The 132009-nt window shown below is 39.6% G+C and overlaps 1 protein-coding gene across 2 annotated transcripts; it reads left to right on the top strand.

The window, feature by feature from the left end:
- Window positions 1-52213: 52213 nt before the first annotated feature.
- MPP2 (membrane palmitoylated protein 2) lies at window positions 52214-92071 on the top strand. Of its 2 annotated transcripts, XM_032237497.1 has the most exons (12): window positions 52214-52330; window positions 56863-57015; window positions 70601-70750; window positions 73231-73458; window positions 79458-79589; window positions 81446-81535; window positions 82189-82195; window positions 84354-84422; window positions 85884-86045; window positions 89813-90015; window positions 90519-90647; window positions 91813-92071. In XM_032237497.1, exons 1-12 carry the CDS (start codon window positions 52214-52216, stop codon window positions 91987-91989), a joined length of 1617 nt encoding a protein of 538 aa, XP_032093388.1. In that variant the 3' UTR covers window positions 91990-92071. The 2 variants fall into 2 exon arrangements, with proteins under 2 accessions (XP_032093388.1, XP_032093387.1); XM_032237496.1 differs by lacking the exon at window positions 82189-82195 and having other exon boundaries at window positions 81446-81551.
- The last annotated feature ends 39938 nt before the right edge of the window (window positions 92072-132009 follow it).

The following is a 132009-nucleotide window of genomic DNA, read 5'->3' as shown; positions in this document are numbered from 1 at the left end:
TATTCATTTTTTACACTGCACTATTCACTCATTCACTTTGAATTCTTACAAAGGAAGAATTTATATCTGGCTTTGTATTCTGCACACTTATTTAGGAAACCAACTAATTGGTTAAAAGCCAGACTGATGGCCTCTGCTCTAATCGTATCATAACTTGCCTGTCTAGACACTGTCACCAATAGTTGCCGTGGTAGGCATAAGGAACTACAAATATTCATCTACCAGACGCCAAATTGCATGAGAGGAAGTTGAGGGAAAATGAAGCTGAATGAAAGTTACATTTCCTTATAAAGTTATACGAAGCATTGAGGAATCACTAAGAAAATGACTTAATGCAATATTTACAACTGACCTGGACAAGAGTAGAAAGCACTCCTCTTTTGATACTCAATGCATTTTGTTCCAAAAAATTTGTCTCGGTATTCATAATTTATTTGGTATGCAATACACAAGCTAGAACTTGTTGGTTTTGGCTGACTTGTGACTTACTACATTATTCCTTATGAGAAAAATTTGTTTGGGCTTCTCATTGTTTTTGGTACTCATTCTGGTTCTCAGAGCCAATTAACAATGAGTATCAAGGTACCACTGTACTGGAAATACAACATGACTTTTTCCAGATATAGAATCTTTTTGCATTTCTATATTTGAAGAGATTTTTTCCCCCTTTCAGTTTCCTTCAGATATGGGAAGCGATCCAACTGCCAGAAATGCTGTGGAGGCTTGTATACCAATTTGGATTGTTTGTTCTGAAAGGTAAGTTTGATATTTGAGGCAATTTGACATTAACTTCTTTTCATTCTAAATATTAGGAGCAGTTTTGGGAAACAGAGAATGGCAGTACATAGGTTCAATCTAAGCTGTCCTCCTCCTTTTTCGTATTTTGCACCATTAGGGAAACAATTATTTTTTCCCATGTGGGAATTAAAGGTCACAATAGAAGAGTCAGAACAGAAAATGGGCCAGGATTTTTATTGTTTGCATTTTCTTTGTTTTTAAAATAGACTAAATATTTTTGTGACTTAAAGCTATGTTTTCATACTTCAAACAATTGGTGAATATACCCTCACTTTTGTCAGTTGTGTCCAGAGATTGGAAAAGAGAGTTTTAAGGTGTAGTTGGGTAGTAGAGAGGTAGGGAAGTGGGTAGCCAGTTAGAGACTGACAGAGAGATGGATAGGCAAACAGATCAAATATAGATCACCTTTGCTTACTGATGATAATTGGGACCAGAAATTATGTTGCTAAACACATGATAGTAAGGTACAACACAGTGGTGGGATTTAGCCAGTTTGCACCAATCTGGGAGAACTGGTTGTTAAGCTTCTGAGCAGTTTGGTGAATCAGTTGTTGGAATCATTAGGGTTAGGGTTAGGGTTACTCTGTGATGTCATTATCATGAGGAAACTGCTGAGTATCCAAATTGCAATCAAACGGGAACACGGTGAGAGTCACAACTATGGGGACTCATCCTAAGTAACCCCTGGTTTAGCTCTGTCATAAAGAGGGAATGTTGTGAGACTACCTGTAGAGAAGTTTAAAATTAGGTTAGGTGATTTAAAAGGCATTGATTCAAGGTATTCCCAGTGAGCAGAAATTGCTTGAAAACTCTTCTCCCAAATTTGTATTAGCATCATGAGGGACTTTGGATAATGTGTATATATCTAGCATTCTGGAAGAATTAAGCTCCTTAAGGGCTGACACTGAGTGGCAATTCTTTATTGGGTCAGCTCTTAATAGACAAGAACAATTTACTAGATTGCCTGGAATAAATTACTCTTGAATAATTACTAGAAACGGGAAACAGTGCTTCTCTGCCCTTATTGCATTGCTTAAGGTGATTCAGTGACTCCTGGGTAAGGAGGGGAGGAGCAGAATATCACCTGCACAGGGTTCTGCAGAAGAATTAGACATTAGACCAAATAACTCAAATCTCCATCTAGTTGAACTCAAGTCTTGGTTCAGGTCTTAGAGAAGTACCTGGCTCAAAATTTTGCCATGCTATCTGGGAAGAGTTTGATCCTGTTGGGCCTAATGAAGTGGACAGAGTCCTCACAACTGTGAATTCAGTTACCCACCTATTAGATCTGTGTCCCTCTTTGATGATGAAGGCTTTCCAGGAAGTGATGTGTGGCTGGCTTCCAACCTCTATGAACTCCTTCTTAAGAGGGAGGATTATCCCCCTGCCCCTTAAACAATCCCTCTCCCCGTTCTCAAAAAGTGATCGTATACACTATTATACTGGATAATTTTATCCCATGTCCAAGCTTCCCTTTTTAGGAAAGGTTGTTTAGAAGATGGTCACTCAGTAGTTTTCGGATGCTTGAATAAATGAATTAATTATTTGGATCCCTTTCTGTCCAATTTCAGACAGAGATTGGAACAGCATTGGTTGCATGTCTTGATGACATCTGGAATGAGCAAGATGGGGATATTTCATCCTTTCTGGATTTTTTTAACCTCTCAATTATTTTTAATGCCATCAACCATGGCATTTTTCTGAATTGACAGAGAAAAATTGGGAGTAGTGGGCAGCATTGTATTATGCTTACTCTCCTAATTTTTCCAAAGATGGTATTGTTAAGAAGTAGGAGATTCTGCCCTCAACCCCTACTCAGTGAAGTCTCTCTGTTCCTGTCTAATCTATATGAAGCCATTGGATGAGATCATCTATTATTATAGGGTGAGGTATCAACAATATGGTTTATAGCTATGCTCCTGGTAAATTAATCAATACTATTGATGTTCAGTCTTCATTTCTAGAGACTGTGCAGGTATAAATGGGGGAAAAAAAGGCTTCAATTCAGCCTTGGCAAAATTGAGCAATTTTGGGTTTTGGGGTCTTCTGGTTGCAGAGATTTAACAACTCTTATTCCGAACGAAGTGGCATTGCCCCAAACAGACATTGTGAGCAAACTGGGAGTCCACATGGACTTTGCACAGCAGCATGATATGCACCAGTTGCACACTTTCCTGGACCAGGAAGCATTGGTCTCTGTCAAATATATCCTAGCTATCTCTCAAATTGATTACTGTAATGCACTGTACATAGGGCTGAGCTTGAAGAGCATTCGGAAACTATAGCTGGTACAAATTGTGGTTGTGTGTGCAGTTATGTGCACTCCTTGAGTAGGGAACCATAAACCTTTGTTCTATAAGCCATGATGACTGCCCGTATACTTCCAGGTGTCATTGATGGTGTTGGTAATGCACCTGGTAATTCATGGCATGGGAACTGGGATATTTGGGATATCACCTTTCCCTAGTTACATTTATCTCATCCCATCAGATCCAACAGAAGAGGCATTTTATTGGTCCCATCCACTAAGGAATATCATGTGACGGGATCTAGGAGAATATTTTCTGCCATCAAGCCCATTCTTGGAACATTATTTCCCTACTTTTTGGCTTTTATAAGACTTTTTAGCTTTGCTATCTTGCCTAGGTATCTGATAGTGGTATTGTGGAACTTGCAAAATGGTTAGTAAATTGGATTGCACTCTCACAGAATACATTTTAAATGTTTTATTAAGTATGGTTTTTAAGGTTTTAATTATGGCTTTTTTCTATGGTTGTGTTTATTTCAGTGCTTGCTCTTGTGCATGCATGTGTTTTAACATTGTGAGTTCCCTAGATTCAATGTGTGAGACAGATGGCTATATGAATTGGGTGGATGAAAGGAAGGTGAGAGGGAGGGAGAGATAAAGAGACAGACAGATATTGTAGTAACTCTACTATAGTATACACTTTCCAGATGAAACTAAAAGTCTAGTTTCAAATCTGTCAGTGACATAATAGACTTCATAGATGTGGCCTTTAGGAGGAATGTAGAATTTCCTGTCTGTATCATCTTGTAAGATTTTTTTGTCTCCAGGAACTGATTCTCAATGGACAACTGCAAGAGAACTTGGTGTTTCTTTTTATCCTCCAGCCACCACTGTTGCTACCTTGGAATATCATCTTTTACACACTCTTCTTTTTCTCCTCCTATTGAACCCAATCCTGTCAATAAAGTGAGTAAGATTCCTATTGCAACTTAATTTTCTCTTCTTTTTTTTGAAATATATTTTTATTATTTTTACATTTGAAGAAACAAGGGAGAACTAAGTAGTACAAAATATTTATTGAGTATTTGCTTTTATTTTGTGATAAAGGGAAATACAAATAACGAATGAGAATTTAGTGAGGCTCAATTGTTAGTGTGGCAGCATTATATTTCAGTCTCAAATATAACTGAAATCTTCCATTTCTTCCTGTACTCATTAATATTGTCACAAGTCAACAAGGAAAAAAATATTTCTTCTTTTTTGTCAGGATGTACAATCAAGTGGGTTGTTTTTTAATTTTGTTTGTTTGCAATTTATTTTAATACAAGAACGTAGAAGCATATAAAATGTAGGTGTATGGCAGAAAAAAAGGAATATGACGTCTTTGCCCCACAATTCCAGTTATAATTTGCTGCCTTGAGTAATTTACGAAAATAATAAAGATGGATTTAAAAATAAATAAAAATAAAAGTTATTTTAAAAATAGGGTCTTTGAGGTCCTAAAGTCACCCTTAATGAGCACAGAGTGCCTGCAGGATTATATTCCTTGTTCCACATATGATTTATTTAGTAAGAAGTCCCTACCTAAAGAAATCGAATGAATGCTATATTGCAAAAGTCAATGCTGTTGACTGTTCTTTATTTTTAAAGAAAGCCTCACCAGTAACAGCACTTTTGCTTGAAATCTTGGAAAACAATAACAACTGTAGAATATCAGTTTGAATGTTTTCCACAATAATTGTGGTGTTGTAATTTGTTTCAGAATTCCATGCGCCGACCGTTCAGTTCTAATAAATGCCCAGGAGGTGGAACTAGCTGATTATTATTTCAGTCTTCACTGAAATACTGAACCAACTGTATTGGTTAATCAATTGGTAGTAAGGAAGTATGATGGACATTTGTTAATTTCATAGCACATAGACCATTCAAGCCCAGCTTCCACTGGAAAAGTGTAGACATTTTAGATTAAGTAAGGTCTAGAAATGCAAGAAGATTCTTAGAAGTTTGGCACTCTAATGAAGTATGTATAAAAATAAACTACATTTATGAATCATTCAAAAACCAAAGATCAAAGATGGGGCAAATAGTTCTGAGAATATCCTTATCAGGGGTGAAATGCTACCAGTTTGGACCAGTTTACCCAAACCAGTAATAAAAAAGCTACTGGTTCAGATGAACCGGTAGTAAAAAAAATGCTACTGGTTCAGGTGGACCAGTTTTTCCAACAATTACCTGTGATGTGCAATTTATATTAGCTAGAAAGCAGGATTCCCTGCTTTCTAGCTAATCTAAATTGCATGGCACAGTGGATTCCTCCCCCTTGCTGTTCTACTTACCTTTCAGGCGCATTCAGTAGCAAGCTCCGCCCACCCATGTCATCATGTCCGTTTTTGACGCTCTACACATGCACGTAAGGTCCTGCACATGCACACAGGATCTTCCGTGAACCAATAGCAAAGGAAAGTAGATTTCACCCCTCATCCTTATCACTCACTCACTACACAATAATATGCCCGTCAAAGAAGAAACAATATCCCCAATCAACACATCCTACCCAAATCCATATAAGACTGGTAGAACAAGTTACTAACTTTACTTCCAAACATAGAATATTATTTAAAAAATAATAATATTTTATAGAATATAATTAAATATAATTTAATTTATGAAATGTTTGCAAAAAAAAACCAACCAAGCTCAGAGAGCATTTCATTTCAATCCTGAGCTACAAATATTCTCCTTTAATTTATGGGCCGCCTAACCACCAAATGATTTTGAGTGACTAACAACTAAAAAAACAATGCAACTAAATTGTGAGGCTGCCCAATTACTTTAAAATATATACACAATAAATCAACCAATCTAAAGCAATTAACAATGTGAGCGCACACACACGTCCAACAGAAGCCACAATAACAACAGTTTAAAAATAAAGCTGGGAGCTTCATGGACCTTCACATTTACTCAGTTTTCTTGGCATCAATACATAAGTACATTGCTCTCAGTGCAGCTTTTTCCCCACTTCCTGCTCTTCTTCTGAAACTCCCCAGTCTCCTGTCCCTGCTTGGCTTTGGAAACCAGATAATATAAAGATAGTATAAATGTAGCAGATGTATAAGAGCGACACATTATTTGATCATTCAAAAATCATTTCCTTACATGCCAGAAAAAAATAGATTGACAAGTGCCACTAAGGTAACGGTTCCCCTCACACATATGCGCTAGTCGTTCCCGACTCTAGGGAACGGTGCTCATTTCAAAGCCCAACAGCCAGCGCTGTCTGAAGACGTCTCCGTGGTCATATGGCCAGCATGACTAAACAGCGAAGGCGCACGGAACGCTGTTACCTTTCCACCAAAAGTGGTTCCTATTTTTCTACTTGCATTTTTACATGCTTTTGAACTGCTAGGTTGGCAGAAACTGGACAAGTAGCAGGAGCTCACTCCGTTACACGGTGCCAGGGATTCGAACTGCCAAACTGCTGACCTTTCTGATTGACAAGCTTAGCGTCTTAGCTACTGAGCCACTGTGTCCCGAGTGCCACTAGAAATACCATAATTTAAGCCCCTGAAAAAAAGAGGGAGTACCACAAACTGGACACCTTTAATACAAAACATCCCGTCGGTTCTTGGCAATGTTGGAGTACATAACCAGAATTGAAGGGCTGGCTTTAAGCTAAGACTGAACAGGCTAATGAGGGGTGCCATGACTCCCCTCCTTTCAAATCCTTCTAGGAATGCAAATCCTCACATTTTGTGAGATGATTCTATCAGTCAATGTGGCCTAGGGGCATCATGTATCTTTGTGCCCTTATGTAGCATTGCTAAAACATATTGTGGTATTCTGGTAAATGTTGAATGCTCCTTGCAGAAAAATATTTATAAAGTTAAATATGCAGCAAATCAAAATATACTCTTTTCTTTCACTACATTGTAACCAGGCTTGGCATTTGAGTAGCAATTTAATACATGCAGAACTGGACAATAGCAGAAAAATAAAATGTCTTTTAAAAATAAATGGAATAGATTAACAAGGATTTAGAACATTCAATCATGAAAATTATCTTTTGGGAAATTCTTCTCTCTCCTAGGAATTTATGGAAAACCCATTTGTTTCAAATTATGTCATCAACTTTTCAACTGCCCATCCTAAGATACACTCTGTATCGCCATCTACCGTTTCGGAGCAAAAAAAAAAAAGCAGATTAAACTTAATCTCATGAAGAGGATCAACGAAGAGAAGAATTTAATGAGAAAGAGGCCATCTAGGCACAGATTTAGTGCTGTGCAACCAAGAATATCCTCAGATCAGTGTGCTTTACTTCAAAGCAATCTATACTACAAACTTTCCAAAATTATGGAGGACTACAACTCCTACCTCTCTTCCTTGGCAGCAAGGCAATGATGGGGATCGTAGTTTGACATGTCTTGAGGGCTTTAGGTTAGAGAAGGCAGGGCTCTCCACAGTGTAACTCTGTAGCTGTCTATTAATGGCTAAACCTCCTAGGAAAGTAGGCCACCTATGTGATTACTGGCTAAATTACCTATTTTCAATTCTTGCTCTCGTGTTTCATATTAGAATTGAAGAGAGTATGAATAGAATTGAAGATAGCATCATGCATCTAATTTTCGTTTCATGAAATTTCAGAAATGAGAGAACTCAGGATTGTTTTATATTGTGCATGAAACATTTATTTATACCTGTGCCGGATTCAGCATGAAAAGATATTGGCAATTGGGGTTAAGTCATTGTTTGCCTTTGTTGCAAGACATACCAGAAAACACATTGCAAAACCGAGGGAGAGCTCACTGGCACAACATGTTTATTGTGTTTTGGTTTTTAATTTATGCTTCTAAGCTCAAAGCCAAAAGCAAATAATGAGCGAGAATTAAGTGAGGCTCAAGTATAGCTTGTCACTGTGGGAACACTGTTTCTCAAGCCCAAGTACATTCAAACACAAGTGAAATCTAACAGGCTGACTCAGTGCTTCAAAATCCAATCTCAATTTTATACACGTTTATTACAGAAACAAAATCAAGCCCTCTTCTCTCAGATCTTTGAATGACAGAATGACAGGCTTGGAAGGAACCTTGGAAGTCTTCTAAATCCCCTGCTCAAAGAGGAAGCCCTGTTCCATTTCAGATGAATGGATGCCCAATATTTTCTTAAAAACCTTGCATGTCCACAACTTCTGGAAGTAAGTCATTCCATTGATTAATTGTTCTAACTCTCAGGAAATTTCTCTTTAGTTCTAGGTTGGTTGTCTTCTTGACTAGTTTTCATCCGTTGTGTCTTGCCTTGCCTTCAGGTGTTTTTAATCCTCTCTTCTTTGTGGCAGCCCCTTAGATAGTGGAACACTGTTATCATGTCACATGTAAAGGACTACATGTGGCATAATAACAGTGCTCCAATGTCTTTTTCATTAAACTAGACATAGTTTAATGCAACCATTCTTCATATGTTTTAGCCTCCAGTTCCCTGGTCATCTTTGTTGCTCTTCTCTGCACTCTTTCTAAATCAGGGATGTCAAACTCAATTTCATTGAGGGCCGCATCAGGATTGTGTTTGACCTCAGGGTGCCAGGGTGGGTATGGCTAGGCTGGACATCACTCATGTCAGGGGTGCCTGTGGGGGCCCAAGAGCTCTGCCAGCAAAAAGGGGCTCCCGAGCTCCATTTTTGGCTGCGATGGCCTCCTGCAACCATCTGTCAGTGAAAATGAAGCTAGGGAGGGCCTCACACAACCCTCCTGAGCTCCATTTTTGCTGGCAGAGGCACTACAGGCCAGTCCTTTGCTGTTTCCAGGGCAGCCTTGTGGGCCAGATCTTAACACCTCGCAGGCTGGAGATGGGCCCTGGGCCTTGAGTTTGACACCCCTGTTTTAGAAGCTCAACATTTTTTTTTATATTATGGCAGCCAAAACTGGATGCAATATTTCAAGTGTGATCTTACCAAGGCTTTATAAAGTGATATTAGCACCTCATGTCGTCTGGATTTTACCACTCTGTTAATGAAGCCTAGGACTACTTTGGCTTTTTTGGCAGCTGTAGGATGCTGGCTCATATTTAAATGATTGTCCATTAGGACTCCAAGGTCCCTCTCATAGTTATTATTATTAAACCAGATTCCACCTATTCTATACCACTGCATTTGGTTTTTCTTGCATAAATGTAGAACCTTAGTTTTCCTACCATTGAATTTTAGTTTGTTAGATAGGGTCCAGTTTTCAATTCTGTCAAGATCCTTCTGTATCTTTTGGAGTGTTATTCATGCCAGCTTGGTATCATCTAAAGTTTGATCAGTTCCTTCTTCTATCCCCCCATTTAAATAATTTGTGAAGATATTGAAGAGTATGGGACTAAGAAAGAGTCTTGGGTATCCCATTACATACTTCTCTCCATGTAAATGCAGTTCCATTAAGGACTACACATTGAGTGCAGTTGGTCAGCTAATTACAAATTCATCTACTAGTCCAATCCACATTTTTCTATCTTAAGTAGTGGTCTACTTTAACAAATGCCTTACTGAAGTCGAAGTAAATTATGTCCACGTTATTTTGCTCATCCACTAACTTTGCACATTGTCAAAGAATGCAATAAGATTAGTCTGGCATGATCTTGTTTTTGACAAATCCATGTTGGCTTCTGATTATAATTTTGTTTGCCTCTAGGTGTTTGCAGATTTATTACTTGTTTATCTTTTCCAGAATGTTCCCAGGTATTGATATCAAGTTGATAGATGTGTAGTTTTATGGGAACTACATCAGCCCCTTTCCAGTCTTCTGGTAGTTCCCCAATGTTCCAGGATTTTCAAAATATGTGGTTCAGTGGTTCTCAAATTCCATCCAACAATTTCATCAGAATCATGGATGTAATTCATCTGGTCCTGGTGATTTGAGCTCATCTAGAATAAAAGGTTCTCTTATCATTTTCTTACTTATTTTGTGTTCCTAATCTGCATTTTTTTGTGATAGCTTGGACTGTTTTTTCCTTTTCGTAAAGACAGATGCAAAAAAATAATTAAACAGTTCTGCTTTCTCCCTGCTACTCATCACATTTTTGCCATTTTCTCCCATTAATGGACCAATCATTTCCTTGACTTTTTCCTTGCTTTTTTTACATATGGAAAGAAGGCTTTTTTGTTATTTTTGTTACTAATACAAAATTGAAACCTGTTGTTGAAACAAAATCAAATGTCTGCAGAACATTGACTTTAAAAAATGTCTTAGTAATTCTAATTACTTCTTGGAAATTTGGATGATATGGTTCAGAAGTAGAAAACTCCATGTTCTAGACTAGTAGCCTAGTAGTAGTCTAGTAGCCTAATTAGGAATATGAAAAGATTATGCTCCAACCACAGCTATAAGTGAAATATACATTAGTAGTGAATAAAGTAATAACAGGGAACTGACTATTTTATGTCCATGTCCCACTTATGAGTATTTTAAATGGATAATAATCAAATTTAATACTCAATATGCATCAACATAAGATTGGCCCTAGAGATATTCTATGTAGATGTTTAGTTCTCTACTTAGGCAAAATGTCCATTTGAAGATTTTTGATCAAGGTTGTAACATTTCCTCTTCTATGTGACTGGTACATTTATTATGAACAAAAAGTATAAACATCATTAATGTAACTCAGCATATGTCAAAGTCCAAAACCATGTAAATATAATAAGTAAAATTTACTTCTGTTTTCAATAGGGTTGCTATGCCAGTAAAAATTAAAGTATTAAAAATAGTAATTTTATATTTTTTAAATGCAATATTGAAACTAGATATGGTACAAAAATTAAAGATGTCATTTGAAAAATAATTGGGATAAGCACATACCTATTCCAAATATTTGATCATGGCTTTTAATTCAAGCCTCTTATCCAGTTGATATTTCTAATCCCGACAAAACTGGGACTTTCTGAACATTTCAAAATGCTGAGAACAGCTTAAACCAATCAGGGCTCACCTTCCAGTTGACCAAGAGTCCATGTTTACTTTGTGTTTGACAACACCCCTCTCCCTATACGAGTGCTTGTTAGAGTGAGGAAGAGGATGGGAGTGGGAAGAATCACCAAAGTGCTATTTATCTCTTCATTCTAAAATTGAATGGCGGCTGATTCTCTACTGGCCTTCTCATCACCAGGAGGAAGGTACTTTGCCTGCAGCTTCTGCAAAGCATTTTATATTCCACCCCCCTCCTACAATTGTGGGCATTGTACAGTTGAGCCAGAAATAAAACAGCTCAGCTGGTGAACACAGATGGTGACATGCAATTGTGGAAGTCTGGAGCTGATTTGGGGGCTATAGAATAATCTCTTGTAGAAATGCCAGTTCTGTAGCTTAGAGCAATTAGAGCAATGCTTTCTGTAACTTCACAAACATGCAGAAATCAAAATAGAGCCCCTAGAAGCTGACAAAGGCCACAGTTGGGAGACTGTTGGACACCTGACTGCAAGCACTGGGTTAGGGGGTAGGCAGCTGTACCAGGTAAAGAAGCAGCTCTTCTATAAAACTGTCCATTTCTTTGTCATCTGGTAAACACAGATAGTGGCATGCAATTGTGGATGTCTGTAGTTAGTTTTGGGACTATGCAGTGAACTCTTATAAAAATGCCTGTTCTACAACTTAAAGCAGGGTGTCAAACTCGAGGCCTACAGGTTGGATTTGGCCTGTGATTGGTCTGATTCAGCCCAAGGGCTGTCCTGGAAAATGTGAGGGACCAGCCCGCGTCACTTTGGCCTGGTCTACCCAATGCAAAGAGGAAACATGCCAGCAGTTTGGGGAGTGGTATCAAGCTGGCCACACCCACTCAGATGGCCTGGTTGCCCACCCAGTCAGCCACCCCCAGTGAGTGATGTCAAGCTGGCCACACCCACCCAATCAGTCACACCCTCACAGCCCCCCTGTGGTCAACCACAGCCCTGATGTATCCCTCAATGAAATTAAACTTGACACCCCTGGCCCAAAGCAATAAAAGTAATTCTTTCTGCAAACTCGTAACAATACAAAGCTTGAAAGTATCACCAAAAGAAATACAAGTGAAATCTAACATAGTGGTTCAAAATCCAATCTCTTTATACAGGTAGTCCTCAATTAATGATTGGCTATGACAAACCTACCTGGGAGATACTTATCATCTGGATTTGAAGTTCCAATGATCAATTGCTCCCTCCCCATAGTCACATGACCACACTTTGGGTGCTCAGCAACCAGGCCACATCCACGACAGTGTTTTGCAGTGTTCCATATTTATGTGAACCATGTTTTACAATGGTTTGCTGAACATTTTTCCAATTTTCAGCAAACTCAGCTCATAGGTTTGCTTAATGACCACAATATTCACATGACCAACATGTTTTATGATTATCACAACTAAAGACTATAAAGAGCAGGTTGTCCATTATAGTTGTAACTCAAGGACTACCTGTATTCTCCTATTAGGGAAATAAAGGTAAGTCCTTTCAAGGCCCTTAATAATTCTGTGGTAATCCTAAAGACCTTTTGGAAATCTGGATGATATGATACGGATACTGTCTACTAGACAGTAAAAATTAATTAAAATATTGATTTCTTTACTTTTAACCAAGCCCCCCCCCCCAATATTACAAGGTGGAGCCTGCGTTACAACAAAAAGATTGATTTAAAAAAACATGAGAAAACATTGCACAGAAACTTCTAAACCATATTAAGAAAGGGTATAGCCAAAATTGGCAATTAAAATAACTGTAGTAACTTCCATTTGTATCCAGTGGAAATAAATGTGTGTGCCTTCTATTGGATTGGGTAATGGATAGGCACACACAGGCTTAATGGTAACAACAGCTCTCTATTGAGTACAACATGTGAGAACAATCCAGCGAAGATTGAGTCTGACAGCAGCCCTTATATAGGGAGCTGGCAGACCCTTCGACCAATAGGATTAAACCTCTGTTCCCACCGGAACAGATGACCTTGGTGGAAACCACTGTAGTTAGAGTAAATATCTAACATCCCTCCCCTCCTGGATGGAACAATCCTACTTGTAATGTAGTCATGCAGGTAGGCAGACTTTTGGGTAGCTCTGCCTGACCTGTGCAGTTCAGTAGGAGGGGTTTCCTTGGACAGGTCGAACAGACCTGTTTGCTCTGCAGCTCCGTTTGGTGGAAGCTCCTGGAACCTTTCACAGGCCGCAGCTGGAGCTTCTAGAGTCAGTTTGCTCAGAGCTTGCTGCGGGCCTGCAACAAAAACAGATAAGTTTCCTGGTACCCTTGGGCTTGAGCTGGCCATGGAAGGAGTGAGTGTTTGCTCCATTTGGGTAGGGCTTTGGCTAACTTGTGCAGGAGTTACCTCTGGTTGTCTAAGAATGGAGTTGGAGAGGCGGCCACGGAATTGGTCAATATGCCTTCTCCAATTCCTACTGCCCTCGAGCTCTAAGCGGTAAGAGTGAGGGCTGGTGATGCCTATCACTGTGGCAGGAATCCACATAGTTCCCCCAGCATAGTTGTGGGCATATACCGAATCCCCTATGCTAAATGTATGAATCTTGCTTGTGGAGTCTGGGGGCGATGAGGCAGAATAATTGGGATGTAGCTGGTCTAAGTGGGACCTTAGCCGGCGACCCATGAGAAGCTCGGAGGGGATTCTCCCTGTAGTAGCACTGGGTGTGATGTGTTTGCCAATCTCCTGGGCCCATCCTAGAGAGGGCCTCTTTTGCAGATCTCACCATTCTCTCTGCCTGACCATTGGAGGCCGGATGGAATGGTGCGACCAGGGCATGCCTGATTCCTTGAGCTGCTAGGAAAGTCTCAAATTGCATGGCCGTGAATTGGGGCCCATTGTCCAAAACCAAGATGTCGGGCAGGCTGTGCATGGAGAAAAGTCTCCGTAGTACCTTGATGGCCACTTCTGCCATAGTGGAGGTCATCAGGACTACCTCTAACCATTTTGAGTAGGCGTCCACAACTACGAGAAATGTCTGGCCATGAACTGGGCCAGCAAAATTAATGTGCACCCCAGACATGGTGCTTAGCAGGTGCCTCTGGGGGAGCTGGTCTGGACTCCTGGCACAGTGTGCAGGTAGCCACCCACTCTTCAATCTCCCTGTCCATGTTAGGCCACCACACGTAACTCCTAGCCAACGACTTCATCCTGACAATTCCAGGATGCCCTACTGCAATGTGCAGTTTGGGTGGAACAATTATTCGGTCCCCCCACAGTAAACAGCCATTAACAACCAATAACTCATCATGTTTGGCAAAATACATTTTAAAATCAACCCCAACAGGCTCCTTGGGCCATCCTCTCCATACCCAGTTCAAAATTTGCTTGATGGTGGAGTCCTTGGCAGAGTGACGGGCAACGTCACTGGATGAGACAGGCCCAGTCTCAAAGCAGTCAATGAGGAGGACTGGTGTCTCGAGGGTAGGGTCAGCAAGAAGTTCAGGCAGCGGGTAGTGGCTCAACTCATCAGCATGCCCTAAAGTGGAGCCTGGCTGGTGGATGAGGCAGTAGAAGTAGGCAGCTAGGAAGATGGTCTACCTGGTCATCCATGGAGAAAGTGACACTGGGGTAAGTTGGTCCCCAGCCATTAAGCCCAACAATGGCTTGTGGTCCATAACCAGTTCAAAGTCCCGGCCATAGTCCCGAAACCTCTTTATTCCTGCCACTGCAGCCAAAGCCTCATGGTCCAACTCACTGTAGTTCCACTCAGCGGCGGACAAGGTCCTGGAATAAAATAGGCTCTTTGGTTCCATTGGGCATGCAGTGGCTGAGGACAGCACCGATGCTGAAGGGGGAAGCATCGCAGGTCAGCACCAACAGCAGGGTCTGGCTGTATTGGACTAAAAAGGAGTCCACCGACAGGAGTCATTTTACTGTAGCAAATGTGGCAGCCTCGGCTCTGCCCCAGGACCACTTTGCAGTATGTATGTATGTATGTATGTATGTATGTATGTATGTATATATGTATGTATGTATGTATGTATGTATGTATTTATTTATTTATTTATTTATTTAATTTATAGGCTGCCCAATCCCAAAGGTCTTAGCCAGAGGACGTGGTAAGGGCTCAGCAACAGTGGCTTTCTGTTTAAGAAAGACGCTGTAGAAACTAAGGAACCTGAGGAACCCCTGCAGCTTGGTTTGATTACAAGGTGTGGGGGTGTCCTGAATAGCTTTAATTTTTTGTGTAGTTGGGTGAATCCCAGAACCATTGATTAGGTACCCTAGGAATTCAACCTTTGGCACATTAATTTGGCATTTCTCTTTTTTGAGACGGTGGCCTTTGTCTCTAATTTGAGCCAAAACTGTTCCTACACGTTTCAAAAGTCGTGCCTCATTTGCAGCCGATACCAAGATGTCATCAAAATAGGGGACAACTCCTGGAATCTCCTGCACAAGCCATTCCATGATGTTTTGGAACAGTCCAGGGGCGATACTAACGCCAAATTGCAGACGGTGACATTTGAATGCACCCCTGTGCGTCCCAATGGTTTGGGCCTCCACTGTAGTGCCATCTACAGGCAATTGTTGGTATGCCTGCACCACATTCAATTTTGCAAAGATTTTTCCTGGGCCTAATGAATGAAGTAAGTGCTTTACAATGGGTACAGGGTAGGCACTTTGTTGTAGCACTTCTTTATTGTGCACTTGTAGTCCGCGCAGATATGGACAGACCCATCAGATTTGACAGGTGTCAATATAGGGGTCTCCCAGCGTGCATGATCAACTGGTTCTAGGATTCCCTGGCTCACGAGCTTGTCAATTTCCCTGTCAATTTTGAGGCAGAGAGCAAAAGGTATTCTCCTGGGTTTTAGCCTAATTGGGCTATGTTGAGGTCCAAACTAAAGGAAAGTGGAGTCCCCACATACTTACCCAGACCTGTGCCGAAGACATCCTTGAACTCCTTAAAGATGGCCTCAGCGCCATCATCTTTCAAGGCGTTGATACCGGTCACTTCTAGGCCCAGGGCTTGGAACCAATCTAGCCCTAGGAGGCTCTGCAGGTTGCCGCTGAACCCTGTCACTGGGAGTTTCCCACTGAACTGCTTGAATTTCACCTGGAAGGGTCTTGGCCCACGATGGGGACCCGGTTTCCCTGGTAATCGCATAGGCGGATGTCAGGGGTGCATAGATGCTGCTTCTGTAGGCTAGAGATAGCCTGCTTAAGGGTAGACCACAGCAGGATGGTCAACAATGACCCGGTGTCAATCTCAATCTCACATGGAGAGTCCTCAATGAGGACTGTGACCTTCAGCTCTTTTGGCTGCCTGGTGCAGACTTGGCCAATTCACGTATGTTAGGTGACTCTATTGTCACCTCTGAGCACCATGGTGGCTTCTGCCAGGCCCCTGGGTTGGGTCTCTGTTGGCGGCTTGGTATGCTTCTAGGCTGCCAGGTGGTAGCAGGGAATTTGCTCCGGCATACCTTGGCGATGTGCCCCTTTTGCTCACAGCACTGGCAGGTTGTGTCGTGGAAACGGCAAGCCGATCTGACATGGTCTCCTCTGCAGCTAGCGCAAGGCGGGAGATGTGAGTTGAATTAGCACACCGGCTGGGCACGGCTACTGTGCATGCAGCAGCTGTTATCTTCCTCGCATGCTGAGCTCTCGGGCTCTGCAGCCTCGCGATGTACACATGTACTCTTTCACTCATCTTGTGGTATGTTTTGGCGCTGCAGAGTCTCAGTAGATTTGGCGGCTGATTCGGAAACCCTGGCCTCGTCCAAGGCGATCTGCAGAGTGAGGTTAGATTTAGTGAGTAACCTTCTCTGCAGGGTAATGTCCTGCACGCCACAAATTATGTGGTCCAGAATCAGCTCGTCCAGGTCTCAGAATTCGCAATACACTGTGGCCTTGTGAAGCGCTGCAACGTACTCATTAATCGACTCACCCTCTTTCTGGTTTCTGATATTAAACTCATGCTAGTGAACATGCATGGATGACTTGGGCACATAGTGGGTCCTTAGTGTCTACTGCAGCACGGACCAGGCGACTGCTTGAAGCAGAGTCGGCTCAGAAAGGTTTTTCGCCGTCTCGAACACTTCTCGGCCACAGTATCCGAGGAACATGTTCTTCTTGCCGCCTTCAGGAAGGCCATGAGGACGTTTGCCTCAAGGAAGCAGTCAAATCATAGCATGTATGATTCCCAGTGCTCAGTGACTGGGTCATATGGAGTCGGTGGGGCGTGCATAGCCATTTTGTGTACAGTGGGCGATTTGAGTTTGCCGCTCAAAAATGGCTGCTCGAAGCCGCACTGAGCTGGATGTACTTGCTGGATTGCTATGCTCTTTTTGGTTTGCCTAATTGCCTTCCAATCCCACCTTCGTCACCAGTATCAGATTGGGTAATGGATAGACACACATAGGCTTAACGGTAACAACAGCTCTTTATTGAATACAACAAGTGAGAACAATCCAGAGAAGGTTGAGTACGACAGCAGCCCTTTTATAGGGAGCTGTCAGACCTTTCAACCAATAGGATTAAACCTCTGTTCCCGCCAGAACAGAGGACCTTGGTGGAAACCACTGTAGTTAGAGTAAATATCTAACACCTTCCAAACCTGGGAGTTACTGTATATGAATGGATGAAGATGTAAGCAGGGTGGGGATTTTTTCATACCAATCACTGGGCTGTACTGTGCTTCCTATTTATTTTCTCAGAATGCCTCCAGAAATGACTGTAGAAAGTGCCAAGTAAAGTGTCTTGGGATCATAGTCCTCTATTTCCAGTCAGGTCTTAAACCTGAAACCTGAAATTGAATGGCAAGTATAAAATTGCAATTTAGACAAAGCAGAAAGTGTAGATCACTGTTATTGGGTGAAATAAGAAATTAAAGCAAGAGCATCAAAGGTAAGACTAAGGGAGCAGCGATGGGAATAATACCAATATTTATCATAGCGTTTTTTGCATGTTTGCAATTCAGGAGGCAAATCAGCTCCAAGGCTAGAAAAATATCTTCAAGTAGGATATTGAAATAATTCCTGGAAAGCACATCCTTTAATGCAAGAATGTCAGCTTACAGCTAAAGCATCCTCATTTGCTTGATAGTGAACCCAAGGTCATTCTCTCAAGATGGCTCTTGACAATCTTGCATGCCTGGGAAAATATTTACATTTTTCATCTGACTTTACAAGATTCCAGCTCCCATTCCACTCCAGCTTTGAATATAAAAGATTTGATCACAAAGAGTACCTATTTGACAAGAAAGGAATTACCAATGGCATTTTTTTAAAAATAGGCCTTTACATCTAAATTGAGCTTAGGGTGATTTGCTTCTCTCGGCATGCAGAGTCCACAACTGAATGATCAAGTGACTGTTGGCCTAAAGTGTTTAGCCTTGGTTTTGCAATCAAAACAGTTCTTATTATTTGTCCGTTGATCATTTTTTCTGGAATTTAAAAAAAAATCTAAACTGGTTTGGCAGCCTGAAGGGGAAAAAAGGGAAAATCCCTAAGCTAGAAAATGGCTATGGACCTTTGCCTTGTAGTCTTCTTTCAAATGCTGCATAAATTACTGGTTTGTGACTGTAATAAATATATAAGTGCTGCTACCACTGTAATGGCAATCCTGACAAAGGGTGGGCGTGGGTAAAATGGGGGCAGAAACTGGTAGTTTGAAATACATTCCTCCTGACTCTGTCCATGGTGCTGATACTGGTATCTATTTTGTTCTGGTGTGGGGGGGAAATAACAATAACCCAACAACAGAAAAGGGAAGGATAATTTCTCAACTTCTCTGCGGGCAGCAGTAAGGATTAGAAACATGCTCCAGATGATTGCCTAAGACATTATGACTTGTGTACTTTGGAACATGGAACTGAGGCAACTGAACAGTCCACTTGAATAAAATGGCAGGCACTCTTCCCTCCAATTTGAGCCTTTCCCCAAGAGTTGAGGGGAGATTTTTTAAAAAATCCTGCCTTTATTATTTTTATAAATAGTTCAAGGTATCAAGCATACCTAATACTCCTTTCTCCTCCTATTTTTCCCACAACCACAGCAACCCTGTGGGATGAGTTGGCCTGAAAGAAAGCAACTGACCCAAAGTCACTATCTGATTTTGTGCTTAAGGCCAGAATAAAAGTCACACACCCTGAGTTTCTAGCCAGCTGCTATTAGAAGAAAGTTCTGGTCCATTCTGTGGCTGACTAAATGAGCACAGTGCAATAAAATGGAGGTAGACTTTATCTGACAGCAAATCAAAATTTACAATTCAGCTCTTCAAGGGAACCATGAAATCAGAGCAGTAATATTTATAGTGAAAATTGGCTTTGATTGTGAAGTGTGTAGATATGTTGATTGAAATGTTTTTGTTCTGGGGCTGCATGGTTAGGGAGTGTGGATGTTTTCTAAGTGTGGAATCTTCTCTAGGTGTAGAATTTTTATGGGGAGTGTTGGGGAATCTGACTTCAGGTATTGTGATTTAGGAGGTTTCCATATCTTTGAGATGATCTTGCTTCCTGATTGATTCACTTGTATTGGCTGCCAGTTTACAGCTTACATTTAAATTTCAGTTTACAGGGTTTTTTAAAAATTAAATTTACAGATTTTTAAATTTTCAGTGTAAAGATTTTTATAACCTTGCATGTGGGTCAGGGGAGGATTTGCCTGTGGAACAGATGAAAGGGGGGGGGCTTTGTGGCTAAACAGAGTGTCATGGAGGTTTTTAATCTTCCAACAATGCCTTAACAGCTAGACCTAACTCGGTTATCTATCAACCTCTAATTCTGTTAATCATTCTGAAACACTAAAATTGTATAATTCTTATGCAGGGCTGTCAAACTTGTGACCCACAATCCGGATGTGTCACACGCTGCCATGCCCACACCCGGTTTAGTGAAGGGGGAAAAAGTTGTGATACATCAAGTGGCAAACCCATGACATGAGTTTGACACCCCTGGCCTAGTGCACATTCCAAACCCATTGTATGTGCCCCATTATTATTCAGTATATTATGTGAATACAGATAATTGTGTTGACTTAGTAAATCATGGTTCAGTTAGTCAGTTGTTTTATGCAAACAACTCCTGCCTTTCATGATTTATTCCCTCAATATTTCACATACAATTTTCCTTCCCATATTGCCATTTATAAGGGACAACTATATCATTACTACTTCCTTATGCACCTAACGTTAAAATAAATGACTGATATAAATGTACAGATGCCAATGCTTTTTAAACAGTTTATGTAAAAATGAGAAACATTCCAACAAGTGTTTGAAAAGCTAGCAATCTTGTCATTCAACATGATGCCTATGCTTCGTTTTCATAGAAGTATCTGGCCAGTGTACGCTTTGTCTTGTGTTCAGAGTAGAATTGTAATGAAGGAATGGAACTTAAAACTTTGAAGCTATGCATTCAATTTTTTTAATCCACAAGTTTATTGGATGACTTTGAATCTATCACTCCCAGCATAACTCACAGGATAGGATTGTTGTAATAATAATAAAAGTGGGATTACATTTTATTGAAATAAGACTGTTCTAGTACTAGCAATTCGTATTTGAAAATAATTTTCACTTGAATTTAAAGCCGTAAAAATGTCCTTTATGGCTGATAATAGACTTGGTGTTTGAGGATTCATCTTGAAATAGTGCCAGTTGCTGGAAACACTGGTGTCTGCCAGTTGAGCAAATGTTGTAACATGCATGACATCACACATATTCCATGATATTTTTACTTGTATCAAGCAACATGATGTCATCACCTAAGTGCATCAGTTGCGTGATGACATAGCTAGACATATTTTTGATGTCATTGTGGAATACTGTAGATGCCACTGGCTGAAAAGTATTTGTATCCCTGCCTTCTTGAAGCTGTGAATAAGCAAATCATTTGCCAAACATCACAGCCTAGTAAGAAGTCAGCAGCCTTAAACCTAGTAATCTAAATTTAGGATAAACCTGCCCAAATCCAATTCCTGAGGGACATTAGAAACCATTATAATGTGATGGTATGCAATTGTATAAAGATAGTAATAGGTTTACTCTAATTTTAGCTGATTGAGTTACTGTTTTGTTTGAAGCTGTTCTTCAAGCAAGCAAACAAGCAAGAATAACTGAATGCACATTAGACACTAGTGTACCTATATCAACCTTACCTAATTCAGCACTTTCCAGAAATCCAATAATATCCATCTCAAAGATCAAGCTCAGTATGAAATATGGAGACTGAAGTTCAAGACATCTGGCTGACATACTGCATTGGTAGAGGCTGACCATCTAATTTAGGCAAACAGTGTACTCCAAATGTTTTGGAATACAATTCCCCAAGTGTTTTGCCATTCTCTGGTTTGACTGGAGCTGATAAAAATAAAAGTTGGAGGGCACAAGGTTGCTTCCCCCACTGTTTTGAAATGACAGCCCTTCCTAACAGAATTGAGAATCTTTTATGTGGCAGAAAAGTCAGTGAACATCACCCAATGATTCTAAGATACCATCACAATATTTTTAAAAACTTTATTTTAGTAACATAAGCATCTCATTTTCACTCTAGCAATCATTCAAATCTTACATACCAAAATACACTTTTTAAATCTCTGGCTAAGAAAGAGGGTAGGAAGTCTCTATGATGGTGAATCTATGGTACATGTGCCATAGGTGGCACACAGAACCCTCTCTGCATGCATGCTAGCCGTTGCCCCTGCCAAACTCCACCGCACATGCATGCACATCTCCCGCCAGCCAGCTGGTCTTCAGGTCTCTGCCACCCATGTGTAGAGGCAGGGCACATGCGGGGGATGCATACGTACATTCATTGGGGGGGGGAATGAGGCACATGTACAGGGGGAACTGATATTGCATTTGAGGGCCTCGTGTGGCACCCCCGCACCCCATTTTGGCTTCCAGGTTTGTGCATGATGCACGGTGGGGGGCGTGCGCATGTGCAGAGGGGGGGCACATGGTGTGTGTGTCATGCATGCACTGCATTATGGGTGAGGGTGCACCCACCCATGCACACACACTTTCGGCATGCAACAACAAAAAGGTTAGCCATCACTGTAGAGAGTGTTCTCAAAAATAAATCTTGATAGAAGAGGAGATGCGATTTTGTTTTCTTCCCTCGGGTGTTCTTCTGTCAGCTGGACTGATGGACTACTTCAATATGTCAATCATCTTGACAGCTTTCAATCAGATCAAATTGTTCTTTTCCATGACCAAGGGGTCACAAGAGTCTTATTAGGGAAATGCTTGTCCAAATTCTCTGCGCCTTTAACAGGTAGTCCTCAAGTTGCAATAGTTCATTTAGTGACCGTTCAATGTTACATCACTGAAAAAAGTGACATGACCATTTTCACACTTATGGCCTCAGCTGCATTCCCCTGACCATGTGATCAAAATTCAGATGCTTGGGTACTGGTTTCATATTTATGACCATTGCTGTGTCCTAATGTCACACGATCACATTGCGACCTTCTGACTAGCAAAATCAGTGCGGGAAGCCAGATTCATTTAACAACCATATTAGTAACTTAATAATTGCAGTTCTTCACTTAGCAACTGTGACAAAAAGGGTCATGGGGAAAACTCACTTAATAAATGTCTCATTTAACTACATAAATTTTGAGCTCAATTGTGGTCATAAGTCGAGGACTATCTGTACACATTGCCATGAAACATTTTGCCCCTTGATTTTGCCTTGCATATATCTTCTTTTCAGGTTTCATCTCCAGCACAATTTATTAATCCTTTCTTGCCTGGCCAGTAGCTCATTTTACAGCCTGCTAAAATTATTAAATCTATTCTATCTTTATGAACTAACCACGGACTCTGTATGTTGCCTGGAATTTTTGCACAGCAAACTTTCTGTTCTGGTGCTTTTCACAGCTCAATAACATACAGATATTCAGATGTGACGTTTTACCTCGGTTGGAGCAGGAGGACGAATATCATGTAGAGGTCTGCCCAAGTGTCAAAGGTTTAGAGGTTTGGACAGGAGGAAAATGGTGCCAGGGATATTCTTTTCATAATAAAGTTTGTTTGGTTTGGACTCAGCAGTAGGATTTGTAAATTCAGACAGTTGTGCCTTAATAATAAAATCTTGCTTAAAACAAGCATTAGGCATAACATATTATAGGAATTCAGCCTATTTGACAGTTTTCACACCTTATGCCATACCTCCATTTATTAATAGGTAGACCAATATGATGCAACTGGTTGGGCTTCCACTAAATCAAAAACAAACTAATGTTGGTATAATTGCAAGCGGAACCTTATCTGTGGCTCTCTTTGTTATCCATTACACAATCGTTTATAGTACCCACACAATTTTGGATGGTCTTAGGACAAGCGATGGTGAAAAAAATAGTTGGCCAATTCGGGCGTCAACATCCCTGCAAACTCCTTGAAAAAGAGACATGGCAACTGTGCCCCCCAAGATAAGTTGTTCAAAGACACTTGTAGACTGTGGCCTCTCCTTTCAGCCAAATTTAATGTTTGAGCGATATCCAATCAAAACCCGATCGCTCGTACTTTGCTTGTGAAATAATAAGAAAAAAGAAAGCTTTACCCGCAATCCGTGGCTTGGTGGGGCCCATCGCATCTCTCTGTGAAGTGCTGCCCCTTTAAAGCCCCTAGAGGAGACGTCAAGAATGATCCGAGCCGCTTCCCAGTCAAGCCAAGGCAAAGCTCAGCTACGAAGCCGCGAATCTCCAAGATCAAGAGAAAGAGGGGCACTCGGTATTCCCACCCAGTCTCGGCTATAATCGCCGCCGTAAACAGGTGAGTGAGGGCTGCCAGCTTTCCCCCCCCACTTCTTTCTTTCGGCGCATCCATTTCCCCCTTTCTCTTTCTTTCTCTCGTCTCCCGGCTCCTGTATTTAATAAGGGGAGTGGGGTGAAGCGGTAAGCCACTGTAAGCCTTCCCACGATTTCAGTGGACCTCGGCGCTTCCTTTTCTATCCTTCCCACTCCGACCCATTTCGCTCCTCTCGGCTGGAATGTCCCCTCGCCGTCGCCCCGGTTGTTCCTTTGCATTGTGTCACCTCGCCTCTAACCCTAAACAGAATCTCTTATCTTGAGATTTAGCTCTCGATGAAGATCTGCTCTCTCCACTCTCCACCCTTCTTCCTCCCATTCCTTCTTCTTTCAGATCGGTTCGCCCCAAAACCACGCGGATCCTTTCCGATCTGTCTTTTTTTTAAAAAAAAGATTGGTATTAATGGGCGGATTTGCCATACTAGTATTGGATTCTCTTTCCGCCTTTCGTTTAGCCTCGAGTAGCGTTGCGCGCGTGAGGTGTTGAAGGCTTCTGTGGTTTCATTTTAAACTGTTCGCGGATTTAAGTGTAGTGCAGGTTAGAAGAGACCTGAAATGATGGAATATAATAATTTCTCGGATTCCTGGTTGGAAAAAGAGGGGTGGAGATGTGTGTTATCCACATCATAGAGAATAGCTGGGTGTTCGCGTGTGACGTATTTAACTATGGTTAATTGAACCACGATGAACATAAGCCAGATTTCTGGGCTTTCATAACACATTGAATCACAAACAAATTGGATTAGGCGATCAGCATTATTAAGTCAAAATATGGGTAGCCAGGGGTATGGCTTAGTTAGTGTATTGTGCAAAATGGCAATCATTGTCTCACTACGTGGGTATATTTGTAGTGCGATCCACCATGTGAGTCTACTTTGAATTAAGTCTCAGTGGGAATTGCTTTCACAGGAATAGGAGTAATGCTTCGCAGCTTGTTACTGGCATCATGATGATGATGATGATGATGATGATGATGATGATGATGATGATGATGATGATGATTCCTTTCAAATCCAGCTGAAAGATGTTCTGTTACTGGGGCATGAATGAATGAATGAATATTTTCTTTTTCCTGGACAAAAGTATTTATTTTTGTGTATGGAAACCATAATATGCCTTTAAGCCACCTAATCTTCACCACTCCCTGGGTATTTTTAAGGGTGGTCCCTTTCTTTAAATTGCTTTGCCTTATTTCATCATAGTGTGGTGATAGACAAAATGGATGGCAGGTCTTCTCACATTATTCATCTTGCTGGGTCTCTGCCTTATTTTAGAATACGGCAACTGTGCAGTATTTTAGTGTTTTGCAGCAAATTAACACAAAGTAGGTGGTGATCTGCATTTCTGAATTTGAGATGGATTACCTGTTTGGATAGCTAGGATACCAACATAGCACATGCGCACACATCTCCCCTCCCCAACTCTTGAGATTTCAGAAATGCTGGAAAGCTGTTTAGACTTAATGAGAAAAAGAAATTACATTCTATGTTTCCCTTTTTCTCTCACTGTATGTAGCTAGGAGTGTAAAAGATGCTGTTTTTTATTTTAAAAAAGAAAATAAAAGGAAAAAAAAGAGAAAGAAAGAAAGAAAACAGTGCCTAAAAATTAGGAGATGTGCTCTTTTGCTTTGTCGCTTATATGGCTCTTTCCTCCCCTCTCTCCTCCTCCTCTTCCTCCTCCTCCTCTCCTTACAACAATCTTTTGAGGTAGGTTGAATTGAGAAAGTAGTACTGAAGTCACTTATTGTAATTAGATTCTTGGCTCAGTAAGTATTTGAACCATGGGCTTCTTCACCCAACACAAAAATTCAGAAGTAACCAAGCCTCTAGTCTCCCAAGTGTTTTGAATCGTCTTCTCCTGATTCTTGGTCAAAGACCATGCTGATTTTAGGAATCTTATCACATCTGGAATGTACTGTATTAAAGTGAAACTGTATTAAAGTGACTGTTATTGGCTAATGATCAGTCATACACAAAACAAGCTGTGCTGAACGGTGATTTATCTTGCACATTTTTTATTTTAGATTTTTTAATCCTACATTTATTATTTTTATAAATAACTCAAGGCAGCTAACATTTCCTCCTATTTTCCACCAACAACAACCATGAGATGTGCACTGGGCTGAGAAAGAAAGTGACTTGCTCAAATCAGCCAGCCAGTTTTCATGCCTAAAGTGAGACTAGAACTCCCAATCTCCTGGTTTCTAGCTGAATGCCTTAACCACCAAACTGATAATTTGTCACTGTTAGACATAATGTAAGGGCCTAATCTCTGTTACATCATTTACATAGTCCATTTAATTCATTTTAGTTTCTGACATAAGTATATAAAGAACCAACATTTACAGATAATGTGTTACTTATTTGAATGATATTCAGCCAGATGTGCTATGCTATGGACCATTCTGAACATTCTGTCACTAAATATTTATTCCAAATTGTTCTGATGACAAAATGATTAAAGTTGCACAGATTGTATTGTTAGGGGGGAAAAAGCAGATGACATTAACTTTGCAGATTCATTTTACATTTATTTGGCATAATAATGAAAAACCTGACTCACAACCATGTGTAAAGTGTCTTTGATTTGCAGCCAGCCTCCCCCCCCAAGCCAGTATAATTACTCATGATTATTAAGGCTTAATTCGTAATAGTTTATCTATGTCAATGCATCATCCACGAATTCACATTTTTGTGAGTATGAGAGGTTGTAAAAAGTGGTTTATATTGTAAAATGTACACTTTTACATTATTATTCTATCCCCTACTCTCAGATTTTTAGTTGCTGTCATAGCTTTTGAGAATTTCTTTGTATGGGTCAGGGCGAGGGGAAGGAGGCAAGAGGAGAAAAGCAATTTGATGTTTAAAATCTTGGAAGATAAGAGAGTATAGCTATATTTAACATTCCTTTTCAGCATGTGGAATTCCAGTTGTAGCCAAATTTTGAAACGTACTTAAGATTTTATTTTTGAAATGGCCCTGAATGAGCCGTATTTTCTCTTTAAAAAAAAAAAAAATCCATCACAGTAAAAAGACTGTGTCTGTGTGTGTGTCTATAAAAATAGAAAGCTACTAACATTGCACTCCATGGAGGCGGAATGCACAGCATATTACATAATATGAAATGTGATGATAGGCTGGCACACCGAAAAGATTAGTGGTCTTTGTGCCCCCACCCCACTTGTCACGTGAACTCATTTCTGCACAATGCACAAGTGTGTTGGTGCTGAGGTTGATCATTTTGAATGGATATGTCATAATGGTGTTGATTTCCTTGGACTATTGATTTGGGGCACACGAGATTAGTGGATGAATAGATTATGATGGTCTGTGTATGCATGAAAGATATAGAGGACTGTTTTATGGAAGATTGATGCTTTCCTAAAAGCAACATGAGTGCTAGTTCAAATTCCTACCGCAATCTTTCTGTCCCTTAAACATATTTATTACCCTCAGTCAACCAACCATGACTGCCCAAGGTGTTCATACTGGGAACAGCTGCTTTGAATGATCTCTCTTAATGATCCTTCTACCTGCTGTCAAATAGAGGGAAAAATCTATTGTTACCTATGCTATTTACATACAACCTGTACAGGAGATGCAAAAGAAAGTATAAGCCTAACCCTTCTCGATTTAAGATTTTTGGGTGCTGGCCTTAAGAATGATGATAGCCATGCCTTTTCCTTCTAAATTGTTTAAAATAAAAATGTCTTTTGGAATCTAGATATAGATTGCATTGCATTCAGTGAGGATTTCTGCAATCCCCTATAATCTCCTTCTACCACTCTTTCTCAAATAATTATTTTCAATCTTTCCCTGAGGACACTCAAAACAGCTTCAAGAGAAATAACACACACACACACACAGAGAGAAATGGTTAAAAACAATAAAGTTAATCATGCAATTTAAAAAGCATAGCTGACAAGGAAAACCTGAAGCTTTGTTTGTAGAAGAGCAAAGCAAGGATTAAATTCAGCTACCAAGGAAATTATTTCTCTTTCCAACCTTTTTCCTTCATTGAATGTTTTTCCAGTGATCTTTCTGAGATCATTTTAATTTATTTATACCCCACTGGGGATAGATTGTCATGGGAGAAAAAATATCTATCTATGAGGTCACTGAAAACAACCTGATGCCACACAATCAATTTACATCCCACATTTCTATCTAACAGGAATGTCATAAGCATTTATCCCCTTCACTATATGAAGTTAAAGTTTTCAAACAAAATTTTTTTTTAGTGATTTTATTAATATTTATAGGCCGCCCTTTTCCCTGAGGGGACTCAGGGCGGCTTACATAAAATGGGGAAGGGAGGGGTACAGACAATAGACACAAAATAGTACATAAAGGTAAAATAGTAAACAACATTCATTCAAAACATTCCTCTTTGTAAATATTCCATCTTCCACAAATATATTCCCATTCTACAGTATGAATTCATTGAATATTTTCCCCCAGATTCTTCCTCCATCTAAATTGGAACTGACATTGGAAATTGGGACTCCGTTCTACCTAAGTCATACTCCAAAATTTAATGCCAGACAGGCTCAGAGTTCCCTAAGATTTACTGCTGAACATTTTTTGTTGAAGCAATTCCATAAGAGTTGCTTACTTTGCAACCTAAAGGCTTATGTAGACTACAAGTGCAATATGCTGTATGAAAACATTTTTATTGTAGCAGCAAAAGCAAGGATTTTATAAGATTTGAAATGCAGCAGGCAAATAGACGCTATTCTAATTTTTAAGGAATGTATTTGGCTTTATTCTCCCTGCTTGCCATCCTCCCCCTCTTGCTTTTGAGATTTGTGTATCTCTAAAGCATCCCTAGATGATCCTTATATAGGAAACGTAATTTGTGTCAAACAGTTTTCTACCCTGGAATCTGTAGTTTCTGTTTGCCTATATCTAAGATGTGAAAAAATTAGATCATGTGGAAAGCCTAAAGACCCATCTAGAATGCTATTAAATGATCATAAATCACACTGCAAACATCTGAAATAAGAGGGTGGGATCAGGGATGGGTTCTGGCAGAGACTACTGTTGGTTCGCTCAGAATGCGCTTGATGCGTGCTGTGTGTGCATGCACAGTACACCTAAAATTGCTCTGCGCATGCGCAGAAGCAAAAGACAAGATGGGGAACCAGTTCAGGGGCATGGCAGACCTGGGTTGCTGTCGGTTCCAGCGACCCAGGCTGCCAAGCTACTACCGGTTCGGCCAAACCAGTCCGAACTGGTAGGAACCCACCACTGGGTGGAATACCAAGAAGTGATTGAGCTCTCAGTTACATTGTATGTTTTATAGGTATGCATTAAATTAAAATATGTGTCTTGTTTTCACACAATGGTTAACTATTGTAATTTTGAGCATAGTTTTCACCCTCCAGTTCCAAGCATTTTCGTAATTTGGGGTGAGGGTGGGGTTCTCCTGCAGTGTTCTATCTATCTCCTGCTAATCTTGCAAAAGACTGCCTTCAATTTTCCCCACTCTGAAAGAGAATGTAGTGGAATAAAATGGCAAGGTAAAGGTAAAAGTTCCCTGCACTTGCGTGCTAGCCATTCCTGACTCTAGGGGGCAGTACTCATCTCTGTTTCAAAGCCGAAAAGCCAATGCTGTTTGAAGACTTCTCCGTGATAATGTGGCCGGCATGACTAAATTCTGAAGGCGCATGGAATGCTGTTACCTTCGCACCAAAGGTGGTTCCTAGTTTTCTATTTGCATTTTTACATGCTTTCAAACTGCTAGGTTGGCAGAAGCTGGGAAAACGGGAGCTCACTCAGTTACGTGACGCTAGAGATTGGAACCACCAAACTGCCGATCTTTCTGATCAACAAGCCATTGAGCCACTGTGTCCTTAAAATGGCAAGAGAAGCTGGTAATTTTGAAACACTCTCTTCAGGGTCTGAATCCATGCTGCAGGCAGAACCAGGATTAAAAAAGCAAGGCTAAGCATTTGTTGGGTTTCTAAACAGCCTAGGGATGCTTGTTAGAGGTGGCTTCTTTTTCTACATGTAAAATCCCAGAAAATAGATATGTAAAATAGATACAGTAAAAGAAATCTTGGTTTTATGTCCTTGCCTTGTCTCTTCACATTTAGGCTGAGCTATCAATAATCCTTATTTGAATGTTTTTTTTTTAATTCTTTTGTACAGTTTTATACAGATTCTTTTATACAATTCAGTTTATACTTCCTGTAGGGAACGGCTGCATCTCACCTCTTAATTAGGACTAACTCCATTCCTAATGTATTATTGATTGTCGAATTATTGATTAACTGCTGCTTGTGGGCATGTCAGTTCTCTGACTAATATTTTCCTCCTGTCAGCAGATTTGGCTGAGATTTCTCTTGTGAACAGTCAATGAGGGTTGGGTTAATAATGGAGCACATTAGAAAAGATCAACCCAATCGGTTCTTTTGTTCACCAAAAAATCATGCAAGGAATGTTGGTTAAAACTTTAGAATCTATAAGAACATCTATATATTTTTTTCAACACATACAGTAGCTGGTTCATTTGCATCACACCTAGGGATGCATCAACTCATGAGTTAAACCTCTAGGTCTTAGAAAAAGAGACAATTTCTGAAAAGATATTAATATTCAGTGTAATTTGGTATTGTGTTGGCTTTGGGAGATTTTGGTTCAAATCCTCATTTAGCTGTAAGTTCACTGGATGGCTTGAACTAGTTGCTCTCTGTCAATCTTCACCATCTCCTAGTACTGGAGGAAAAAAATAGAACAGGCCCATTGTTTGGAAGAAAAGATAAATAATAATAATAATGTATGTTTTCTTGCAATATTTTTCTTAGTGTCTGAGAGTGTGATGGTCTGTGGAAATAGTCTTAGGAGACAGGAGGGAGAACTGCATACTGGATGACCAGCATGTAAAAGGTGTCTCAATTCACTCGAAGGGAGGATGGTGTGGGAAACATTTCAGAAGGGATCCTTCCTAGTCTTCTGAAATGTAAAAGCAAAGGAAGCCTGGGGGGGATGGGAGGGGGGAGAGAAATACATTCAGTCTTGTAAAATTCTGTTAATGTAACTTAACAATAAAGAAAGATAGTATTCCTGATTGTGCTTCTTGTCTGGATAACCTCATGAGTTATTGCTAGCATCAATCTTGCAGAAGAAAGAAAACAGTTTGATTGCTTTGGGAAAATTGAACCAGTTCATCAATCCTTTGGGAAAATATATTTTTAGTTCTTTGGCAATGACCCTTACATGAAGCTAGGCACAAAAGGAGCAACCTTTCAACCCAGCTGGAAGGATTTGCCTCAAAGAGCTTACATCCAAACTACATTGTACTCCATTACAGCTATAATTTTAAAGTCCAATAAGAACCAAGACTTCCTTTCTTCTGTCTAAGCTCTATCTAGTGCAATAAATAGTTATACACAGGAGAAAGAAGATTTGGTCTTTACTGGAACTTTAAACTACAGCTGTAGGGGAATATAATGAAATTGGGATGAAAGCGCTGTTGAAAACAGTGAGACTTATTATGAAATTAAACATAATAATATTACGCTGCTTATAGTCAGAATATATAAAGTGATAAAGTTTAGCATCCTTTCAGAATAATGATATTTTTTGTTATCATGACAGATAATAAAACTGTTGATTGATTGATTACATACCGTTGAGTCAATTTTCATTTCCCCATGATGATTTATCCCTGTAATTTCAAGACTCCCAATAGGATACTTATTGCCACTATAACTGAGTCCTTGTTGCTGCTGGTCATCCTCTTCTTCTGTTTCATTGCACCTTTCCTAGTGCTAAAGTCTTATTTAGGGAACTAGATCTTTGCATCATTGACTGAAGTAGGATAATTTGAACTTGGTTATTTGTATCTGGAGTGAGAATACTAAGTTGATTTATTTGATGATTCATTAGCATGTTTTCTTGGCTGTCCATAGTATCCTCAGGAGGCTTCTCCAAGCCAAAGTTCAAAGGTGTCAATACTCCTACTATCCTACTTCTTTAAAGCCCAACTTTTGCTTCCATAGAGTGTCACAGCATGATTGTAATTAGATGCAGCACTGCATCTGAATATCTTTTCTAAGGCCTTTATAGTTGCTCTACCACGTGCTAGTATATGGTGTATTTTTTGATTGCTTATTCCTTTACTATTGATAGCTGATCCTAAAAAGCTACTTTGCTAGTTCTGAGGCTGGTGGTTCTGTTTGTTGTCATTAGTTGGTCTTCTTTATATTTAATTTTAGTCCCATTTGTTCTACTACGTTCTTTTACTAGTATTAGGGCTTGCCAGTGCTTTGCATTTATAGCTATTGTAAATGTCATCAACACATTGTAAGCTCTTGGTGTTCCTTTCTCCAATTTTAAAGCATGCTTAAAATTTCCAATTATGCAGTTAGTCCTCTACATATGAACATAAAGGAGCCTGCTGCATTTATGTTGTTGTAATGGTCATAAAACAGGTCAATCATGAAACTGATTAAATTTTATGATCTTTTTTTTTGTGAACAAAAAGTTGTAAAATGACCTTGGCAAATGTTAAACAAATGCTGCAGTTGTTAAGCAAACCAATAGTCTATTATAGGTATGGTTTTATCAAAAATTGTAATGCTGCAAATAACCATAAAAGGCACTGTTAGATACTAGCTTCAGTTATAGTGGTTTCCCACAAGGTCCTCTATTCCGGCGGGAACAGAAGTTTAATCTCATTGGTCGAAGGGTCTGACAGCTCCCTATAAAAAGGCTGTTGTCAGACTGAACCTTCGTTGGATTGTACATACTTGTTCTGTTACAATAAAGAGCTGTTGTTGCCTTTAGCCTGAGTGTGCGTTTCCATTACCCTATCTAACAGCCACCATAGTGATGTGTACCTGAAGTTGGGTCACATGACCACAAAGTGGATCTGATCTTCAGACACAGATTTTAAGTCCCCATTTTTGAGTTGATTGTAACTTCAAATGGTTGCTATATAATCTTTCAGCATCAACTTGCAAAAATATGTCAGCATACAGTTCAGTATATGTATGTGAATAATAAACTATATTTATTATCTGTATTATTGAGGTCAGAATGTTGCGGGGGTAGTGGTGGTAAGAGAAATTGCATTTTTAAAATATATTGGCCACAAAGAATGTGAGATTAGTTAAATTAGAGGGGATTAAATGTTTATCTCTTACAAGCCTGGCTTTGAATCTCTGTGTTTTTTCCACTGTTGTGATGTTTCATTATGGTTGGCAACTCTCTCTTCTTGGATGTAGTCTTCATCGTTCACAGCTGCACATTTGTTTAGTTCTTTTACTGTTGGAAACAACTCCACAAATTTGAATGGGGCAGATGGTAGATTACTTCATTTAGGTGGGCTGTTGATAAAACTTGCCATAAAACTTTGCAAATTCTTCATAACTGGGATGGGAAATTTTCAGATTTTAAAAAATTCGAATGTGGGAGAAAGTGAAACTTGGCAGAAGATAAGTATCTCCTTGACAATTTAGCTCTTCTTATTCCTCTTTTTATTACCTAAAGAATAAAATGCAAAAAAAAAATCACCTAATTATTTATAAATAATCTCTGAACTTGATATGGGGTTTCAGAATTAAGTGGGTGTATGATACTGTAGGCCATGGGATATTTCTGAGATCATCTTTTGAAGAAATGTTATTCATTTTTTTCTCTCTGCAGGATCACCACAGGTATTCATTAGAAGAAGAATTAACTATTTTTTAATTCTATCACTGAGAAGACTTCTCTAGTTGTCAAAATGCCTGTTGCTTCAACCAACTCTGAGACAGGTAAGAACTTATTCCTATCTCTGATTCATATTTTTCCAACCTGGTATTCTCCAGAAATCTAAAGCTAAATCTAGAACAAATCTGGAGGGCATTGGGTTGATTATTGCACTTTCTATGAGATAAAGCAAAGGTATTTTATACTGCTCCAATGATTTCTTGCCAGTGTCAACTGGAGTTACAGGAGTTCAAGTTGAACTTGCCCTAAAACTACAATGTTCCTAATCCTGAGCAAGTTGATTGAGTTACCCTATTTTCTGCATTTGCTAAAACTCTGAATCACAGACTAACCCAAATTAGGTATACTTTGGTTGTATCAATGAACTAGTCACAAACTGTTTTATTTCCAACACTTATTGATATTCTCTGGTTAGTAACCATAATAAAGATATGTATAAACTAATAAACTAAAGATAAGATTGGCTGGGTTCAGCTAAAAATTAATCAAATTTAACAGATTGTACAAATGCAGCTGCTAGGTCTTTGACCTGGATAACTGAGTTGTATAAACTCAGCTATTCTGCTTTTACATTTTGCATTAAGGTTTTGCCCTCCCTCCCTTCCTCCCTCTCTCCCTCCCTCCCGCCTTCTCTCTCTCTCTGTGTTAGTCTTTTTCATCTGGTGGAGGCAGCCAGCCTCAGAACTCACTAGATATTTTGATTTACAATTCTCAATAGCTCCAGGGATTAAGGATTATGGGTATGTTCCTAAACATAGTAGAGGAGACACACAAGATGGTAAACCCAATCTGTTGCTTTTTAACTAGGACTAGGGGAGATTTGGCCTTAACGAAACCCAAGCAATAGCCAGGAGTAGTGGGCTGCAGAGATTAAGGTTTTTGACTAGAAGAGAGGGAGACCCAACCCAAGCCAACCCTTTGCCATTGAAAGATTTGAGGTCTCTCTGTCAGCATCTTGTAAATTTGTTGGCTGTGGAGGTAAAATTTTCTCTGTATAAGCTATTTTCAGGGAGAATATTAACAAATAAATAGTTCTCTGCAACATTGGAGCCACAATTAGTTATGCAAACAATTTATGTCTAGATAAACAAAGTGCTGATAAAATTTTGTAGCGGGGTCAGCTTTCCCTGGATTTGCTGCACATTTTATTGTTGACGGTCTTATTCTTTGGATCAGAGGCATATAGCTTTATCTCTTCAAGTTATCATATTTCCCCCTCTGTCTCTTAATTGCTGCATTGTATACTTTGGGTACACAATGGGTAGAATTCTTATTGGTTTTTCATCATATACCCATATTTTTTGGAGTATAAGACACACCTTTTTCCCTCAAAAAAGAGGGTGAAAATCTGGGTGCATCTTATACATTGAATACAGCATTTTTGGCCTCCCAAAATCCTGCCCCTTCATGAAAATGGTGATGCATAACCTTTAGGAGGTTTATAGAGTACTCTTGGGGGCTGGGGAGGGCAAAAATGAGCAAAAACAGGCCATTTTTTGCTCATCCCCCCCCAGCCCACAGGAGCACTCTATAAGCCTCCTAAAGGCTATGCATGCAATTTTTTGTTTTATAAAAAACAGACCCTTTTTCACAAAGGCCATTTTTGGGAGGCCTGCAGAGTGCAAAACCTTTTTTAAAATTTGCCTCTTCAAAATATTGGTGCGTCTTATACTTCGGTGTGTCTTATACTCCGAAAAATAGGGTACCTGTTTAATCTCAATTCATTGACACATGGACACATGCTCAGCCTTGTCCTGACATTGTGCCCCTTGCTCACACACAAGCAAAGAACTTCTTTTTTTTTATTATAGGATAATAATTTGAACATCCCATTAGTTAGAATTCGCCCAAGACATCATAATCCAATGCAAACAACTGTTTCCTGCATTTGAGGAGAGCCTTTTACGTCCAGGAACTTAAAATGAGTTTGAGAGGGAATGGAAACCTAATAAGCCTTCAACATGTCTCTGTGCATTCTCAACCATTATATTGGAATTAGGTTATTGTCCATTAGTTTTAAGCCTGGAACAAGATTTGTTTATTAAAGAAATATTTACTTGCCCTTCAGGGATGGGCAGGTTTTTTTCCCCTTCCAGATAATAATAATTAAATCTACATTTCAGCTTTCTAAAAAGAACCAGCAAAATAGCCCCAATTCAGACACTACATGCAGAAACCAGGTGAAATTTTACAAATTTTTCTTTAAGAGGTAATCAAGCCACTTTCTAAATATGATAAATTGATTGAAGTGGGTTGGTTTTGCATCTTCTGAAGTAATACTGGAATATTGAAAATACTCTCTTCATAACTCCTGATTTACTACTGATTTTTGAAGAGGAAGAAAATATAGAGGGTTAGACTCAAAAGCCAAAACGATCCTTTCCAGATTTATAATTCTGTGAAATTGCTGGTGTTAGTGGTAGTGGTATTTGGGATTGCAAAAAATAGACCTGCCAATTGCTTTACTTAACTTGAGAAAGCTTCTGAGGAATTTCTGGTTTTTTTAAAAACCAGGGTAGGGAACAGGATACCAATAAGTTTCAATAATGGCATTAGGGAATGCACGAAATAAAAAAAAAATGATGTTTTGTTTTAAACCTGGAACAAATTGCATTATGTTTTGGAAGGTTTGTCAAAGCATGCTGGGTAGGCAGCAGATTGGCAGAAGCTCCTGGCTGTTCCAGATTTTGGAGATTCTTAAAAAGTGAATGGACCTTGTCCTTTTCTTCTATGCTCTGCTGCTTGTCTTGAACATTGACTGGCCTGTCCATCTTCCCAGTGCCTTGCTTGTCCTATTTCTCTTTAACCCTTGCCATTTCCAATGAAGTTGGCTTTCAGTACAAACTAGAGATAGTCCTCAACTTTCAACTGGTTGCTTAATGACCATTCAAAGTTATGTTGGAACCTCCAAAAGGCTTGATATCCCCCTCATGGTCATGTGACTGCATTTTGGCCACTTAGCAACCAGCCTGCATTTACAGCTGTTTGAACACACTGCAGTCACATGACTCTAATTTACAAAGTTTTTGCCGAAAGCCAGTGTTTACTTTCAGTTTTCAGCAAAAAAATAAAACAAAAGCCCAATAGCAAATGATGGGTTTTCTTAAAAGCATTTGGCATCCCAAACATTTGGGATCCCACTTTAGGATTGTCATGACTGATGACTGTAACGGGCAGGCCAGTGGTGAAATTCATTTATTTATTTTTTACTACTGGCTCTGTGGGCATGGGAGGGAAAAGATACTGCAAAATCCCCATTCCCTCCCCACTTCAGGGGAAGGATACTGCAAGATCCACATTCCCAGCCCACTCCACAGGAAGGATATTGCAAAATCCCCATTCCTTCCCTATTCCAGGGGAAGGATACTGCAAAATCTCCATTCCTACCCCACTCTGGATCCAGCAAGAGGTGGTATTTGCTGGTTCTCCAAACTACTCAAAATTTCCGCTACCAGTTTTTCAGAATCTGTCAGAACCTACCTGCTGAATTTCACCCCTGGGGTAGGCTCCATTACAGTTGTAAGTTGAGGATTATCTATATCCAATTAATTCTCCCATACCTAGCTAGTTTGCCCCCTGCGGTGCATCAAGGATAGGCACACAAATGCCTAACAGAATGAACTAGTAATTTAGGTTGTCAATACTGGATTGTGTCTAGTATGTGTCTAACATGTTCCCTGACATTGTGTGGCATTCAATCAATCAATTAATCAACTGCCATGGCAATCAGTGCCTTTGCCTTTTTCCTGCCTAATTCAGAAATACATCTTCTAGAGACCACAAGATTTGGTCTAAGTGGCCCAAATTTACACATTTTAGTTCGTTGTAAATTGCTCAGTGACCATGAAAACTCAAAGAAAGTGGTAACTACAAGCTGTGGCCTACTCTGGCCACAAAAGATCTCTAAGAATTCTCATGGAAACTGATCTGAACTGCCTGTGCTAATGTACAGATTGGTACTTTTCCACCCACACTTTCCAAATGTTCTAGTATGTTTCTTGACTAAAAAAAACACAACCCCCAAATTCTGTCAGTCCATCATTGGTGAAAAAACACAAAAATATAGTAAGGAAGACTTTTCACACAGATTTTACAAAAGTCATAGAGAGTTATAGAAATAGGACAAAATAGATTTTACTTATGATTCTGCAAAAATGGATTGACTAATTTAATCATGTTTTTTGCATTAAATTATAGAAAATAAATTGATGATGATGATGGATGAAAGTAACATAATAATAAAAGAAATACAAATGTCAAAATTCAATATGCTTCAGTTAAACCAAAGGATTTGGTAAAAACAACTATAAAGTCCATGTGTTGTTTTTAAAAAAGAGGACAAAAATGTGAAACTATAAATCATTACATTACTTTATAAAAGTCTATTATTTATTTAACTGGATGAGTTGCTTCTCTTATGCTGTAATAGCCATAGAACTCATATACTGCTTCACAATGCTTTATAGCTCTCTCTACGTGGTTTACAAAGTCAGCATATTGCCCCCAACAATCTGGGTCTTCAAATAAATCAAAGAAACAGGATCAGATTGCTTGGAAAAATCCTCTTTTGTTGAATCACAGGGAATCAGGTGACATATAAATTTAGTAGCTTAGTTATTATTATCATTACTATCTTTTAAGAGTTCTTATTAGCTTTCAGGCATGGAGTAGGGATACATGTTAAATTTCTATGTTGCCTATTAGGAAGGATTGGTCCTTTTAATGTTGTTTGTTTGGTTGATTGATTTTTTTGCCATCAAGTTGTTTTCTTCCTATCCTGCTTCTTTGAAATCCATAGAGAATATCATAGTTTGCACAATTCTGATCTTTGTAGGTATGTTGTATAATACTTTTGTTAAAATCAATTGGCTTCATTAGTCTGACAATATGCAACCGTGTGTGGCAAAAATAATTAGCACTTATTTCAGTAACACTCTTGATTACTGTCTTTTCCCTCAGGTGTCTTGCAGGCTCTGAGCGTGTGCATGCATATGTCTCTGAGCAATGCAGTGCCCATTAGCCATGCATATAAATAAAAGCTCCAATGTTGCAATTCATTTTCCATGTACTTACCAAGAGGAAATGTATGCCAACTGCAACAATTTTAAAATTACATAGTGTAAGAGACTGGGCAGGATTCGATATTGAATTAATAACACATTAGCATACCCTTAAAAAAACATATTATGTTGTAGAGTGAATAGATTTATAGAACTGCATTTTGGAGGTGCCTGTATCTACCTTCTGCTTAGGACTTTCTATGTTTGACTTAAAAATCTGCCAATAAAGGTTTACAGTTTGGGTCTCATATTTTTTATTTATGAAATATTTGGAGATGAACTAAGGAATCTGCATTCTAAGAACCATACTGTGAGGTCAGCTCAGTTTGCAATCACTTCTAATTTGGACTGTGATCTTGTTTAACCCAAATATGATTTGATTTGACTGCGGAAATAAATTAGACCTATGAGGAAAGTTTCATAGGTACATTACTGGGTTTAATTTCAAGATACATTTTGAGTATTGTAAGAGATGGGACATGCTGTACCTTAGTTTGAAAAAGGGGGGTTATTTTAACTTTAATCTAAGTTTATTCAGAATTGTGAGAATAACTCAATAATCAAGTTTGTACAACATGCAAAAATTGGATTGAATAGTTTATAGTTCAAGGTATTATTAAAAAAAATCAGCTATCATCACAGCATCTGTGAACCATAGTGGCATGTTAAATAAAAATAATGACTTCTTTGAGGTTAGCATAATATAGAAAGAGGGTGATTTAGAGGTGGCTTGGGTGTCAGTTTTTGTGTTTTTCATGACTCATCTATTGTGGGAGCAAATGTTCACTTGTGTAATATGTAATCTAGTTTTGTATCTACTCAGAAATATGCAGCAGAAGAAAAGTGATTATGCGTAAGATTGACACCTTGAATATCCTCACTGCAAGGCATACCGAGTCTCGGTGGTGCAGTGGTTAAAGTGCAGTACTGCAGGTTACTTCTGCTGACTGCCAGATGCCAGCAATTTGGTAGTTCAGATCCCACCAGGCTCAAGGCTGACTCAGTCTTCCATCCTTCCGAGGTCAGTCAAATGAGAACCCAGATTGTTAAGGGCAATATGCTGACTCTGTGAACTGCTTAGAGAGGGCTGTACAGTACTGTAAAGCAGTATATAAGTCTAAGTGCTATTGCCATTGCTATTCAAAGAGGCTGCCTATCCCTGAACAGCTTCTGCTGCTATTATATTTATGAAATCATTGTAGATCATCTTAAGTTTGACAATGAAAATTGTCTTCAAAATTGTGACTTCAACTGTCACATTCCTGCAAGTGGTTTGTTTGTCTGTTCCTTCAAATGAAGGAACAAACAAACCCATATGAACCCCATATGAAGTTCATAACTCTGAGGCAACAACATTATTCTTGGCTTCCACTGAATTGTGTCCAATCCTCAGGAGATTGTCCAAGTCTTGCAGTTTTCTTCTCAAAGTTTTTAAGAAATTACTTCTTTTTTAGAGCTGAGAGAAAGTGACTAGCCCAAGGTTACCCAAATTGTTTTGTGCAGGAAGGACTAGAATTCATGACCTCCTTTTTCTAGCCTGATGTATAACCATTACACCAAACAGTTCACTAACAACATTTAAAAATCACATTTAAAAAATCATGAAACAATATAAAACCCATACAAGTATAAACAGCAGCCAAGGTATGAGAAACAACAGCAGTAACAAACACAGGCACTGCATTGGTATACCACACCTTCAGACCCCAAGCCTGGTTACACCACTCATTTAAATTTGAAGTCCGACTTTACTGATTACATAGGAAACACAATCTAAAATCCTAGTGATGCTGTGTAGGATCACTAGGATTGCCATCATTGATATATACACAAGCATGAAAGTGTTGGAAAATATGTCTGAAATAAGAATTATCAAACTGAGGATAAAGTTTGTGTGCTAGATTCTGTATTTACAATGTGAATGCATATATTGTCACAGCTGCTATTTTTCAAGTTGGATAATATGTTTTTATCTTTCCTCTCCCTGAAAAAGTTGAAGCCACACATCTTAAAGTTGTTGAGGTTAAGAAACACTGCCCTAAAATATTGTTTCCTTGCATTATTAAAGTCTTCATCCTGATTCAGCTTTTCCTGTCTAGGAAGAAAAAATGCATATCTCAACTCTAATGCACATACAGCTAAATGCTAAGACACCAATTTATGTGTGAAGAGCTCTTTCATATGCTGGTTTTAACTCATTAAAAATATTTGAAGATAACACATCCTTTTCCAATCTGGTAACACAGGTGTTGTTAAGAATTGAAGTTGATGTCCAGAAATCTGAAGGGTGAGAAAAAAGTTGTAAAAATGGTTATGCTGCCTAGAAATGATAAAAATTTATCCAAGACCTCTGAAATTATTAGGAATAATGGTCCATTTTTTGGGGGGGGGTTATTTTCCTAAACCTCCCTCTCATCCATTTTCCCTATGCTATGTTTTGGTTGGTCTTTTCTTCTGATAGACACCCTTATAAATAATATGTCTTATATTACAACTACAGTATATAGTTTTTTCTTTAAAGACTTCCCTAGGTCTGAATTTGAACTCTTAAAAGTGCTAGACAGAATGGTCATTGATTGGCTGGTAATTAGGTGAAACGTTAGTGTAATACATTAAAGGAACACAGGGTTAGAGGGAATAGGAAGCTTCAAACTTGCAAAATGCAAAACAATGCATACCACAGATCGGTATTTCTCAATGTTGACAACATTAAGGTGTAAGGACTTCAGCTCCCAGAATTTCACAGCAAGCATTCTGAGTTGAAATTCAGACACCTTAAACTTGCCAATATTGAGAAACACAGCTCTAGACTGTGCAGTGGTGGGGTTCCCTAAAGGATGCTGTTTTTCCTTACAAATAGTAAAAGATAGGTGCATCTGTGTTTAAATACCTCATTCCCTCTGTAGAGAAGTACCGGTATATTGTATATGTTAGAATTGCTAGAATTTTCATCAAGCAACAAGTTAGATGAAAGACTATGCCCAAGAATTCAGTCAGTATATGTCATTTGGCATGAAATATTTCTGGGACAAACCTTTTTTTAAGGTATACTGGGTCATTTTAACTGCAGTTTCTTCCTTTGCAAAAAAACAACAACCAATCTTTGTCAGCTACTTTGAAAAATAGTAAAATTATATCAGTTATAGTAAACAGTTTTGACAATATTTAAATGTTTGCTTTCTCCATCCTGGTTTAATATAACCTTAGATGCAAATCTTTTCTCCTGTTGCCACAGAAACGAAGATGTAATTGGGTGAGTGCTGGAGAAAGAGGGACCAGCATCTTAGCAGCTAACACTTTTCAGTGTTAAAATATTGAATCAAGCAGTGCTCAGACAGGAAGCAGCTGAGAATTCTTTGTTAATGCCTCTATTGCACACTAACAGAAATTACTGTCACATTTCAAGAAAAAGGCTTGCTAGTATTATTTTCATGGAACTTCACATTACTGTTGAACTGTCTCAGACTGTTATTTCAGAGTGTCAATTGCCTGCTTAGGATCTTGAAAGGAAGGTAGAGAACACAAAACAAGGACAGTTATTACTGGTTTGGAATAATTTTGTTGCCTGCTACAGTACATTTAATTTGACACCTACATATCAAGCACAGCACTCCTAAATTGTTGGATAATGGTCCCCTGTCATGAAAGGACTATAGATCAGATGTACAGTAAATGTTTTGAATACAGAGCCTCAAATCCAGTGTTTTGCTTTCCTAATTAAAAGGATGAGATAGCAGGTGATTAGAAAATCCTTTGCTGAACTGTGCTAAGAGTTATGATTCAGCAGATGTTGAGGGCCACTTATTTTTCATCCCTAAAATACAATATACTATGCTAGATAAACTGAAAGTTTAATTATGTACAAGGTAACTTCCTATATTCTTTTCTTTTAATATAAGCCACTTGATCAATTATCACTTCTATTTGGCAAGATAGACTGTGGTCCTATGAAGAGTTACGTTGATGTGGCTAAGGAAGATATTGTGTAGGACGATGTGGAAAATTATTGACTACCCTTGAAAATGAAAGTTTGATTGAGCCAGGTCAAGTTTGATTTGAGATAAGACAGAAGCTGACCCAAGGAGAATCTTTAGTTAAAGGTGCATTTTTCTTTCTTTCCTCCATGCCACTTCAGTGTCTGTCAACGAATGACTTCTCTTGAGCAATTGATGTAGAATATCAGTATGCCTTCTATATGCTCACATATCATCTTTCATCTCTAATACCATACGCAGAATCAGTGTTACTAAAGACTACTCATATAAAATGGAACTCTTTGGCCAAGATGATATAATGCCATTCTTCACTGGCCAAGACAAGTCTACTAGAATGGAAGTTTAAGCACATTTTGCTTTCCTAAAGATAATGAAATGAATGAGGGAGAGTTAATGGAATTCCAAGAGCACAGTGCATGTTGGAAAGTCAAACAGAATTCAATTCAAACAGAGCAACAATATAATGGAGAAGGAATGGTGGAAAATGAGAGGAACTGATCCTGCCCCAGCAAGATTCTATGGACTTCCCAAGACACAGAAAATAGGAGCCCCCCTCAGACCTATTGTAGTGCTATGAGACACTCCTACATACAAACTGGCTAAATGGCACAACACCTAAGCTTCCTGACCCAACCCTCGAACAGCACAGTCACATGATCCACACAATTTCTGACAAAACTACAAGGCTTAAATGTGGCTACAGATGAGATCATGGTCTCTTTTGATGTAGTGTCCCTATTTATATCCCTCATTCTCCACTTAGCATATGAAGTAATAAATAGAAAACAAGAAGAAGAACAATGCAATACAGATCAAAATAACTTAAGAAGGACACAAATCATGAGGCTATTCCAGTACTGTCAACACACCTTCTTCACATTTGGAAAGGTAATATATGAACAAATAAAAGGGACACCCATGGGATACCCAATATCAGGAGATTGCAAAAACAGACCTGAGTGAACTAAAACTCTTTCAGAACTACACTTCCAAATTTTGGTGCTACTGTGGATGACACATCTGTCAGCATCAAAAGAAATGCGCTGAAAGACTTTCATGACATACTGAACTCCATCCTCTCGGATATACTGTTCACAATGGAGGAAGAAACAGCTATACCATTACGGTTTTTAGATGTGCTTGTCAACAGACAAAAAGACAGAAGCCTAGAAACCACAGTTTATAGCAAGGCTACCAACACCACACACATTCTGAATTTCAACAGCAATCATCCACTGTGACACAAAAACACTATACTGTACAGCAGAATGAACTGTAACACCCTGCAAGCCAAACAGCTGGAGAGCAGGTATATAATGAAAAATTCAGGCAGAATGGGTACCCACAATAATTTGTTACAAGGTATCTGCACAACAACACGGTGTGGAGAGAAAAGAAGAAATAAGACACAAGACCAACTACATGGCACAACCTGCCATCTATCAAAAACATTTCAGAAGCAGTAGAATGCAGCTTCCGAGATCTGTAAGTGGGCATTGCACACTGCCCAGAGGCTACCATACGAGGACAAATTATGCACTGGAAAGATTGCTTGGAAGTGGGAAATAATTCCAATGTAATCTACTAGATGCCCTGCATGAATTGTCCCTGAGATTATATAGGCCAGACAGGAAAGAAGCTAACCACCAGATTGCAGGAACATAAACGAGTGGTCAGATGAGGAGATCCAAACTCATTGGTAGCCTTACATTGCAATAAACAAGGATATACATTCAATTTTGCAGCTAGTAAGATTATTGGACAGGCAAGCACAAAACAGGCATGTAGGTGATTGAAGCCTAGGAAATAGCAATAGCAATAGCAGTAGACTTATATACCGCTTCATAGGCCTTTCAGGCCTCTCTAAGCGGTTTACAGAGAGTCAGCATATTGCCCCCAACAATCTGGGTCCTCATTTTACCCACCTCGGAAGGATGGAAGGCTGAGTCAACCCTGAGCCGGTGAGATTTGAACCGCTGACCTGCTGATCTAGCAGTAGCCTGCAGTGCTGCATTTAACCACTGCGCCACCTTGGCTCTGATCCATCAACAGGAGTGCTGATTTACTCCCAGCTTATAAAGTACTTAGGAAGCAGGGGCTTGGCAGCACAAGGAAACAACAGCCAATGACTTAATAGCCAACCATCAATCTACATCTAAAAAACTGCATGCAACAACCACCATATAAATATCACACAGATAATAGCCCAGAGCATACAGAGAAATTCCCCGAAGATGGACTCCAGCATGAGTCCAAAAGCTCAGAAGGCAGAATCTCTGGTCCCAACGACTGGCCCAGATTGGATGTTGGAAAATAACCTTTTTCAATGTCCATCAACTATGCAGAGTATGGTGGTCAATCAGCTCAGGGATAGTCTAGAACAGGGGTCACCAACCTTTCAGACCTCAGGGACCACTAAATTCATAACATTAAATCCCACAGACCACTTGGGTGGAGGTCTTGCTCCAGGATGACCAGTGGGCCAGTTCTGTGATTAGAGCTCTGGAATATGGGACAAGCCGGACAGTCATGGCTAGAAATTTCTGCTTTAGAGGGTGGTACATGGAACGTTGCAAGGGGTACAACATGCAAGCGCAGTCCTTGCCAGCTGGAACAAAGTAATGGTGCTGTTGTGGCAAGAGGATGCAGTGGTGCAGATGGGCTGAAGCAATGTTGGTGATGGCTGGATCCTTAGTGTGTGGAAGTGAAGTATTCTGCCTTCATCGCAGTATATTTGTGCCAGCTGGTGGCGCCAAGGCAGCCCTCATGTCCCACTGCTTCAGGTTCGGAGAGGTAAGCCGCGTCTGGGAAGCATTACAGCAGAGAGAAGTGGGCGGTGCAGGCTCTGTCTGCACAGTCATGAAGTGAGATTGGTGTGACCAGTTCTGCTCCAAAGCATTGGCAGCCACAATTGGGTCAGAGCCGCCACCACGGGCTGAGATCAGGCCAGACTCATTGAGCTGGATGCACTGCCGATACACCACTGCCTGCTTCCGCTTTGCCTTTGCCAGGGTGGCGGGTGGTAGAAGGGCACTGTCCTCAGCCAGCTGGTCCCTTACCACCACCTGATTTGGGGTGGATGGTGCTCAGCAGTCTCAGGTATGGTAGGCAGGTGGAGCAGTTGCTTGGCTCGCTCGAGTTGTGAAAAAACGGTGAATTTGGATGGCCTTTACATGACTGGAATGCCTGAAGGATCCATGGCTTCTGAGGCTGGCAAAATTTAGCATTTGGGATCCTCCTTTTTGCACTTAAGTGAGAGGCATGCAAACCTTTGGCCGGGGTCCTCAAGAGACGAAGTTTGGAGACGGCCAATCTAGCGCCCAGGCTGGCTACAACACAAATGTTTATTCTCAGCCGTATTTAAGATTCCTAGCTCCCATGAACAGCAAAGCTAGGGTTGACCCTGGCCACTTCTCTCCACAGTAGTGCTTCCCAGCCATAGCTTATCCCTCTGAGCCTGAAGGAGAGAGAGACAGGGGCTGCCTTGGCACTATCAGCTGGGGCAAATGTACCACGATGAAGGCAGAATGCTGTTGCCACGCAAAGGCAAGTGGCACTCCACACCTGCACACTAAGGCTCTGACCATCGCCACTGCCATTTTGGCCCACCTGTGCCACCGCCCCCCCCCCTTGCCACAACAGCACCATTACCTTGTTCTGTCTGACAAGGGCTGTAGTACTCCTTGCAACATTACACCACACTTTACGGCAGAGAATTCTAGCCCCACTACGAGCTGCCCGGCCGGTCCCATATTGTAGAGCTTTGGTCACCGGACTGGCCTATTGGTCATCCCAGAGCAACTCCTCCACCCTTGTGCACCGGCCTGCAAATATTTTTTTTCCTGAAGACCACCAGTCTACAGGGCCACTGGTTTGTGACCGCTGGTCTAGAAGTACTCTTGAAAAAGAAGTATTTTTCAATTTTTGTCAGACTTCATACATACATTTCATTAGCACTTAGGATTCATCTGTCCCTCTCTTGTTCATCCAAAGTTAGCTAGTAACCACATTTTCCAGGTGAAAAGAAATAGAAAGGTGTGTTGTTTATATATGATAATACCATCTGGTACACTGTGTACTTCTTTGTATGAAGTTATAGCTGAAATCAACATTAGCTTTGTTGCTGACCAAGGGTTGATGAATATTCTATGATTTCCACATAAATGTAACCTATTCTTTAATTATTTCTTGGATAAAAGCGTATTTCCAGTTTGAAACCAGATTCATCTGAATTATTTCATTCTTTCATATAGACAAGACTTCTTGCATTCTTTCATATACATGGTTTTTGGGAACCCATTAGTCACTATATGCTATTTACCACTAAATTCTAAATTTCTTGTGGAAATGTGATCCTGAGAACCTAGACATGTTGAACATACCAAGGTTAGCCGTCTAAAAGTAGGCTGTTTTCAGCAGGTGGCATTCTCACATAACACATGAGGGTATGGTTAGCTTCCTTTCTTTGTGTCTCTTTGTGTCTCCAATGAATAGTTAGTGATCATTGTAATTATTCTCAAGACCTTAGGTGATGCTTTGTGATGTCCTTCAATGCCTTAGGGATAATTACAGTGACAACCATCTGGTGTTCATTAGAGAAATATCCCTCTTCTCCTGCCCCTCCTCATCTTCTTCCTTAGAAAGATTTATTATGCCTTGTTGGAATGTAAGAAAGGGAAAGACAGGATGAGACTGACTGGCAAATGCCATTAGTTTTCTTTGAAGAGAAAACATATGTACAAGGGCCTATGTGCAAGGCAATTCTGGGTTTATGTACAAAACAATTCTGAGATCTGATCTGTGTACAGAAATGAATGTTGTGCAAAGCCTCTCATTCCCCTAGAACATGGTTGTCTAATATTTTGCCTTCCCTGGACCACATTGAGTGAAGCTGGATTGTCTTGGGCTGCATATAATAGCAATAGCAATAGCAGTAGACTTATATACCGCTTCATAGGGCTTTCAGCCCTCTCTAAGCGGTTTACAGAGAGTCAGCATATTGCCCCCAACAATCTGGGTCCTCATTTTACCCACCTCGGAAGGATGGAAGGCTGAGTCAACCCTGAGCCGGTGAGATAAAAATATAGTTAATGAATATAAATTACATATTAATGTTAAAAGTTTATAATCTTGTGGGTCCACATTACTAGTTGTGGCATGTGAGCATGGGTTGGACACGCCTGACCTAAAAGGAATGGATCAGTTTTCTAGACAGCAGTAAGCTGAGGCAAAAGTTAGAATGATATATAACACCTGGACTGCGTTTTGCATCATAGCTAATGTGCTATGAATCATATTCAGTAGAGAATTCTATTCTGTCATCAGACTTGAAGTAAAATCAACTAGCAATCTGCTTGATTTGGGTAGGTAAAACTAGGAAGAACATCATTCCTTTATCCTTTTTCTCAATCAGGACACCCAGGCAAAATGTAAAGTTTAGCTGTTTTATATTCTCCTTTTATTATATTTTTATTAACCATTTTTAAAAAAGAAGAAAAAATATCCAACCTGTTGTTAACATTTCCATGTTAGTAATCAGTAATGGAATTATATGCTAGTAGTAAAACATTTTATGCCACTTTTCTGTAAGTATATTTTGTGTAATAGATTACTTTCACTGAAATTGTTACAATTGCACACCGATTACATCTAAATTCTGCACCCTTCTAATCATACAGTTTTTAACTTGTGTTGTCATTTCATCAACAGTTTATAACTGTTGAAAAATGCTCTGAATTTTGATTTATAAGACATTCAAATTCTATGTGTTTCTTTGGGTTTCTGTATCATTTAAAGCGATTTCACCCATTTGAAGAAATTGAAACTGCATGTGTGATTCTGATAAATCTGCGGATTAAAAAGTTTTCATATTTGTCTTATTAATGAATGTAGGCAATGTGATTTGTTACCTTTCCACTGAGAAAATAGGCATTTTCCTTTTTAGTGAGAATATTGAGGCAAAAGGTAAAATTGTGTACTGATTCTTTTTTAAAAGGTTATTCAAGACTTTAGTATACTGCTTATTATTGCATAATCTCTTATAAACCATATATTTCTGTTTCTATTAGTTCAATGAAATGTAAAATTTCATTCATTCACTCACTCATTTTGTATGACATCCATCTCATACCAGTGACTTTGGGCAATTGACGCAAGAGTTGGTCATGTATATTTTTAAAAATTCTATCTGCAAAAAACACCAATATATATTTACAGAGCAAGGTTAACCATTCTCCTTCAGGTCTGCAGTAGAAAATTTAGAAAGATGGGAACTGATTTCTGATGCCTGGGTTGGTCTGATTTATGTGGCATTATTTTTTGCCAACTTTTAGCAACCACATAGATCTCCCCCCCCCCCCCATGATGATGTATCAATAACCTGTTCTTTCAGGTCCACTGACAATATACTCATTGCCACTGTAACACCTTGTTTCTGATCATCCTCTTTCCTTTTATGTTTCTAAGCCTTAGAAACTTCCCTAGTCTTTGCACAATATGTCTGATAATTTGAGCTTGGTCATTTGTATGTCAAGGGAGAATTCTGGGTTGATTCTTCACTAAGCCATTTGTTTGTTTTTTTGAATGTCCACAGTATTCTTAGGAGTCTTCTTCAACACTTTGGTAGTTGTCTACACTTGTCTATACTTTGGTAGACAGTGTTAGTACTCTTCCTATCCTGCTTCCAAAGTCCTTCATTGGATTTCACTACTTCACACTGCTAGAAAGGAAAGACAATTAATACTTCCATACTCTAAAACTGCTCTGAAGAAAATAGAGTATAAGCAGAAAATAGAATATGTGGGAAGTATACATTGCATTGAAATGTATATTCAAAAAGTTGAGAGCAAGTTGCATTTACTGTCAAAAAAGGCAAAGGAGCAAGAGAGTTTTATTAACAATAAAGTGGCTGCAACAATGTATGTCCAGATAAGTCTGCTCACTTCTTTAATCCCTTAAATTTGACTTTCCTAGACTCTGAGGAGCAGAATGGGTCAATTCGCTTTGGCCATCTTGCTGCTATCATCTTGCTGTAGCCAACCCACTGTGGCCATCTCACTGCAGCCATGTCTCCATCAGGCCAATTCACTGCAGGATACATGGTGAGTTGTCCTGTGGTGAGATGGTCACACCAGTTTGGCTGCAGCGAGATGACCATGATGAGATGTATGCAATGAGTTGGCCTGATGAGTTTTCCAAGACCCCCCCCAGGGAGATAGAAATGCTTGTAAGTTGAGTGATAATCTATAGCCTCTAACTTTCTTCTGTCTTTGGAATGATAATGGACTCATGTTGGATCCCAGGGCACACTTCAAAGAACAGTAATTTGCCAAAATCCTATGCTTTGTTTGCTACGTCCTAATTTTCCTGTTAATTTTTGTAATTAATGTTTGAAAAATAATCTTTGAAAAAAAATTAAGTGAGGCCCAATGATTCACTCTGGAAATTGCATATGGACAGAAGTGATGCTGAAGAACATTGTTTGGAAAAGGCAAAAAAACAATAACTTTGATTTATTGTCCAAAATGATTTCTTTCCTTTTATTTTTTAGAAAACGCAACCTGTTTTTTTTTTTTTGTTTGTTTCTTTCCACCGCCTTTGCTGTTGTGCTTTCAATATTAAGATCAAATACACTTTCACGCAGAGAAACAAATGAGATAAGATTAGCAACAGATGCATCACTGGAAGAGCTTCAGTAATTAATACTTGTCTTTAGATGTGACTGTTGCTGGTTTTTAAAAAATAATTTCCCTCGCAGCTTTGGAAGACTGCCTGCCCTGTTGACTGACTGAGAATAAAATCTTAGCTATTAAATCCTGTACAGATGAATTTGTGAAATGGAGACGAAGCCAATGCCTGTGGCACTCTGCCAATGTTAATCAGGGTATAGGAAGTGTGCTTGTTTGCATGTGGAAAAAGCAAAGGGATTGCTTATCTTAGTTTCTGCCCTGGATATGCTGATAAGAGGAGGGGATGTCAGTTTGACCTAATTTTTCCAAAAGAAGTAGAATATCAAAAGACTCTGTCCCTCTAGCTTTGGATATATCTCCCATCTGAATCATTCAGCATTGGCTGGAAAGGAATAAATTCAAGTGGGCAGCTTATACATTGAATATAATCTATATATCTTTGTGGGTTGGATAATATGCTGCAGAGCAGCTTGACTAAATCTGATTCTGAACCCTGATAATACACCAAGATTTATAAAGTCACTTAGAGCTTTATTGGAAAATCAACATCCAGGTTACACAGGTAGCTTTTGACTGTTGAAGATGCTTAGCGACTGTTTGAGATTACAACTGACCTCAAAAAAGGAGACTTATCACCCAGATGCAAAGCTCGCGTGTTCAAGCCCCCTGACTGAACTTCAGGCACTCAGTAAATGGCCACATTTATGGCCGTTCTCAGCATGCCACAGTCACATGTATTTAATGATGTTTTTATGAAAATGAGAACACCTAGTTTTTGGCAAAATTATACGTGCAGTGAACTGTTGGCTTGCTTATTTGACCACCGTCAGAGAATTGTGAAAAATATTGCACAATTGGAGTTGGTCACATGCCTGGTCTGTTTTACAACCATTATGACTTATGGCTCCATTATGGTTGTATGTTAAGGTCTACCTATAACAGATTCATCCAAATGAACGGGTGATCAGAAAAAGTGGTATAAAACATAGTACTGTAATTATAATCAGCATGGTTGGAAACACAATGTGCAATCTTGTGAATACTTACCTAGCTCTCATTCTTTACTTTCATAGCAAGATTCAAGTCTCTATAGTCACTGAGCTGAGTCATTTATTATTACTTCAGCAATCAGGTGTACCAACCATTTCCAGTGGAGCAATTTAGTAGGTGAGCTTGACCAAATGCAGAACACAGAGGCAAACTGCATGACAAATGATAATAGCAAAACCATGGATTGTTCTCAAATCCTCTTAAAGCAGCTTAATGAAATAGCTTCAGCAAACACACAGCTTTTTCTGGCAACAGAAGTTAAGGGAACATGTTGAGATGAACTATATCCCAAAATGTTAGGTTTTCATTCATTCGGCTAGTTAATTTAATTAGAAAAACATGACTTTTAGAGACAGTGTGATGCATCAGTGAAAGCATTAGACTGAGATTAGCAAGGAAAAAGTTCTGATCTTCATTCAATAGGGAATTTATTTTATAATCTAAGCACAAAGGCATCTTTCTCTGCAGCAGTTCTTGAAGTGACCCTGTAGTACTTGAGAATCATTCTGGAAAAACCTGAAGAAAAGAAGTGCAATTTCTTTGAAAAATCCTGAAGTGCTGCTCAGAGGGGGGGAAAAAAAGATAATCACAAATTGCCTTCTTTTCTTAGTACTAGTGATTTCTGAACAATGCTGTTGACTGGTAACTTATAAGAAGAGACTGAGTATTTGTGAATGAGTGACTCATAAATATTTATAAAAATTGTATAACTCTTCCTTCCCACCATACATATTTCTAAGAATTACTTCCACTTGTTTTCTACTGCTTGTGTGGTTTCATCCCTGTTCTACATATACAAGACCTGTTATTTTTCATCTCCTTTTCAGTCTCTTGAAAGGTTAGAGTGGATAGACGAACTCTCTGTTTTTCACTATTTTTATTTTAATAAGACTAATATTAGTACTATCATTTCTCTACACAGCTATGCAGCAGGTCCTGGACAACCTCGGTGACCTCCCCAATTCCATGGGAGCTGGAGATCTGGATCTCATCTTTCTCCGTGGCCTCATGGAGAGTCCAATAGTAAGGTCATTGGCTAAGGTACAGTTAAATGGGTAGCCAGGGACGGGATTGTAGCTGAGCAAAACCTGCACCTTCAGTTCCACTCCCTTCCACAACATCACTTACTCTTTCTTGGTCTTGACCATAACACATTTTTCTAAATAGTTTAGTTGACAATTTCCTCTGTTCCTTTGTCCCTCCTCTATCCTTCCTTCCTCATGAATAAATTTGTATCTTTTATTCATTAAAAAAAATCAAGTCCATTCCACTTTATGAAAAGAATTATTAACTTTGATAGCTGCTTACTGAACAAGCACTATTTACAGCTGTAGAATCTATTCTCAGTGGCAGGACCAACCAGGAAAATGTGAATAACAAAACAAAGAAACCTACTTCTTGGAACAAAAAAAGTTATAATGTACTGTCCCTATGCAAAATCATGTTTAAATAAGAGTTTCAAAGAATTCAAAGAATCCTGGATGATCCCAGATTGGTGATTCTGCAGTATCCCCTTTCTTCCTTCTCTCCTGGAAAATTTCTGTAATGTTTCAGAAATTCTTCCTAATTTTATCTAAATCTTTCCTTCACACTAAGAAAGACTATTGATTCTTGCTTGCCTTTTAATACTTGCTCCATCACTTCTTTCTGTTCCTTCCTGGCATCTTCAATATTTACCATTAGATTCCCAACATTTACTAGCATAATTTTATTTATTTGTAACTTTAGTGAAGCTTCAATAACTGGATGGATAGTACCAACAGCTGCACTACTTCTAGTTTGTTGGCAACCATATGGAAATGGTTTGCCATTGCCTTCTCCTGGGGTCTGTTTTAGACTTAGTTTATTTTATAGCCTGTGAATTCTTGATGGGCTCCCAACCAAGTACTAACCAAATCTTGGTTTTTTTGAGATCAGCCAAATCATTTGGTATGGTTTTAGTCCATGCTGTTTTGTTTTATGTTTTAAAATATTTTAATTTTATATCTTGTAAGATGTCTAGAGTCTATTGGAGTAGGTAGCTACAGTACATTTGATAAACTATCATTTTCCTCTTCTACCATCCTGAATGTTGGCTCATAATTGATTGATGAAGTGATTGTGTGCCATCATTTTTTATTTCTAGCAATCACAAAGGTAAAGTTTTTCTGTGAACAGTCTGTTCTTCCAAGTCTTCCAATGGTGTGCTCTTCACACTGTAACTAGCACATCCACCTTGCTGCTGTCTATCCAGTTCTCTTTCCTTCTATCTTTCCAAACATTAGAGCCTTTTCCAGAGAGCTAAGTCTTCACAAAATGTGTCTGAAGTAGAGTAATTTGAAAGTGGTCTTTTGTATCTTGAGTGAGAACTCTGAATTTCAATTTGCTACCAATATTACAATTAAGATTAGAATGGAATTTATGACCATCTGTTACGATTTTTAGCAGTTTTCACCATTAAATAGGCTAGTTGGGACTGCTGGAGCTATAATTTAGCAAAATTTGGAGAGATATTATTAGTTCATACTAGTTCTACTTTCTTAAGATAAACTTTCAAGCAAACTGGATGATTCCTGGCCAAGAAACAATTAGAAATGAATTGTTGTCTCTCCCTCTTTTTCCATTATTCATTTCTGCCCTTCTTGCTTCCAGTAATTAACGTCCCCAGATTTGCACTTATTAGAACCCATAGGAAATACAATATAATGAAAGAAAAATAAACTCATATAAATAATGCATGGTGGAAGGCAAGCAGCAGTTCATGTATTGGTGGGCTTTAAAAGAATGTTTGTAATTCTTAACCTATCAGCCTGAATTCTTTAGGCCAGTATTTCTCAACCTTGGCAACTTTAAGATGTGTGGATTTCAGCTTCCAGAATTTTCCACCAATGTTGTCAAGACTGAGTAACATCCCGCCTGCCTTTTCTGAAGAAAAGTATCATTCTGGTGTTAATGTGGAAACATACTAAGTACAAATATTTTGTTCCAATACAATTTTAAAACCTTTTTGTAAGTAAACATATATAGAGAATATATTTATTCCAGATTTTGTATACTGCTCTCCCTAAGAAGACTCCCAATGATTTACAGCATCATACATAAAATCAATAAAGTAAAAGCAAAACACTGATAAAACTTAATAAAATCATCAGCCACCCTGATGTCTGTTATTCCAGCATCAATGCTTACAATTCAAAATTAAAAACATGAATGCCTTTCTAAAGACTATCAAGAAAGGGGGAAAATCAAGGGGTAGGCTACTCCAAAGGAGAAAAAAGGAAAGGAAAAAAATTATCCCATGTCCCCCATGTTTCCTGGAGGAACCCTCAATACCCCTGGCTCAGAATTATCAGACTGGTTAGATCAACTCTGCCTGAAAAAGATGGTAGTTTTTAATGGGTTAAAAACCAGACATTTGAACTGTACTCAGAAGCCTGTTGGTAATCACAACAGAATCAGTGTTCTATGGCTGTAAAGTTTTTTTTTGGGGGGGGGGAGTTGTATTAAAGGCCAGGTTTTATGCAGTCTTCAGATACAGCCTCAACTTGACTATGTTATTGTACTCTAATCAGTAACGAGGGAGTATGCTTATTTCCACCAAGGCTTCCAATTCCAGCTCACTCATCCTCAGAATCTGCCAGCTATGGCTTCCAAACAGTACCCCTGAGTTTTGCAGTACTCTCAAATATGTGGTTGCTTTTTTAAGGAGAGTGACACCACATCCAGTGGCACAGCTGAGCTGGGAGAAAGCCATTTGGTTTTGAAATAAACAACACCCACGTTGCAGAGATTCAACTTAAGCCTCTTCCTTCCCATTCAATTCTTCACAGACTTCAGACAACTGATCTAAGGCCCTTCTTGCATTTGGTAGTTTAACCTGGAGTAGAAACGAATATTTGCATATCATCAGCACACTGACACTTCACTGTGGGATGAACTCACTCAGCTTCTTCAAGCAGACATTTGTGTATGTTGTGAGGAAGCTGGGAAAGAAGTGCAAAGGAGAATAAATATAAACAATCAAGGGATAGTTGACAGTTTATCTCTTAAATTGCAGTGCGACATGAAACCTGGAAAGAAGCATTTTAAACCCTTTCAAAAAGAGTCTGTCTGAATGATCTCTCTCTCTCTCCTCTCTCTCTCTCTCTCTCTCTCTCTCTCTGTGTGTGTGTGTGTGAGAGAGAGAGAGAGTCACATTGTAAGCTTGAACATGAACTTTAGCCCATGTTCAGTCAAGCTCACTTCCAAACTTCCTTTCATTTGATAAACCAAGCAGCTTCTCAGAATAAGCAAAAAGAGAGAAGCCATTTCAGAGTTTGATCTGCTGAATTGCTAGTGAAACCCCTGAGGCCTCATAAAATCTGTCTCAGTCCATGAGGCTTTAGGGATGGACTATTTAATTACTCCTTTGATCTTTCAAATATTAGCAGGGGTGATGGAAAGTGATCCAAATATGGCAAATAATTCACAATTACATCTTCGATTTTCAGATTACATGCCAACTACTCTGAGATGAAGTCTGAATTTATCATCTGGCTACCACTGTGAATCAGGGTAGAGATTACATGGAACATGTTCATGTTGGCTGTGCAGGCCCCGAGCTCCTAAATCTTCACGGCATCCATCCTCATCCCAAAGAAGTCAATAGCCTACACACTAGTGTTTCTCAACCTCAGCAACTTTTAAGATATATGGAATTCAACTTGCCAGCATGCTGGAAGTCGAAGTCCACACATCTTAAAACTGCTAGAATTACTGGCTTAGAAGACTCTAAGCCCATCCCAGGAATTTTCCTATTAAAAATAATGAAACCGTTCTGACAAAATGATACCCTATGTGTGTTTTAGGCGATCAATTTCCTAATCTTCCAGCATTATATGGTTGGAATGAAGAATTGGTCTTTATTCAGCCAAATAAGTGCAGCATCATTCCACTTCAGTGTATTCCTGCACTGATTCTGGCAACGAAAATGGTTCCCAGAAGTGAGATTGGATTCATATGAAGCCTGCTCTTTTTACCCTCCCCCCATTTCCATGAGTGAAGCTAAGCCTCTATTTGCCAGTCTATTATTTTTAGCTCCTTCTCTTTTGTGTCTGTTTCCCTGCTTGAGGCTTATCTAGAGCAGCTATTCATCTTTCATACAGCAAAGACCTGTTTGATTTCTGGCTACATGCCACCGAGGTCCAGGAAAAGCTCTCAGTTGTCTCACTGTTCCCCTTGCTGTGTTTCTGAGCAAGTGGGTTGTGTGTTTCCATACAGAAGAGTAATTACTTGGTTTCTTTTTCTTTATAACATGCACAGCCCAGTCTTTGTCTTCAGAAAGACTTGACAAAGCTTGACGGGCACCCACTGTGTAAAGCTATTTAACTCTAGAGATGTCTATAAGCCTTTTATGCTTATTAAAACAAAAATCAACAAACCTTAAAGTGGTGATCTTGTAATTTTTAAGGAACCCAAGGAACATAACTTAATATCCTTACATTATCTGCCAGGACACAAGTCTGTAGTAGGAGGACAAAGGGTTAGCATGGGTTAATCTGTTTATGTGTCCCTTTAATCCCTTCTTCTTTGCCCTTTCCCCATCCACCTTGCAGGCTCATGAGCGGCTGGAGGAGACAAAGCTGGAGGCTGTGCGGGACAACAATTTGGAGCTGGTCCAGGAGATACTTAAAGACATCACACACATTGCTCAGCAAGATAGCACAGCAGCTGAACTGGCCCGCATCCTCCAGGAGCCCCATTTTCAGGTAGGAGGGGGAACCTTGCTGGGGAGGAAAGGGGGGGGGAGAGAAAATTGGGGAGCAGAAAGAGAGAGAGAATTCCAGAATTTTTATATGCTTTGTTGATTTGTTTGTAGAGTATTTGGCACTGTCTTGGCAGGATAAGGAACAAAAATGGTGCAACTAGGCAAATGTAGATTCTGGACTTCATAATCTCACAGGGGACTCTCTTGGAATTTTATTACATTTAGAAGACTTCTGTTCCTGCTTAAAAACCTCCTAGATTTTGTCCCCAAAGTTTATTCAAAAAGTTTACATCTGTATATGTATTAATCAGAGGGAAATAAAAAGGGGACAGAAAGCAATGAATACTAGCCATTGTGTTTCGTACTAAACTGAGGGTGTTAGCATTGTCTATCATTGAGTTGGGAATTGCAACTTACTGCAGCATTTCGTTTGCTGGGATTTTATAAGAAAGAATACCAGACTAGTGCCTTTTTTAAAAAAAAAATCTGAAACATCTGGATGATCAAAGTGGTTAATGACCTGCATTTACAACATTCTCTTCAGTGGCAATTGCATGTTTTCCCACCCAGGTGCTGAATTAAGAAGAAGTATCACTTTTATGTAACTTCAGGTTGTATCATTTATACATGCCTGTTCATTGACAAATGTTATATTGCAACTATTTGTTTTATATATGTTTAAAGGAGTTGGCTAGATTTATGTAGCTGAAGAGATTTTTTATAGATTGTTTATTATCTGGTAAGTGTGTAATTTAAAATATTGTTATAAAAACTTTAGAGCAGATTTATTATTAGTAAATTTCAACCACACCTTTCTCTGAGTAAAGTGCCTTGCAGCTCATTAGAGATGAATGTGTATGGAGAGCTAGATATGCTTCAGTTCTTTTTAACGTGGTCTGTTCATAAGGGTCCATGTTTAACCATGATGATGCCAAAAGGATGAAATATGCATGGTGACTTCATGATGCAAGCTCTCCCCCTTCTCACTTATGTCATGTTGTTGCACTGTATACTTTGTCACTTGTTCTCTCTGCTCCCATTGGATATGTTTAAATCTCTTTAGGATGGCTGTGTGACCTAACTTATACTCTGCTTGAACCACTGTTCAGTTGTCATCTGGCTTTTAAAAAAGATTCATAATAGAAGTCAGAAGATCTTGAATTGTCTGTCAATATTTAGCACTTCAACAACAAGCTACTCAGCTTGGTCCTTCTCTCTATCATGGTACTAAAGTTGTAACCCCCAATTCTGAATTTGAATCTATGCACATATATTTTCATAATATTTTTTTAAAGTAATAGCTTCTTTTTCTGCCATTTGTTATAAGTCTTCTCCTCCTCCTCCTCCTCCTCCTCCTCCTCCTCCTCCTCCTCCTCCTCCTCCTTTTATATATTCAGTTGAGTGGAATGGCAGATTATGTGGATGCATGGATGGATGGATAGATAGGCATGCCTAGATTCTTAATTCTTAGTCTGTGAAAAAATATAGTAGTACAACTTTCTTCAACCTGATGCATTCTAAATTCTTGGACTATGATTCTAATCATCTCCAACCCATAAAGCTACAGCAACAATCACCCACCTCAGTGACACAAATTTTGCCCAAATTTCAATATAACTTCCTCTTCCTTACACAAATGTTAAATAAAAACTTTGGGACAAGATAAAAACTTTTATCAGAACTAAAAATTCACAGGGATTCGGCCGGGCGTCTCTCTCAGCAAGACAGATGGGGGAGGTGTGGGCTCCGAAAAACGTCATATAAATTCTGTCTGACAAACCAATGCCAAGATCCTTTTGGATCAGAACCTCCCTGTGGGGGGGGGGTGAAGAAGGGGCAGCATCTCATCAGACCCAGAGGGAGTGCAACAGGTCTCTTTAGGGCATAGATTTGCCCTCTGAATCGGCATCAGGGGAGGCAGCATAGCAATGTGGCTGCACAAGAAGCGGCTGGCTTCTGGCCAAAGCACCAAATAGGAGCGTGTAGGAGATGGGATGAAAAGCCTGGTAAGAAGATTTAATTAACCAACAGACATAAATCAGAATTTGGAAACGGCAAAGAACTTGAGAGTATAAATAATATTGATGGGCAGATTAGGTTTTTGGCAGAAAGAAAGAAAGAAAGAAAGAAAGAAAGAAAGAAAGAAAGAAAGAAAGAAAGAAGGGGAAAATGAAGGGTTACATCATGAGCCCAAAAAGAACTACTTTCCTTAAATAACTTGGAGACAGAAAGGAGAAAGCAGAGAAGTGACAAACCCATTCAAACACAAGCTTGGAATTTGGATTTGGATTTGACAAAACCGTGTCTTTAAAAGAGATAAGGAGGCTTCACTCAAGTTTCTTCTAATTAACATATCTTAAGCAACTCTAATTAATGAGATGTGGAATGTAACAAGGGGAAAAATCAAGAAAAACACTATTTTTTCACTTATAACCTAATCTTGTCTGCTGCAATTAATGGAATGTGAAACCTTGAGCAGGAAGTTTTAATTAACCAATTGTTATAAATCAGAATTTGGAAAAAGCAGGAGGCGAAGAGAAACATACCAAGGAGACTTGTTGTGTTTGAGTTCATTCTAGTTAATATATTTTAAGCAACTCTAACCAACAAGAGGTGTAAAGTAACAACGAGAAAAAATAAAATAAAATCAAGAGCTGGGAAAATATGAAGTTTCTTTGCTGGAGGGAGATCAAAGGATCAAGATGGCTTCTTCTCTTCTTCCTCTCCACATTAGCTGAATTAACTAAATTTAAGGTGGACCAGAACTCTGAAATAAGAACTGTATAACTAACTGTAATTTTGGAACTGGACATTATAGAAAGGTGGGAATTCAAAGAACTACGTGAAATTATTAAAAATATGCATAAATCATTAAAATCAAGTCTAAATAGAATTTTGAAGTTAGATATTGAAGAAGTGAAGGCAGAAGAGGTGAATGAAGTGGTAGAAATGGTGGAAAATAAAAAAACAGTCAAAACATTTCATTGGATTTGAGAGTGGTATAGGAAAAATTGAAAAGGGGGGATGTGTCCCAACAAAAGGAAATAAAAAGCAGACAAAAGATCTCACTGAGTTTGATAGTGACACTAGGAAAACTGAAGAGGGGGGTTATGCCCAACAAAAGGAAATACAAAAGATTTCACTGGGTTTCACAGTGGCTTGGGGAAAATTGAAGAAGGTGAACATGTCAAAAGACTTACTAGGAAAAAATTAGATAATTAGAAATTGTTATATGGGAAATATAAAGCTGAGATATGTGGTTTACTCCTATATATGATAATTAAACTGAGTTATTAACTGATTGATAATGATAATATAAAGATAATAAATAAAGGTTAAAATATATGGAATATGGATAAATATGAATCTGTTATGTGGAGAATACAAAATAGAAGTATGTGATTCACTTTTATACATGATAATTAAACTGAGTTATTAATTGATTGATTATGACAAATGGAAGGACAATTAAGTATAGGTTAAAATATATGAAATATGGACACATATATGGACACTCTTAAGATGATAAACAAAGTGATGTTGTACCGCTTGTTATTCTACATAATAGATTAATGGAATTGTAATGAACATTGAACAGTAAGGATTGTTATTTAAAGACAATTAAGGGTAAGCTAAGTCAAGATATGGAAAAATGGAGGGGGTACATGAAATATATTTATAATGAAAAATTATTGAGATTATAAAGACAGAACTACAAATTTGGGGTGTGTAATGATGTATAACTATAAAAATATAATGATGAGAATAGCTGGGAATCATAACCAGGTCTACATCCTAGCCAAAAATAGGCTTTGTGTGTGTGTGTTAAAAATATAATATTATTCACATACATACATACATACATACACACACACACACACACACACACACACACACACACACACACACATATATACACTTTTTTTCTTTAAAAAAAAGGAGGAGGAGAATATATGTTAAAATTAAAGATGTATATTGAAATGGAAGTACTGTATATACTCGAGTATAAGCCTAGTTTTTCAGCCCACTTTTTGGGCTGAAAAAAGCCGCCTCGGCTTATACTCGAGTCAGTGAAAAATTTGCCCGAAATGGAGGAGAAAAAGGGGCGGGGCCATGCCGCTGGGTGACACTTGTGAATGGCCCAGTGCCCCTGTGAGTTTCCCCTCCCTCTGTGTCAGTTTGCCGCGCAGCGCGCACCGCACCATCCCCCCTCCTCACGTTCTAATGTAATGCAGGGCTGTCTTACGATTCCCCTTCCTCCCCCTCCTGCCGCTCTGCAACGATGTCCCACCTCCTCCTTGTTATGGCAAGCAGCCACATAGTGATGTCCCACCTCCTCTGGTACAGTGATCCAATGATAGGAATCACTGTGCCGTGTGTCATAGGAGGCGGGACATCGCTCCCGCGGCTGCACGGGACATCATCATCACAGCGGGACATCAGCATCATGAGGTGAGTGAAGTATTTCATTGAATACACCGCTAGTTTACTGTTTTTCTTTGAAATAAATATTCAAAAACATTATTGGTATCTATTTTTATTTTTGAAATTTACCGGTAGCTGCTGCATTTCCCACCCTAGGCTTATACTCGAGTCAATAACTTTTCCAGTTTTTTGTGGTAAAATTAGGTTCCTCGGCTTATATTCGGGTCGGCCTATACTCGAGTATATACGGTATAAATACTATCAACATAAAATGGAGCTCGCTTAGAGGCTGAAATACACCAAGTAAATGAGATGAAGAGTGTGGAATAGAGGAAAGAGGTAAGGGAAGAAGAGAAGGATAGGAGAGAGGGTAGGGAGGGGGAAGTGGAAGAGAGAAAGAATGAGTGGAAAGGGGAGAGAGGAGAAGGAGAGAGGAGGGGGGAGTAAAGAAGTGAAGGATGACAGAGGATTGATTGATTGATTGATTGATTTTATATGCCACTCTTTTCCCCCGAAGGGGACTCAGGGCGGCTCACAACTCAAAACCAGGGAAAGGGGGGTTACAGACAAAGTTAAAAACACGACACAAAACAATACATGGTTTAAAACACACAGCAGTCATACCATTCGAGACGGGGGCAATGGTTCTTTAGCCCCAGGCCTGTCGGAACAGCCAGGTTTTAAAGGCTTTGCGGAAGGCCTGGAGGGTGGTGAGGGTTCGAATCTCCACGGGGAGTTCGTTCCAGAGGGTCGGAGCAGCCACAGAGAAGGCTCTCCTCCGGGTAGTCACCAGTCGACACTGGCCGGCGGATGGAATTCGGAGGAGGCCTAATCTGTGGGATCTAATCGGTCTAGTGGAGGAAATTGGCAGCAGGCGGTCTCTCAAGTACCCAGGTCCAATACCATGAAGGGCTTTATAAGTGACGACTAGCGCCTTGAAGCGTATCCGGAGACCAATAGGCAGCCAGTGCAGCTCGCGGAGGATAGGTGTTACGTGGGTGAACCGAGGTGCACCCACGATTGCTCGCGCGGCTGCATTCTGGACAAGCTGAAGTCGCCGAATGCTCTTCAAGGGCTGCCCCATGTAGAGCATGTTGCAGTAGAGGAAAGAAAAGAGGTAGGGAGGAGGAGAGAGGGAGAAGAAAGTGATGGATAGGGTATAAATACAGCATACGGAGAGCAGAAGAGTCAATAATTGTTTTGGGGGGGTTGATGATAAAACGAATTGCTATAAATATTTAACAATATAATGTAACGTTGGTTATGTAATAGTATATATGTGGCTATTTGTTGTGAAAATGAAAAAATAAAAAAACCTTTAAAAAAAAAAGAACCAAAAATTCACACATTGTGATGAATGTATCTTTTTTTGTGTATACTGAGAGTATATGCACCAAAGACAAATTCCTTGTGTGTCCAATCACACTTGGCTAATAAAGAATTCTATTCTATTCTATTCTATTCTATTCTATTCTATTCTATTCTATTCTATTCTATTCCATTCCATTCCATTCCATTCCATTCCATTCCATTCTATCAGATCCATCATAATATCATCTCCACCTAATCAGGCCTGGGCATAGTGTTATGCATTCTGTTTAATATTTATGCATTAGCCATGTACTATGGCCGTAGTATTATTATTATTATTCTCCCCTCTTATTGGTATTATTGATATCATCCTCATCCTCATCCTCATCCTGTTGCTTTGGATATTCATTGAGAGCCACTACACAAGAGACAAATTCCTTGTATGTCTAATCACACATGGCCAAATAAAGTATTCAATTCAATGCAAATGATAATATACATTTAAACAGTATGACAGAATTCAATAATGGATTGGATGTCAATAACATGTTTGTGTTAATCAGGTCAGGATGGGGAGGTATATGATGGCTTATTGAGTTAAACAAGCACATGGGTGATGTACTTGCCTATGCCAACACCATCTTCCCAATACACTCCCCACTTTGGAGCAACAAAGTGTTCTAGCATCTTCATTAGCTCCAGTTCTTGTGTGTTTATTTTTATAGGAATAGTTGTAATTTTATTTTCTTGCTCATTGTCCAATTTCCAAAATTCTCTCTTTTGACTTCTATATTGACTGTTTAAACTTTGAATGAAGTGTGGTGGTTACAAATATTTCACAATAGGAAACCAAGATGACTTAATAGGAAGATAATTATATAGCTGACCCATTCAGAAAGATTTTTTTCTTATGCCCCCAAAGTAGGGAAACGTAAGTCATAAAAAAATGTTAGTTCTGATGTTTGTAATTTAATGGAAAAATCTTATAGTATTCTTTAGAATCTGAGCATTCTATTTCTATGTTTCCACTTTTGTCTATGTAAAAACTTGTCATGGTCAGTAAATCTAGAGGGCTACAATCAAGGGAGGCATTAAAAAAATACAAGTTGCGAATTAACATAAAGCTTTTATGTTTTATTTTCTTCCTTTCAATCATATTGGATTCTCAGAACTGACTGAACAGGTCCCTGCAGCTTTTTCAGAAGTCCCTGCAGACATTTCAGAAATGGTTTGCCTCCTTCCTGGGTCTGAAAAAAAGCGGCCAGCCCACAATCACCCAGCTGGCTTTGTGTGTAAACAGGGACTAGAACTCACGGTCTCTTCCCTGGTGCCAATACACCAAACTGGCTCTCAAATCTAATATAAAGACTGTTTATTTTTGAGATTCCATACATGGAAAAATAGCTCTAATGAATTTGTGAAATCTTGGTTTTTTTTTGTTTTTTTTGAGTTTCTGATATAGGATCCTAACATACATTGTTTTCATGCTCTGTAGGTAAAAGTTCCCAAATTAAATTGCTTTCCCAAATAAAAGCAATTAGTTTTCAGACTAGGGAAGTATTGGAATATAATCACCCAACCCAGGGCATGACTTTGTAAGTTTTATTATTGCAAATATAAAAGAGGGCAAAGGCTTTTATATGTGGTGTCAAGTAATTTATATGTAGTTGCTGTGAATTAATACAATTTTGACCATGGCCTATGACAGTGATGTTGCGTGCCGAAAGCAATGCCCGCACACACACACACGCACACACACACACCTGCGCCCCCTGTGCATGCATGCATAACCCCACACACTCCCAATGCCCCTGTGCATGTGAGTGTGATCCCCCCCATGCCCCGTTTTGGGCCTACTAGGTCTCCCTGCAGCCTCCTGGGAGCAGAAATGGACCACAGAAGGGTTTGTGTGCTGCCCTTCCATGTTCCCACCACACTGCCCCACACATGCGCAGCAGAGACACAAAAATCAGCTGGCCAACGGGACACACGCGTGCATGTACAGTGGAGCTGAGCTGGGGTGACTGCTCACATGTCCACAGAGGGGGCTCTATGTGCCATCTGTGGCATGTATGTTCTCCATCACGGGGCTTGAAGAGTTGCAATTACGTACATTCTAAGTGGTAAACGAGGCTTTCTATCAAGTTAGTAATGTGAATGCTGTTGTTTTGTAAGAGTAAATTAAGATAATGGTTTGGAGAGGATTGGAGAATCTACTCTGCTTTAATCTATGCAAAGGATATCATTTTACTTGGGTGGAGTTCAAGAGATAAATCTGGGGTACAACCTGGGAGAATCCTTTACTTCTCCCATAAAAGGTCATTTCTCAGGAAATATCATCCCTTTACCCACAATGAAACCAATAGGGTTTTAAAATATGCTCACATGTGGTATTTTCATCCACCTATTTAATTTTATAGAATGAATGAGCACAAACCAGGACAAACAAAAAGGATATATATATTTTTCTTTCTTTTTCCTGCTGTTCCCCTCCGATAAGTATTTCATTGCAGAGGGTTTTCAAATGTAATGAAAGATGGTTCCTAAGTAATGGCTCCACTATTCTGCAAAATATAGCAATCTACCCCAAGATTCAATCTTCTACTTCATCAAAGAGATTCAAATTATATATAAAGCCAGCAATCATTTAATATAAGCAGGCAGAAAAATAATTCGGAAGAGCTGAAAGAGTATTGTGTTGAAGCAGAGGCTTCAAAGATTCTGCAGTAAATCTAAACCAGTTGAGTGAAAACTACTTAGAAACTAAACTGCACTGAATGCAGTGATACATTCAGGTAGGTCACTGCAATGTGAGTGGTCAACAACACTTGGCAGGTTCAGTCTATTGTGGCCCTAAGCAGATTATTTTTCAAGTATATTTGGAGAAGAATTTCATTTCTGGACCATAGGGCAGTGTTTCTCATCCTTGGTGATTTTAAGATTTGCTGACTGGAGAATTCTGAGACTTGAAGTCTACACATTTTAAAGTCATCAAGGTTGAGCAACACTACAATACGGAGTGGCAGGTTGCCATTGCAGATGGTTGGAAGTGGTCAGTGGTCTCCAGAACTGGTCAGAACCTGCTGAATACCACCTCTGCTGCAGTGCCAGCAAAAACAGAGCTTGGGAGGGCTGCACACGGCCCTCCCGAGCTCTGGTGGAGATTTGCAGGAGGTCATTGCAACTGAAAATGAAGTTCAGGAGCAGGCTTTCTCTGGCAGAGAGCTCGGGCCGCAGGCACCCCTGACACAAGTAATGTCAAGCTGGCCACGCTCTCCTCTGGTCACCCCCCATCCCCCCCCCCGAGGTCAAACACAACCTTGTTGCAGCCCTCAATGAAATTGAGTTTGACACCCCTGATCTAAGTTATCTTAGTTTTGTTGATTGAGGTTGATTGGTCCTGGCATCTATTAACTAAATACATTTTCAAAGGGGAGGAGAGTTCCCTGCTGAGGACTGTTCTGATTCCCATGTGTGTATGGGAATGTAAGGAAGGCCCCTGGACATTAACAAGACCAATATCTACTGTGATTTTAGTTAATTGAGTCTTGGTTCTACTCTTCAGTTTAATGTCTTGGTTCTACTCTTCTATGTAACTGTAGCCTTTGGAGTGCAGAATTATAATTTAACACCCATAGCTTTGCAAATGGCTTTGGTTCCTGAATGGTGGGATGAGTATCTGTATCAGGGGTGAAATGCTACCGGTTCGGGCCAATTCGCCTGAACCGTTCGCTAAAAATGCTACTGGTTCACCTGAACTGGTAGTAAAAATATGCTAGAAATCATGTGGCACAGTTGATTGGCACAGAGCTGATCGTCGGAACATTTTTTTTAGTTTTTTTAAAGCATTTTTTTACTACCAGTTCAGGCGAACTAGTAGTTCCGATGAACCGGTAGTTCCGATGATCAGCTGTGTGACGATCAACTGTGCCACATGGTTTATATTATATTATACTATGGTAGTAAAAAATGCTTTAATAAAGTTTTTAAAAGTTCCGACAATCAGCTTTGCAACAATCGGTTTTGCCGCACAATTGATATTAGCTAGAAAGCACGAAGTCTTTGTAACGAATATAAATCGCACGGCCCAGCTGGTCCCCCCCCTCGCTGTTCTACTTATCTTTGTAGACTCAGAAAAGGCTTCTTAATCCTCCCTTTTCAGAGCTGCACGGTAGTCCCTGCGGTGTGCGTGCACGCGTAACGAACCAGTAGCGAAGTGAAGCGGTAGCAGACTTCAGAGCATTTCACTCCTGATCTGTATCACAATCTGATGAGTAAGGCAAGCCTCCCTGGAAACAAAATCACTTACCTTACTGTTTCTCTGCCATCAGCATGGTGATAGGGTACATCTCTGTCTATGTTTTTAAAAAATACAGTCCATGGCCACCAAAAAGCAGAACCCACTTCTTCATAGAGTGCAAATTCCATCTGTAAGACTCAGAGACGTCACTCTGTTCAAGGTCAGGCTATGGAATTGGTAGGTTCCCATGCATCCATATTGTGCAATGGCATATTGGTCAGAATGAGCATAACCAATGATGGACAAGAGGAGAATACCCATCAGCCAAAAAAAAAAAAGACTAAGCTATTTCCCTCTTTGTGTGAGACATCCTATATATTATATGAAACCTCTATTTCACTCATTCTACTAGGCCTCTATTCAGAAGTTGCCAGATCCCTGTGGATTCTCCTGCATTCCCTGCACATTTCCAATAGCAGTATTCACAAGAGAGGGGTCAGGCCTTGTAACAGCTTGAGAGTAAGCTCTAAGTAAATCTCTGGACTGTATCATGGCACCTAAGATTACTACAGTCTTGGTTTTTGTGTGCCACTAGCAACTTCAGAGTCATCTGTTGCTGTGTGTTTTACCCCAGACAATAACTATTTTATAGCAACAAAAGAGCTTGAAGCAAGGCATGAATTAAAGGAGCGTGGGAATCTGAGGTTCCTGCAGAGGTTAGGAACTCTTTCGCCGGAGACTACCTAAAGAACAACAAATGTCATAAGCATATTTTAGAATCTGGGTAAATAGTTGCAGTTTGTCCCACTGCCAACTACTAGCCACAAGCAAAAACAACAGCACTAAAGCTTAAGTAACTCAGGCAATAAAAAACAGCATGAAGGGAATACACAGAACATCCAGCGTTTAATTTTCCATTGGGATTCTGGGGGCAAAAGCCATCAAGGAAAAGAATGAAATTTGAGTGGTCAAGAGAAGTATCAGAAAGATCAAACGGAGGAACCAAGATGGAAATCCTTTGACAATTGGATCAAGCTTCATTGAGAGGAATTCCACTGGCCTGGATAGATGGCAGAGTAGTCAGCTGAATCAACGTCTTCTTTGCAATCCTTGGTATTTATCACAATACAATGTAACCCCCCCCCTTTTTAAAAAAAAGGTCATCCTAATGTGGGAGCTGCAAAAAAAAACCCTTAAAAGTGCAGTTTTTAGTTCTGCTTCCCAATCCCACTGTAAGGGATTGGAATTGGTTTCTGCAATGAAAGAATGCAGTGACTTAGTTAAAGCAAAATATTCAGCAACCCACTGATGACAATATATAGTCCTTGGCAGTGGTGGGTTCCCGATTCCATTCCAACTGGTATGGTTGGAACAGCACCGGCGTCACTCACATGCACGCTCACAGTGCAAGCGGATGCATTGTAGCTGGAAACAATGCTTCTGCAAACCTCTGTGACACTCCAGCTGCTTGCTGGAGCATCGCGCAGGTGCTATATGCGCCATGCATGTGTGCGGAAGCACCGACAGCTTCAAAAGATAGTAAGGAGCTCGGGCAGGTGGGTGGGCCCTCCGGAGCAACATACCAGAACGGTACCCGGTGCTCCGGGCAGGATCTGGTATGCCTGTACCAGGGTGTACCACCTTCATCCTACCACTGGTCCTCGGGAAACTCTTCAGAACCTGCCTATAATAGCTGGATAGAGATAAAAAAGACAGCAAAAATTGTGGGTAAATTTCAGTGTATATATGATGGTCCATGTAGAAAAACATGTAAAAACAAAAATCTAGTTTTCCTCTACCTAGTTTATGACCTTTGGATGCTACAAGAGTTTCACAAGTCAAAGGAAGTCTTTTGATACAACTCCTACAAGGGGAGGGGGTGTAATCAGGAGCTTGTCCCCAGGACTATAGTAGCTCTTTCACAAGATTGAAAAGTCCTGGAATCCCTGGGATAGCCAAGCATGGTGCACTGGTGTTTCTGATAGATGAAAGGAAACAGATACTGTATTGTGCCTTAGGATATAGACAACCTAAAAAAAACTAGACCAAAGATCCACAAAAGAAAAGTAAGATGAATTTGGAGGAACAGAAGCAAGGACTATGCTGGGAACAATATGGAGAATTGGAATCATAAACTGGTTTACAATTACAAACAAAATGGAAAAGATATGCCTCTTACTGAGTCACCATTCTGGACTTCGGAACCAGCAGAGTGGATGTTGTACTGTGTCAGGAAGTAGGTACTAAAGTTCTTTGAGTGAAATAGGAGGCTGTTAGAGGAGTCATTCTCCTCCTGTTATTCCTGAGAAATTGGATACAGATAGTCCTCCTTTAACATTTACATGTTCAATGACCATTTGAAGTTACGAGTGTGGGGTACTATAAGATACTTGTGGTTGAGGCTCTTGATCACCATGATCCCGCAATTGCAATTTGGCTTGTTTAGTGATTGGCTTGCAATCATGACATCACAGTATGCCTTGGTCACATGATCACTATTTGCAACCATTACTGCTGGCTTCTGACAACCCATGTCAATGGGGAAGTCTCCAGAAGGTTGCAAATGATGATCACGAGACATGCAATTATGTGGGATTTGCCTAGCAAGGACAACTGGAACTACCGGAAGTGGCATTGTAAGTCAGCGCAGATACATGATGTTGTACCTCATGACCATATTGCTTATTGAAAGCTTCCAGTCCCAATTGTTGTCACTAAGCAAGGACTATTTGGGAAAATTGAAGGAGTTTTTCCTAAGGGACTTTAATTTTGATCAGCACTCACCTATGCAGAAGGTCCTCATCATGAGAGGTGGTTATCCACAAAGAGGTAGGTAGACTGGCAAAAACTTCCCAAATGACTAATCTTTGGTGAAACACAATTTCACTGAAGCACAGATGGCTCAGTGCAGTATAAGATGCAGCAAGATTATCCTTAAAAAGGGGGCAACAATGCAATGTCTCTAACTTGTAAATTATATTATTAAATTACAATATAAAGTCCATATCCATGCACAATATATATTGAATCTATGCATTACATTTAATCTAATAATGGATTTGATTTTGGTAAAATTAGTCAGGATAGCAAGAATGAGAGTGGCACTACAAATGCAGTAGCTGATTGAATTAAAGCAGCCTTTAAGAACAGTCACTGTTGGAAATGTTACTTTTTTCTGGGTGTAAGAATATCTTCCCATGTCTTTGCTTCACTTGTTGCTCATTTAATGTTATAATCAACATTTCTTTGTGCCTAAATGTTTTCTGACTGGGATAGCAGCTTACAGTATTTTCCTGGGGAAGTGATTTGAGAGGAGAGATGTATTTTTCTACTTTAATACTACTCTCCTAGTGAATAGCTATCGGGATTTGATGGACATTGGCATTCAAGACCATTTGGAGATCCACTGACATTGTCCATCTTAGCCTTAGTCTCTCTCTCCCTCCCTCCCTCCCTCCCTCCCTCCCTCTCTCTCTCTCTCTCTCTCTCACACACACACACACACACACAGAGTATGTATTTGATTGTCTGTTTTCTCATCTCAGCTGATTATACCTTTCCCCTTTTTTCCCTCTGCTCTGTCACTATCACTTTATTTCCCTTTTCTCAGTCCCTTTTGGAAACCCACGATTCTGTTGCCTCTAAGAGTTACGAGACTCCACCACCCAGTCCTGTCCTGGACCCCATGTTCAACAACCAGCCAGTTCCACCAGATGCTGTACGCATGGTGGGAATTCGTAAGACTGCCGGAGAACACCTGGTGAGCAAATACCTTCTACAGGCTGAATTTTACACCAATTGTTGGTTTTTGTATAGTATCAGACTAAATTATGTGCAAAAACATAGAACAAAATTGTTGCCCCGAAGAGCTTACCATCTAAGGTTTGATAGTATGGAGAAACCTATCAGATATGCGAAGAAAGTATTACAAAAAAAGAGAGTGTGATATAAACAATCTTATGTTATTTGACATGAGAATGAAAATTCATCTTTTGTTAATGATGGAGAGGTCTGAATCTAATTGTTTAGAAATAAATTGAATTATTCCCCCCCCCCCCGTTCTTTGTTTTCCCACATCATCAGACAGTGCAGTCTATTCCTGAGCTCAATATAAATTGATACAAATTGCTAGCAAGGTATCCAGGTGCATAATATGGGAAGAAAATGGAAAATGTAGAGAGGAAATGAAAGATCAAAGAGTGGAAAGAATGCTTAAAAATTTTAAAATATCTGGCTTGAGAAAAGAGAATAGAAGGAAAGGAGATTCGTTGTCATTATAATTTTAGCTTCTAATTTTGCTGTCATCTAACATTGTTTTTAAAGTGTTTCTGTACTGTTTGTATTTAGTTTTACTTATGTAGAACATTTTAAATGAACATATACTCCCCATAGAATTCCTGGCTGTGTTCACCACAGACCAGCTGATGCCTATAACTTCTATTGCTGTGAAAGTGCTTTGGAAAATTCACTTTTATGAAATCCTGTAAAGCAGGGCCCCATCCCTCAGTCCATGAACCAGCACAGCATGTCAGAAACCAAACCGTGTAGACCAGGGGTGAAATCAACTTAACTTCGCTACCAGTTCGTGAATGTGAGCATGCTCACAGATGTCAAAAATGGGACGTGATGATGTCTGGGTGGGTGGGTGGAGACTATCGGAGGGAAGTCAGAGGCAGCAGGGCAGCCAGGTCCCTTGCCCTCAGAGGGAGGAAGGTCCAGTTGGGAAAGGGGCTTTGGTCCTGCTGCTTTACTGTTCCACGGCGAAGATTCTGTCCCTCACCCTGGAGCCTTCATAATGGCGGGAACTTGTTCTCACTCGGCCAGGCTTGTGCAGAGGCTTCCCTCTCTGGGCCTGTAATTGTGCGGGGCATGCACGATCCTATCTTTTCCATGGCGTAGGGCTGCAGCCGTAAGACAAAGAATGCAAGGGGGACCATGGAGGCCTTCTGAAGAGGACCTATCCCCAAATAAAGCAGATGTGGTGGCATCGGTCTTGGGATATTCTACAGAGCCCCCAGGGAAAAACGCCATGGGGATGTCTGGGTTTGTGGGCAGAGCCTCCAGCCGCCACCACTACCGGTTAGCCCGAACTGGATAGAACCAGCTGAATAGTGCCACTGGTGTAAACAAGCCCCATCCACAGTATGCAGGCAGCATGTGAAACCACACCCCTTCCAGTCTCCGGAAAAACCTGGTGCCCCAAAGGCTGGGGACTGCTGCTGTATATAGCATATTAAATTTTTAGTTATCTAGTAGAATATATTAACCATATGTTATTTTAAGCTTCCTATTCAAGATGTGTTGGCTATCTGCCCACATTTCATGGTTTGTTTTTAAATTATTACTATCTTATATTCTTTATAGATGTTGTAACATATGCTTGAAAAAAATTTAAAAAGGAAAATTCACCTTTAAAAGAAAAAAAAACAGAATATGAAGCTTGGAGAAGCTTAGGACTTTTATATATTCTTCTTAGCCAGTTTCAAACTGTCCCCCTTCCCAAATACATCAAATTGACTGAATTTTGTAATTCATACCTTAGGGGTACCTAAGGTATGAGTAATAGATGCTCTTGATAACTGAATAGAATAGGGGAAACTTTATATAAATATTAGAAAAGTAAAGAATCTTGACTCCCCCACTAAATCCTGCTGTGGTATCTCATTGTAGCAGGGGAGTTTTCCAGGAAGAGATAAGTAAGCAAACAAAGCAATGGATCATTGAGCATATCCTACCCAAATTCTCAAGGCATGAATGGCCAGGTTCAAATTAATCTACCATGGACACATTATGCAAAGACCTAGCTCCCTAGGGAAGGGTCTCATGTTGAGAAGTGGAAGGAAAGAGAAGGACTAGTAGCAAGGTTGGTAGATTTAGTTACAGTAGTGATAGGTGCACCATTAGAAAATTTGAAGGACCAGGCTTGGGACAGATGTTTGTGAAGAAAATCTATGTGCTAAGAAGTGTTCATGACCTGATGGCATGTAATCATCATCACCATCAAAGATTTTTGAATTAAAGTCAACTCCTGGAGACTACATGGCTTATCCATCTTATTTTCTTAAAACAACAGGAAACTGGTTGCCATTCCTTCATTCAAGAGGTAGGCTTTTAAAAAACTTCCCAGCCTAGCCTATAGCCTAACCAGGTTTGACTTTAGCTTAGAGTCATTTTTTTCAGATCATCCAAGCTCAGCTGTATGACTCTGGTGTTTGTTTGCATTTGTTTCTCTCGTCCCAGGGTGTGACTTTCCGTGTGGAACGTGGTGAGCTGGTTATTGCACGTATCCTACATGGTGGCATGATTGATCAGCAGGGGTTGCTGCATGTGGGTGATATTATCAAGGAGGTGAATGGGCAAGAGGTGGGCAGTGACCCACGAGCCCTCCAAGAAGTGCTAAAAAACGCAAGTGGAAGTGTTGTCCTCAAAATTCTGCCCAGTTATCAGGAGCCACATCCACCACGCCAGGTAGGAGAACTCACCCCACCTCCTAAGTGTGATTTTGCTGGTTGTGATCATTCCTAATTAGCGTAAAATACGGAACATATCTTTGATTTTTTTTAATACACCTAGAAAAGCAAAACAAAGTATGTGAACCCATATAAAATAAAAGAAGACATTAAAGACCTATTATAATAAACAACAAAGAAAATTGCTAATTCAATTTTGACACTACTAATTATGTTTATTTAAGAAGTGCTACAACTCATCTTTAAAACAAACCTTGACCACATAAAATTATATCGTCCAACTGATACTCTAAAAAGAGGTCATTCAAAAAGTGAAAGTTGACATTTTTATCAAGCCAACCTTTGGTATCCATTACACATATGTCTTTCCAGGAATATGTGATGCATTTTCACAACAGTTCCAAGCATAGTTAATTCAAATGTCTTAATAAATAGACAAATTGCATTTTAAAAAATATATAATTTAGCCAAGCAGCTTAAACAAACTTCCTTCAAAAAATTTGGTTCACCATAGCATGAATAATCAGCCAAGAATTTAAAAACCCAAGGAATAACTCCAAAGCAGAGTTTGACAATGTTTTTTAAAAGTTAATTGATCTAGTGATCTGACGTATAGTCCTCGCTTTACAACCATTCATTTAGTGAACATTCAAAGTTACAACCACACTGAAAAAAGTGATGTATGATGGTTTTTCACACAACCATTGTAACATCTTCATGGTCACGTGATCAAAATGCAGATGTTTGACAACTGGTTCATATTTATGATGGTTGCAGTCCTGGGATCATGTGATCACCTTTTGTGACCTTCTGACAATCAAAGTCAATGGGGATGACAGATTCACTTAACAACCATGTTAGTAACTTAACAACAGCAGTGATTCATTTAGCAACTACAGCAAGAAAGGTTGTAAAATGGGGCAAAACTCACTTAACTGTCTTACCTAACAACAAAAACTTTGGTCTGTGGTTGTAAATCAAAGGCTACCTGTAATTAATTTTATGCTAAGATTATAAGGAGTGTAATTGTCTCTTAAAACCTGAGGTCACTGATTTTGTAGTGTAGGAAACTCTAGTTCTCTGTTCTAAACGTCTTGCACATTATTCATATCTATTTCATGAGGTTTAAAAAGCGTTGATTACAAAGGTTCCTGATTTATCTTCTGAGAAAAGAAATGTTATCCAGTACATCCAAGTTCACAGGAATTTCCAAGGGAGCCAATCTATTTGAGCTCAAGAATGTAACATGTTTTTTAGCTGATTGAATTGCTATTCAATTATTTCTGAATTATCAAAACTTGTTAAATAGTGGGAAAGTAATTCAACTTTTTTTTTCTCCACTTGATTCACTACATTAGAAATCTGATGCCCTTCAAGTGTCTTTATAAACGTTTCCTAACAATTTTAAATTTTAAAAAATAAAAGTAAAAAGTACATCACTATAAATGGAGGTTGAACAAAAGAATGTTGCTCTTCTCAGGGTTGGCATGGAGTGTAATTCTTAAAATGAGCTTAATCAGGAAGAGAAAATGCCAAAGACTCCATAACACCTTAATACAGAACTTGAATGGGATTATGTGCTAAACCAAATGAAAGTGACATATCAGAAATCAACATGTTTGTTCATCCTAATTGAAGTTGAATGCTATCATTTTTCATTCCTGACAGGTTTCTGCTTAGGGGGAAGAGAAACATCTGGGGACTTAGCCTGCCCTAGTCCTCCCCACCCTGTTTTCCCTTAGCCAAGATATTTTTCATTCTCTTCCACCACATGGAGCTTTCCTTATGTCATTTGGAGAGATTTAAACACGAATTAATGCATGAGTGCTTTGGGCAAAGTGGTGTAAGAATTTAATAAGCAGATGTCAACTCAGTTATATACGGCCCACTAATGTCATCATGACAATGAAAAACTACAGGTTTCCCATACATTCCTTTGCTAATGTAATCCTAGATGAGCTGAAAGCTGCTATGAGCAAATTCTTGCTTAGTAGTAAAAACTTTAAAATCAGCTGTTCTTCTTTGGCATAAACCAGGTTGATGCTAATTTTCATGTGAACCTCTGAACTGTCTCATAATCCTTCAGAGTACTGAAGAACGTGAAAAAAAATCTTACAGTCTCCTCAGGGTACTTCAAAACTGATCAATACTGGTTTGTTTGCCATATAAGTGGGTACCACTAACTGTGTAAAAGTTAACCTTAAACCTAAATCTGTCCAAAAGGGGTTGGGATTACAAATCTCAGAATTCCCCATCAGCATGATCAAAAGAAGTTCCAGGACCTTTGGAAGGAACAGGTTGAGAAAGATTGGAACACAAGATTGGACTATAAAATCAAAATAGTACATTGTACCAAGTCAAAGTTAAATAACAATGGTTTATTTAATAAACTACAATTGGTAAAACTGAAAAAGACCATAAATCAAAACCAGATAACCATACTGCGGCAAGCTCTTGTAGAAATTTGTTTCTTGTCTTCCATTCTCCAATTATATCCAATCCAAACTTGTTAAGTTACCATTAGTATATTCCATGGAACCTGTAAACAAGTGTTGTAGAAACCACAACCCATGTTCTTTTTTACTGCCAATTCTACAGGGACATTAATCACCAACTGATTACCCCTTTTTATTTAAATTTCTGGGAACCTTGATAATATTTATTTGCATTATTTGTTATATAACCATGATAAATTTATCTCTCAAAAAAGAGTAAAAATTTGCCACATTATGTGTAAGATTTGTCATTAACAGCTAATAGTAGCCATTGATACTAGGAGTTAAATTTGCTTTGGGTTTTTTAAATGGATATCTTTTTATTAGACAATGACTGAAATCAAGTTTCTGAGTACAGTATCTAGATCAAGTGTACCTAATTTTTAAAGGATCTGGACGCGTGCTATGGGCATCACCAAAATTGGTTGGAAGGTGACGGCTCTGAATTTTTTGGCATGGTAGTTATAGCCAAAGGGTGAACACCAGTTTATCAAGAAAAAAACCAAATATATAATCTTTGCTACCTTTTTTCAAATGTATTATGTCAATCTGAGTTTACTGTTATCTTTTGAGAGGAGGAAGTCAGGTAGGTCAGAAATAATCTACAAGTGTTTTTTTTCTAAGCATGATTATCATGCTTTTGAGTTAAAAATATTATCAAAGATTGGATCGTTACTTTGTACTAGGACCAAGTATCTTTTCTTGTATAGAAAAATCTATGTACTATTAAAGGTAGGAGGAAGAAAGAACCATATACATTCCATGAGATCTGACTGAAGATTCATTGGCGTTCCCCATATTGAGGACTTCTGTGCTAGCTGCTAACACTCTCTTCTTGTTTCACATTAGTGAGCCTAACAAAAAGGTGACAGCTAATTAAGGGGCATGGAAATCCAGCAAGTTTATGCATGTAAATACATTTGTAAGGCTATACTTGTGTGGAGGAAGCTTCTCTAACTATAATTGAGTACAAATACCCTTCACTATTGTGGAAGGGTCACTTGAGAATGGATAATGTATTTAGCTTTGGTGCTTCAACTTTTTTGGGGAAGGGGATATAGATGAGATGGATGAAATGGCCACTGCCTGCCCATCACAGAGGGGGATTTGAATTCCAGTTTGGAGAGACAAATGTGGATGTAGTTTACAGTAGAGGAAAAAGCCAGAGAAGAGGTTAAACGTGGCTTCTACCTTCGGTTGGTCTTCTGATATCAATTGCCTTTTTCCTCACTGTGGCCTTCTGTACTTTGCTAAGGCCAGCAAAATTGTCAAGGCACAGCTACATGAATTAAGTTTTGCTAAATTAAAATTAGTTTCGCAGTGAAAAATATGTCTTGTCATTTTCAGCTTCTGCCTATGGCTTCCCTGCAATTTATGCTTGGACAGTGACATTAGTCTAATTCAATGCCTCAGACCAGGCCTACAGCACATGCACAACTATTTTTCAGTCCATAAAACCCCAGTCTGCATTTTATTTTCCAACGAGCTACACATCCAATTCTCTTTTACTATACAGACGGAATTGAATTCTTAATGCTTTACATTGTAGAAATGTTGAGGGGAAATCCAGAAGTGGAGATTTGGGGAATAGAGGGACTGAAATTGCTTTCTACCTTTGTCGTTGAACAAGTATCGACTCTCAAGAGTTCCTTCACAAATCCCAGTCTTTATTCCATCTCTACAAGCTTTTGTATGTGGAGGAAGGGAAGTGTGAATGAAATGTCCTGTACAGACAGGCTCAGATATGACTGTTTCCCCGGAGACATCAGCAATTTTGTGCTGGCCGAAGTGCAAATAAAAGGAGTCTATGATGCAGGGAAAAAAATAAATAAAAACCCTACAAGTGCTTTTCATTTGCTGCCTTCCACTGCCAGGATCCATTGTTCAAAAAAAAAAAAAAAAAAAAAAAAAGACAACTGGCAGAATGGATCCTATATTGGCCATGCTCTTATTTTGTGGACTTTTTGATTGTACGTAGGCTATGACTTTGATTGTTGGGTTGTCGTTTTCAGGTCACAAGAGGGCTGTTGTTAGCAATGGAGAAAAGTTACATCAATCCGTCTGCATAAGCAATCTGAGCTATTCCAATGTATTCAAATGAAGGTGTAGCTAAGAATACGGCTTACTTGTTTGACTGCACACTTCTTTGGATTTTGAGATGCAATTCTGGGGCCTGTGTAAGAAAATCAGCTCACAAAAAGATGTGGATCAGGATGTATTAGGAAATTATACAGATATCAGTCAGAATAAACTTGTCCTTGACTATATATCTAACTGAGAAAATACAGACATAAATTATGCATTGCTATTTCTGATGCTACTATGTTCAGTTGTAAGCAATTTATTAGTAAATTGTGCCAAAGAAAAAGCAAACAGGGACTCCTCTCCTCTCGTTTTCATCTTTCAAACAATTTTACTACATTCTGTATTCCTAGCTTTGTGGAGCCAGTTGTGCAATGTACTGTGAATCTGATTCTTGATCTTTTCTTCTGATCAAAAAAAACATAATAGAGTCTGGAATTAGTTTTTCTGGTGTTTTCCTTATTGAGACCTCTAGAAGAATTATTTCCAAAGTCCACAAGCATTACAATATATCATGCAAATCAAAGTAATCAGGCAAAAATACTGGATCACATAATTCTTAATGAGCCAGTAATGGTAAAATCTCAATTCCTCAAAAATTTCCATGTTTTGTTTTGTTGGTTTGTTTCAAACTTGATAACTTAGAGTTCAATGACTCTTGATCAGTTCTTTGATTCTCATTTTCACAATTCTTTTTATCCAACTCACACTACTGGAACAAGGGATGAAGAGAAGATTGTGGCCTTAGAGGGAGTGAAGAGTTACTCAATCTATTCATATTTGTTGATAAAAATTAGAAATGTCCTCTTTGTATATGGAATTCCTTTTTTCTGTTCTTTTTATATTTCGACTTTTTCTCTTTTTTCTTCCATTTTTACTTCTTTCTATTCTATTTTCTTTCAGTTTCTTTTAATTTTTATTATCATAATAAAAGTTTTTAATAAATTGTACATACATACATACAGTACATGCACACACACACACACACACACACACAGGTCTTGGCATATTCGGGTCTTTTCCCATGTAAGATTGACAGAATCTTGGCAATGTTTCGACGAGGACACACTCGTCATCTTCAGGCTGGTGCATTTGGCTTTGTGCTTGTGCTCGCAATATATATATATATATATATATATATATATATATATATATATATATATATATACATACATACATACATACACACACACACATACATACACACACACACATATATATATACATATATATATATATATACATATATATACATATATATATATATATATATATATATATATATATATATATATATACATACATATATATATATCCACATACATACATACATACATACATACATATATACACATACATACATACATACATACATACATACATACAGTTCTTCTCACACAGATTTCTTTCCCTCCCTCAGGTATTTGTAAAAGCGCATTTTGACTATGATCCTGTCACTGACAACCTCATTCCCTGCAAGGAAGCTGGTCTGAAATTTGTAGCTGGGGATCTTCTTCAGATTGTCAACCAGGATGATCCCAACTGGTGGCAGGTATCATCAGCCTTATGTCTGTCAATGAACCATGTGTAATATGAAGACTTAATGTAAGACAGAACTAGACAATTGACTAATGCAGAGTGTCTTTAGAATAGAACAGCTTCCCAATTATTCTTCCAGAACCCTCAGCCATGCCAATGTCTTAGAGTCTATGTTTCGTCCCTAAACTAGCATACTATTTTTAGGTGCAATGGAGAGGATCCTGATCAGTTGCTAGTTTATGTAGTATCTGTACCTGAAATAGGTGAAGAATGGGGACAACACACATTGTTTCAGACAGCAAAATATTTTGAGCCCTTCTTGGTAATTTATAACTGTTTACTAAAAAGCTTAGCACTACAATAAAATTAACAAGCTTCAAGTCAAAGGAGCATAAAGGCAGTCTTCTTATGTTAGCCTCTTTCTACAGTTGTATCAAGACCGTTGTTTTATCCGGGGGTCTCCAGCCTTTGGGCCACAGCCTACTACCAGATTGTGGGCTAATTGCCATCGGACCGCATGAATGGCCGGCTGAAGTGTGCATCTCTGCTTGCACGCACAGTCCCACTCGCAGGAGCCTCTTGTGGGTGCTCATGGCCCCACTCGCACAAGTGTTGCTACAACTCTAGCTCTCCATGCTGCTTCCACTGCTAAAACCAGAACTGGAGTGTGGAAAAGAGGTTGCCATCAATATTTGTTAAATGAGAGTTTATGCTTTTTGTTAAAAGTGGTTCCTAAGTTTTCCACGTGACTCTTGAATTCAAATTTGGGTTGATTATTACCTATGGTGCATGTTTTGCTTGATTCTGATCACAGCAAACAATAATGGAGCTCTCACAAAAAATATAAATGTGATATATTTTGAGATTGATACATGCTGAATTCTGCCTACTACTTGGTGGCAATTTTGGGGGTATCTGCCATTGTAGCAAGACCACCCTTGTTCCCATTTGACCACACCATTATTCTTTCTTTCCATGTGATCTAGATGCAGTGAGAGAATAAAATTGTGGGTTCATAGAACATGGGCAAGAATTAGAAATTGTCTCCCAATGGTAGAAGCACAGAAGGAGACAGAGTAGCATATCCCTGCTATGACAGCAGCCCTACTATTTAAAAAAGTTCCACAGAAGCAGCTACTTTATAATGAATTTTCTTGGAATTTAATAAAAAACATGGGGAGCCAATGCAAACCACAGGAGACCAAACTGGGCAGGGATAGATAAGGCACTCTTTTAACTACACACATCCTTGAGAATTTTACCAAAACTTACCTTAATTGTTGAAAACGTTTATAAAGTACATGATATAAAGAAACTCAAGAAGTTTCCTTAGTTGATTAAGAAGTTTCTAGTCAGCCCTGGAGGCCATCTTTTTCTTCAGCGTTGCCACACTTGATGGATGGGCTGTGGGAACTGTGAGATGTGCGTGTGAGATGTATGGCCATAACAACATTCTTTCACTGGGCATCAAGGATGTTCAGCCTGCACCTGGAGAGGCGTGACTGAGAAGCAACTCCAGTTAGGATGGTAACCTGATTGGACCATGTGGTTGACATGTGGGTGCTGGGGAAGTGACTTTGACTTTCCTTTAGGTGGGGAAAACTCGGGAGGCTTCAGATTTGGATTTTCCCAGATGTGCCAATATGATATCTCTAATAAAATGGAACTTTGAGGAAAATGCCTGCCTTGGAGCCTTACTTCTGTCGGGGTGTTACTTGGAACCCCAACATTTCCTTCATTATATGAAATGAAACAACTGGAAGGAAGAATTTATCTGCCTGGCACTGTCCATTTACACAGAGGAAATGCTCATTGAGGGCCCTACTTGACTCTTACTTCAGATGCTCAAACGTCCCTTTGTTTTTGTAGGCCTGCCATGTGGAAGGTGGCAGTGCAGGGCTGATCCCAAGCCAGCTGCTGGAAGAGAAACGCAAAGCATTTGTGAAGCGCGACCTTGAAGTCACACCATCTTCAGGTAAAAGGCACAGGCCCATTCAGCCGCAGAATTGGAACCACTTAGGTACATGGAAAACAAGATTCTCCATAATGTCGACAAGGCCAACAGAAAATTAGTGCCACACATTGATTTTAGAGATCAGGCTACAAGCATGCATGAACATCAAAGGGTAAAGAACACAAGAGAAACTTGCTGCCTCAGGTTTGATCCAGTGACCAACCAGATGCAACCCAAAAATTCATAAGCAGCATATAGAGCATCCTCTACTGCTACTGTCCAATAGTTTGGGATTTAAGATATATTGCATTACCTTCTGATCTGGAGATTGTATAAAACTGTCAAGATCAGAAGTCAGTGTAATAATTTTTCCTCCGTTTTTCCCCCACACTTTCTTTCAAAATTGTCTAAAGAATTGATGGCTATCACAACATCTTTGGCAATGAATTATATAGTTTAACTGATGCATTTCACCTAAAAGTATTATTTTTATCTGAAAGAAGGATTAGTCTCTTCCCCACATAGCTTTTTCCTCTTCAATGAGCTTTGCATTCAATGGAATTAAACTCAGCAATCCATGGACTAAGTCCAGTAGTTTAATATTTACACAAGAGCATTTCTTCTTTTCAAACTTTCTTTTTGGGGAGACTTGGGGAAGAATTCAGGTTTATTTTTCTTTTAGGTAAGTACAGTTGCATGAAAAATAATGCCTTCAACACCAAGTTTCATTTCTGTATTTCTATTAATTTTTGTTGCTTCTTTCTTTCTTTTTTAATTTATCGTGAGTTTATGTTGAACACCACCCTATTGGAGCTAAGCAGCCTTATAAAACATTTTGTAAATAGTGAGTAAATAAAGCCACCAACAGATCATAGTGCTGATGTGCTTGAAGCTCTGTTACCTTTTTAAAAAAATCCCTTCTTGAGAAAAAATGTTTGTGTTCATGAAATGGAAATCTCCAGTGCCTATTCATCAATGCATTTAAAACAGTGATCGAATTTTTGACTACTGAAGGAGTCTATTTGGGACAAAAATATATAAAAAGAATGAACTGGGAAGAGCTGATCTGTGATCTGTTGCTCACATTCTGACATCAGAAATAACAGCTTCAAGAACTGAAATCTACAACAATTGCTGTTGTCATACAATGAGAAAGGAGGTGATAAATTTTTTCTTAGCATTGTGACAAACCACAAAACATGGGCTCATGACTATGATTCAGACATGAAGTGTCAGTCCATATTGTTATTCAATGGATTTCCATGAATTTGGAAACAAAATCAACTCAGAGGATTATACTGTAATATTTGAAATTTTTAAATAATTAAGCAGAGTTTAATGAAAAACAAAAGAAGAACATTTTTCTGCAACATAACTAGGGCTGTTTATGAACCATTCAAGAGGCAACTGCAAAGTTAGATCTTACCCAGTAGTGGGATTCAGCCAGTTCACACTACTTTAGGAGAACTGGTTGTTACATTTCTGAGCAGTTTGGTGAACTGTTTTTTGGAAGAAATCATTAGGGCAGAGAACCAGTTGTTAAATTATTTGAATCCCACCATTGATCTTACCCTATCAGCTATGCAGTCCAGTCTTGGCACTATGCAGTTTCAAATTTTTCCCACAATTAAAGAAATACCTTTATGAGCTTCTCTTTGTCCTAAATGAAGTAGTAGAAATGATTGTCTGGACATGGTTGAAGGGACAAAATGTGAAGGATTTTATGATAGTCTTAGGAAACTTGTCCAGTGTTGGCAGATAGGACCAGTGATTATGTGGAAAAGTAAATACAGATAACAAAAGAAATAATGTCAAGGATTGTTTTCCTATTTCATTTATTAAAATATTTCCATTTGAAATTATGGAAGTGAAAATATTATTTTTCATTCATCTCTTTTTATTTTTATTGGTTTTGAGCCTTTCTCTCCCCCCCCCTCCTCTTCGTTTTGTGAATTTGAAGCATAGTCTGGATTTCTAACAATTTTAAGGGGTGGGATACTTTTCCAGATAGTAATATGAATTATTTTATTTATTCCAAAATATGTAAATCACTATCCACCTACAGTTGTCTTTAGAACAAAATGCCTCTTAGATCACACCAGTGGTGGGATTCAAACAATTTAACAACCGGTTCTCTGCCCTAATGACCAGCTGCGTAGGCATGACTTGGTGGTCATGTGACTGGGTGGGCGTGACCAACTCAACATCACTCATGTCGATGGGCGCTTCACCTTAACTGTTACAATGTAATAAGGGTTAACTGGAGAGGCAGTTTCTGTTAGCAGAGCAATAAAGATTAGGCTAGAAACAACACTGGAATGTTTCTTTCCTGCCTTCCTTGCAGGATTAGCTTTGTAAAGTGGAAAAAAACAAAATGAGATTTCTTCCAACAACCGATTCTCTGCTTAGAAAGTTAACAACCGGTTCTTCAGAATAGCTGCGAACTGGCTGAATCCCACCACTGGATCACACTAAAGACACCTTTAGTTAACATTTTGCTTCAGTGTTCCAAACTCAGCTAAGATCATAACATTTTAATGACTCATTGTTGCTTGCCAATATCACATCATGTAGAAATAATTTAGAGACGTCACTATTTGTTTTATCCTACCTCCAAAAAAATAAAAAACCTCAAACACATAGAAAGGATTTGAATTGACAGCTCTTTGACTATAAGCTGAGAACAATTACTGTAATTAGACCATTTCTTAAACAGTTTTTTTTGTTATTAATTGTTTCCTAGAGCTATGTCATTCTGGAATTTTACTTGTCCTTATTCCACCTTATTGAATTTGTTTCATGTTTCCTTTCTTCTTCTGGCAGGGGCCTTGTGTGGAAGCCTTAGTGGGAAGAAAAAGAAAAGGATGATGTATCTGACCACCAAAAATGCAGGCAAGTGTGGTACTCATATTTTTCTAATGAATGATTTATTGTATGAAGCAAATATAGTTGCAGAAATCCCTGGTAAAGCACTGAATCCTGTAATCTTCGTCATCCTGGCCTGTTGTTCACCAAAGTGCTATTTTGAATGGACAAAAGGTAAGAAGAGCCAAAGTTTTCTTTCTTTGCACTGTATTTATTTATTTATAAACTTGCATGGCTGCCTACATTACACAAAATAATCCTAGGTGGCTTGCAATAAAACAATAAATAAAACAAACTAACTTCTGGACACCACTACACATCCCACGTATAGTGGCACAATATCACATATTCTCCCCGTACACTTTCCCTTGTTGGGCTTGCTTCTATCCTAGTCCAGAGGCTAGCTAAAGAGCTAGGTTTCACAGCCCTCTAAAGCAAGGGTGAAATCTACTTACCTTCACTATCGGTTCACAAAAGTGAGCATGCGCGCATACACATAACCTGTGCACGCACAGAGGGTAAAAAACGGATGTGATGACATATGGGTGGGTGGGCAGAGCCTGCTACCGAGCACACCTGCAAAGGTAAGTAGAACAGTGAGGGGGAGAATCCATTGTGTCACGTGATTTAGATTATCTAGACAATCAGCTTTGACGCACAATTTATATTAGCTAGAAAGCAGGAAATCCTGCTTTCTAGCTAATATAAATCGTGCGTCGCAGCTCATTTTCAGAAATACTAGTTTGCCGGAATCTTAGCATTTTTTTACTACCACTTCAGGTGAACTGGTCCGAACTGGTAGCATTTCACCCCTGCTCCAAAGGATTAATAGGTCAGGGACCTTCCAAAAAGGGGAGACTGTTCCAGAGGGTTGAGGGAGCCACAGAAAAGTCATATTTCTGAAGTCCTGCCAAATGACATTTAAGCAAAATGACCAGAAGCCTGTCTACCTTGTCTGAGCTGTTGAGATGGGCAACACTCTCAGGGAGAAAACCTGATTTCATGCCATTCCAGCTTTAAATATTTTTGTACAGATTTTTCAGAAGAACAATATGTTCAGAATGTATTATTTTATTTCTTCTACTCCATATTTGCTTGCTGAACTGTGAATTTTTAATAGCTAATTTGGGGGCTGGAGAGGTCCGGTAGGGTTGGCATTCCTAGTAAATGAAACTGATGGATTTGGGAAGTTGGAATAGAAATTTGTCAAACGGTAACTTAGCAACCTTGTCTCCATTTTGATGAATCAGACTACTTCAAATAAATAATTCCTTCATATATGAAAAATAAGATTTTTTAAAAAATCAAGTAAACTTATTTTGGAAATTTCTTCAAATTTGTCCAAACATTTTCTTTGGAAAAACTGCCAAGAACTAGGTTTACTCAGCCCAGCCTAGAGAAATGAAGTCTATAATTCCTAATCACCCTCAGAAGGTCGCAGGAGCTCTGCAGTACAGTTAACAGCAATATCTTTACTCTTCTTTTCAGAATTTGATCGACATGAGCTGCTGATCTATGAAGAAGTGGCTCGTATGCCCCCTTTCCGCAGGAAAACCTTGGTGCTCATTGGTGCCCAGGGGGTTGGACGGCGAAGCATTAAGAACAAGCTTATCATGTCTGACCAGTCTCAGTATGGAACTACCATCCCATGTGGGTCATGGCTGTGGTGCAATTTAGAAGAGGGTGTCTTGGCTAGATTTGCTCTCCTTGGATTTCTGAGTACTCTTCTGCTATATTTTAGTAGCATTGTTGAATTGCAAGGTTGGGCAAAGAGAGCTTAAAGGGCAGTGAGGGCTAACTTTTTTGTAATCCCGTGCCAAAAGCATGAACCTGCGTGACTGTATCCATAATACAATGTGCACCTGACACACACACACGCATCCCATTTTGGGCCTAATAGGCCTCCCTGCAGCCTCCTGGGGCCAAAAATAGGCTGCGAGGGGAGTGCCACATCCCCGTGCTCTCCCATTCCCTGGCACATGCACATGTGCACACACAAAAACCCATGCATCCTTGACCCCCCTGCTCCCCTGTGTCTCCTCTGTATGCACTCCACTGCATATGCGGAGCAAAGACCTGAAAATCAGCTGGCCAGCTGGAGGTGCATGCGCGCATGCACAGTGGAGCTGAGCTGGGGCAACAGGTGTCAAGCCTGCAGAGAGGGCTTTGCATGCCACCTGTGGCATATGTGCCATAGCTTTGCCATTATGGTATAGGATGTTGGACAGCCTGTGATTTTCATCCAACAACAGATTATTTTCCACTTGAGGAATAAAAGTTGTCTGGAGTTAAGTCTTACTTAAATACTGACAATGAGGCAAACACCCTTTATTACCCTTGACTATATGGGGCTCAGGGCACGCCTGTGTTTCAAAGGGTGGCCCCTGCTTCCAAGTCTCTGCATCTATGGGGTTAAGCAACAAATCCACCTTCCTCAGAAATAGCATCACTCATGTTTTGTGCACACTTGTTTATTCATGGAAACCTTTTCTTCATGTAATTTCTTGATGGGAAATACTAAGCAATGCTAAAGTCCTTTTCAGGGCAAAAAATATTTTGATTTCATAGAGAGGCAGGTTGAGAAGGAATTATCTACCTGAAACAACCTGTGGATGGAGCAAAATGGTTTACCCTAGTTTCTCAGTTCTCTTCCTTGAATGGATTACCTAAGTTCTTACGGTTCCACCACAAAACCGCGTTCAACTAAACCACGCTCGACAAAACCACATAGCTGACGTCATCAACAGGGCGACAACAGCGCGGAGACAGAAGCACGCTGTAAACGCTAAACCTAAAATTAACCCCTATACCTAACCTAACCCCCCTAAACCTAATCCTAAACTTAACCTTAAACCTAACCCTTAACCTAACCCTAAACCTAACCCTAAACCTAACCCTTAACCTAACCCTAAACCTAACCCTTATCCTAACCCTAACCCTAACCCTCACCCTAACCCTAACCCTTAACCTAACCCTTATCCTAACCCTAACCCTAACCCTAACCCTTAACCCTAAACCTAATCCTAACCCTAACCCTAACCCTAAACCTAACCCTAACACTTAACCTAACCCTAAACCTAATCCTAACCCTTAACCTAACCCTAAACCTAACCCTTAACCTAACCCTAACCCTAACCCTTAACCTAACCCTAACCCTAACCCTAAACCTAACCCTAACACTTAACCTAACCCTAAAGCTAACCCTAAACCTAACCCTTACCGGCTTGCTTTCAAAGCGCTATTTAAAGCACCCTTCTTTCTCCATGCTCGCTGTTGTCGCCCTGTTGATGAAGTCAGTGATGCGGTTTAATCGGGTGCGGCTTAGTCGAGCGCGGTTTTTTCGTGCCATGAGTTCTTACGAAGTTCTGTATAGTACTATAGAATAATATAGTAGTATGTGATGCTTAGTGTACCTGGAGAGAGTACGTTCAAGTCACAAACACTCCCTGGGTGACTTTCAGCCAATTCCTATCTCTCAGCCTAACTCCCTTCACAGTACTGTTGTGGAGAAAAAAAATCGGGAGAGATGCCTGTAAATAGCAATAACAATAAGCATCTTAGACTCATGTATTACCCTATAGCACTTTACAGCACCCTCTGGGCAGTTTGCAATTCAAGCATTATATGCATATTACCCCCCCCCCCCAACAGGTCTTCGTTTTACTGACCTCATTTTACCAGGATCTGATATTTGTTCTTCAATTGCTCAGCCGTGGGAATTTGCTAAATTAATGCTGGCTCTATGTTTTAGCCTAGTTTTTGCCATTCTTTCAAAGCAGGAGAGGAAAGCATTAAAAAACCTGGAATGTTTTGTTTCTTACTGATGTAGTCAGCCCCTTGCCCAATTACTTCATTTGTCTTAATTTAATGGTTATGCAACATGAACTGTGCTTTTGAAAATGCTGTGCTAGCTTGTTTAAGCCCTGGGAAGGGGAGGGAGAGCTTTAAAGTGCTTTAAAATTGTGCATCGCACCCATTGTTGGCTGGTTTGATGAGCATTTGAAAGAACTTTCCTTTCTCTTTTGTTACGCTATGAGAGATTGCAAAGCAGATTTTTTAACTTAAATAAATTTTGGGCAGAGGCAGTGTCTACAACCACCTTGGGATGTGGAACAAGGAGGGATTCCCCCAGCCTAGACTTTTTTTCTCCCCTTTGGAAGCTGTAGAGAACTTTTTCTTATTTTCAAAATGTATAAATCTCCTAAAATGTTCTGAGGACAATAATTGCCCCAAGTTTACCATGAAATGATTTCACTCAGAAAATTGTGTAAAGGCAACATGGAGAAAAGGAGGCATCACGAAAAGTCCTGTGAAGCTGCATGAGTAGCCCAAGAAGCATTATACCAAGAAATAAGAGAGAGAGAAAAGACAAGAAGGAATATTACATCATAGGGATCTAGAGATTATACCCAAAACTCTATAAAGGTAGTCTTTAGAATAACAACAGTTCATTTAATGAACTTTTGAAGTTACATTGGCATTGAAAAAAGTGTCATGACCATTTTTCACACTTACAACCATGGCAGCATCCCCATGGTCACATAATCAAAAGTCAGATATTTGGCAACTGACTCATGACGATTGCAGTATCTTGAGGTCATGGGATCATCTTTTGCAACTTTCTGACAAGGAAAGTCAATGGGAAGCCTGATTCACTTAACAACTGTGTTAGTAACTTCATAACCACAATAATTCATGTAGCCACCGTGGCAAGGAAGGTCGTAAAACAAGTCAAAACTCACTTAACAAAGGTCTCACTTAACAACAGAAATTTGGGCTCATTTGTGGTCGTAAGTTGAGGACTACCAGTACTAAGTCCTGATTCTTATAGAAACCCAGTGAAGGATCTGCAGTACATAGAGATATAGAGAAACAAAAGAAGATCCAGGGCCAGGGAAGGAGTTTTCTTCTGGACCTGGATCAAAGTGGGTAGGGGAGAGAACTCTGCATGACTTCTGACCTTTCATCATGATTAGGAGTTAAAGATCATCTCCATTTTCAAAATCATAAAATGAGAACCATTGGATTCTGAAGTGGTGCCTGTTGAAGTTTCACGAAAACACCAACCCTTTCCCCCCTTCTTTTTTATGACACTGTAACCCCTTAATTTGGGGTAGAGTTCAGGTGACTGAATGGAGTGTTTACTGGCTGGGCGCCCTTTCTGATACCTATAGATATTTTCTCTGTGCGCCTTCAGAGGGAAACATCTGTCTCTACCTAGAATTGAACTCTCAACCTTCCGAGTGGGAAGCGAATGTCTTTACCGTCAAGCCATCACACTGCTGAAAAATACCAAAAATTGTGGCATCATAAAATTATGTCACTTTAAAAAAATATTTTTGTAGAGTTATGTTCGGTCATGACAGTTTCCAAAGTCTGTTCTAACTAAATCCAGTTTCTTAACCTATTTCTGGCAGATACCTCACGGAGGCCCAAGGAGCATGAAAAAACTGGGCAGGTCTACAGCTTTGTGACTAGAAGTGAGATGGAGAGAGACATCAAAGCAGGCCGCTATCTGGAACATGGTGAATATGAGGGGAACCTCTATGGAACTAAGATTGACTCCATCCATGAGGTTGTGGAGTCAGGCAAAATGTGCATCCTGGATGTTAATCCACAGGTAGGTAATCTTTCACCATACACTGGTTACTTTGGTAGAGATTTGTCTATTTACAGGATTTGAGACACTTTGGGTTTCTGTAAGTTTTAGAAATCTAAGTATATCTGTGTAAATTCTTAATATGTCAAATTCTTCAATTGAAACTATGATAAATAGGATTTCCCAAAATTGTTTTCTGTTATTGTTGAAATGTTGACAATTGTATTGCCTCATGTACATGTTCCTGTACAAATCACATTTCTACACATTTTTCTCCTAACATACATGGAGAAACAGCTGTTTGCTAAGTTGGTGTCAACATTTGTTTATTTCAGAATACTGAATTAGTGTTGTACTAACCTGGAAAATGGACTAATTCTGCAATCAGATTAAATCCAGAATAAATGTGTGACTACAGAAAGAATGAATGGTATTTCTATTTTGTATAGTGCCTAGCATGCTAGTGGTCTGGAAATATGGGAATCCGTAATAGCAATTATTCTCTTTGTTGGATATTTGGATAGGCTGTGAAGGTGTTGAGGACAGCTGAGTTCGTCCCATATGTGGTGTTCATTGAAGCACCAGATTTTGAGACTTTACGAGCTATGAACAAAGCAGCTTTGGAAAGTGGTGTAGCTACTAAGCAACTCACGGTGAGTCTCCATGAGAAGGTTTCAGAATGATGGAAGTGAGAAGAAATGACAAGTTTGGGAATGGAGCTAATTAACCATGCTAAATTCTATAACTTTACATAGTACTAACACTCTTGTGTTGAACCTTTAATTGGGCAAATGATAATGGGACTTGGTCACATGATCCCAATTTTTAATGTTCCATGACAGTTTCTCAGCCATTCATGCAATCCCTTGCTCCCTCTCCCACCCCCAGCAGCCGCCACTTACCTACTTCCTGGAAAGGGAAGAGCAGAGAGGAGGGAGGAAGAGAAAGTCCTGTGCAGTTCCTCTTGCACACCCCCACACACTTTCCCTGACCTGAGCTGTGATTATAATTAAGTGGCCTATAGCAAGGGTGGCTTTCCCTTTAATTGGCCCAGAAGCTATATTTAACATTTGCAAGGCTGAAAGCTTCAGTAGGTGAGGTGATGATGCAAAATGATTGAGGCTATGTTACACACGAATGAAATCAGAAATTTATTTTTATTTATTTATGAGTTTGGAGAGGAGGTATTGTATGTATATATGTATGCATGCATGCCTAGCAGTGATGGGTTCCTAACGGTTCGGACTGGTTCGGCTGAACTGGTAATGGTTTGGCAGCCCGGGTCACTGGAACTGGTAGGCCTGACATGCCCCCAAACCGGTTCTCTGCGCGGGGCCTACAGTGCCGCCATTTTGTTTTTTGCTTCTGCACATGCGCAGAATTTTTTATTTTTACATTTTAAAAAATATTTTAAATTAAAACAATATTTAATTTTTTATTGTACTGCACATGTATGTGCAGTGCCCATGAGCCGCATGGCCACAAGCAAATTAGCATAAGTGACAGATTGAACCCACCCCTGATGCTTAGGTGTTTATATATACATACATACATACATACATACATACATACATACATACATACATACATACATACACACACACCACATACATATACATACATACACACACACAAATACATACATATTAATATACATACCACACTCAAACAGAGATACATATATGTTTATTCTAGGGATTGTGCTACAGTTTTTGTATATTTGTACTTCAGAATAGATTGAAACCTAACCTACAGAACTTCAATGGTCGCATTCCTCTTATTTACAGCCTGCTCTGCTTTTTTTCTGTGTTTAACCAGGATGCTGACCTGAAGCGAACTGTGGATGAGAGCTGCCGAATCCAGCGAGGCTATGGGCATTACTTTGATCTCTGCTTAGTGAATGATAATATGGAGCGGACATTCCAGCAACTTCAGGTGGCCTTGCAGAAGCTGTACAATGAACCACAGTGGGTTCCTGTCAGCTGGGTTTACTAGAAAGGAGTTCCCCTCTCCTCTCCATAGCCTCTGAGTCTTGATTTTCCCCACCTTCTACTATCTCCATTTTTGCCAGGGGACCCTAGACTTTTTTTTTTATGTGCCCATGTCCCTTTTCAACCATCAACCTTACTCAAGTGTCTAGGCTGTGTAGATTAAATTCAGTTGGCTCTATTCTAAAGAAAAGGTGTTTTCTCGTTCTGTTTCAGAACACCTTCAGCCTGCCAGGAATTTTTTTTTTATTGCCATAAGTGAATGGATGTCCTTCATCTCCTTCTCTCTTTTTTTTACAGTAAGTTGTTTAAATATGAATTCAATCTGGTGAACACAGAATTGGAGGAGGAGTGGAGCAGAGCTACGCAATACCCACAATGCCTTGCTAGATTTGCTACTCCTGATCCTCTCTTTTGTAATTCAACCATTGTGAGATGAGAAGGATATTTCTCCAGTCACAGCTAACTCACTGCCAAAATCCCTGTTTTTCTAGATGGACCACAATTCTGATATTGCCAAAAGAACTTGTCAGCCTGAGATAACTGGATGTCTTGCTCACTGAGATTGTTGAACCAGGGCAGAATGTCTGGCCTGCATTTTAAGGGGATTTATGGATACATCCATTAAAGTTTATAGTGGGAATTTATGAATGATTGGTTTTTTGGCAGGAACTTTGGTATGGAACCCAATGTCCTGGAAACACTAGGGCAGCTATAAGAAGCAAGTGATGTGTCTCAGTTTTGCTATCTATAAAATGGGGCTAAGTATAATGGTAATTATGTTTACACTCTGGTATTATTTGTAAAAATGGTGCAAAATTTCTTGCTTGAAATTTTTGGAAAGCTATTCCAATTTATAGCAGACAAAGTGGATCAATGATCTAGCTGAAATAAAATTTCCTATGTTCAACTGAGATTTCTTCCTTATCCTACCAGCCTTCCGGAAACTGACATATTAATAGCAAAGATGCTTGATTATGAAATTAAACATAAATGATTATTTCAGTAATTAGTCAACCTGGGTGCTTTTCCAGGTTATCGATTTCATCCTCCATAATTCTCAGTCCTATCATGCTGACTGGAAAATTCTTAGAGTTGAAATCTATACATCTGGCAAATGCCCACATTGGCAAAGACTGACCTGTATTAATCATTGATCCAAATCACTGCTGCTTCACAATAATTGTATAGATAGTCCTCTACTTACAATCATTTGTTTAGTGAACAATGGCAATAAAAAAGTGACTTATGACCATTTTCACACTTATGACCATTGCAGCATCAATATGATCAAAATTTTTATATTTGGCAACTAATTCATATTTATGACAATTGCAGTGTCCGAGATTCATGTGATCATCTTTTGTGACATTCTGACAAGCAAAGTCAGTAGGGAAGCCAGGTTCAATTAACAACTGTGCAACTGCAGTGATTCACTTAACAACTGTGTCAAGTAAGATTGTAAAATGGGGCAAAACTCACTTAACAACTGTCTTGCTTAGCAACAGAAATTTTGGACTCGCTTGTGGTTGTAAATTGAGGACTGCCTGTAATACATGCTGATGCATACCATAAATTGCTTCCCCACAGTTTCTATATCCATTCAGTTCAGGCCTCTCAACTTTCACCATCAAAATGCGTCAACTTCAGAATTCCTTAGGCAGCACAGCCATTACTAAGAATTCCTCGTGTTGAGGATGGCTGACTCGGTTCCTCGGTTGTGCCAATCTTGCCTTCAGTGGGGTTCTGTTGGGTTGGAGAAATGCCCGTGAGAGACCATTCCGTTCTTCTCCAATTTGGCTTTCACCACAATGCTAGGTTCAATGCTTCATGATTCTAGGGTTCCTGAGAGAGCAATTACCACTACCTCACATACTATGGCAGCTGTTAAATGGTGGCAGAAGCCTCTGCAGACCAAGGGTAAGACCTCGGGCTCAGCTTTTCACTGCCAGATCTGGAAGGGCATTTCTAGCAATTCTTTTATATGCATTTATTTCTTTATTTCCCCCTGTCCTCATTCTGATTCTTCCACATTTTAAATGATGCTTGGAAAAATGCTGATTCTGCCTAAATTGATTGGAACAGGGACAGGGCAGTGTAAAGGGGTGAAATTAACAGCCCTGATGGATCTATCTTAGTTAGTCCAGGATTCTGTGTGTCACACAGCGGCCATCCACTCAGAATTGATCTCCCTCTTCCAGGCTTCTCTAGCAATTGATCTCTAGGGTAGATTGCCCCGTATGCTGGAGGAAGCATGAATCTGTCTTCTTTTAAAACGATTAAATTGTGGCTATACCACATCTGACAGCTGCACACTCTGTAATTTAGCTAAGACTTTGTGTAATTTCACTGCACTGGTTCTGAAGCTTCCCTGCATTTGAATTCAGAATTCCCTTTTCAACTGGAAAAATTGACTAACATGGGTGACTTGGTTACTTGTACACCCGGCCACCTTTCTCTTGTTAGATTTTCCTTTCCTGTAACCAGAGCATATATTTTGTAAAGCAATAACTCCATCTGCTGGTAATCAAGCCTGGTGGGCCTATCATTTTAATGTCCTACAAGAAGTGTTCAGGGAATCCATTTGATTCACTTGACCATTGTGGGGACAGCAATGCATTAAAGCAGCTTTATATTTAAGTATTGACCGCAGCTCAAACTCCCCCCGCCTCCTTTTTGGAAGTATTTCCGTATGGCATTAAATACACACAGATCAGGGAAAGGGGTAATGCTGGGGACAGTTGGTGGGTGGATTCAAATAATTAAATGTTCTGTTATTGGCCTAGCAGGATGTCCATTTCGTCAATGTGGAAACCTATCTTCATAGCAATCTTTTTCTAATGTGGCCACGATATATTCTAGATTAGCTCATTAATGATTTGGGAACCATTATTCTAATCCACATTTTCTTCCCCATTTGCTTTGTAAAGAAAGCATGACAAAAAAACCTCTCCAAAATTTATTAGATTTACCCTATATTTCCATTCTTATTATTACCACAACCACCACACTTTGAGTGTGATGATTTGGGCTTTACTCTGTGATCAATACACAATAGATTTAGTGATCTACTGAGGTGGCCCTCTGAAGTGGATTAGATGAAGGAAACCATTGGTGTCTAAATGAAGCATCCATGTTTTTCGAGACGGGGCCTATAAAGATTTGGCTTTCTTGTCAAACAGCCCCACGTCAATCCTGTTTTATGTTTTTCCCTTCATGTAACTTCATTTTTGTTTTCTCCTGTGCTTAAGCCCTTTGCATTCCCTCAGTTTTGATCCTTCCATCTGTGTGTCCTCAAACTCAAATATAACATTTATCTGGCTTTTAATTCTTGCCTCCAGCATTTTTTTTGTCTCGGTAATTACAAGGGCTAGATTTTTTTTCTTCCTTTCTATAATATTAGTCATTAAAACACACCTATAATATACATAGTCAAATAAGAAATTATCCACAGAACAGTCCTCTTTGTTACTCTTTTAGCGACAATTTATTTAGGCACTTTCCTTTCTACATACATTTACATATGTTGCCAGTGAACAATATTAACATTTCTAAAATTTTTGCATATATATGTATATGTTGCATATAAATATATATATGTATGTATGTATGTATGTATGTATGTATGTATGTGTGTGTGTGTGTGTGTGTATTTAAAGCTGCATATACTGTGAAATAGAATTCCTTGGAGCTGTCATTTCCTGTGTTCTTTTTTTTCCTGTTTTAATTTCTTTTTTAAAAATCTTGCAGTTATCTTCCCCTTGAACAATCTGGTGTGTTTTTAAAACCAGAACCATTATTTAAAAGGTAAATAGTTAAGTGTCTATTTACTGTCTGTGCTAGACAAGTTTTCTCAAAAGTGTTGTTACTTCCAATAGCATCATATACCTGCAAATGATGATTTGTATCTTTTTTTTTAACATGTCTTGAAGGCTTGGCTTGGCAGAATATCCTCTTCTTTATAAGTGTTTCTTTCCTCTTGACGCTAGGCAAAAATGTATTCATTGTAGATAGCCAAAGGAGAAATTATCCAAGTTTTTCTATTTTGAATTATGTTTTATTATAATTGGATATTTATTTGTAAACAAGAGCAATTCACTGAATATAGGAATGTTTCAAGTTTATTGTGCATTATTGCCAATCACATGAACCTAATTTGAACTTTCAGTGCAAATACTTGATCTTTGCTACTCAGTTCTGACCTCATAGTTAGTTGCTCTTGTATTGGTTTGGGTTTTTGCAAATTATTCAGATCCGTGTTGATTTGTTCAGGCGCTTTGGAGTGGAGATGGTTTGTGGTTCCTATTCTCTTTCCAAAGTGCTTCTTCTATATTTCTACTAGAGCTTGGTTTGCCTACCCTTGTTTTTAAAAGTTATGTGATGTGCTCTGCTTGTTCAGTATCTATTTTCCTGGCTGTTTTTACCCCTGGTTCATTACAAAATGGCAGTGGCAGTCACAGGGGCCTTTGCAGAAGAGCATTAACTAGGGAGCACCAAATATTGTTCTGGTGAGAAGCAGAGATAAGTAAATTATGCTACCACCTAAAAGTCGTAAAAACAGGAACAGCCAAAAATATCAGTTTCTTAAAACAAGACACAGTAATTCAAGAAAGAATTTTGCAGAGCATTCATAGTACTTCTACATAGCTGCTGACTGCCATGTATAGAAGTGGCTTCATTCTGCTCCAGAAGATATATATGTGGTGTATCCTTCTTCAAATTTGGCTAAAGATTCTCCTTACCTAGTCAATGGGTGGATACATAAAAAGAAGCAGTTAGTCAGTGCCTTGCTTTCCTTGTTCCATCATGGTGTCAATTTTTTGCAGCAAGGAAAAATATTGTTTTAAACTTCTAGTTAGATACTACAGGGAAGTAGCCAAATTTTCCTTCATTTGCAATTGAGAACAAGTGAACCACAGCTTCAAAAAAGGAAGCAAGAATTCTGAGTAGATAGGCAGGATGAAGTGCCTGTTTTTGCCAATGAGAAACTCACAACAGCTTTAGAGGAATTACTGCAAAACTGATGTCATTGGATTTCCTTGCAGCTTCCCAAAGTCCATGCTTGAGATGTGGAATGTGGCAATGTCAATAATTTCAGACTGGTACAGTCTTGGGAGGGATCCTTATTGTCCACAATAAATAGATTAGATGGTATATAAATGAAAAAATATGCATAAATAAACATGATATTTATGGAGGTCCACTAGTTATAGATTTTGGGGAAAATAGGAGAAGGAAGGTGTGCTGGATATGTTCACCACCATCTCAATTATTTGTGAAAATAATAAAGACAGTCTACAAATAAATAAAATAAAATAATAGCTGCTTTCAAAATGTTCATAGGAATAATGGCAAAAAGTTGGATAATAATAAAATAGGAGGAGAATAGAGTCAAGAGGCAGGAAGTAAGCAAGAGTAGACATTGCAGTTGGCATCCATTTACCAGAAACTTTTATTCCTAAACCACATGATTTGAAATAAAAATGTTTGCATTAATGAACATCAGGATTTATACATGTTTGTGCTTCTCCAACTTCCACTGAATCATCCAACAACAATAGTCAGTTTGAAATTGCATTCTAACAGCATCTGCTGAAGTGAATACTCTTCCTCCCCAACTCCAGGATTAGATACTCAGCTCTATTCACTCCTATTCAGAATTAATTCAAACTGAGTTTAATGGGTCTTCAAGATATGGTTATATTGGAATTACTGATGAATAAGTAACTGGATTGGACACCCATTGTATGGAGCTCACTGTGGCTCCAAAAATAATTGTAAATCAGATAAAATGTGAACATTATTGATCTAGATCAGTAAAGAGGGATTAAGAACCAAAATTATTCCCTCCACTTCTTAATGTTTTCTATCTCTCCAAATAGTTCATCAGATCTTGTGTTGCCATTTTGGCCCTCTTTTTAAAAGAGAAAATCACACTTTTTTTTAGTAATTATTTGCATTGAAATGTACTTTCTTTGAGAACTCTGATACTGTTGTGTATTTTTCCTCTTGATTATATCTATTATAATCCTATAGCTACTAAATGAAACAGCTTCATCTTTGTTATATTTCTGTTTACAAATTAAATTTCAGAAAGAAAAATACCCCACAATGTTGTGCTTTTGTGTCTTCTTCTGACTAGTTGGCACTAATTTTTAGAAATCATGCTCTGAAATGTTGGCCCTTTTATATTTTCTTGGCAACTACCATAAATGTTCATGATGCTATCTCATATAATCATCCAGATACCTGCCAGCCTACATAATTTTCCATATCCCAAATGGAGAAATTAAATGGGATGTATTTTAACAATTGTGTCTTAGACATGGTAGGGTTTGAAAATCTCTCATGAATAAACTTCTAACCTATCCCACATTTTCATAATTTATTAAATTATATTCTGCTTTTCTAACTACTGTAAATAAACATTAAGGGAAATGTGCAAAAATAAAACATGGAATATAAAAATATCAAGAAAATTTGCTTAATAGCTCAGTGAAAGAATGCATTTTGCCATATTGCTAAATCCTGTGAGGGAGCATTGGGGTGGGTTCTATGCAGGGGTGGGTTCCTGCCAGTTCTAACCTCTTCTATAGAAGAGATCCCACAAATCTACAGTGCTGTTTAGAACTGATTCCAGCTCCCCCCCCCACCCATCTGCATATCATCAAGTTGAAGAGCGAGAGGAGGAATTCTGGGAGTTGAAGTCCACAAGTCTTAGAGCTGTCAAGTTTTCTAAAGGGTAGGGGTGCAAGGGTCTTGTAACTTGACAGCTTTAAGACTTACACACTTCAATGCGGGAGTTCCTGAGCCAACATGACTGAAGGAGGAATTCTGGGAATTGAAGTCCACAAGTCTTAAAGCTGTCAAGTTAGAACACCCCTGGGATTTTTTTTCTAAAGGGTTCAGGGTGCAAGGGTCTTGTAACTTGAGAGCTTTAAGACTTGCGTGCTTCAAATGCTAGAGTTTCTGAGCCAATATTTTGGTTGCTAAGCAAGAGCGTTGTTAAGTGACTTTCACCACATTTTACAAGTTGGCCATGCCCACCCAGTCACATGGCTGGCAAGCCACTCCCACCAAGTCACATGGTTGGCAAGCCACTCCCACAAAGCAGGCCACACCTACAGAAGAGGTTCTAAAAAATTTTGAAACCCATCACTGGTCCTATGTCAGTATTTCCCAGCCTTGGTGGCTTTAAGATGTGTGGACTTCAACTCCCAGAATTCTGGGAGGTGAAGACCATGCATTTTAAAGGTGCTAAGGTTGAGAAACACTGGCATTAGGCAGTGGACCACACAGAAGAACCCCATGTTTTGCATATCAGACAGTCAGCCTTTTTCAAATGAACCCTTCCTGCTGATCTAAGAAAGTGAACAGATTACCATTGGGAGAAGTGATCCTTCAATCAGGCCCTAAAACACAAAAAAACTCAATACTTTAAATTGTACCTGTTAGACAACTAGCAGCCAATGCAGGCACAATGTAATCTCCATGTTTTGCATTTGCATGCACATTTTGTTCCACATGCAATTTTCAGGCATTTCAAAAACAGACTCAGAAAACACACACTACGGATTCACAGTAAAGATTTCCCCTGTCCAGTTGTGTCTGACTCTATACGGCAAAACGCATCTCCGTTTCTTAGTGGAAGGAGACACTGTTGTCTGAAGATACTTCCTAAGGTCAGGTAAGTTGAGATACATGGAACATCGTTAATCTTCCCACCAAAGTGGTACCCATTTACGTACTTGTATTTGGGCATGCTTTCAAACTGAGTTTGCAGGTGCTGAGGCAATTAATGGGAGTTCACCAGTTTTATTTCTCTCATCTGTGCACTCCCTAAAACCACTATTCATTCTTCAGGACGTGGCAAAATTGTCTGGATGAACCAGCTGTGAGTTGGATGAAATTGAAGTTTAGGGGCATTTTAAATCTTAACACTGTCATATATTGGTTACGTCCTGCCATCAGGCTCTTCTCTTTGGTCCTTAAGGCATATAAAACTGCACATTCTCTTATCTTTAAGCCAAAAGATTAAATGTAATATCAAAGCATGCATTGTGTGGTACATTTTAACAGTTAAATTATACGGTGAAATATTAATCTCCCGTTTAGTCTCTGTGTTCTCCTCCACCTGAACAAAGAAAGCAACTCTCGTATTTTAAATACCAGTTTGTATCAATTCCCCAGAATGTTCTCTCCCTAAGGGATAAGTTAAAATCTGAGTTCCTTTTATATCGTGTTGATACTTTACTGTCTGTTGATTTTTTATTCCTTGTGGAACTACAACATAACATAGTCACTGAATAAAATGCTGTTTTATAAGAAACCAGGTTTATCCCACTGGCTCTAGTAAAGAAGCACAACAGAATGGATGTGGGCTCCTGCATATAGTATACAGGTAATCCAAGTTCATTCTCTTAGTGACTGTTCAAAGTTACAATGGCACTGAAAAAAGTAATTTATGGCCGTTTTTCACATTTATCACGGTTGCAGCATCCCCATAGTCATGTGTTCAAAATTCAGATGATTGGCAACTGACTCATATTTATGATGGTCCTGGGGTCATGTGATCTTTTGACAAGCAAAGTCAACAGGGAAGCCTGCTTCACTTCACAACTATGTCACTAACTTAACAACTGCAGTGATTCACTTAATAACTGTGACAAGAAAGGTCATAAAATGGGGCAAAACTCACTTAACAAATGTCTCACTTAAGTAATAGAAATTTTGGGCTCAACTGTGTGGGTAAGTCAAGGACTACCTGCAAATACAAGCCCTTTCAGGCTGTCTCCTGGCCCATCTTGTTCCTGTTCTCTCTCTCAAACTAGGCAGAGTGCCAAGCACATGGGGAAGTGTTTTGCATAATTACACTTGAACTTCGTTATGAAATTATGATGCCTTTATGTTTTGCAATTTCTGAACTACAATGTGCTCCCTTAATAGCATTGCCTTTGCTTTGTTACAATAGAGCAGGAGTCCCCAGGTCCCAGGCTGTGGCCCACTCCTGGGCCTTGAGCCTTTTGGACCTGGGCTGAGAAAGTGGCGGGAGAGCACAGGCACGCATTCGCACTTGCCAGTGACGTGCAGTCAGGGGAGGCAGGGGAGGCAGAGCCTCACCACTGTCATCATGAAAAGAAAAAAAAATGTAAAAGGAGAAAGGCTGAGGTAGTTGCTGCCAGAGTCACAGTGGCTGACTCTGCTTAGTGCTTAACTGTTTAAAAAAGCCTCTAAAAAAGTGCCCTCTACAGCTTTTGCCCACTTTCTTGAAAGTGGCTTTTGCCGCCCTGGCGCTATGTCCGACCGCCTCTATGTCGGACATAGCGGCGGGGCAGCCAAAAGCTGCTTTCTTTCTTTTTGCCTCACCAGCCATAAACCTCATCGCACGTCACTGGCACTTGCGCAAGCAGTAGGCAAGCACAGGCATGAGTGCTACATTTGCGCAAGCAGATACATGCAGAACAATCCCTCCTCCCCCCTTCAGCAATCCACAAAGCCAAAAAGGTGGGGAGCTCTGCAATATACGACTCCTATCATAATACTGATATTTCTGAATTTTCCAACAGTAGAAACACCTTTTATTTGCAGTGTACTCTTTAATATCAGGATTTATGAACTCAGATAATGCTGATCAATGTGTGAAGAAATTGCCTTTGCGATAGTGGTTTAGGCATCACCTAGTACAAGATTTGTGATTTATTTGCACAGCTATTTCCCTTTTGGAAATAGTGTTGATGTATATGCATATGGAGTATCTCTCTCTCCAGAGATTGCACTTCATTCCCGGTGTTTTTATCTAAATTACTACTTCTCAACCTTGGCAACCTTAAGATGTATGAATTCCAACTCTCATAATTCTGTGACTTGAAGTTCACGCTTCTTAAATTTGCCGAGGGTGAGAAACACTGATCTACATGGATTTAGATATAACCGCGGTTTTTGAACTGCATGGCAATGACGATACCCTTTTACTTTCTCTTTCAGCAGTTTCGGCATGAGGGTGATTTGATTAGCAGAGACACTAAAGATAAAAAAAATTTGTCAGCCCATGCAGAGAGAATAGAAAGGGCAATAGCATTTTTATTTTTAAATTCTTTATCTCTAGACCAGCAAACAAAAACTCTGCAAAATTTCTACAATAGACGCTCAAATGTTCAAAATGACCAAAAACAAAACCCTCACACCCCTTCTCTTACCCTTTTCTACCTATGCAGGCTTTGTTAACTGCAGCATAGGAAGATGGTGCTAGATTAATTATGCTTAACAAAGAGAAGGGCTATGGATGATATGAAAGCAGTCTTCCCATATCTAAGGGGCTGCCACAAAGAAGAAAGGGTCAACCTATTCTCCAAAGCCCCTGAGGACAGGGCAAGAGGTTAGGGATGGAAGATCATTAAAAAGAGATGCAACCTAGAACTAAAATGACATTTCTTGACAGTGAGAAAAATTAATCAGTGAAACAGCTTGCCTCTGTAAGTTGTGGATACTCAACCACTGGAGACTGGCCATTTGTCCAGAATGCTTGAGCAAGGGGTTGAACTAGAAAACCCCCATTTTATTCTATTCCATTCCATTCCATTCCATTCTGAATGATTCCTTACTTCCTGGATTCTTTTTTAATCTATGTGCCTTCAAGTCAATATTCACTTCTGGCAAGTCCATGCAATTTTCTTGGCAACATGGTTTGCCATTGCTTGCTTCTTGGGGTTCAAAGAGAGTGCCTGGCCTAAGGTAATCTAGCTGGCTTTATTGAAAGGGATGGACAAGAATACACTATCTCCAGCTTTCCAGCCTGGTGCTTCAACCACTACACTAAATCAACTTTCTTTTCAAATAATAGCACTTTTCATTCTATGGTCAGCACTTTACAGAATTTCCAAATGTTCTTCCTCTGTGGCATAAGGCAGTTGGAATGTCCACCTATTCTACATCCTTTTTCTAAACTGCTCACTGTCTCTATACAACCTATTTGCTCTTCAGCAAGCCTTTCTCCTAAATCTTTCTTCTCTAAATGCTCTTGGAAGGGATCCGTTGTGCCATTTTGGAGTCACCCAATACTGCATTTCCCACCATAAGAAAGATAAAAATTGGTTCTACCCTGGGGTGAGATTCAGCTGGTACAGAGTGGCTCGGGCGAACCGATACTTCCAGCAATCAGTTGGCCCCACCCCTGCACAAGTCTGTCCTATATTTCCTTTGTTTGAAGCCCAGCTGATAGGCACGGCAGAGCGGATTGCTGCACCTCAGCTGTTTTACTCACCGGAGCTGCAGTAGACGTTATGTTTCAGAGCTGTTTTCAAATGCACTGAGTATATGCAAAGTGCATGCTCAGCGAACCGGTTGTTACACTGGTTAAATCCCACCACTGGTTCTACCTGAAATGCCTCTTCAGGAAGATAGCCAGCTTGAATTTACAGATGATTCTGCTTTGAAACAAGTTGTAGATATTCTATGGGCGGGGGGGGGGGGCATTCTAATTATGAGACACTGAGCAGTTAACATTCAAATTGACCCCACAAAGCCACTTTCTAGGTAAATTCTATATATCCTTTAAGCCCAGAAGCTAAAGAAAGAATTAAATCAGTAACTGAAGTACTCATAGACCAGGGCATAATTGTATCCATTAGAAGCTCTCGCAGCACCCTCATCCTCTTCATTTAGAAAGGCAGTAATAAATAGCCCTTTATACAGGACCTAAAAATAATGAATTAATTGTAATGCCCACTTTCCTGTGATTCTGGACTCTTAATACTCTTCTGGCTAGCATCTCCCCACTTGCTGCTTGCTTTTCAGTCATTCATCTTTGCAGTCATACCCTGATTATCTGTTTCCATCTTCCCTCTAGGGCACATCTTGACCATCTTACATGCTTTAGAAAGTAAATGCAACCTTGCTTTTTCCATGTTGTAGTCCTCATGGATATAAGCAGTCTTCAACTTAGGACCACAATTAAGAACCAAAATTTCGGTTGCTAAGCAAAGCAGTCTGTTAAGTGTGTTGGCTGCTAAGTGAATCACATTATCATTAAGCAAATCCGGCTTCCCCCACTGACTTGACAGAAGCCAGCTGAGAAGATCACAAATGACAATCATATGACCCTAGGATGCTGCAATCGGGGTGGGCTGCTATCGGTTCGCTGGGTCCAGGAGAACCCCTAGCTAATGTTATGGCCGGTTTGGAGAATCTCAAATTCCTATCCCTGATTGGCTCCACCTACTCATTCCTCCCCTCCTCTCCCCTCCCAGGAGTCTCCATGCCTCCCAGCCTCCAGAGGGCCTCTGGAGCCCAGGGAAGGCAGTTTTTGCCCTCCCAGAGGCTTAAGGAAAGCCTCTGGAGCCTGAGGAAGATGAAAATTCCCCCCCATGGTGGTGCAGTAGGCCAACTAGGCCACGCCCATCATGGCCATGCCCACCCAGCAACCAGGCAGAAAACCAGTTGCTGACATTTTTGAAGCCCACCTCTGGCTGCAACCATTGCAAATACATGCCAGTTATCAAGCATCCTAATTTTGCTCAACTTGATTGTGGAGATGATGTCACAGTCATGAGTGAAGACCCGCCATAAGTCACTTTTTTCAATGCTGTTGTAACGTTGAATGGTAGTAAGTTGAGTCACTGTCCTGTGATTGATGTACATTTTTAATTCAAATCTTCCCCTTTAACCCAAATTAGATAATTATTTTCTTCGTTTGTCTTTGCAGGCTCCCAATACCTACTAGACACTTAATTCCTCATTAATCTGTAACTTTCTCTTGCTATGGCTAAAATAAGAAACTCTGGGGGTGGAAGGGGAGGGAAATGTTGAAGGGCTATAAAACTTGACCAACAAAAGCTGTCTCTTTGTGAGTCAGATATACTGACTACCTACCACACTGAAACCCAGATGGTGACTCTCTGGCGCTTTAAGGATAGGAATCCTAGATGTCTTTTTTTTGTTACGCAACCTGTAACTACACTAATTGGAAACAGTATAAGGTGAATTTAAGGTAAAGGTTTCGTTTAGAACTCACTAAAAACTAGTAATAAAAATTAAAGAGGTAGCAGCTGTAAGAAAACATTCCTGAGCCGACAGCTTTGCCTCCTCCCAGCTGGCAAAAGATTCGTAGTGTTAAGAGTGTATAAATGCATGTTTTCATGGAGCTTTGTGCAATGTATTTGTGTGAAGGTATAAATAGTTAAGCGTGACAGATGGAGCACATGAGGCCTTCTCTGAAGAGGCCATAAATGGGGAGAGATTTATTCCAGTAGGTTTCAACTTATGCAGCAGATAAAAGAATGGAAAAAGGAAGAGTCCAAAGTCAATTGAAGAGGTGGGGGGGACTTCTCAAAAATGTGAAATGGTTTCAAAAGAAAAGATGGGCTATAGGAACTAGATGAGGGGAAGATACTCAGGTAAAAAAACCATGAAAAGAATATTAAATTGAGTCTAGCCAAGCCATAGTGTGAAATTATAGAAACCATAGAATCTCCCTATATCCCACCACTTTCCTTCTCTGTTTCTGGAGTACTATACAGGTATTCCTTGAGTTACAACCGTTCGTTTAGTGACTGTTCAAGACCACCAGTACACTGAAAAAGTGACTTATGACCATTTTTCACACTTACGACCATTGCAGTATCCTCAAGGTCACAAAATCAAAATCCCACAGTCACACAGTCGCCTTTTGAGACTTTCTGACAATCCAGGATCATTTAACAACTGTGTTACTAACTTAACAACTGCAGGGATTCACTTAACAACTGTGGCAAGAAAGGTTATAAAATAGGACAAAACCCACTTATCAACTGTCTCACTTAGTAACAGAAATTTTGGGCTCAATTGTGGTCATAAGTGAAAGACTACCTGTATCTCCTTGAATAGAGATTTCAATGTGCTTTTACTATAAATAACTCACTTGCACATATAAGGTCAAGCTATGATGTAGTGATTAGATGCCCACTTCTTAGTTTCATCTGGATGACTCATTTTTTTTTCCTTTTGGATGATTTGCTCTTGAAAAGGACACAATAATGTTCCTGCCCAGCTTCTGGTTTTCTGAATTCTCTTAAGCTTCTACAACATCTGATTTGCAAATTCACCAGTTTTAAATTATAACGTGAAGTGCTAAAATTAATTTTCCTCAGGCTTGACTCAACTAGGAAATTTAGCAAGGCACAGGGAGTGCCTTGATAGGCAGAATAGAGAATTGATGATTAGCAGTAGTCCACATTATTGGAAGATTCGTGGTTCTATTTCCTTTCATTCCTTAATTAGCAAATTAATACCTCTGAACTGTGGCACTTCGATGCAGGTTTCACAAAACTCTGTCTCCCAATCCTGATTCTTCTTTACTCGCTGGTCAAAAGATCAGAAATCAGATTTTGCAGGTCTCAGGACGCTGGAGGTGCCAACATTGCGATGTCACAACGTGCGGCCTTGACACTCCAAGACCGTTGTTGACACTTTTGCCACTGGATGGTCCATTGGGACCTAAACCATCCCGCAGAGATGGTAATCAGGAAGACGAAGCCTTGCTGGTCTCAGGGACAACGGAAAGTCCCTGATTGACCCAAAGGAAGTGCTTCAAGCCAGCGGTAAACAGGCATCCACAGGCTGATGAAGTCAGGATGGCTCCGGAAGGAAGGAAGTGAAAAGAGAAAGTGAGTCCATCTGGTGAGGTATTTTTTCTATTTTGGGAAAGACTGCCCAAAAGAATTTTTTTTAAGCCAAATTAGATCCTTAATCAAAAGAATTAAGCGGCGAAAGTAACTTATATTGGATTGCTTTGGAATTTTTTTTCTTTGTAACTATACTTTGTGGATTGAAGTGCTCGCAACGTTTCTCATTTCTCCTCTTAAAGTGAACGGATTGATTTCTTCCCTGCTTTTTGTTGTTTTATTTTTTGACTTCTGGATTAAAACCTTCCTTTTTATTTTAACAATTCTTCCTATTACTTATTATTAAATTTATCATTAAAGAAATTTTAAGAATTTTGTTTCTTATAAGCCAGAGATAAATATTAGAAAGTGAAAAGTAGCAACACTGCCACTCGGAGGTCAGAGGCTGGAGTTTTTGAAACAACGTATCTCTTCTCCTTCCTTCTTTGATCTTACTGAACTTTTTACAGAAACTGATAAAGAGCAAAGGGCATGAATTGTTTTTGCAGGTGCCTTTGAGAACTATTTTGGCAGGGGAGAGAAAAAGGGGGGGAAACAGAACCCTTTTCCTTTCAAGAGCCCCATAGTGCTTTTATAACTGTCTGGGTAGCTTACAAAGCCAGCATGCTGCCCTCACTAATCTGGGTCTTTATTTTAGCAACCTTATAAAGATGGAAGACTGGGTTAACTTTGGGCCCCATCAGGATTGAACTCCAGGCTGTAGGCAGAGTTTGCCTGCAATAGTGTATTCTAAACCACTCTAAGGAGCCATGGTGGTGCAGTAGTTGGAATGCAGTATTGCAGGCAAACTCTGCCCACAGCCTGGAGTTCAGTCCAGCTGAATTCATCTACCTATCTGGCTCCAGAATGAATGCTGTTGACTATATGATTATATCTATGAACTTTCTCCCTTATGCTAAGGCCCTAGTAGCCACTTCTAGCAATCATTTTTCAATCCTGCGCCAGTTAAATGTTTTTACTCAGGGGACACATAATTGGGGACTGTTACCAACTTCTTCTAAAACAGACTCATGGATTTGAATGGGAGACTCAGTTCATTTGTTATGAACTTTGTGACTAATTTGATTCCATAGTTAATGGACCCATAATTCTAAGATGAAGAAAGGGGTGTTTTTCTGAATCTGAGCCTTACCTCACCTATGTAGAGAATAACAGACAATGGCTGTCAGATTTTTCTACTTTTTAAAAATCAAGCCCCCCCCCCTTCCACAGAACTATTCCCACCACTCAGCATCATTACTGACAGGCGTCGGCCTTGGCATAATTTTTCAGTAATGAGGCAAATGGATATGAGCTTATTAACCAAGATTTTGTAATAAGGATCTCTAAAGCAAGAAAACTTAATTAAACATAAAAGAGATGAAGACAAATAGGATTGTTGTGATTTCTTAATTTCAGGAAGAGATAAGCATAGTGTCAGGCCTGGAAGCCATCTTTTGCATTGGGCCTTCATGCCTGCCACAATAAATGCTATGGGAAAATGGGAGGGGGATTATATGGAGTATGGGAGATATGTAGTCAAAATAACATTCCTTTCTCAGAGAGTCAAGGGCATCCTGCCCTGCACCTGGAGTGGTGTGACTGGGAGGCATCTTCAGTTGGGACAAGGTCTGATTGGACCATGCGATGGACAAGTAGGTGCTGGGCAGGGACTTGGACTTTATTTTGGGTGGGGAAAACCTGAAAGCTTTCAAATTCAGGTTTTCTCAGATAGGCCAATATGATATCTCTAATAAAATGGAACTTTGAGGAAATTCAAGCCTCAGTAAGGCAGGACATAAAGTGAGATTTTGACATAACATGAAACAGAGTCAGACTATAAGACCTCCTGGGGGCCCCATCTATCCCTTCAAGGTGGCACAGTGGTTAAATGCAGCACTGCAGGCTACTGCTAGATCAGCAGGTCAGCGGTTCAAATCTCACTGGCTCAGGGTTGACTCAGCCTTCCATCCTTCCGAGGTGGGTAAAATGAGGACCCAGATTGTTGGGGGCAATATGCTGACTCTCTGTAAACCGCTTAGAGAGGCCTGAAAGGCCTATGAAGCGGTATATAAGTCTACTGCTATTGCTATTGCTATTGCTATTTTGTTATACATTTATACAGAGTCTTGAACCAGAAACTTGAACTCTGGAAATACAGATGTCAGACTACAGCATCTGTTTTAAGGAGGCCAAGTCAGTTAGAGGTCTCACCTACGAGTCAGGCATATAGCTTAACCACAAAAGCCAGTATGTATTCAGTGCTTCCTGCTTGCCTACTGCAGCCTAGACACGAAAGGGAAATACGGTAGAATTCGCTTCTTTGCTTAGAATTAAGGAATTTAGCCAATAAGAATGCTTTAAAATATTTCTGTGTTTTTGATGCTTTGAATACAATATAAAAATGTGTGTTTGGATTAGAACGCTGTTCAGATGTTAGAAATTGTTATCTCTATCTGAACCATTTGGCCAAATAAAGCTCTTTCTTGATCTCGCAGTCCAAATCTCCTGATTTTCTGCAACATCGGAGTCTTCTTCCGTTAGGTGTGTTACTTGGAACCCTGACATTAACCTAAATTACACATAGAGCTACACAGTTTTCTCAGTTTTGTTTATGAATCAGAATGTTAGATTTCTTATACAGGACATGACCATTTTTCACACTTAGGCCCATTGCAGCATTCTCATGATTGCGTGTTTTATATTCAGATGTTTGACAACTGACTCACATTTATGACACCTGCAGTGTCCCTGGGCCATGTGATTCCCTTTTGTGATTTTCTGATAAGCAAAGTCAATAGGGAAACCAGACTCATTTAACAACCGTGTTACTAACTACAGTAGTTAATAAATGTGGCAACACAGGTCATAAAATGGAGCAAAACTCACATAATAAATTTCTCACTTAGCAACATAAATTTTGGGCTCAGTTGTGATAATACCTGTAGTATGGTTCCTTTCAATACTCAGTTTCATTATAATATTACTATAATATTGTGTTAGTATATTTTAACTACATGTGAAGAAATACATGATCATTTCCACGGCACTAGTTTCTCATGGTTGATAAAAGTCATTTTGTTTACACAACTATATTAACTGAAGCATCATGTTGTATTGAATATTAGTAGTGCTCTTATTAATTTATTTATTACTAGCTGATAACCCGGTGTTGTCTGGGTATTTATTTATCCTAATCCATACATTTGTCCTCAAAATAATTCTGGACCAAACATAATTTCTAATGTTGGATTTTCCCCTTACCAGAGCGAGCCCCCTTGAGGAGTACTGTTTACCATTGCAATTCCACTGCACTATACAATAGAAGCCATTTGAAGGCACAACAGACTGTATCTTAACAGAACACACACTCCGAGGGGTGTCTTACCTCCCACAGTATTTGTTTTCAGAGTGTAAGTAATCTGTGTACCAAGTTTGGTTGAAATTGCTTGAGGCATTCCAGAGTTATGCTGAAACACACACACACACACACACACACACACACACATGTTGCATTTGGCTGATAAATAAATAAAGGGAGACAAAACATGTAACAAAGGCAACAGTAAAAATAATGGCTTTCTGTCTGGATGGCCTTTTGTGATGAGCCGATAGACAGAGAAAGGAAGCAATATGCTTCCTCCCATATTTGGGCATACCAGGGGTTGTGACACAATACATATATATGCTGGAACATACACACACATAGCCAACTCTCGGCAACTCTGAGATGTTTACAAATTCTTAAAAACATAAATACAAAAAACAGCACAAAGATCCAAGATGGCAGAGATGGCAAATGCAGATGGGAGCAAACAAAAAGAAGAAAAAGGTGGCTAAAGTCACATCCATCAAAGGTCTGGGTCAAATGCCAAGTTTTCAGGGCCCTTTAAAACACCTCTGGGATGGTGAATCTCAGGGGGAATCTCAGGGGGAACCTTATTCCCAAGCCCCCTTAAGGTAGTTCTGGCAATGAATTCTGGCTCTATCTTATTGTAAGGTCACATCGACAGAATATTTCAGGTCTGAGATTATCCCTCCTGTTCATTACTTTTATACTCTAAAAAATAGGGAGGATTCTTCCTGAGACAGGAAGACCTGGTGTAGTAGGCCACTGGTGGGGAACCTTGGCCCTTTTATGACTTGTGAACTTCAACTCCCAGAATTCCTGACCAGCAAGGTCATTCCCACATATCATGACATCTTAGGAGATATGAGGAAAAGCCAAGGCTAGGCCATGGTCTAATAAGAGAAATCCAAGTCCAAAGGAGTGGGTGGAGGATAGAGAAACTATTTCAGGAGGGATCCTCCCTAGTTCTCTGGCTAAAGTAAAAGCAGGGGAGGGAGAAACTGCTTTTCAGACTTGCAAAATTGTGTTAATATAACCCACAGTAAAGGCATACTAGTACTTGTGGTATTATTTTCCTGTCTGGGCTGCTTTGAAGGACTGATTGTGGTACAAAGAAGGCCCACTTCCTGGATCCCAATAGATGGAATTGTTTCAACAAAGGAATCTGAAGTGCACCAACTCTGTCAGATTGCATCAGCCTGTTAGATATTATGAGAGATAGGCAGCCTCACAAGTACACAGGCTAACGTGGCTGAGATGCTTTGATATTACATTACGTTTTATTTCTATCCTATTTGCACACTGTCCTGGCAAAGGACAATTATAAATGTTTTAATAAACAACAAATCATCTTTTCCTAGGGTTTTTTTTTGGCTTGTTTCCAAGCCCTAACATCTGAAATTAACTGGAAGATTGTAGGGATAGATATTTTTCAAGGGAGATTTCCATTTGTATCTGCCTTGACTTGCCACCATCCATTTAGTTGGATGACCCCAATTTCTAAGATTTCCATTTTCTTTCCATCTATATATTTATCCAAGCAGGCATGAAATTTGCTTGTGTAACATCTTTCCCAAAGAGCAGCACCAGTTAAAAGCAGGATTTTCACCAGTCTGTTAGTTCATTGGGCAAACAAGGTGGACTAGGAAGGCCAGAAGGGAAACTCACTCCGTGATGAATACTAGGAATCGCCTTCAATATCTGCCTCCAGTGGTCTTCAAAAGACACAAAAGTCTGCACAATGCAGCTGAAGATGTGAAAGACAATAGGAAAGAGTTGAATGAATAAGGACTGATCTGCTCCTCCTACCTACTGTTTGGGGGCTGGAAGGGCTGACATCACATAGAATCCATCTCTGGTCTACTGAGAGGATAACTTCCCTTTGCAATTCTTGCTGGGCATCGAAAACAGCATTTCCTCCCTTCTGTGAGCACAAGTAGGGCAGTCCAGTCCATGAGTAGCCCTTGGTTCTGACTTGTGCAAATGCCTCCCTTCCATTTGGCTGGTGTATGTTCTTCCCAGCTCTACCCTCTGCCTTTGATAGTTGGTTGTATTGGGCTGCTAGTAGTGGAATAGTTCAGTAGTTCAGGTGGACCAAACCAAGACATCAATTCCACAAGAAAGCTAAAATTAATTGATTATGGTTGGCCATTCAGGTAGTCCTGGACTTACCTGGTTTGCTTAGTGACCATTCAGAGTTACAATGGACCTACCCGAGTGGACTTATGACCTGGATTCAAGGTTCTGATGATTGGATGAGCCCCCTTGCAGACATCTGACTACACTCCAGGCATTCAACAACTGGACCTTATTTATGCCCATTTGCCATAGTCTGTTGTCACATGGCTGCATTTTATGAACATTTTGCCCCAAACTAGCATTTCTGTTTTTAGGAAAACTGGGCCAATTGGATCCACTTAATGACCACAGTGCTCATTTAACAACTATGGCATTCCTTAATTCATGTTCAAATGTTTTATTTCATTTTTCATTTTCATTTCATACATTCACATATATACTGTGCCTGATTGAGGCCATGTAACATTGAGCAATAAACACAACCCTCCTTGTATTCCCCAAAATACAAAACCAATATAGCGCTTCAACCCTCCATACACCCTTTCTTTCTCCCCCCTCCAACTTTCCTTTCTCCCCTCCAACATTCCCCTCTCCTACTTCCCCTCCCCCTCTAACACTCCTTTCTCCCCCTCCCTTCCATCTCACCCTCCTTCCATACCTCTTTCACTCCCTCTCTGCCCCTCCCCCTTCTTTCCCTCTACTCCTCACTTTGGTGTATTTCTACTATTCATCGATATATTCAGCTTCTTTTTTTATACTAGAATTTTAAAAAAAAGGCAACAGTATACAAGTGCATTCATGTTGTTTTAAAAACTGGCACAAACTATATTTCCCCCCTCCCCCTCCCCCCTATGACCCCCCCTCCCTTCCCCCCTTCCGACTTCCCAGAGCCCGTACACGGTATAGCTTTTTATCAAACACAGTCTAGAATGTATTAAAACCAAATAAGTTAAGAAAAAAAAAGAAAAAAAAGGTGATAAAGAAAAAACAGGGAAAAGAAAAAAGAATAAGAAAGAAAAGGTCAGTAAAATCTCTGCATTGAACTCAGCTTCTTACCATTACACAAACTTAAGCAGTTTACATTGTTCCTAATCTTAATTAATTAATTACCTGCAGGATTTCAAAATGTATTAAAACCAAATAAATTAACCAAATAGAACTCTTCTCTAGCTAGGGGCCTTATCTCTTTATCTAAATATCTATCTGTCCAAACCCTTAATTTGTCCCCTTTGTGCCTCCTTCCTCTATAACACAATTTAGATACATTTCAAATTTTTCTTTTGATTTCCTCTTCCAACTCTTTTCATTTTTGCCTTTGTTTGTGTCCATGTGTGTGTGTGTGTGTGTGTGTGTGTGTGTGTGTATATATATATATATATATATATATATATATATATATATATATATATATATATATACATAAATATAAATATATAATATTTATATATATTTATATATATATATAAATATTTATATATATATAAAAATATATATAAATATAAATATAAATATATATATATATATATATATATATATATATATATACACACACACACACACACACACACACACACACACATATATATATATATATATATATATATATATATATATATATATATATATATATATATATACACACACACACACATACACACACACACATATATATATATATTATATTCATCAGTACTCTCATATATGCTTTACCTAGATCTCCTCCCTGGATATACCCTTATTCATGTTCCAAACAGTGTATTCAGATAACAATTTTTACAATCATTAATATGTTTTCCGTATCAAAATAAGCTCCCATTCGACCTCCAAGACCTTCTTCTGGCATTCCTTAATTGACTGCCACAAAAGCAGTTGTAAAACTGTGCCATATGGGCGATCCAATTTATTATCCTCACAAGTTATGGCCATGTGGCAGGCTGTAATGGTCATAACTGAAGGATTACCTGTAAGAATAGACTCTTGCAAGTCTTATTGTTCTCTTCCTACTTATAGTTCAGTGATTTAGGGAGTCATTTCTGAATATTTTCTTTCTATTGTGGTGACAATATGTTTCACCCGCTGTCATCTTAGTGAAAGATCTTACATATCTTCATGAAAGTCATCTTATTCTCTACAAATGGTGAAAAGCTGGCTATTTCTTTGTTTTAGCTGGGTGACATTAACTGTTTTGCCAATTTTCTTCTATAGAACCAGATGACTGGAAGCTGCTTCATTTCTCCCACTTCTTACCAGTCCCCAAAAGACGCAGGAATAGAATGAAGCAATTGGCACTTGCTTTACCAGATTGTGTGGGAGGGGAATCCATTAATCGGGGACTTTGTTAACCACAGTCTGAACAGAACAGCTGGCCAGCATTGTGGACAAGTGGAGGAAATAATTGCAATTATTTTCATTAATCTAGAAATGGTTTTTTTTAAATTGGTTTCATTATCAGCCAGTTTATGAATGAGAAAAAAGTAGCTAAAGGCTATAATGTGAAAAAGTCTTAAGGCAAGCTTGCCTAATGGCAAAGCACATATTTTGCATGAAAAATAAATATTTTATCTATGAAACATAGGACACTAACACGTGAAAATATGGGCCAATGTCACCAATACAGAGTAGAGTTAAGCTGTATTCCTGGCTCAGCTATATTAGAGCTGAAACTCCCACAAAGTTGTATCCTTGTTATTTTGGGTGAGATGCTGTGGGTTCATTCCACTAGAGGGAACCCTCACCTCACCACTCCTAGTTGCAGGTCCATCAAAAGCAGTGTTTCCCAAAGTGTGGTACGCGTACCCCCAGGGGCACGGGAAGAGTTTGGTGGGGGTACGCGTTGCACCGGAGTTTGGTGGGGATCACGTGGGAATATCACAACAGGAGAAGATATCTTTAATGTTATGAATACATTTATGCAAGAGAACAAAATTGATTGGAATAGATGTGTTGAGGGGTGGGTTTCAAAAATTGTTCGAACCTACTCTGTGGGCGTGGCCTCCTTTGTGGGAGTGGCTTGCTGCTCATGTGACCGGATGGGAGTGGCTTGCCACCCATGTGACCGGATGGGAGTGGCCTGCCACCCATGTGACCTGGTGGGAGTGGCCAAGATGATGTTATTACTAGATATTACTAATTACTAGATATTATTAATATTACTAGATCATTATTAATGCATAGATAACTGTGGGACATTACACACCCACCCACACCCACAAACTATGACAGTGCTAGGAAAACACCAAAAAAATAAAAATCCCCCCCCCCAAAAGACTGCCAATGAAACCAGTTTTTTTTCCTAAGCCTAAGAACAGGAAAGACAAAGTCACTGGAATAAAAACCATCAAGGCAATGTGGAAAATTATAAAGGACAGGCACTCACAGAACCATCAACCACCTCAGAATTACCTAAACAAGTAAGGTGACCAGATTTTCAGATTGGTAAAGAGGGACATCATTGACCGGGGGGGGGGGAGCTAGGCCGCGGCGGTTACTGCCAGCCCGCGACCTCACTAGGGACGTCTGGTCACCTTAATTGTATACATCCTCTCTCTCTCTATCCATCCATCCGTCTGTCTTGTCTATCTGCCTGCCTATCTAGTTATGGTATCCCTCTCCCTCTTTCCCCCTCTCTCCATCCATCTATCTGCTTGCCTACCTATCTCTCTCTCTTTCTCTCTATCCATCTGTCTATCTGCCTGCCTATCTGTCTATCTAGTTATGGTCTCTCTCTCTCTCTCTCTCTCTCTCTCCCTCTCCCTCCCTCATCTCATTATCATCTATCTCAGTGTTTCTCCACCTTTTTATAAAAAATATTTTTTAAATTTTTTTTTGTTACATAGACGACACATACCCACAACAATAAAAACACAACAAAACAAAAAGAAAAAAACCCATCATCACATATAGCATGTCGTTTGGTTACAAGTGTTTTAACATTTATCATTCTTATACATTTATTATTTCATTTAATAGGTTATAATATACAGTTTGGGTTGCTTTGTTTACCATCCCTTCCTCCTGTTATAACACCACCTTATTTTCCCTTTCTTTTCTCCCTTCCTCCCTTCTCTACTTTCTTCCTTCCTGCTCTCCTTTCCCTTCCTTCTTCCTGTACCTTTCTCCTACTCCTGCTCCTCATCCCCTTCCTACCCTCTCTCCTCCTCTTTCTCTCCTTTCCATCCTCCTCTCCTTACCTCTTTCTTTTCACCCTCTCTCCCTTCTCTACTTTCTTCCTTCCTCCTCTCCTTCCCCTTCCTTCTTCCCTTACCTCGCCTTTGCTTCTGCTCTTCCTCTTTCCCTTCCTACCCTCTCTCCTTCCTTTTCTCTCCCTTCCATCCTCCTTTCCTTTCCCTTTCCTTTCTCCCTCCCTCCCTTCTCTACTTTCCTCCTTCCTCCTCTCCTTCCCCTTCCTTCTTCCCTTACCTTTCTCCTACTCCTGCTCTTCCTCTTCCCCTTTCTACCCTCTCTCCCCCTCTTTCTCTCCTTTCCATCCTCCTCTCCTTACCTTTTTCTTCTTTCCCCCATCTTCCTTTCATTCTCTCCTCCTTTCTCCCTTTCTCCCAACTCCCTTTCTGGGAGTTGAAGTCCACACACTTTCAAGTCTCCAAGATGGAGAAAGACTGATCTATCTAATTAATATAATTATTTCTCCCTCTCTTTTTCACTCTCTCTCCAGCGCACACACGCAAATGCATAGGGCAGCCCACCTCACACACAGGTAACTCCGGGCGGCTTACGGGAAGAGGACAGACGACCACTCACCCACGCGGGGGGGGGGCAGGATTTCGCCAAGAAAAGTTAACTTTCCTGCGAAAGGGGCCGGCAGCCTCTCAGCTCTTCCCGGCCGGGGAGACCTCCCCCCACTTCCACTCCTGCGACCTTCCTCCCGCCTCCTCGGAGCTTCAAGCAAGCTAACTGGGAAGGCCGGGGAAGAAGAAGAAGCGGCGGCGCGAGGTCAGCGGTCCTTGGGGGCGCAGAGGAAGCCCTGCCAAAGCGCCCCTTTCCCAGCTCGGCTGCCATTGCTGCTGCTGAGGGCAGAAGGGGAGGAGGAGGAGGAGGAAGATAAAGTGGCGGCGCGGTCCCTGCATCCGCCGAGGCGGGAAAGGTGCGCTTTGACAGGGCTTCCACAGCCCTGCCAAAGCGCCCCTTTCCCTCCTCGGCTGCTGTTGCTGCTGCTGAGGGCAGAAGGGGAGGAGGAGGAGGAGGAAGATGAAGTGGTGGTGTGGTCCCTGCAGCCGCCGAGGCGGGAAAGGTCTTCTTGGGAGGGGGAATGGGCTGCGCTCCTGGTTCTGGGGATTCCCCCCCCCCAATCTCTCTAAATCCTTTTCAGGATTTTCTTTTTAAAAAACGCCTCTCCGGATGATCTTGAAAACCTGCAAGGTTGCTTTGGAAGAGGTTGCTTTGGGAGGGGGAAGATAGGCAGCTTTTGCCCACCCCATCTCTGGTTGCCTGCAGCCTCGGAAGCTTCTGCAACTTCACAGTAAAAGCAATTAAGAACTTCTCTCGCTCGTGAGATTTTCTTTACTGTGCAAACGCTTGCTTTAAGGCTGCAGGCACCCAGGGAGGGGGGCAGGGGGAAATGCTGCCCATCTGTCCCCTTCCAAAGCAACCTTGCAGGTTTTCAAGATCATCCGGAGAGGCGTTTTTTAAAAAGAAAAACCCTGCAGGCACCCAGCGACAGGGGCTAGGAGCTAGGAACCCGGAAGTTAATTACTTCCGGGTTCACTGACGAACCGGATCGCAAGAACCGGTGCGAACCGGGAGGAACCCACCCCTGATGTGTTGGAATAAGCACAGATGGAGCAAAAAGTATGGTCGGAATTAATAAAGGACTGAAGAATTCAAAATGTTGCTCCAAATGTCATATCCACACATTGTTGCATACACAGAGAGGCTTTGGCAACACGTAAGATGCCCGCTGATCTACAGAAAGTTCTGGATGAAAGCGTGAAAACCATTAACTACATTTTTTTATGTAGTTATGAGGGGTACTCAGCGTTTTTTATGAGGGGTACTCAGCGTTACGAAAATTATAGAGGGGGTACACATATGTCAAAAGTTTGGGAAACACTGATCAAAAGAAATGATTTTCCAACTGTTTCTTCTGGAATCAAGATTTCATTTCATTTTCATTTTCCCTTTATTTGTATGCCGCCCTTTTCCCTGGGGGGACTCAGGGCGGCTCAAGCAGAGCTGAAATTCACCAGTGGTAACTCAGAATTTCAAAACCGGCATAGTAATCTCCTTCCTCCTTTCCTCTTTTTCTGTTTGCAAGACCTGAGACATTGAGATTGGGAGGGGGATATCACAAAATGTCAATCTAATAGAAGTGCCACATCTTGTGAGAGTTTAGCCAATTCTAATTTTAAGTCAATAATATTTAAAACTCTGGTGCTGTGGCTATAATTTTGACATATTATAGTACCATCCCAGTAAAATAATGAACAGAAACCAAAATCAGGGTCCTGTTTTCCATAAAACTGCATCAGGTTGGACTACAGAACAAAAACTGAGAAATTAGAAACATTGGTTTCTTCCAGAGATAGTTTTACTGAGCTTTCATATCCATCAGGAACACCACAAACAACTCAGGAATTCAGTACAACTCATGTATACATGTATATAAATAGCAAAACCAATCTCTCAAACTGAACCTTTTGTGTCTGCACTTTCTGATCCAGTAAGTGTAACTGATTATAGCATTACTTAGGAAACCAAAAGGAAGGTAGCGTACTCATAACTGGATCCCTTTTCTTGTGAACTTAAAGAGAAGCAGATGTTGATTAAAGAAACATTTTATGAAGGCTGATTCCACAGCCTTGGTCTAATCAAAGGGGGAGGAGAAGGATTTACTTGTGGGAGGAGAAGGATTTATTTGTGGCCAAGCTCGCTTGTTTATTTGTATTCCACCATTATTAGCTTTAAAAATAACTCAAGACAGTCAATATATCCAATAAACCTTTTTTCTTATTCTCCTCCCAACCACCACCCTGTGAGGTGGGTTGAACTGAGAGAGAATGTATCCCTGGAGATAGTGTTAGACTGAGAGATCTAAATTTCCCTCACATGTGCTGGCCTTGAGCATCATCATTTTCTCTCCTAATATTTCACCTTCCAGATAAGTTTGTTAATATAAAGTGGAAGTCTGTGGAAGTCTGTGGAAGGGCTTCTTCCCCCAGGCGCATTGCACAAGGGTGAATGCAACCTCCTATGAATTTTGCTGTTGGCTGGATTCACCATCTTATTCTTTACCTGGTGTTGGAGGTGGCATGTGCCTGTATTTTCTGGCTTGTTTTTGAACTTCCTGGAACTTTTTTGTTTTTGTTATATTGTAGACTTTAGGAGTCAGATGACACATAAATCAAATAAATTAAACCAGATCAGCCTCATTACCTGTCAGATCTGTCAGAAGTACCGTAGATATACTAACACCAACATCCTCCTGTGCAATTTAATAACCTCCCAGCCTTTCCAAAGCTTTTCCACAATCACCCATGGAAGGACCCATGCCCAAAGTTCTGGTAGACACGTTAGGCCACCCTCCAAGCTAAAGGGAAAAAAAAACCACTCTGAAATAACTCCAACTTGCATGTAAATGTCTTTATTAAAGAATTCAGCCAATAATAATTACATTTTTTTGGGAGTGGGGATTATTAAATGGGACAGTGATACATATTTTAGAAGAAATTATAAGAAGGGGCAAAACCAACTTTCACTAAGGGAGGATAATGCCCAGGAGGAAAATTCAGATTTACGGGTCAATGATTTGGATGACCAAGGCCTCTACTACATATTCAGCATCAGAGTAAAGTTACAAGAAGTTTGGGATAGGGAGTCATGCAGATCTGGTTGTAACACATGTTCTGCTCATATCCATGACCTAACATAAAGGAAAGGAAAGTGGCTACTTTTACATTTTATATATAAGCATACATACATTCTTGAGATAATAACTGAATATAACTGGATTATCCATCTAAATTTAAACTTCTGGGCAATTCCAGGATGACATCAAGCAAAAGCATTAGACAGTTGAGGTTTCATTCTTGGGCATAAACATAGGAACAACATGAACATCTGAAGGGGAGACACAGTGCATGGAAATTTCTTCATAGGCAGGTGGATCATCCAGAGGACATGGGTAGCGTGGTTCTTTGCCTACAGCCTAGAGAAAATGGATAAAAAATGAATTAATTTTTTATATGGAATGTTCTGCAGCATATATACCTAGTATACCAAATTTGGGAAAGAGGTATTCTAAAGAAAGGACAAACAGCCTTTGACCAGATATGATACCTGATGCTCTCCTAGGAATCCCCCTCTAATTTGCAGTTGAATTTCAGTGGCGCTGTATCTAAATAACGCTTCCCTTTAGCCTCTTCTTAGTTTCTTCTTCTATTTATTTATTGCCTCCTCGTGTCATAGCTACTGTTACAGTTGTGGGAAATGCTACCCTATTGGAAATTTTCTGGATTATTATGTTTGCATCCCAACTTCACTCACTGAGGGAATGCCACTAGTCAGAAGACCAAGTTCAGGAACAGCCTTATTGGAATCATGTTAATGAAAGAAGGTGGTGTTCCAACACATTAGCTTACAAATTTTTCTGTGGCTCCAGCTTTAAGCCCAAACATTTTGCAAAATAGCTGAGTAAACCAACAGAGGTTTAATTTTCTCTCCAAATTTGCTCAAAAGGTTTTTTTTTACCCCTCCCTTTGTTTTTCTTAAGGTGCCAAATGTTAGGCTCAGTTGTGGAGGACTGTCTGTATAGATTGTGCAGATTGTTCGGTAGCCTCTTAATTTAGAAAGTACAAGAATACAAGACAATCAGAAAAATTTCTTACATCCTAACCTTTAAAAAGCTTTCAAAGGCAATTACTCTTTCCCCACCACCACCCTGCAAGGAATTGGATCCCTTTTGACTTAGGCTAAGAAAAAAAAACTTTAGAGATGGGCAAATGGAAAGATGTAAAGGGCTTGGGTGGGTGTGTGCCTGAAAAAGACAGAGGAAAATCTGCTGCAATTTAGAACAATTTCTCCTCTTTGGAAAAAAAAATGCAGGAAAAACATGTATATTAAGGATGTTTGTTCTACAAAAAAGTCTGCAACTTAGTATATGTTAAAAATATTTTATGGAAATTTATTTTAAAAAATACATCAGGAAACTGTGTTTTGCCAAAAGGCATTTGCCACAGTTTAAAAAAAAAACCTTCGAGAAATTTACATAAGAAACCCATCAGGAAACTGTTTATGAAGTTTATAAGTGGTATTAACTCAAGATGCACCCAACAAATAAATACACATGTTTGGTACTGAGTTGTTAAACAGATTTTGGTAAAGCATGATGGACAAGAACAATGCTTTGCTAAACTTGAATCTTATCTAGCTTGGATACACTGACACTGATGTTCACTTCTTCCCTGGTTAAATTACTAAGAAAATATTATTTAGTGCATGATATGTTAGAGATGTGGTGGCTCAGTGGCTAAGATGCTGAGGTTGTTGATCGTAAGTTCCACAGTTCAGCGGTTCGAATCCCTAGTGCCACATAATGGAGTGAGCGCCTGTTACTTGTCCTAGCTTCTGCCAACCTAGCAGTTCGAAAACACGTGAAAAAAGGCAAAAAAAATAGGAATCATCTTTGTTGGGAAGGTAACAGTGCTCCATGTGCCTTAGGCATTTAGTCATGCCAGCCACATGATCATGGAGACGTCTTAGGACAGCGCTGGCTCTTCGGCTTAGAAACAGAGATGAGCACCAACCCTTTAGAGCCGGAAATGATTAGCACACATGTGTGGGGGAACCTTTACCTCTACCTATGTGAGAGAACTGCTGCTAGGAAGAAACAGATCTAATGTTGCACTGGTCATCCATGGTCTGCTTGGGCTTCTCAGTCAGGAAAGAGATCATTGGAAAACCAGAAACAAGATAACTTGTTCCTTACCTCATTATAAGATGGTGGAATTCTGAGTTGAAAGTTGTGAATCGAGATCACATCAGGTACAGGGAGTGGAGGTGGGGTGGGCAGAGTTGACCCATCTGGAAGGCGGATAACATCCCTTTCATTATAGTAATAGATGCACATCCTGATGCAACAGCTGCCAAGGATAGCCAGAGGAACAAGGCAGATGGTAGGCCTGGGGAGGCAAAGAAAAGTGAAGCAAAGCAATATGTGCCATTTGGCAGATTCAAAGGAAGATATCTGCAAATGTATTGATACTTACAGGTGCTGTCTGAGAACCCCAGATTCCGCTCCTGGAATTTCAAAGATCCTTCTCATGTCCTTTTGGGTCATTTATTTTAAATGCACAGGTCATGAGGAAATCAGCTAGTCCTTCTGTCCTAATTGCAGCATTTAACATTTGCTTCCTACGTGTAGTTCCTGGCTCTATCAATCTGTCTCATATAATGATTGTCCGTGACTCCCAACAATCACCACCACTTTTATCAAATGTACTACTTTTAAGCTAAGATTTGAATGTGATGTTTCATAAAGAGGGCTAATATTAAGGCAAATCTTAGTTTATAAACTAAGATTTACCTTAATATTCGTCCTCTTTGTGAAAGTTGTATACCAATATAAAAGCCCATGTGTTATATTATGAGCCTTTTTAAAATGTTGGCGGTCTTAAAAAAAGATATAAAGTGTTCGGATACAAGAGGAGAACCTCCAAGTCAAACATTTATCCCATCAAATTCAGTACACACAAACACACATACCTCTACCCAAGACATGCTTACAGAAACGGTTATCCTACTTGCCCTTTACTTACACAAGCCACTTAGGCACTTCTGGTTTACAGGTGCAGTTAAGACTGGCATCAGTAACACACCTTAGGAAAGAAGAGACAAAAGGTTTAAAATAAATTTCTTCCATCATAGCTTAATTATTAGTGCAGACCAGCCTTTACTAGTCTGATCCACATTGTCTACATTAGTGTTTCCCAAACTTGGCAAGTTTAACATGTGTGGACTTCAACTTCCAGAATTCCCTAGCCAATATATAGCATGGCTGGCTGGGGAATTCTGGGAGTTGAAGTCCACACATTTTAAAATTGCCAAGTTTGAGAAACACTGGACTAGATGAATTAGAATTCAATTCCCATAATTCTTGGAGTGAATGGGTTTCCAGGAATTCTGACACTGGAGTTCTGAAAACCACTCTAGCCATAGTAAACAGTTATTGGTGTCACTGTGAAAAAGGGAAAGAGGCAACTAACCAAGGTCAGAGATTTCCCATGTTAGGATAAACATTTCTGGGAATGGAGCAGTTCAAACCAGAGAATAGAATAGTATAAAATGCAGGTAGTCCTCGAAGGGGGACCATAATTGAGCCTGACAATTATGATAAGTCATGATAGTTATAAAGCAGGTTCCTATGTGATTGGACCTGGTTTACATCTTGTTTTGCAACAGTCATTAAATGAACACAGTGGCCATGAAGCAAACACCACAATTGTAAAGCAAACCCAGTTTGTTATGGGGTGGTTTTGCTATGAAAATTAGAGTCAGTGGCGGGATTCAAATAACTTAACAACTGGTTCTCTGCCCTAATTATTTCTTCCAACAACCAGTTCACCAAACTGCTCAGAAAGCTAACAACAGCTTCTCCCAAAGTAGTGCAAACTGGTTGAATCCCACTACTAATTAGAGTCATAACTGCGAGGTGCTGCAAACAGTTATAAACATGGGCCAGCTGCAATGCTCTCAAAATGCACCCGAGTGTGGATGGTGACGAGGCCAACATAAGAGTTCTAAAACAGTCTGAAGACCACATGAGGGATGATTATTTTACGTTCCTAGGATATTTTTTACTTAGGAGTCCTCTTGCAATTAACTATTTTGGTTTTTTTGTTCAGTTTTGGTTAGCTACTTATCCATTCACCACTTGATCTGGCCTGAACTAAGAGGAAAGCAAACGAAGCAAAGCAGTAACTTACAGGAAGTTCCAGCACTCATTTTTGTATGATGAAACCTAGAAAGGAATGAGATGCAGTGTGAATGAACAGAAATTAGCATTTGTGCTGAAATTGACCCTCCCAATTTCTCACCGGCTTCTCCTCCTGCAACCTAAGCTTTTGTTTTCGATCTTGTTCATAGGATGCTTCCTTTACTCTAGTGCTGCTGTGCTATTGCCCTTTCCAATTCTCTCTCTAACAACTCTGATCTTCCCTTGGTGCTCCTTCTCCCCAATATGAAAAGACCAGACAGTGCTGCCCTCTTCTGGCATTGTTCTGGCATACAGGAAGCCAAGGAAGCCACAGGCTGCTGGAGGAATGTTTGAAGAATCAAAAAAAATGGAATACTCACCTTCACCAACCAAGTAACTAAGATAAATGGAGGAACTGCACCCTGAGATTTTTACTGGATGTTCTTTTTCCCCTTTGGAAAAGGAATTCAAGAACAAATGTTTGCCACCCCATTGAACATTTTTCAACATAACCCCAGATGAGAAGATATTTCCTCTGCTCAATAAATGTACATCCTTGAATAGAAATGGTTAGTGATAAAAATTGGATCTGGTTGAAAATATTCCATCCTATTTTATGTACCAATGTAAGGACAAAATATAGCTCAAAATTCAGGCCTGGTGTATTTGTGTGTGTATCAAAGAATTAAACTAGCAATCTAATGAACTAAACAGGAGACCAATGGCCAACAAATTATATTGGGACTTAACTGTTTTAGTAGCTTAATTTTACTACTATCCAGTAAAAAGTATCTTTTGTCCTACGTGCAAAGTGCTTTCCAACCAGAAGGTGGCAGTCTACTCTTACTAAATAATTTTACATGCGAAGAACATCGAGGTCAGAAACTTTTGACACAATTTTTAATCATCCAGCGTTTTCTCAATAGAAAAATATTGATCAGGCTACTACTGATCCTTGGTCAGAATTCCAAATTTCTTTGAAGTGTCAAAATTAAGTTATTTCTAATCTCTTCTACACTGATTGTAAGAATAGAGGTGGGGGGAGTGGGTCCGTGCGCACAGATCAGGTTTTCTTAAGGAATGCTAAGAAAGTCCTGTGGATTTTTTAAAAAAGCCCAATCTTTTAATTTGGGTGTACTTTTCTTTCTACATTCAGCAACCTCAACCGTTTTAGCGAGACAAAAAATGACTGCCTTAAGAGATATGATGAATTCTTTAATAGAAACATCTTTGTTAAATAAAATCAATGACCCGCTGAATCTCACAACAATGACCAACAAATTAGCAAGTATTTCCCATTTTACTTCTCAAGCTAACATTCAAAGGCTATGACCCTGGAAATGATAATTGCTTTCGTGCTGATGAAATAAGGAGGCTGAGGCTGTCTTAAGCTACTTTTCAAGCTTAATTTAATTTTCCTAAGAGGTTTGATCCTACTGCCCGGGACTTACTTCTCTTCCTCTTTTCTATTTCCCTTAGTTTCTCCCTTTCCAAAACTTTTCCCAGCTTTTTTGCTAAAAGCAGCTTGGCTTGATGGATAGTATCCCTATAACAATTAACTTTTTCTCCAGTCACTGCTGCTCATGTGTCTCTGGGGAAGGGGGGGTGGACGGAGAGAGGGGGAATAGCTTCGTAGCTCTCGGTCTAATAATTTTATTACATTTTAGAAACACAAAAAGTAGAAAGAAAATAGGTTTAGGTGTGTGAAAATATATAAAGAAGAAGGATTTGTGTTTTCTTTTTCTTTATAATTTAGACTTCTTTATATTTTAGACTTCGTCTAAGGGCATAAGGAACTTACTTATAGTTTAAGACTATAGTAAAATGCCCATTTCCCACCAAAAGAAAAGGAGAAATATTTGCCCCCCTTTTAATTTTAACAATCAAATCCCTATTTCAAAATTTGATTTTTCTCCATCTCCTAGAAAAAGTCCACAAAGGGCTTCCAGTTACAGATAATTTTTTCCCAGTGGCTTTTCTTTCACGAGGGGCATTTATTTGATAACTTTGTAGCTCTAAACGGACTTTTTACAAATCCTCTGAAACAGCAACTACCGCCGTATCTTTTAGCAACAACTTCTCCAACTGTTTGCCTGCTACACGAAGATGCAATTCATCTTCCCAAAACCTCCTACCCCAAATTTATTTCCTCCCATTTCCTTAATGTGGTGGGAGGCTTTCCCATCCATTCTGGAAACCTCCTAGTAACTTCTCTGCCAATGGTTTTTGATTTTAATTCTAAACTCAGTTGCTCTAACTTTCCTTACACAGAAAGCTAGCTAGATACCAATAACTTTGGATATTCTTTTCGTAGGCTTCTCCCAAAACGCATGCTTTCTGCCCCCACCCCCCACAAGCATTTTGATTCCTTACCCCTGCAGACAATACGAAGAGCCAAATCAGAATTATTCCACCTTGGATTTTCACTGATAGACCCATCTTTCTCTACGTTCACGCAGTTCGATGTCCGGAGGAAAAGAAGTTCTGGCACCAACAGAAGGACTCTTATCTCTGTTCTCACTGCCCTATGGACGTTGGTTGGCTGATGACTAGAAGATGAGGAGTTCCCACCAACACCTGCTCTGTTCACGTCCTCAGCTCATTGGTCCCAAGTGCAGAAAAAAACCCTGAAGCAAACATGGAGCTCCTCCCCCCAAAAATACTAGTATTATTAGAAGAATGTAAACCTATTGCAGAAATAATATCTATGGAAAGTTTCAAAAATCCAGGCACCCCCTATTCTTTCTTATATTTAACCCGCCCCACGTAAGACATATTTGACAAAGAAATATTTGACCCAGATAGAAAGGAAACAATCTTCTTTGAACAATGGTTAGATAAATAAAAGGTGGTCATAAAATATTTTATGCATTTTATTTTAAAAATACAATATTAGCGAGCCCATTTCACATTGTTCTTATCTCCTCTTTAGACGAAAAAAGTTTGTGTTTTAATTGGAGCTACCACGCTTAAAAAAATATATATGTGGCGGTTACTTTAAACATCTTGAGGGAGGATTCTCCTGCCCCTTATCTTCCTAATTAGGAAAGTTAAAGGCTTTTTTTTTTTATCCCAGAAGCCTGGTTGAATTTTTTTTTTTAAACCTAGCATCTTGATAATTGCTGAGAAAACGTTTGCACTTGAATCGCTTTCCAGGCCTCTGGTACAGGTATTAATCAAAATATGTGGCAAATGTTTGTACAATGTTTTTTTTATTTTGGGGCAAAGATGAAATATGAACAAAAGCTAATTTTTAGAAGCTTTTATTAGCTAATTTTTACTCAGCTGCAATGCTTGCAACGACGTAGTGTAAGTAGAAAGTAATTATTTTATTGTAGCAAGAATGAGCAACAGTAGAATATAATAGAATAACAGAATTGGAAGGGGCCTTAGAGGTCTTCTAGTTCAACCCCCTGCTCAGGCAGGAAAGCTATACCATTTCAGACAAATGGTTGTCCAATCTCTTCTTAAAAACTTTCTGTATTGGGGCATTCACAACTTCTGAAGGCAAGTTGTTCTACTGATAAATTGTTTTTTAAGTGTCAGGAAATTTCTTCTTAGTTTTAATTGTTTCTCTTCTTGATTAGTTTACCTCAGGGTGAAATGCTCTGGAGTCTGCTACCAGTTCGCTTCGCTACTGCTTCGCATTGCGTGCATGTGCACCACAGACACTACCTCGCAGTGCTGAAAAAAAGGTGGATTAAGAAGCCTTTTCTGAGTGTGCAAAGGTAAGTAGAACAATGGGAGTGGGGAACAACTGTGTCACGCAATTTAGATTATCTAGAAATCATGTGGCATACCAGATTGTCACCAAGCTGATTGTCGAAACTACCTGTTTGCACGAACCGGTAGTAAAATAAAATGCTACTGGTTTGGGCGAAAGGGTAGTTCCAACGATTACAGTGGTGGGATATGCCCGGTTCGCCCTGGTATAGGCGTACCGGTGCCTGCTGGGAGCACCAGGTACCGTTCTGGTACGGTGCTCTGGAGGGTCCACACACCTTACCTGTATTTGAGCCGTTCAGGGCTTTTGCGCACGGAGCATACGGTGCCTACACAATGCTCTGCTGAGCAGCTGGAGCATCGTGGAGGCATCATGGAGCATCATGGGTAAGTATGCATGCGCGTGCCATGCGCATGTGCGTGCGTGCTGCATGCATTCATGTGGTGGATTCCAGGCCCCGTGGCAGTGTACCAGTTGTAACGGGATACGGAACCCACCACTGGATGATTAGTTGTGCAACAATCAGCTGTGCTGCACAATTTCTAGCAAATTTAAATTGCACGGTATGGCTGATTGCCACATAGCTGGTTGTTAGAACTACCAGATTGCCCGAACCAATAGCATTTTTTACTACCGGTTTGGGGAAACCAGCCTGTAGGAGTAGCATTTCACCCCTGGTTTACATCCATTGCTTCTTGTCCTGCTCTCAAGTGCTTTACAGAATAGCTTAACTCCCTCTTCTCGCTCCCTGAGATATTGGAACACTGCTATTATGTCACCCCTATTCCTTCTTTTCATTAAACTAGACGTACTGAATTCCACCAACAGTTCTTCATATGTTTTAGCCTCCAGGTCACTAATAATCTTTATTGCTCTTCTCTGCACTCATTCTAGAGCAGGGGTGTTAAATTCGCATCAACACGTAACATATTGGGACATTTTTTCCCCTTTGCTAAACCAGGCAGGGGTGTAGCCAGTGTGTGATGCATTCGGCCCATGGGCTGCCCTATTTGACAGCCCTGTTTTAGAGTCTCAACATCTTTTTTACATTGTGGTGACCAAAACTGGATGCAGTATTCCAAGTGTGGTATTACCAAGGTATTATAAAATAGTATTAACACTTCATGTTATAAAGCCTAGAACTGTATTGGCTTTTTTGGCAGTTGCAGCACCCTACTGGCTCATATTTAAGTGATTGTCCAGTAGGACTCCAAGATCTCTCTCACAATTATTACTATTGAGCAAGGTATCGCCTATACTGTACCTGTGCATTTCATTTTTGTTGCCTAAATGTAGAATCTTACTCGTTTCTTTTTTTTTTTTCATGGTTCAAAAGTTTTATTTTCTTTTAAAACAAACATTTCATCATTCCTCAATCAGTAAGACATCGGAGTACAATTTTTTGTGTGTGTCAAAATAGTTCTAGTTTACCACCAAATTCTTGTCTAGCCTAATGTATACCCCTCCCTCCCTCCACCCTCCCCCAACCCCCCTCCTCCTCCCCCCCCGACTTCCCAGAATCCGTACACAGTATGGATTTTTAACAAACACAGTCTAAAATCTATTGAGAAAAAAGAAATAAAGAAATTAATGACATCTCTACATTGATCTTAGCTTCTTCTTGCTGAGCTAACTTTAAACAATTTAAAGTTAAAGAATCTTACTCTTTTCATAATTGAATTTCATCTTGTTAGATAGCGCCCAATGTTCAAGTTTGTCAAGATCCTTCTGTATCTTAAGCCTGTCTTTTGGAATGTCAGCTTACTTAACTGACTAGCAAAAAGTTCATCTATTTCCTCTATTTTTGGGAGTGCCCTATAGTATTACAATACAATACAATAGCAGAGTTGGAAGGGACCTTGGAGGTCTTCTAGTCCAACCCCCTGCCTAGGCAGGAAACCCTATACCGTTTCAGACAAATGGCTATCCAACATCTTCTTAAAGACTTCCAGTGTTGGGGCATTCACAACTTCTGGAGGCAAGTTGTTCCACTGATTAATTGTTCTAACTGTCAGGAAATTTCTCCTCAGTTCTAAATTACTTCTCTCCTTGATTAGTTTCCACCCATTGCTTCTTGTTCTACCATCAGGTGCCTTGGAGAATAGTTTGACTCCCTCTTCTTTGTTGCAACCCCTGAGATATTGGAACACTGCTATCATGTCTCCCCTAGTCCTTCTTTTCATTAAACTAGACATACCCAGTTCCTGCAACCGTTCTTCATATGTTTTAGCCTCCAGTCCCCTAATCATCTTTGTTGCTCTTCTCTGCACTCTTTCTAGAGTCTCCACATCTTTTCTACATCGTGGTGACCAGAACTGAATGCAGTATTCCAAGTGTGGCCTTACCAAGGCATTATAAAGTGGTATTAACACTTCACGTGATCTTGATTCTATCCCTCTGTTCATGCAGCCTAGAACTGTGTTGGCTTTTTTGGCAGCTGCTGCACACTGTTGGCTCATATTTAATGGTTGTCCACTAGGACTCCAAGATCCCTCTCACAGTTACTACTGTTGAGCAAGGTACCACCTATACTGTACCTGTGCATTTCGTTTTTGTTGCCTAAATGTAGGACCTTACTCTTTTCACCATTGAATTTCATTTTATTAGATAGTGCCCAATGTTCAAGTTATTCACCTATGACAATGTCATTTCCCTTCCCTTTTACATTATATTGACCCAAATGCATTCAAGACAGTTTTCATCATTGTTGTGCTCTAATTCTGTAGAGATGTAGTTTTTATTTTATTTTATTTTAGTTATTTCTTATGGATAATGCAACTCTACCTCTTTTTATTTTGCTGTTTGCTATAAATAATTTAAATCCCTCTAGTTGTATGTTTCCTTTGTGGGTTTCATCCCACCAAGTTTCCGTAATGGCAACAATATCTGTTGTCTGCCCTAAATAAACAGGGTGAATTTCTAATTCACCCTGTTTATTCCTCATACTCTGTGCATTGGTGTATAGACATTTGAGTGACTCTGTGTTTACTTTCTACATAACCTGTGTTGTGTCTACTTCCTTACATTTGTTTTATTAGTATTCATGGTATGGTACTCACTATTATAAGCTTGATTTTGGTTGTGTTGGATCGGGTGAATGAAGGCACACTCAGGCTTCAGAGTAACAAACATCTCTTTATTAGCACAAGTCAACTATGTACAGTCCAGCGAAGGTTCAGTCTGACAGCAGCCCTTTTATAGGGAGCTGTCAGGCCCTTCGAACAATCAGATTGAAGCTCTGTTCCCGCTGGAACAGAGGACCTTGGTGTAAACCATTACCAATGTTTCTGGTATCTAACAGGTTGACAGCAAGGTTGATATTCTTACCTGCACATATCTCTATGTTACATGCCCTGGTAACCCTAGGTTTTAGACTGCTGGGGACAGAAATGATATGTATCAATTAACTCTCTGTCCCCGTTGTTTGGTTTAAATGTTTCTCCAGAAAATCTGTGAATTTAATGCCAAGCAACTCAGTCCCTTTCTTTGATGGATGCAAACCACCACTCCTTTAGCCACACATTGAACTCTGCTATATCCTGGCTTTTTCCTTTTTGTTCCTTATATACTGGTAAAATCTCCGAAAAGATAAGCCTACAGCCTATCCCTCTAAGTTCCTGCTCCAAGCTCTGGAAATCATTCTGTACAGAGAGTACATCTTTTTGGGACAGATCATTTGTGCCAAGATGTACAACAGGATCAACATCACAGTCCTTACAAGCATTCTTGACTATCTTAAAAAATGTATCTCTTGTCTCTCCTGGAAGTAGCACCTGGCCAGTGGTAGGTTCCTACCAGTTCGGACCAGTTCAACTGAACCGGTAGTGGTTTGGCGGCCTGGGTCACTGGAACTTGCAGCAACCCAGGCCTGCCACACCCCTGAACTGGTTCTGTGGGTGGCGCCATAGGCACCACCATCTTGTTTTTTAGTTCTGCGCATGTGCTGAAAAAATTTAATTGCACTGCGCATGTGCATGCAGTGTGCATCAAGCGCACGGTATGCACATGAGTGAACCGGCAGCAGTGCCTGCTAGAACCCACCCCTGAACCTGGCAAATCCCTGACCTCTTTCAAAACCTCTGTATCCTTTCCTAAATTGACATCCCTTAAAATTAAGTAATTTATTATTTATCAGCTAACCAAACGAAAATGGAGAATTCTGAGCAATGCTTTTTAGATGATATTTCCACTCTGAATTTTTTTTAAATGATAACTTCATTAAATGTTTAAACAAGAAAATAAAAACCAAGTAAAACTAATAATTAAGTTAAGAAAAATAAAGAAATAGCAAACAAAACCAGAAGTGTGAAAAA

The sequence above is a fragment of the Thamnophis elegans genome, chromosome Z, assembly GCF_009769535.1.
Source record: "Thamnophis elegans isolate rThaEle1 chromosome Z, rThaEle1.pri, whole genome shotgun sequence".
Classification (NCBI taxonomy): Eukaryota; Metazoa; Chordata; class Lepidosauria; order Squamata; family Colubridae; genus Thamnophis; species Thamnophis elegans.
This window is presented reverse-complemented; position numbering and strand designations above follow the sequence as displayed.

Coding starts and splice junctions, on each gene's coding strand:
- MPP2 (XM_032237496.1), top strand. CDS start 52,214: ATGCAGCAGGTCCTGGACAACCTCGGTGACCTCCCCAATTCCATGGGA. Junction 79,590..81,445: donor ATGATCCCAACTGGTGGCAG/GTATCATCAGCC, acceptor TTGTTTTTGTAG/GCCTGCCATGTGGAAGGTGG. Junction 81,552..84,353: donor TGAAGTCACACCATCTTCAG/GTAAAAGGCACA, acceptor TTCTTCTGGCAG/GGGCCTTGTGTGGAAGCCTT.